Source organism: Sapajus apella, unplaced genomic scaffold (genome assembly GCF_009761245.1).
Source record: "Sapajus apella isolate SASKATOON/1434 unplaced genomic scaffold, GSC_monkey_1.0 scaffold1, whole genome shotgun sequence".
In the NCBI taxonomy this organism is placed as follows: Eukaryota; Metazoa; Chordata; class Mammalia; order Primates; family Cebidae; genus Sapajus; species Sapajus apella.
In genome coordinates this window covers 67,501,338-67,645,516 of record NW_022436941.1, presented here as the reverse complement: position 1 = coordinate 67,645,516, position 144,179 = coordinate 67,501,338, and the positions used below count along the sequence as shown (strand labels likewise).

The following is a 144,179-nucleotide window of genomic DNA, read 5'->3' as shown; positions in this document are numbered from 1 at the left end:
GCACACTGAAAATTCAGCCTCAGGGGAGTGGAACCCAATAGGAGTACTTGGAAAATAGCCAAGCAGTTCACGGATGGAAAATTATAGCATTGCCATGACTCACTGCTAGATAGTTGAAGGAGTTCCTGAATAACATTTTCTTTTTTTTGTAATTCCCAAGAAATTTACAAAAGACACCAATTAGCAGATTCAGTTCCATGGCACTTGAAGCTTAATTTTTTTTTTTAAGGCAGATACATTAGACATGCTTGCAATGCCTCTGCCCCTTCTAAAAACATTGCTCCACCAACAGATGCTTAATTCGCCAGATAATTTGCCATGTGATGAAACCCCTCTTTGGCCATATCTCATTGGTACAAGGTAGGCACCTGACCAAAGGGCAGCCATTCCCATAGGCTGGACAGTAACTATGAGCTATGTCCTAGTGCAAGAAAGATGAGTTGAGCCAATCATGTTCTCTGTCTTTCAAGAACTAAAACTAGGAAACACAGAAGGAATGAGCCCACAGCAACAAGAACAGAAACTGCAAGGATGCTGTGATATTATAAAAAATATATTTGATTTTTGTCTCGTTTTCTGATGTACAGCTCCTAACATCCTTGAAATCTCCAAAGTTGATAAGAGTATCTTTTGTATGCAAATGAGATGACTGGTGGCTGGCAGCCATAGGTTGATTCAGGATGGGGGCTGATCCCATGAAAGACCAAGGGAGGATTATAGGGTTGGGATGTTCAGCCCCATTCTCTAACCTCTGGGGAGGCTGAAGTTTAAGTTGATCATCAATGGCCATTGATTTTGTCAATCATGCCTAAATGAAGCTTTCCTAAAACCTCAAAGTGCTGGGTTTATGGAACTTCCAGATAGCTGCACCTCCAGGGGAAGGTTCCTGGAGTGTGGCTCGCCTGGGGAGGGCTTGGAAGCTCCTTGCCTCTTCCCACATACTTTGCCCTATGCCTCTCTTTCATCTGGCTTTTATCTATATTTTTTGTAACACCTTTTAAGATAAACCAGTAAACCTAAGTGTTTCCCTGAGTTCTGTGAGCCACTCTAGCAAATTAATCAAACCTGAGGAGGGGATTGTGGGATCCCTGATTTATAGCTGGCTGGTCAGAGCACAGGTGAAACAACCTGGGACTTGTGATTGTCATTGGAAGTGGGGGCAGTCTTGTGGGACCTGACCCCTTCTCCAGGTAGACAGTGTCAGAACTGAATTGAATTAGAGGACACCTAGCTGGTGTCTGCTGCAGAACTTATTGCTTGCTTGAGGTTGAGAAGATACACCCACACGTTTGTTCACAGAAGCATTGTATGTTGTAAGAGCATAGTGGGAGAAACAGAGTTTGGTTTTTTCCTACATCCTTAGAGATGCCCTGAGGGAGAGTCTGGGACATAGCAAGCAAAATTCTGAGTAAGTCACAGTTCAGAACCCTCTGACAAGCAGGATAAGCCAGGCAGTAGAGAGGAGATCTGAGCAGAAGCGCAAGGAAGGACAAGAAGCCGTGAGAAAGCAATGGAGACAGCAGTGGGTCCCCGGAGCTGACCAGTTTCTCAGGCGGCCTCAGTCCCCAAAGCTATCTCAGTTCCTGCAGTAAAACCCCCTTGTCTCAAGCTCACTTACAGCAGTATTCCTTAAAAACAAAAGAACCCAACTTACTTAGGAGGAAAAGAGTGACATATTTTACTACAAGAAAATGAAATACAACTATTCTGAACACACGCACTATTACGCAAGTCACAAACCCAGCAGAATCAAAAAGGTTTATTTTCAATAAGATGTAAGGTGTAGGGTTAGACTATCTTAAAGGACAGACTGTTTTCTCAGAGTACTGAAAGAAGGAAGGCCTCTTAGGATTTCTGAGAGCAGCCACCAGAGTGTGAGACTTCAGGAATGTTTCCATCTGCTCCAAGAACTTTGGCCATCCCCAGCAGAAGATGCTAAAGTGACTTGGTAGAGCTCTCCTTGGCAACGAGAGGCAGTGCAACCTATGCCCCGGGATGGGCATGTTGCCTGCCAGCCCTGTGACCCTCATCGAGTCACTTCATCTCCTTGAGACTCAGTTCCTCCCTTGTGATAGGTGACCAGCAAAGTGACTTCTGGGATATGAATCTTCTAAATAAATGTCTTCTTCCAACCAGAGGAAAGGAGGCAGCCTCAAAGAAGAACGGCTGTGGACTAGGAGTCAGGAAAGCTGCATTTCAGCTCTGTCACTTGCTGGCTGGGCAAGCTGAGCAGCTGTCTGATCTGCCTTGGACTCACCCGCAAAACGACGAAGTTGATTTGTGTCTCATCAAAAGGGCATTTTCACTCCAAATTCTATGATTCTAAAACCTACTCTAAACATTCCTCAATCTATGATTCCAATGGCTCTTGACATCTGTATTTAAAATTCCTTACTGTGTTTTTTACCCCACCCTTGGCTGTGTAGAAAGAAGTCTGTACCACAATTTCTAGGATAACTTATTTCTTCCAATTTGTCCAGCTACAGACTAAGTATAAAAATGTAGGGGGAAAATCTGGTGTGAGTTTCACTCCAGCACTAGTTGGAACAGACATGTGGACTCTAATTTGGATTCCAAACAGTACAAGATCAGGGCTGGTTGCTGATGGAGAACTGTGAAGTCTAAATAGAAAGACAGACCAGGCCGCATTCAAAAGAAGAGATGTGTCTGCTTCCCAGAAAACGATAAATCCATAAATGGAAAGTGAAGGTGTGATTCCCAAAGCAATCCTGAGAAGCATTTTAAACGTCCTTCTCAAAAACAATTAAATGCACTGGTGGAAATCAGAAGTTCTGAGGTCCATAGACAAGGTGGTAGAGGCCAACAGAAAAAGCCAAGAACAAACATGGCTAGTTATGAAGGAAGTTCAATGTCCTGCAATTTCAGTAAAAACCTAAAGGCACAAATGATTCCAAGATACTGAAGGTCACTGACTTTCATTGTTTCACCAACATAGCAAACTCTTTAGTTAAATGAAGGTGCAAGACTCAACAGTAACGTTCTTTTCTGGTTTCTGTGGCATGAGACACCAAGAGCAGCAAAGCCTCTTGAGACACTCTGTACAAAGCGCCCCACACAGGAACCAGTGCAGGCACTGCACATTTCTGGGTGTAGCTGAAGATCACCTTGAAGAACTATGACACTCAGAAGGACAAGCACTTCCCCGGCAGCCTTTCGTCCACTCCCCGCCCCAGACCCTCCATGTGTGCCCTGGGGACCAACAACACTGTGCGGAAGCCAAGGCTGTGGCTATCACCACGGGAGCTTTGACGTCCTGAAGAGCATCCTCGGCCCCAGACTGAATACAGCTAGCAAATGCCCTACCCTGTCCATGCACAATGAAAACATGGTGGCCAGAGTTGATGAGGTGAAGTCCACAGTCAAGTTCCAGACGGAGGTGCTGTGTCTGGCCATGACCTTTGGCCATGTGAAGAGGACAGACGATGACCTTGTTTACAACATCCTTCTGGATGTTAGCTTCCTAGTGTCACTGCTCATGGTGAATTGGCAGATTGTCCAGGCTTTATACAACAAGAGTACCACGGGCAAGCCCGGCACCTGGACTAAGGCATGGCCTGGTAAGTCCTAGTGCCACCAAAAAACAAAAACAAAAACTAGTCAGCTCTACAGTAGCCTATTGTATCTGATTACTTTAGGTTAACTATCTCTCTGTGTGGTTGATCTAAAATAATCAGACACAGGCTGGGCGTGGTAGCTCACACCTGTAATCCCAGCACTTTGGGAGGCTGAGGTGGCCAGATCACTTGAGGTCAGGAGTTTGAGACCAGCCTGGTCAACACGGTGAAATGCTGTCTCTACAAAATACAAAAATCAGCCAGGTGTGGTGGCCTGTGCCTGTAATCTCAGCTACTTGGGAGGCTGAGGCAGGAGAATCACTTGAACCTGGGAGGTGGAGTTTGCAGTGAGCCGAGATTGTGCCGCTGAACTCCAGCCTGGGTGACAGAGCAAGATTCTGTCTCAAAAGTAAAATAAAATAAAATAATCAGATATAAAAGGCATGGACTAGTAATTCACAGATTATCTGTAGCAAGAAAGATGTGAAAAGGTGTTCAATTGCAATGGTCATTAAAATAACATTTAAAATGACCTTCGTTTTTTGCCCATAAGAGTGACAACAAATAAATAAATGGCATCCAGTGCTGGGAAGGGTGTAAGGAATTAGCCAATCCCATATACAGTAGGTAATAAAAAATTTTAAATAGCCATTGACCTAACAATATCAATCCTAGAAGTTAAACCTTGAAATATTCTTCTGTGGGTATTTACTTAATAATGTTGATTTGCTCTTAATAGCAAAAACTGGAAGCTACTCAAATTGGTAGTGGGTTGGCTAAACAAATTTTGTCCATCCAAATAATAGAGTACTATATGGCCCTTTTAAAAGGATGAATTATTAAATGCACTGATGTGGGAAGATTTCCACGTGGAAAAATAAGTTTTAGAAGATAATGCATAGTAGGATCTGATTTTCTTAAAAGGTATACACGTGTGCACACACACTCTAAAGGGTCCTTGCCGACCTCCATTCCTTGTAAATCACCACGCCCACCTCACACTTCGGATCCCAGCGCGACAGGGAACCTCCAGCTTCCCTGATGTGTCGTGCATTCTCTTAAGAACACATGCTCTCCATCTGCCTGGAGCCCTGACCTCCAGGCAGGCTCAATGCCTGCCTAATTCCAAGCCTTAATCCTATGTTACAGCAGGAATCTGGAAGAGTATACATCGAACTGTTAACATGTATGTTTCTGAGGCTCAGGTGTCAGGGTATTTTCACTTTCTGTTTCATACTTCCCTGAATTGTTTGAATTCCTAATAATGATAATAAATTGTAATTATATTCTGATTAGGAAAAAAGAACACTGCAACTATACAGACTACAACCGAAAAATAAAGAGATCAGAAGATCAGATTTTTGCCTCTTGTCCAAAACCATTGCTACATTCTGTCCTTCATAAATTTTTCCAGTTCCAGCTAGACAGCACCCATCTGTGAACTCACAGTCTCCAAATAAAGCCTGAAAGATCTAGGATAGAGCAAGTAAGACAGAGAGGAAAAGGAGGAGATGACTTGCCAGTGATTTAAAAAGACAGCGCTTACTTCCAAATTTGAGGTTAGGAGACTTGAGTATTTTCAGTATGATGGAATGAAAGCCCAGGCTTTGGTTCATTGCCCAGCTTCTCAGAGAAGCTAAAGAGAAATAACTTCACTAGAATCCTAGATACATTGTTTTAATTTACTTTATATTATTTAGCACCTCATACCAAAAAGAATTTCAAAGAATGTCCTTTTGTTAATTATAAAATAAATCAAAACTCTACCACTTAATTGATTTTAGGAAAACAGAGTATATTTGAAAAACCTTAGGTATCAGAACATTGCAGTTATAATCTAATGGTAACAAGTAGTGTTCATGTTAGCACATCCCCTCCTAAATACAATAAGTTCTTCTTTACTTTCTTCCCCTCTGTCACCTGCTGACCTCCCCAGTCTCCATCCAACGAGGCTCTGGGCTCCATCTTTCCTAAGTGCCTCTCAAATCCATCCATGGCCGCTGCTCTACCTTGGGTGCACGTCCTCTCTCTCCTAGACCACTGCCACACCTGGTCTCCTTTGCCCTAGTGGTCTATTCTCCACATTGCCGCTACACCAATCTTAAAGTTCAAAATGTGAACATGTTCTTTCTCTGCTTTAACCCTTTTGGTGTCTCCCAGCGCTCACAAGACAAAGTCTGAACTCTGAGTCTAGGATAAGGCTTAAGATGGCTTTCTTATTAGGCACTACCTTGGTTAGATCAGTGATTCTCAACCCTGAGGTTTAAAAACATTTGCTTTTAATGCCAATGCATTTTGAAAACTCATCCCAGATGATTCGACCCCAAGTGGCCAGATGCCTTTAGTGTGAGAAATGCTGATGAGGGACAAGATGCTGTGTGAAGCCAAAAAGAAGGCAAGTAAGAGGTCCAGAAGTAGATGCAGCCTGGAGTTTGGCATTAATCAAAGCTGGCTTTCTAGTCTGGGTTAAGCCTTTGTTCCTAGGATTTGCACCAAATAAGACTCATTTCATCTCATCCCCTGGGCCAGGAGGAGGATGCTGGTGACATGCTCTAGTCAGGGACTCTTTGAAAAAACAATTTAAATATTGAATCTGCTCTGCTGTAAATAATGCATCAACTTATTTAAAAAAGTGAATATTTAATAAGCTGCAGTGCAGCAATTTGAATGTGGAATTAATCTGCTTATAAAATTCACAAGGGAAAAACCAATTCATATAAATTCCTATAAAGTTTCCATCACTTCTCCAAACATTCCTATATACCAGTTGTGCAAACACATACTGTGGTTGTAACAGGGGCAGGGGCAGGAATTAGGTACTATAGTTTGCTTTTATATAGTTTCTCATTTCACTTATTTTTTCTTTGCCTTCACACAGGACTGAAAAATGAGTCCAAACAGAATACTTCTATTGAGTATTTATTTATTTATTTATTGAGATGGGCCAGGCTACAGTGCAGTGACATGATCTCGGCTCACTACAACCTCCACCTCCCTGGTTCAAATGATTTTCTTACCTCAGCCTCCCAAGTAACTGGGATTACAGGTGCACACCACCTCACCAGGCGAATTTTTGTATTTTGGGAAAGACAGGGTTTTACCATGCTGATCAGGCTGGTCTTGAACTCGTGACCTCAGGTGATCCACCTGTCTTTGTCTCCCAAAGTTCTGGGATTATAGGCATGAGCCACCATGCCCGGTCTTCTGTTGAATATTTTAAAAAGTACTTGAGAGAGACCAGTGACTCTTAGGTAACTGGGCATTCTAATTTCTTTTCTTTTCTTTTCTTTTTTTTTGGGATGGAGTCTTGCTCTGTCACTAGGCTGGAGTACAGTGGTGCAATCTCAGCTCACTGCAACCTCCAACCCCTGGGTTCAAGCGATTCTTCCACCTCAGCCTCCTGAGTAGCTAGGACCACAGGCGCGTGCCACCATGCCCGGCTAATTTTTTTTTTTGTATTTTTAGTAGAGACGGGGTTTCATGGTGTTGGCTAAGATGGTCTCGATCTCTTGACCTTGTGATCTGCCTGCCTCGGCCTCCCAAAGTGCTGGGATTACAGGCATGAGCCACCACACCTGGCCTCTAATTTCTAAGTCTTATTACAAGGGTCTTTTCATTTATTTTTATACTAATTATGTATCATTGTTATTATTATCCTTGAACTAGACAGACCTGCATTTAAATACCTGAGAGTTTAAAAATCCCTGAGAATTACTAGTTGGGTTACTAGTTGGGTTTGAAATCCCTGATAGTTACTAGTTGGGTGACTCTGATCAATTGACTTACCCTCACCAAGCCTCTAGTTCTCTTTTTATTGTCTGTGTAAGGTAAGTATGCAAGACTTCTCAAAAACAAGCTAGACACCGAATGCATGTCAGTCCTTCTCTCTTTCCTCCCTCCCCACTCCCCGTCACACACTGTAGCATAGCCATTGTGCTGTATTTGTGCAGTTGATGATCTCCTGTTAGTCTAGAACTGAAATGTATTTTCTTGCAGTTATGTACTCCTTGATAATGTCAATTCAGAAGGAAACATTGGTCCCAGTGTAGTACAAGGGTGTACTGTAGCACAGGAGAGCTGCTGCTTGGCTGTCAAGAGGCCATTCTAGGTGATTTATCCTGTAGGGATTCACAAGGGTTCAAGATATTCTGTCAGCCATCCAGACATAGGACTTTGTTTGTGCTATATACAGATGAAGGGTCTCTCCTTTTGGGGAGTATGTATGTCAACCAAGGATACAGAGACTGATATATACAAACCAGAATGCTGATTCTTTTAATGTATGATGAAAAATATACCATTGCTGGTGAGAGGGTGGGCAGTGGTGGGGGTAGGGTGAGACAATTTATTAGAGGTACAAACCAAGGGAAATTAGCTCCACAGTGTCAATGCTTAGGTGACCCTGACAGACCTCTCTCTCTCTCTCTCTCTCTCTCTCACACACACACACACACACACACACACACACACACGCACGCACATACACGGTTTTATTTTCTATGTTCTAGTCTGTGCTTTTCTGTTCATGCATCTTTCTCCAACTAAAGTCCTATAGCATTGCAGCCTATTGCCTTGAGTTCTCCTTGGTTGATCTCCTGGGTGTCCCAACGCTCAGATCATCCTGTCACACCCATGTGGGTTTACTGCCTGGTTTATGTGGGGATGCTTCTTTCCTGCCTGCCGTTTCTCTCTTTGTGAGTGAAGATCAATTGCTGTAATGGCCTGACCTTTCTTTCTCTCCCACTTTCACTCAATTTGCTTCTCTTTAAGTCCCCAGGAAGATGGAGTGGCTTCTCTCCTTGGTAAATTTGGGAAAAATAAACTGGATGTACAAAGATCAGCTTTCACCTCTAAAGTTCCATTCTCCTTTTCTATGTTTACAAGGGTAACCAGCCTCTCTGATGACTGATTTAAATCTTTATTCTGATAGGACAGTATGTTCTATCAGCTCTCCCAGATTTTATATACCTGGGAATTATTTGTCTTTTTAAGCTCCCCCAGTGCCTCTCGGCTCTGAGTTAAAATCTGTTGCTTTCAAAGCTTAATTGTCAGACGCCATTCATTAAAAAAATACTAATCAGTACAGACACTGTCCTGAGTTTGGGAAATAAAAAGAGAAACAACATGAACCCGGTCTAGCCCTCACAGGGTTTGTGTTTTCATTTCATTATCTGGTCTTAGTTTTGCATTCTTTCCTGGGGAAAGCCTGAACAGTATCTCCTAACCACAGCACATTTTTGATGGTAGAAAGAGCTCTGGACCTTTGAGTCAGGCAGATCTGGATGGAATTCTAGCTCAGCCACTCACTAGCTGTATGTCAGTAGGGAGCCAATGAATCGCTCTGAGCCTTAGTTGTCTTAAAAGTTAAATTGGTATGTAGTTAAAGTACATGATGGTTGTCGTGAGAACAAAATGAAATAGGGCATGGATAAAGTCTTAGCAGAGAACTTGGAACTGGTAGGCACCTCATAAATGTAAGAAGACACTTACTAATGTAATAAATGTACAATACACTAGCCTCTGTGCTACCTTCCCCACCCCTCAACTTAAGCTTCTTGTGAGCTGGAATCATGTCTTATACTTCCTAAAGTCATAGTAGAAACTCAATAAATGTGTCAATTTAACTGATTAGTTAAATGAGATTCACAATAGGATCTTTTCTTAATCCGCCTTCTATTTTTTCAGTGGTGACAAACATGGCTGGTTTTCTCCCCCAAAGCTATGTAACTAAGTAGCTGTTGTAAAATATGTCTTTTAATAGCTTCATGCCTAATTTTCTGTTTCAAATATAAGTCTTCATAAAATAATAGTAATTCTTAGCTGTGACCTTGACTAAATCTTCACTAATGTATAAATAATTTTATTGTTAAAAATTAAGAAAATTTAAACTGGTTATTTTAATACTTTTATTTATGTGTTATAAGAAATCATACTGATTATGTATTTGAATGGAATGAATTATGTATTTGAATGGAACTCTTCATGTCCGTTGACACAAAGAGTTGAAAAAAAGGTTAAGATATTTTCCTTAAGATTTTTTAGTACAGATGTTCCAATGATCCTGGAATTCTCATTGTTTCAAATAAAATGATGAGGTCATTGTGAAAACATCTGAGCTGAGAGAGCAGAGTCATGCTTTTGCATCCTATTCTGTTGAACCGCACTCTGATCTTTACCTTACCACAAAAATCAGCTATCGCACCTTCAAGCTGACGGAAAGCTCACCTAAGCCACACCCTTGTGTCAAAACTGGCTGTTTTCGGCATCCTGGCTTCCTTGCTGTTGACTTAGAAGTTTACTTATTAGATTTTTATTGGAAGAGTTAGCAAATTTTAGACTATTGGCAAATTGTCCGGTAAAATTAGGTTGATGGTGTTAAGAATGTTAAAGCAAATTTTGCAGGTGATAACATACTGATGGTATGGTAGGAATTGGGAACTGGTTTCTAGGCCTCTTGGGGTTTCAGTGAATGCTTGAAGCGCTAATGGTCCACACCCATATGGAATTTTCAGTCAAGTGGGGGAGGTAGACAATAAGCACATAATTATAGATAATATATGTTAAAAGAAAAGTGAATAGGAAAGGAAGCTGTAAGGAAAATAAGGAGAGGTTAGCTTCAGTAGTTGGTCAGGGGAGGACCTGCTGAGGAGTCTGAATTGAAGAAAGAGAAGGAGTTAGTCCAGGAAGACCTGGGGGGATGATGCCTCAGGCAGAGGAGAGCAAGGCAGAGGCTGTGCAGGACAAGCTTGGCACAGTCTCAGAAGCATGGCTCAGCTGGGCTGGCTGGAGGACAGGGAGGACAACACCCAGCACCAAGGTCTATTTTATTCCAAGTGCAGTGGAAAGCCAGTGAGGGGTTCGTAAACCAAGTCGGGTTTGGAACTGATTTGCATTTTTAAATAATAGTTCTGTATTTGATGTGGAGAACATTGTAGTGGGGCCCGCATGGAAGCAGGGAGACCAGTTAGGAGACAAAGCAGTAGTCCAGTGAGAGACGATGGTGGCTTCTATAAGGCTGGTGGTGGTGGCCCTCAGGAAGAAAGGTGGTGTAAATCTAAAGACACATACCGGCCGGGCGCGGTGACTCATGCCTGTAATCCTAGCACTTTCGGAGGCCGAGGTGGGTGGATCACCTGAGTTCAGGAGTTCAAGACCAGCCTAGCCATCATGGTGAAACCCCATCTTTATAAAAAATAAAAATATAAATAAATAAATAATAATAATAAATAAATAAAGATGCATACCTAAAAATGTTTCCTAGTTAGATCACTGCTTTCTTAAAATAATGAGAACTGAGTGTCTTACAGGCGTTGTCCTCAAAAAACACACTGACATTACAAAACAATGTCTCATTTCCATATAAATGCATAGATTTGACAGATATTTTCCATGGAATCCTCACATCTGAGCAGAAGAGAGCACTCATACCAGCCATTAGCATAGGAACTCAGAGATGGTGACTGATCCTCCTGCCAAGCAAACTGCTGTTCTTCGTGATTGGTAGAGGCTGCCATGCGGGCAACATGCTATGCACAACTGTCTTAAAATTGGCTGGGGCATTGGGTGTGTGTGGGAGGTGTCTATTATTAAAGGTATATTGGGAAGCAATTCTCTTATCTCAGCCTCCTGAGTAGCTGAGATTATAGGCACCTGCCACCATGCCTGGGTAATTTTTTGTATTTTTAGTAGAGACAACGTTTCATTGTTGACCAGGCTGGTCTCGAACTCCTGACTTCCTTTTCTTCTTATAAGAAGAGACAGCAGAGAGCTTGCTTTGTCTCTCTACCATATGAGGACATGGCAAGAAGGTGGCCATCTGCAAGCCAGGAAGAGAGCCTGTACTAGAACCCAAATTGGCCAGCATCTTGATCTTGGACTTCCCAGCATCTAGAATTGTGAGAAATACATTTCTGTTGTTTAAGCCCCCCAGTCTATGGTATTTTGTAAAGATAGCACAAGCAGACTGTGAGAAGCCAAGTCCCTTCCTCTGTCTGCTTGTAACTTGCAAATGGGAGGGAGAAGAATGTTTTAGCCTTAAACCAACTTTAGAGTTTCAGTGATTATATAAATCTGAATATTTTTTCTTACCGAATTGAGATCATAACTTGTTATATTTTATTCCTAGAGAGTAACCAGAAATAGCATGGAATTGTTCGAGTCGTCTTCCAGGAACTGGAGAAGAACTAGCCTGAAGAGTTAATTTAGGGTCAGTGGGGGCAGAAGATAAAGTTGCTTGATGATTACATCCTAAGAATTGTTATTGTTCAGCATATTGATTATAAATTAGCCTCCCAAATCAACACGCCATGTTTTATACTAGAGATACTCAGATATCCTAAAGGAGATAGAGTGACTCCAGGCCCCTTAGAAATGACTGTACCTGGCAGAGCATGCCAACTGGAACCAGACTGGCCCATCATGAAAACAAAGGAAAATGGAAAAGCCAGCTGGCTGGCTGCACTTTTGGAGACATTCATTATCAGATTTCTTTCCATTTCCAAATGCACAAAAGATCTCTCAAGACATGGGGGAAATTAATGTTTGTGAGTGCTCGAGTCTATGCAAACCACAGCATTTAAGCTGGAGTTGTTTAATGAATCATAGCCTAACTTCCTCTGTTGCTCATGGCTACTTTGTTGTTGTTTCAAATGTCTGCCAAACAAAGGGTTATATAACTTTTTACCTTGCCATGGTAGAGCATATTTAGTAGGTGATGAGTAAGCTGCCTCAGCTGTGCAGCACAGAGCCCAGTTATAACCTACGTGCAACTGGCATTTGTGTAGATAGTCTGACAAGAAAATTTAATTTCACTACGATTACTTAAAGCCGAACAAGGAGATTCTGTCTGTTAGCCACTTCTGGTTTGGTTTCTTCAGCTATTCTGGCCTCTTTCCCAGGTGGATAATTCTCATTACTAAAATAGTGCAGCTCTAAGGCAGGTCACATGATGTTTGAATGGAGTCAGGGCAGATGGCAAACATTTTTGACCTTCTATCAACATGGAACCAGAGTAGGTTAATATCCTCTTAGTGGCAAGAAGACCAGTCTGGTAAGTAAGAGGACCCAGATTTTGATGAAAAAAGTTAACACTGATAAAGGCAAAATACGAGGCCTCTTTTTACTTCTTATCTTTAAATCTTTTAATTGAATGAACAAAGTGACACCATTCTTTAAAGTTTAAGAGAACATTTCAAATGTATTTGTTTATTCAGGATTAGATTTTGAAGGCATTGACTAACATTGTCAAAATTTGGTACACCACTAAAGCAAATCAACATTCACTCGTAAACGTCTATTTGGAGTATAAGTTGCTCAGTTTTCATGCAAGGGTAAATGGCACCAGGTGATAACGTACTGTGTTTTGACCCTCTCCCTTGATGCTAGTTTGCCCAGAAATGAGTAAATGCCTAGCAAATTAAGGCGGCTCATAGGTTCAAAAGCTGATCAATAAAGCTAAAGATAAGCACTTAGCAAAGTTGAAGTAAGGAAATTGTCTGAGACGAATTTCTATACCATAAAATTCAGCTATTTCAAGTGCTCAATTCAATTTTTTTTTGCAGAATTGTGCAATCATCACCACCACCCAGTTTAACAACTTTTTCATTGCTTCAAAAAATTACTTCTTCATGCCCATTTGCAGTGAATCTCTACTCCACCCTCAGCCCCAGGCAACCACTAATCTAATCTCTGTCTCTATGGATTTCATATAAATGAAATACAATATGTATTCATGTGTACATCTGGCTTGTTTCAGCATAAAGTTTGGCTCTTATGAACAATTATTCAATGAGCATTTGCTTACAAGTCTTTTTGTAGATATTGGATTTTCTTTCTCTCGGATAGGTACTTCAGAGTGGAATTATTGGTTTGTACGGTGAGTTTATGTGTGACTTTTTTAAAAACTACCAAACCACTTTCCAAAGTAGCTGTACCATTTTTCATCCCCATCAGCAATGTTCCAATTGCTTCATATTCTCCCTAACATTCCTTATTGTCTATCTTTTCTATTTTAGCCATCCTAGTGTACAAAGTAGCAACTCATTGTGGTTTTACTTTGCATTTCTCTAGTGAGCAATTACATTCAACCTCTTTTCATATGCTTGTTAAACATTCGTATGTCTTCTTTGGGGAAATATTTATTTAGTCAAATTTTAAATTGTATTCTTTGTATTCTTGTATATTGAGTTATAAGAGTCCTTTATATGTTCTAAATTCAAGTCCTTTGTTAGATACATGATTTGCTAGTATTTTCTTTCAGCCTGTGACTTGTCTTGTTATTGACTTAGTGGAGTGTTTTGAAGAGCAGAAGTTTTTGATGGTGATGAAGTCCAATTTATCAATATTTATATTTTATGGATTGTGCTTTCAATGTGACTGACTTTTTTAAAAATAATGGTTCTATCATAAATGGGTGCATGGGAACATATGTCTCCTCTTCCTGCTTGGCTATATCCCTAAAATGGCCCAAAAGTATTCTACTAAAGAAAAATAGTGATAAGGGTGTTTTAGATAGGCACAGTCTCTAACAGATTGTTGACCTTGCTTTGAATAAAGGGGAGGAAAAAAATCCGAAAACACAGCAAGAAAGTTATTCTGAGAGAAAAGTTGCATTAAACCTAACATTAAATTAATATTAACAATTATTAACATTCTAGACAAGCAGGAAGAGAACAAGTGGTTAAAACTTAACATTGTTATTGCTTGAGCTCAGGAGTTCGAGACCACCCTGAGGAACATAGTTGGATCCTGTCTCAAAGAACAGTTGGATCCTGTTTCAATAAACAAAACACATAACATCATTGATTCCTTCTGGGGACAATACGTGAAAAAACAGTGGCCTTTGCTGTTTAAGGGGTGGGTCAGGTCTTAACTTCAGACGGGCCAAGGGGAGGGACTGGCAGTGCTTTCTTCCTTGTTATTCGCTCATCTCTTTCCTGACAGCACACAATGGGGCTGGTTAGTAGAGTGTAAAAGAGAGGAGAAAAAAGCCTAGCAATAGATAAAGAAAATAGCGATGTGAATAAGTTGGAGTCAGAAAACCCAGGCTTATATCCCAGCAGTAGCCCCAACTAGAGAAATTCCATCAGGACTGTGATCGCACAGTCATTGTTTCTTCCCCTTTAACATGCAAACAATAATTCCTCTTCATAGCAGAATCAGGTGGCGATGAAGTTGGGGGAGCTGCTTGCGAATGTGCCCGCTGCACTGCAGGAACCCAGAGGTCTCTACCACAAAGATCCAAAAAAGTTCTGGGCCAAAGCACCTCTAGGTGGGGCAAGAGTGTGCTAGCATGAGGTCCCAGAAGATTAGAGATTAAAATCACCATTCGCGGCAAAAGTCAACATTTCCTCTGAAAACCTGACGACGCTGAGAGAAAGAATCCCAGGCTCATCGGTCATCTAACATGGGGAGTGGAATACAGGAAAAGCTCTCTGAGAGACAGCAACCCCACAGATTTCTGTTTTATCTTATTAGAGGTGCAGGAGACCTTAAAGAATAACTGAAAGATAAACGATATCAGAGAACAAAGGAGAGCAGAAGAGTTTAGTTGAAATCTAAGCACTATCATTAAAAAGAGAAAAAAGCATGAAGAATTTTTATCAGCCAATTGAAGACATTGGTTTAGATAACCTCTGAGACTACTTCTTGTTTATGATTCCACTGCAAGGAAGAACTCTTCATAGAAGTAAGACTTTACTTGCCAGAAGGAGCATTTCCAGAAGACATTTTAAGGTGGTTGATAACATGGAGTTGCCCAAAAAATTTCCTTAAGAGGGAAAGTATTTTGAATGAAGTAAGAAAGCAAGTTTCCTGCCTTAAGACACATGCCAGTACTTAAAAATTCACATGTGGGGTGGGTGAGATGGTTCACTTCTAATCCCAGCACTTTGGGACGTCAAGGAGGGTGGATCACCCAAGGTCAGGAGTTTGAGACCAGCCTGGCCAACATGGTGAAACCCCGTCTCTACTAAAAATGCAAAAATTAGCTGGGTGTGGTAATGCGAGCCTGTAATCCCAGCTACTTGGGAGGCTGAGGCAGGAGAATTGTTTGAACCTGGAAGGCGGTTCAAAACTGGCTTGGCACAATTCCCCGAAACTCCCCCAGTTTCAGTCTCCCACTAGCTCTGTTCCCCTCTTCTTTTCAACGAGTAACTATTTATTGATGGAAAATTTAATAACCATAATCTTAGAGGAGTTTTAAAAAGCATTAGGTAAGGCTGGGTGTGGTTGCTCACACCTGTAATCTTAGCACTTTGGGAGGCTGAGGAGGGCGGATCACGAGGTCAAGAGATGTAGACCAGCCTAGCCAAAATAGTGAAATCCTGTCTCTACTAAAAATACAAAAAATTAGTTGGGTGTGGTGGTGCATGCTGGTAATTCCAGCTACTTGGGAGGCTGAGATAGGAGAATCGCTTGAACCCAGGAGGCAGAGGTTGCAGTGAGCCAAGATCATGCCTCTGCACTCCAGTCTGGTGACAGAGCAAGACTGCATCTCAAGAAAAAAAAAAGCATTAGGTGGAATTTTTTTTTTTTTCTTCTGAATAACTTAAAGGTGTTTTTAAGGAAAAGAAAGGGCTGGGCACAGTGTCTCATACCTGTAATCTTAGCACTTCGGGAGGCCAAGATAGGTGGATCTGTGAGTTCAGGAGTTCAAGACCAGCTCAGACAACATGGTGAGACCCTGATCTCTACACACACAAAAAAAAGAAAAAACAAAGTCGGGTGTGGTGGCACGTGCCTGTAGTCCCAGGTATGCTGGAAGCTGAGGTGGGAGGATCACCTGAGCCCAGAGAAGTCAAGGCTGCCAATGAGCCCTGATCACGTTACTGCACTTCAGCCTGGGTGACAGAGTGATGCCCTATTTCAAATAAACAAATACAGAAAAGAAAGATTTTTCATTGTAAAAATAATGTTATTGTTATAAAAACTTCAAGTTACAGAAAAATAAATATAAAATGAACTGCAAAAACATGCCATTCTCCTGTCAATTCTTACCTAAAACCATCCAATTCCCATATCTCAGAAATAACCACTGATTAAGCATATTTTCATAAAAAACTGAATAAACAGGACAAATTTTCTCAGATGTTTTTAAGGTATGTAAACCAAAAAGTATCTGAGACAGCTCTCAATCAATTTAGAAGTTTATTTTGCCAAGGTTAAGGACACTCCCAGAAGAAAAACAAACCCAGAATCACAGAAACGGTCGGTGGTCTGCGCCTTTCTCCAAAGATGAATTTGAGGGCTTCGTTATTTAAAGGGGAAAAGCAGGCTGGAGGGGAAAGAGGGGGGGTACGCTAATCCACATGTTGCAAGAGAAAAGGAGCAGGTAGGGGAACAGTCAGCTCTGTATTCCTCTGGTGCTCAGAAAATCGGCACCTTCCATAAGATAGGATGAAGGCAGAGTAGCTACCTGTGGAGATGTTTAACATGTTATCTACAGCCATCTGCTTAGGAAGAGAGGAAAGGCAGTTTCTTTTTTTTCTTTTTTTTTTTGAGACGGAGTTTCCCTCTTGTTACCCAGGCTGGAGTGCAATGGCGCGATCTCGGCTCACAGCAACCTCTGCCTCCTGGGTTCAGGCAATTCTCCTGCCTCAGCCTCCTGAGTAGCTGGGATTACAGGCATGCGCCACCATGCCCAGGTGATTTTTTGTATTTTTAGTAGAGACGGGGTTTCACCATGTTGACCAGGATGGTCTCGATCTCTTGACCTAGTGATCCACCCGCCTCGGCCTCCCAAAGTGCTGGGATTGCAGGCTTGAGCCACTGCGCCGGGACTGAAAGGCAGTTTCTTGCATGACTCAGCTTCTGGCTTCATTTTTTGCCTTTGGCATAGTGAACTGGGGTCCTGACTTTTTTTTTCTTCCTTTCATGTAAAAAATGAAGGTTGGAGAAAAAGAATTAGCTTTTGTTTTGCCCATTTTAAATTGGCAGGAAGGAATCATACCTACATACGACGGATTCAAAGCTAGAAATATGCTTACAGAATGGGTAGCAAAAAGAATGAGACAAGTTTTTTCTGTTTTTTGTTTGTTTGTTTTTTAATTCTGAGAGAAAAATGTACCCATAGAGAGGAATTCAACTTGGGGGGAAACTAAGAAAAGATTCAGTATTACCAGGTTTTAAGAATTGAAACTTCCAGGGAGAAGTAGAGACAGAATGTGGTTGACACACCATGGGAATGTGAAGGGAGGGCTTCAGCCAGAGGGTGACAAGTGTCCCCCATGGCTGGCAGTGGGAATGAAGAGAGGTGGCCTTGATTGCTGGGTGCTGAATGTTAAGCACTCAGGCATGACCCATTTAGTGGACAGACAAAGGAATGGTGGGATAGACTGAAACCCAATGGTGGGATAGACTGAAAATATGAAGCAGACGGTAGAAGGCATGATATAAGAAAAGGGTCATGAATGACTCCAATGATACATTGTCTTTTTTTGATAATTAAAGAAGATGACGCTATTTCAAGGGTCTGGCTAAGAAGATGAGAACCACTGATGTTTACTAAGTGCTATCATCTGTGAAATTGCTTCTGTTTTAGTTTATGGTTATAATTGTTTGCAGAACCTTCTAACAATTGCAACCAGCCTTCTTAGAATTTATTTTTTTTTCTTTCAAAAATAGCCACTGTATTTTTGAAGATCTTTGTGTTGTGATTAAAGTCCTAAGGGCACTGTACATGAGAAGATAAGATCCTACATAAGCTTTTAAAGGACAAATTTGGAGTTTAAGCCCATTTAGGAAAGAGAGAAAAATCCTCCTTAAGGGGAAGTGGGAAGAAAAATGAGGAACAAAACTGTAAAAGAGGTAGACTGGAGATGTTTATGTTCACTAACTGTTATCGGTTTCTGAGTGTGGTGTGAAAAAAAGTTAATAGATGATGATTGACTAGGAAGTGGTAAAATGGAGAGAAAAGAATGCATTCTTCAAAATGGGGTTATGCTATTTTTGTTATTGTTGTTAGGCAGTTATTCATTGAACTAGTTTTTCATATTTTGATTTTTAAAGTATAGGAATTATGAAGATAGAGTAAATGATATTTGGGAAAATCTAATGCTTGCTTTGTCATTTTAGAACTTCTTTTGTAGCAATTTTTCCACCAGAATATATTGCCTTGTTAAGTTGAAATCTGATTAAAATCTGCAGAAAAATCCACAACCAGTATTTTCTCTAGTTATCTATGCGATAACAATTACTGGATAACTAGAAAAAAATACTGGTTGGTGCTCAACTGTTGAGCAGCAAAGACTTAAAGGGAGGAATTCAGAGCAAGCATTTTTTCAAGTGGGCAGAGGTAAGGCAAAGTAGCAGAGAGGATGCCTAATGTGAAGTGCTGGGAAATAATGTGGCAAAACAAGCCGTTTGCGCCTCCAGTCCTCAGGAGTGGTTTGTACTCAGACTATCAGAATGGCAAAGTTGGAACTACCCTGTTCAAAACCACATACTTATTTACTACCTGCTAAAAGATGAAAAGGCCTACTTACATTTCAGTCTGTTGACTATCAACAGCCCCTGTTAGGACTGTGATTCTTTTGATTGTAAGGAACGGTGTGGTCACATGCTAATGCAGGAAAAGGACCAGGCTGAAAACCCAGGGGAATCAGATCGCTAGGATGTGGGGAGGGTGAGAGCCAGAGCGGCCTTGGGCTCTGGCTAAATCGCCTCCTCTGTCCTCTTGCTCTCTCTTCCTTTCACTCCCATTTCCTTCCCACCTTTCCCTTCCCCCTTCTCTCCGTTCTTGGCAACTCTCCTTTACTCTCTCTACTCAGCTGGTCCAAAATGGCTTCCTCTGGTTATCCTACCTTGTCTCCCTCTTTTCCTTGAATTTACATAGCACTTCATTGTCAACTCCGGACTGTTCTCCCTCTTCTTACCCTGACTAGGTCCCGTCTATTCGTTTAGCGTGTCCTCTGGTACTACCTCTCCCAGGTAGCTTCTGTTGATCCCCTAAGGCTGAGATAAGTGTCCCACCTGTGAGATCCCAGGATTACAGTTGCTAACCATGCCATCCTGGGTATTTCCACTCTGTATTGAATGGCCTGACCCCTTGTCCCTTCCCACACTGCACCATGAGGCCGTTGAAGGCAGGGATGAAATCCCCTTGCAAAAATTATAACAGTGAGAAAACTATGACAGTGAAAGAGATCTGATCTAACCAACCTCCATCTTACCTTTAACCTCCAAACTGCCCTTGGTCATTCTTGGCTTGGGCCAAGTTAATTTTGGGAGAAATTTAGTTTATAGCTTAAATGATAACTGCCCTTCCCCAAACTAAAGTGCCTTTGCAAAATTAATGGAAGACTACCAGGTTGGAGAATGAGAGGAGCCTGAATTCTGCTAATATATAGGCATAAAAGATTACCAGCAATTATTCTGGAGGTCGCAAGGTTTGCAACTTCCCCTAACTATTCCTGCAGATAACATCATGATTACGGAACGTAAGATTGGCCTTTTGAGATGTCTTTTCAGGCTTTTGCATTTCTGCAAATGTCCCCATCCAGATCCACAACTTTTAACTTAACTGCTCCTATAGCTCCCATCCAGAAGTGGACTCAGTATGCAGGGACTATTTTTCACACTCCTATAATTGCATCCCCAAACAATCAGCAGTACCAATTCCCCTGCCGACCAAATAATCCTTATAAAACCCTAGCCTCTGAATTTTAGGAGAAACTGATTTGAGTAATAAAACTCCCGTCTCCCAGTCAGCTAGCTCTGTGTGAATTAAACTATTTCTCTATTGTAATTCCCCTGTCTTGACAAATTGGCTTTATCTGGGCAGCAGGCAAGGAGAACCTGTCGGGCAGTTACAGGAAGTGTTTCTTGTTTTCCCAGAACTTTATACAGAGTATGAAAGTATCTATGAATGGTATGCCCTAGGGTTGTGCAGTGGCCCCCTGACCAGAATCTCATTGGACATTTATTGAATGAATGAATGAATGAATGAGTAAATCTATCACTCACATTTCTGAATTACACAGAAATTGTACTGTCACAGTAGCTATTCTTCTGTATTTGTCTTCCTCATTATGGTATGCATCAGATTTGCTTATTCTAGAGTTTAATTTCAGAATTCTATACTGCAGACCAGGCATGATGGCTCATGCCTGTAATCCCAGCACTTTGGGAGGTCGAGGCAGGCAAGTTGCTTGAGTCCAAGAGTTTAAGACCAGCCTGGGCAACATGGCAAGACCCCATCTCCACACAAAAAATACAAAAAACTAGCCTGGTATGGTGACATACACCTGTAGTCCCAGCTACTCAGGAGGCTGAGGTGGGAGAATCGTTTGAGCTTGGTAGGTGGAGGTTACCATGAGCCAAGATCATGTTACCACACCCCAGCCTTGGCAACACAGCAAGACCCCGTCTCAAAAATAAAATTTATTTAAAAAAAAGAATTATATAGTGCAAATTAGTACAGGCCTAGCATTAAGTAAAATTGGGCTGATACCAATAAAGAAGAACCCTGACTTATTTCTTGTCTTGGATTCCTTGATTGAGAATTTCAGTAGCTGATGTATCTCAGCTGGCTAAGAAATAGCCTACTTTCAGGGAAATGGCTCAAGATAAGTGGTTTTGTTAATATCCAGGAGATAAGCTCTGCTTTAGATGTCAAATGACTGAACTACTTCGTATTCCTCCTAAAAACTTTCACCCTCAACTGGAGAAATTCGTTATGTAAAGAAAATGTGTTCATGTTCTCACCAGGCTTATAAACTCTTGCTTTGCATCTTCAGCTAGACTTGAGAAATTGATTCTAATGTTCCTGATTTGATTTCACCATGGTCTCTGAATGCCACAAATTCACCCTGTCCACAATGCGAAAATGATCTATTTCACAGTTACTGCTTTATTCAAGAGTTCATTACTATGCACTTCAATCCAAGCTCATACTGACCTGCAAAAGGTGGGTGAAGAGGTGGTTTTGACCCCTGAAGTATTTTGCAGTCTAGCATAGGCAAACCTATTCAAGGTCTTTGCCAGTAGCACCAGATCTGACTCTGAGTTCAGGTGTCACATTCCCAGTGGGACTTATTATGAAGTCTTGGGATACCAACATCAAGAAAAATCATCCTCCGTCTCCAGTAAGTAGAGGGGGATAAACTCCATTTCTTAGATGAGAAAGTGGAATTTCCCTCCCAGAGCTCATGGGGAAATTTTTGACTTACATGATTTGGTGCCACACCCATGATGGTCGGAGTGTCCTTAAGTATAAGAATCCCATTTCCAGTTGTTGAACTCTCATGCCATGTTGGGGATTAATTTCTCACTTGGCTGGCTTCAGTGCCTTCGTCCATAGTTATGTTCCTCTCAAACATATTTTACTTAAAATAAATAAGTACAAAAAATTCTCCATGGAAGCCTGAGGGGCATTCCTTACACATGTGCTCACGGGGAATTTCCAAGAAGCTAATATGATTCTAGGATGGGAAGGTCAGAGAAAGAATCAAATCAGTCTTGATTAAAAATGGCCACTTAAAACAGTGAGCATCTGTCATAGGTAACCACATGGAATTGTGAATTTATAATAGGAAGCCATGTGATGTCCGCTAAATATTTTTTGCTAATTTCAACCCCAGGTTTTGATTTCTGGAACAATATTTTGGATTAGGCATGAGCTGAAAAGAATTAGCTTGCAAGTAAATCATTTCCTTTTGCAGTATAAATAACCTAACGGGTAGTTTCTTGGCTGGTGGCCATCCCCACTTGTAAAGGTCCAAGCCAAGATTTGTTCTTTCCTGGGTTAAGATTTTCCCAGAGCCACATTTAGGAACAACCGCATCCTTCCCTTATTAAGGCTCGAGCTATAAAAGAAGGAATGGAAAAGGTGGAAGCTTGTCTGTCAGCAGGGTCACTAAATATTCCATTCCAAAAAGCCAGCTGGCACTTGGTCAGCCATTCAGAGTTGAAAGGCCGCAAGACACCTGGATCAGGTGCATCCTTTCGTAAGTTAACTGTACAGGAGCCACAGAATCAGACCCTGTCATATTAGAACTAACCAAACAGCCTCTCAGATTCCCATGCAACTCATTCATCGGACATCAGGTGGCGCCAACGGTGATCATCTAGGCAAAAATATCTCCCATTTTCCTGTCTCTGATGCCTAAAATATCACCATTAAAGATTTTTATCTTGATATTGAAGAGCTGAATTCATAAGCCAGCGGTCTGGGATCTAGCTCTGTTGCTGTGGCAAGTCATTTAACTTCTTTGAGTCTCAGTTTCTCATCTATAAGATCTGATTAATAATGCCATCTTTTAGGTTGTTGTGAGGATTAAATGAGATATTTTTTGGTTTCAAACTGTGGTACATATGAAAATTATTCTGGATGTTTGTTAAAAATGTGTATTCTCAATTTTCCTTCAGAAGATAAAGTATATTGGTTTATTTTGTAAATGTAAAGAGTTGCATGTATGTAAATAATTGCTCATATTATCCTGGGAATTCCTGAATGAGTTAACACTTCAAGTGGTAACCAGCCCATTGTACATCAAGAAAGGGATTGACGTTAAAGAAACTGATGTTTATTGAATATCTAACATGGTCTAGGCCCATTACACACATTATTTAATTATATGAGGTAGGTATTCCCATTTTACAGATGAGGAAATTGAGGCTGACAGAAGTTAAGGTTCTTGCTCAGCATCACATGGCTAACAAATGATGGGGTCTGTCTGTGAATCTGGCTTTACTTGCCTCCAACTTCAAGATCACTTCCATTATACTAGAATTAATTCATTGATTAGATCCTTTCTAAGTGAGCAAAAGTAAAACCCTTTTAGAAGAGGAAAGAGAAAGATGAGTAAGATGTTCTCAGAGTGCAATTCCCAGGCCAGAAGTTTTAGCATACCCTGGGAACTTGTTAGAAATGCAAATTCTTGGTCCCCACTCCAGACCTTCTAGATCAGAAACTCTGGAAGCGGGAACCAGATACATGAGCTCTAACAAGCCCTCCAGGTGACTTGACTCACACTCCCATCTGACAACTGCTGCTGTAGACGTGAGGCAGAGTGTGAGTGTCAGTGAGTTGAGGGGGGCAGGTCTGGGAAGGATGGAGGCTCAGGGTAGTATGAGGCAGGAGGCACCATGAGAACGAGGAGGGTGATTGAAGGCAGAGAATGGCAATCTCCGAGCATACACCTTTGCTTCTGCTCTTGCTCTGTTCTCAGGCTAGTCTCACTGTGAGGCTCCAGGCAGGATGGGGCCCACATCCTCCATGCCAAGGAATGGCATGGTTCCAGGAGAGAGTCTTCTATAGAATGAAGAATCTGCTAAACATTGGAACTAGTCATTCATTAATTTCAGTGACTGAAGATTTAGGGTAAGCACAAGAAAAGTTCAAATATCAGAATCATGTCACAATGAATGGAAACAGGAAAATAGGCACTAAAAAAGGTTCCCCTTTTCTTTATATTTTTGCCTTGCCTCTCTTCCCTCACCACCTACCCAGAAAATATTATCTAGCCATCAGAACTATCTTGCAGTCTTTCAAATTCAAGAATTCTGCCCTCAAAAGTTTATGAAGATTAAAAAAAATGTGAATGTGGACCTCAATAACCTCAATAACAGGCAAAAGGATTAAAAGGGTATTTAAAAATAAATATCCATTGTTTGAGCCCAAGAGTTTGAGACCAGCCTGGACAGCATAGTGAGATCCCATCACTAAAATAAATGAATGAATGAATGAATGAATGAATAAATATCCTTGGGAATGAAATGACAAAAATGTAGTTTTTGAATTGATTAGGTCATGAATGTAAATGTAATTAACCACAAGCATATGCAACGAATAGGCAAGAGACTTTAGCAAATTACTAAATGTGAAGAAATTGATTCTTTCATTTCATTTTTTAACATTTAAAAACTGTAGTTTTTGACAAGCAATTACATTCACATTGTTCAAAATTTTCAGAGGTTCAAAAAGGCACACATAGAAAGTCTTCCTTTTACCCCTAACCCTCGATCACCCTGCTCCCTCCCCAAAGACTACCAAGGCTATCAGTTTATCATAAATCTTTCTAGACATGGTCTACACATTTAAACATTTTTACATGAGTTTCAGCACACTATACAGTCTTCTGCACCTCACTTAAAAAAAACCCTAATATCTTTCAAACCACTAAAAATAAGATATTTCACACAAAAATATGGGCCAGAATTACCAGTGTGCCTTCCAAAAAAGTATTCCCAGAGTGAAATAGTATTCCCATATGACTTGCTCCTCTGTGAAGTAATGCTGACTTTCTAAGCTTCACTCTGTCTGATTCTACCATCTAATAGTGGTTTTTGCTGTTAAAGAGAAGCAGTAGGTGAGCTGATATGTCTGGTAAATACACTTTGGCTTGTGGCCAGATAAGATGGGGTGCTCTGTACCAGTATCAGGTCTTGACATTTGCAGGTCCAGAAACACCCCTGTTTGTCACCAAGAGCTGTTCCAACTCAGTGAGGCTCTCAGAGGAAATTTTTAAATGCCTGACCAGTTTAAACAAGACTCAAGAGTCAATTGGACTCCCCTTGGCTGTAAGTCCCCTCTCTCCTCTAGGTAAGCCTGTAGAGGAAACCAAATTACTATCTAAAAGGTACTTTGTAAAAGTAGAGTCAAAGCTAGAGGCATAGTTGGTGGTGTTAACAGCGTTTGTCGTTATGTCTTTTGGTAAGAAGACTCTTACTTGTATAGTTATTATTTATGCTGATTATGGGCCAAGCACAGTACCCCTGTTATTGCATTCAGTTCTCACACAATGATGTAAGGCAAGTTGTCTTATCTACACGTTACAATTGAAGAAACTGAGGCTAAGAATGGTGAAACAGCTTTCCCAAGTTCACACGAAACTCCTAACTATCCTCTCCACTCCCTCTTTATGATTTTCAGGAAAATCTGTCAAAGAATGCCTTCACACAGGTTAAAATTCCTCGGAGGTGGGGGGAGGGAGATCATAGTTCTCTTGATTACATCCCAGTCCTGATGACGCACATTCAGCTCTCGAGACACCATCCATACATGCAGCCAGCATCACTGTGGCTCCCTGGGTGCTAGAGATGCAGGATGAAGAGGCTCCCACCTAGGGTCCTGGTCTAGCAATGAAGAAAGACAGGTAAGTTGATATTTACAGTGGAGGATGTTTTATAGAGAGAAGGTGTATCAGACATTACCTGAGGGCTAGGAAACGGTTATAATAGCTAACATTTATTAAGAACTTGACCCAAAACAGAAACTGCTCTGAATTTTTGACACTTATTTAATTTTCCCAACAATCCCCTGAGGGAGGGATTATTATTATGACATCTCACTGGTGAGAAAACAGTCTTGGAGAGGTTATGTAACTGGCCCCAATGGCACACAGTTAGTGTGAGCTAACTTCCAATATGTGTTTTTCTTAGTTCAGTTCAGAGGACAACATGTCTGAGATTCATGGCACCTTTTCATGACTCTTAAGAGCTAAAACTGTGTCATCACAATTAATAAAGTTTGATGATATGATAGCTAACATAGTTTCTGTGGAGAAAGAATAAAGTAGGATGGTATCCAAGGAAACCTTAATTTTTTTGACAATGTACTCAGCTCATCCTTGAAGGACAGAATGGAGGCAAGAGAGTTGACTTAATATTGATATAGACATAGGTTATTTTCAAAATTGATAACTCATTCAATTTAGGGTGTCATGCTGTTGTGCCTGAATTAGCTTTCCTTCTCCCACAGTGGCCAGCCATCCTTTCCACTGGGAAAAGCCATGTTGTGTGGTTAGCCATAGACTATATCCCCCAATCACCCAGGCTGCTCTTCATTGTGCAATAGCGGTCAAAAGGGAAACTGGTATGGGTGACTCAACTCGACCCATCACTGCCACTAGAAAAAATAACCCAAAACCAGAACTTACTGGCTCTGATTTACTGGTGTCATTTATCCAAAGAGCAGTATCATCTCATTGATCTTAAAGGAGTTCCCTCTAGAGAGGGGATTTCACCAAAATGCATAAATAAGCAGGATGAGCAAGTGTCTATATTCCACATGGATGGGACCTGTGGGGAAAGGGAACCTGGGAGGCATTTCAGAAATACCTTGAGCTGGAATGGAGTGTGGAGAACTGGAAAGGGAAGGTAGGAATGGTTTATTCTAGGGGAAAGTTTAAGATCTGTTCTCAGAGCATGGACTAAGAGTTGTTAGGAGTTAGAGAGGTGAGTCACGAGAGTGGAGGCTTCTTGGAGAAGTTACCACTCTCTCATTTCTCCTTTTCTGAGAACTGGCCCTCCCTCACATAAATAGACCCCAAATTGCTACATCTGAATCCCACGAAACTATTCTTTCTTAAGCATAACTGATTGGCTCAGGCGAGTGGAACCAATTAGATTTGTCTCTGAGGAATTTGTAGGTTTGAAGTGAGTGGCTTCAGGAGTCCATGTGGTCGAGGGAGGTTAATGGCCTGGAATTGACACTGATGCTGATGACTGAATCTGCCCTGGCCCCAGTCCTCTCTCAGGCTGGCTGTTTGGATTCTCCTTTGAGTTCTTTCTCTCTTTCTTTACTTACTTACTTATTTACTTATGTTTAAGTTACGGAGGGTTGGTTTCTGTAATTTGGGACTAGAAGAGCCTTATCTAAGACAGCGAGAAAGCTGGAAAATGTCACCTCAGTCTTCAATGACATCTTTTCAACACTGATTGAAGAAAACTAATTTATTTTTTCCTTTTTTTTGAGACAGAGTCTCACTCTGTCACCCAGGCGAGAGTGCAGTGGTGCGATCTTGGCTCACTGCAACCTCCGCCTCCCGGGTTAAAGCAATCCTCCTGCTTCAGCCTCCTCCTGAGTAGCTGAGATTACAGGTGTCTGCCACCACACCCAGCTAATTTTTGTATGTTTAGTAGAGATGGGGTTTCACCATGTTGATCAGGCTGGTCTCAAACTCCTGACTTTGTGATCTGTCCACTTTGGTTTTCCAAAGTGCTGGGATTACAGGCGTGAGCCACTGCGCCTGGCCAGAAAACTAATTTCTTCTAAGTAAGATTGACAGGCCAATTCGCTTGAAATTAAGGCTCCACTGAAGTCTGAGACTACTTGAAAGCAGAAACCAAGAAAAGTGGCTTCTTTCTCTCTTTCTCTTTTTCCTTCTTAAATCATTTAAATTATATCTCAGGAAACAAGATTAAGGTCTGTGACTGACTCCAGCTAGGGGTGGCCCACAAGCCTACCTCTGGGTAGGCTAAGATTTCCAGAACATATTACTGCCTGCTAAATCAGGCTTATTGCATCAGAATACCTACAGTGAGGCCCAGGAGACTGCATTGCAACATTGTAAACAAGCTTCTCATTAAGTTTTGCGTTATTATTTAGATAGATTTTATATAGGTGTGGGTGTATATATGCATATATATTTAACAGCAATGTTGGAGTAAATTCCAATTCTTCTAAAACATTTATTAATTATTAGCTTACTGTACTAGTTTCCCAGTGTTGCCTAACAAGCTAACATAAACTAGGTGGCTTGAACGTACAGAAATGTATACTTTCACAGCTCTAGAGGCTGGAAGACTGAAATCCAGGTGTTGGCAGGCACATGCTCCCTCTGAGGGCTCTAAGGAGAATCCTTCCTTGTCTCTTCTAGTTTCTGGTGTTTGCCAGCAGCCCGAGCATTCTTTGTCTTGCAGCCGCATCACTTCAATCTCTGCCTGCATTGTCATGTGTTGTTCTCTACGTGTGTCTGTGTCCCTATGTCTCTCAGTCATTGGATTAAGTGGATTAAGGTCCACTCTAATCCAGTATGACCTCATCTAAGGTTGATTATGTCTGCAAAGACACTATTTCCAAATAAGGTCACATTCACAGGCATGGGAATTGAGGCCTGAACACTTCTTTTTGGGGGAACACAATTTAACCCACAGCATTTCCTGTAGAGCATTTATGCTTATTTCTATTTTTTTTCCAAATGATAATGCTGCAATATTTTACAGAAATCTTTGATGTCACCCCCTCCATTTCTGTATGATAGATTACTGGAAAGGATGATAAGTCAGATAGAGTATCAATTCAAGTCCAACCAGGAAAACAGAAAACTCCTTTAAAATTTTTATAGCAGTGGGGAATTAATGCAAAAAAAAAAAAAAAAAAAAAAGAAAAGAAAAGAAAAAGAAAGATTACACAGGTGCTAGAAGTGGCTGCAGAGCCAACAGGGAAGGCGAGGCAACCCAGAGTTTAGGAGTGAAGCCACTACCATTCCTGTGAGCATCAGAATTCATGGGCATCAGATGGGATCTAGAATCATGACAAGCCTGGTGGCCAGGAGTTGGATCCTCAGCAGTGACTTTCAGAGGTGCCACCTGAGGTAGAGTGTAGGGACCCACCATCTCCTTCCCTTCCATCTGCCAGCTCCATACCAGTGTCTCCATGGCACTGTAATAAATAATATTTTCCCCTAATTTCAGAGGCAATATATACTACTGTGGGAAATTTGGAAATTAGAGAAGCAATCAGAAAAACATTAAAGTCCCCTTACCACTCAGAGACAACAACTATTAACATATCTGTGTGTATATTTCTTTTATGAAGTTATAGTATTCTATACATGCTATTTGGTAGACTCACTTTTAGTCTTAACAATATGTTGAGAAAATAATAAAACATTTTTAATATTAAATTGTTTGATAGCATTCTACAATATGGGTATATTATTATTTTAACCTGTCTCCTGTTATTAAACTTTCTGGTTGTTGAAAATCTTAAAAATAAAGAAGATGATAATTTCAGATGGTGATAAATGCTGTGAAAAAAAAGCCAACATGATATTTTGGGGAAAAGGAGACTACTGTAGACCCAGCAGTCAGGGAAGGTCAAGAAGGGTAACATGTGAAGCTCGAGCCCGGCTGGAGCATGCCTAAGGATCGGCACTTTACCGAATTCCACATGGTAGTCCCTAGAGCTGTGCTGGTCAAATTGGAGTGCTTGTACTCACTGTTTTGTGTCAGGGCTATTCAAAGCCACAGTGTAAGCACCTATTTGGAACACCCCATTTTATTGAAGGTTTTGGAGAAAACAATATTTTATATTAAAACAGACTCTGACGTATTATTGAACGAAAGAAGAAAATTAATGTGAATATTTAAAACAAAACACAGAGACTCAGAGAAATGTCAAGTTTGTAGCAGATCCCACCCGCTAAGACCCCTAACTCCCAAATCTGTGGGTCTCCAGTTCATTCCCTGTGCCCTTCACAGCACTTCCTTGGGAAAGTCTGAGAAATACTGTAGCCCTGCCACATGCCTCATATGCATGAGTGAGTGCTCAATAAATATTGCAGACTTGGAATGGAATCATGTTAATTGATTGCCCTATTACATGCAAAGTAAGAGTTGCCATTCACAAGTGGCTCGTTTTATTTCTGAATGTTGGAGTTTCTCTGGGACTTAATATTTGCTCTCCTGAACTCTTAAGCTTACACCACTGTTAAAATATACACCATGATGCAACTCAAAATCCAGCAAGAAATCCCACAGATTCTGCCTTCAGGTTCCTGACTTAGTGATTCCGCTTACTGGAGCACAAGCTCTGGGAAGACCCTTTCCTCTTAGCTTTCCCTTGGGGAAGATCAGCCCTGTTCGAAACTCATAGTAGGTATTCATTTGTGTGTGTGTGTGTGTGTGTGTGTGTGTGTGTGTGTGTGTGTGTATTTAATGATGAGAGAATCAATGACATGAGAATGAATACTGTCTTTGAAATTAACCACTTCAGCACAATTAGTGTTACACAGATGCAAATCTAAGATAGGAATAATTTTCTCCTGGAATTTGAAATTACTGCCCCTTGGTAATATTCTCAGAAACAGAGACTTGTCCTAAGATCTGAAATATTCCACAGGTGCTAGAGTTTACTCTTCCAGGGCAAGGCAGCCCCCCTAGGTTTGTGTTTAAATAGATTTCACATAAAGCAATCCATTAACACAGCCAGTATTCAGACCAGAAGACAAGTCTCCTTAAGTAAATAAAAGCCTCCAGGAACCTGCAGAAAGGCAAGCCATAGGAGAAATCTGCTTATACCCATTTGCAGACAGCTCAGCGGAGACCACAGCTTGCTGGCTGCCCACCCTCGGCCCACTCTAGGTGAGAGAGATATCAGAGACACAGGCAAATCAAAGGCACAGACTACCTTTAAGTTCCCATCCAGGGAACTTAACTTATTGAGACTCCTGATTTGTATTTTACTTTTCCATGTTAAGAAGGTAATGACAGAAAGGGCTCATGGTCACTATAAGGGATAGGAGGCATTTTGTAACTTTGTTGAGCCTTTTACAATGAATATCAGACATTTGTTTCCCAAAAAAGACAGACATAATCCACCATAATGCTTGCTGTCATGGTCAGATGACATGCAAGTTGTGAAGGATGTCAGATAACAGAAGTGATGAAGGAAGGTGGGAGAAGAGTGTTTTCTGGTATTAGGTCTAAACCAGGCAGTTCAGACGGCACCGAGGAAAACAAGGCTGAGTAAAGGGAACTAGGGCCAAGACATCATGGTTGCAGAAGTGTGGCTGCCCCTAAGCAGGAGTGGAGGGAAAAGGGTCATTTGTACTGCAGACACCTCTGGCTGTTCTTGCCTAGAGTTTTCATGAAATTGAACTGATTTTACTGAAGTGGTCTGGAGCTTGCTGTTCAAGAGTGTGTTTTTTTTTTTTTTTTTTCTTTTCTTCCATTTGAAGGCCAAACTGTTCAATGGGAAACGTCAGTGATCAACACCTATGCTAAGAGACTCCACCCCCCAAACATAGACTGGAGGTGCTGGGCTATTTTCCCAGAGTTTCTGCTGCTCTTTGCTCTTCTTTTCACATTAGTATCCTGTAGTTGACTGAGACTTCCAGAAGAAGGGGCTACAACTCCTATTCCTCACTCTGCCCCATTTGTCTATCACTACGAACCTCAATTCACCACCCCAAGATATTAAAAATATAGAGAAAGTAAGAAGAGTTTCCTCTAAGTCTAAGAAAAGTCTTAGACTGACAAGTCATTCATTCCACAAATATTTGTTGCGTTCTTATCCTGTCTTGGGTTTTGTTCTAGGAGCTGGCAGTGCAGCAGTGAACAGTAACAAAAAAAATTCCCCACACACGTGAGACTTATAATCTAGTTGGGAGAGACTGACAATAGCAAATAAATGCATGGTATGTTAGAAGGCAATAGGTACTGTGGGTAAACTAAGGCAAGACAATGGAGGTGAAACTGGAATGGACTGTTTTATTTTAAATAGGGTGGGCAGGAAAGGCCTCTCTGATAAGTGGCATTTGACCAGAGGCCAAAAGACAGTTAAGAAATGAGCAATGGGATGGATATCTAAGGAAAGGAAATTCTAGGCAGAGGAAATAGCAAGCCCAAAGGCCTGAGTCCAGAATGCATGATGTCCTGTCCAAGGAGCAGCAAGAAGAATATGGTAGCCGGGAAATGAGGAGCATGGGAGACTTTTGCAGAGTTCTACCCAGAGGAGGCTGGTGCTAGCTTGGACTCAGGTAGCAGTGGTAAAGGTAGTTGAGACACTATCATATGTATCATCTATTTTGAAGGCAGAGCTTTCAAGATTTGCTAATAGGTATGAAACAGTAGAGGATCAATAGGTTAGAGAAAGACATCTTTTAGACACCCAAATGGAAATGTAGAGAAGAGAGCTGGTTATCAAGGTCTGGAACGCAGAGGAGATACTAAAGTGGGTATTGATGGAGTCTCCGCAGATGGTATTGGGAGCGCAGAGAGAGAAGGCGCAAGGACTGAGCTCTGGGCACTCCAACAACAAAAGGTCAGGGAGATGAGAAGGGATCCGCAGAGGGGACCGAGAAGGAGTTGTTAATGAAGAATGGGGAAAAGAGAAGGGAGCGGTGTCTCAAAGCCAAGTGAGGAAATGTTTCAAGAAGGAAATTGTGATTAGCTCTGTCCAATGCTGAGGAACAAGTAAGACGAGGCCAGATGGGGCAAAGCGGAGACGAACGGCGACATTAACAGAGTAGCTCTGGCGGAGTGTAGGGGGATGGCTTGAAGGAAAGGGGAGGAAGGAAGCAGAAACAGCAGGAAAAGATTTGCTATAAAAGGGAGCAGAAAATGGGCAGAAGCTGGATGACATGGGGTCAAAGGAGTGTTTTCTCATGATGGGAAGTGTTATTTTCTTCTTCTATGTGGTATTCATTTATTTATGTATCAGACAAGGGAGATAGGTTTGTTGTAGCCACATTAGAAAATATAGATAAGAAAACAGGAAGAAGAAATTTATTGAAGAAACCTTTAATCGTACCATGAAGACATATGAACTCTGTCAGCATCTTGGTGGGCAACCTTCCGGACTTTTTTCCATGCTGCGCAAGCTGTTTAGTAACCTCCCTTTTAAACTGAACAGTATAATCTTAATACCTTTTGTGTCAGCATGCATTTATGTCATCTTTATTAACTAGCTGCCTAATACTTCACTTATTTGAATATAACTGGATTTGCTTAGCCAATCTCTTATTATTAAATATTTAAATTGTTTCCTTCTTTTACCTATTAAAAATACTCCTTTGTACCTATGTTTTTGTGTACCTATCTGATGATTTTCTTAGGATGAATTTAAGAAGTAGAACTATGAATCTATGCACATTTTAAAAAGAAGTTTAAAATACATTTTTTGAAAAAAGATGAGATGTTTAGCATATTTTAAAAAAGATGTTTAACATATACAAAACCATAAGCAGTAGTGTGATATGTTTTCCATGGCTGCTATAGAATGGAAAATTTAAAATCTCCAAGTTTTTAAATTCAGAAATCAAAGCGAAGCCAAGGTCCCAAGGTTTTAAATAGCAGAATCTTTCAGGAAGGGAGAAACATTGACTTGTTGGCACAAGTCTTTAAGAATAAAGCTTTTATACAAATGAAGATAAAAGAATATGTTTAAATCAGATATTTTGAAGACTAAGAAAACATAACTTAATTTGAGGAAAGTTTTGTTTTGAATTGTCAAATATATACTTATTCTGTATCTTGTCATCATAAAATTCAGTCTGGGCTTGTTTGTGAGAGAAGCTTTCCGAGGAGATGCTGCCATTGCCTGTTGTTGTATAACCTTGTCTTGAGATGATGATGCTTGCTTGTTTGTTTTTGTAGGAAATTTTATTGACGTTGCATTTTTGTTAAAGGAAACTAAATTTCAATTTATTCTCCAACCATGTAACTTTTAACCCATTATCTATATCTGCACATAATTAATCTTGTTTTAATAAAAACAAGAACAAGTATAAAACTTGTTCTAATTCTCCCGGAAATAAGATATTTTCCTTTTTATCAGTTATGGTAGATTCTTGGCTTTTTGTCTGATATCACAAAGGCTAACTTTTTTTTTTTTTTTTAATGATCTGGCACTGAGCAAAGTAGCATGGTTTAGTAGAGAATCTTCGTGTCCTTGTTCCATTAATTTGACTGAGATCTGCAAAATGGAGATAATACCTGTCTCTAAGGTGTTCCTTTCCATTTACTTTTAAAAGTATGTGAAAGCCTGGGAGCTTCTGTCGTTAGTCACTTCATAGGCACTCAATAAAGAGCTATTGATTTATAACATCTATCAGTTACATCAGATCATGTCAGTGTCAAGGAGTGACAGATGTCTTTATTTTTCTAAAACAAATTGTGACCCTAAGATCCCAACTGGGGGAGTCAGTACCAGTCTAATATTTGCCATTTTTCATGTTCACCCTTTCCTTTGGGTTGCACTTGGACAGTGGCTCCTTATCAATGTGTCTCCAATTATGTGTGCATACACACATCCGTGTGTGTGTGTGTGTGTGTGTGTGTGTGTGTGTGTGTGTGTGTGTATTTGGAGGAAACAGGAATCTGCCTATTAGATCACACTGGTCACTCTCACAGCTCCTTCTGCTGCATGCTGCTGTGGTGGAGAGCTGGCCCCCTGTTCATTGGTAAGACCACTCTCAAAGGTAAGAGTAAAAGCTAACTGCCTAGCATTTATTTGTGGGAGAAGGGAGTATAATCATTTTTGTTTCTTTAGAAAAGTCTAGACTAAGGAGGAACAAAAACAGGGCCTATTGCATGTGTAAATGCTAAGGTCTAGACTCCCGGATTCCAAAATGTGGAAGGAATCACTGAGACTTGAACTTCCTTCCCTGCTTAGAGATCTGTGTCTGACATGCTTTGCAAATAACTACTTTGTCTCAGACTATGTATGTAGGGTAGGAAAGAGTTGCCTTTTTCAGGAGACAGCTCATTCCATCACTGGACAGAACAGCTTTTAAAGTTCTTCTGATCTTGAATTAAAAACTTCCCAATTGCCATCTTTTATAATTAGTTTTGCTTTTCAGGAGTAATGAGGAGCAAGGGAAGCCCAGTGTTGAAACATTTAAAGCCAGTTGTTACATTCCACTTCCTGGATCCCTGAGTTCCCCAGTTTCTACAGCTGGAACCTCTTACCTCTCACTACAGGCCAGTGAGGGACCAAGATGAAAGGACCTTGAATGCAAACTTCTGTGCTTCCACATTGAGCAGTGTTATGGGTGGTTCTACTTCACCTGAATATCCTAGTTCTGATGAGTAATGAGAAGAGCAACTGACAATAACATGTGTGGAGTCACTGCTCTAAGTACTCGTGTGTGTGTGTGTGTGTGTGTGTGTGTGTGTGTGTGTGTGTGTGTGTTTATGTGCCTGTCTCACTCCTTGCAACTTCCCTATGAGGTAGGTACCATTTTTATCCTGGGCAACTGAGATCACATGGCTAATTACTGGCACAACTGGGATTTAAACCCAGGCATGCTGGCTCTAGAGTCCATGCACTTACTCTCTAAGCCAGTGGTTCTCAAACGTGAGCATTCCTCAGAATCCCAGAGGGCCTGCTCAGACATAGACTACAAGGTGTTTGAGATTCAGACATCTTGGAGCAGGAAGAGTCAGAATTTGCATTTCTGGCTGGTGACAAGGTTCTGCTGCTGCTGCCAGTGAGATGGGCATTGTGAAAACCACTACTGTGTGCTCATTGAGTCCACCTCTTGACTCCCCTTTTTGAGTGGCTTCCTTTGTTGCCTGCCTGGTACCCCGACTCCTCAGGGCCTAGTTCCCTTTTCCCTCTACGTCATTCCTGAGTCCCCACTCTCTGCTCTGAGAAGCCCCATACCGCCTGCTTTCCTTGGTCTCTACCTATTCTCATCTGCAAGACGATCCTGTTCTCCGTCTGCCTTCCTGGCCTTCCAGGTGCTAGAAAACTTCCTCCATCATAGCCACTTCAGGGGTTTATCTGGCCTGTGGATTCTACTGCGTCCTGTCCCTCCGCAAACTGAGCTGTGGCGATGGCAGCTGTCACATGTACCTTAAAACTTCTGAGCTGGATGGTATGGGGGCGGGGAGTTGACTGCAGAGACCCTGAGCAGCCCCACCGCCTCGCCGCCCGGGAGGAGCCTCGAGAGCGCAGCTGGCGCCACTCGCCGTCCCGCACCCATGAGCGGCGAGGCTGAGGCCCAGCAGCCGCTGGGACACCAAGCCCAGCACCAGGGGCAGCCCGCAGGGAGCGGTGGCCAGGGGCTTCACCTCGGCCGCACCTGCCCGAGGGGACAAGAAGGATGCGGTTTCAGCAGCGGGAACTACACTAAGGAAGACGCATTTTGTACAGCAGACTGCCATAAAGCAGCAGCAGCTCAGGAAGCATCTTCGCACCTTGGACATGGAGAACTGTGTTTGGTGTTGAAGGAGCAAAGGGTGTGGAGGCGGCAAATGCCACGGGTCCTGGTGGCGGTCCAGTCCAAGGCAGTACCTGCAGCGACTGCAACCCTCCACCTTCCGAGACACCATCCGCGCGGCAGGGGCCTCACGCACTTAGCAGCAGAATCAGCAGAATCATGGGTACAGGGGAAGAACAAGGGATGGGAGCGCGCACGCCCGAAGGCCAGGCCCAACCATGCGCCGGCTGCAGGCGCAGGGCCGCCCTTACCACCTGCGGGGACCGGCGGGCGCGGGCGCGGGCCACCACTCCAGCCCTCCTGCAGGAGCAGGGATGGGGGTGCCCACAGCCAGGCGCAGGAGAACAGGGTAGACCGGGGAAGCAGGAGGCGCATCCGGGACTCACACCACGATTCCGCAGGGCCCTCCTCTGCAGTGATCAAGGGGGTGAGACCCAAGGTCAGCAGCGGCCTCAACGTCACTTACCGACACCAGACGCCCGGAAAACCCTAAACTACAAGATGGCAAAGAGACAAAAGCAGCGGATCCATCAGCTGAGAATCTGGCTCTCGAGGCTGAGTAAATGCGGGCTTTCTATCTCTACCATCATCCTGGTTACCATCCAACGAGAAGAAAGGAAGGCGAAATTCCAGCCACAAGAAATGAACAAAAGCTGAAGATCTTAAGAGCTTATTTGTCTGTTGACCAGACAATTGGAACTATCTGCAGTGCCTATGCAGCATAGTGGTGGTTTTGTTGTTGTTGTTGTTGTTTGAGACAGGGTCTCACTCTGTCACCCAGGCTGGAGTGCATCGTGGCTCACTGCAACCCCCGCCTCCCGGGTTCAAGCGATTCTCCTGCTTCAGCCTCCCGAGTAGCTGGGATTACAGGCATCCGCCACCACGCCCAGCTAATTTTTTGTATTTTTGGTAGAGACGGGGTTTCACCATATTGGCCAGGCTGGTCTCAAACTCCTGACCTCATGATTCTCCCATCCTCAAAGTGCTGGGATTACAGGCATGAGCCACCGCGCCTGGCCGTTTTGTTTTTGAGACAGGGACTCATGCTGTCACCCAGGCTGGAGTGCAGTGGTACAATTTCACTCACTGCAACCTCCTCCTGGGCTCAATTGATCCTCCTGCCTCAGCCTCCTGAGTAGCTGGGACCGCAGACATGTGTACCATGTCGGGTTAATTTTCGTACTTTTTTGGTAGAGACGGGGTGGGGGAGTCTCACCATGTTGCCCAGGCTGATCTTGAATACCTGAACTCAAGCAATCAGCTCGCCTCCAGCCAGTTTTTAAAAAAGTTATTATTATTATTTTTTGAGACAGAGTCTCTCGCTCTGTTGCCCAGGCTGGAGAGCAATGGCACAATCTCGGCTCACAGCAAACTCCACCTCCCGGGTTCAAGCAATTCTCCTGCCTCAGCCTCCCAAGTAGCTGGGATTACAGGTGCGCACCACCACCCCCGGCTAATTTTTGTATTTTTATGTAGAGACGGGTTTCATCATGTTGGTCAGGCTGGTCTCAAACCCCTGACCTTGTGATCCACCCACCTCAGCCTCCCAAAGTGCTGGTATTACAAGTGTGAGCCACTGCACCCGGCTTAAAAAATTTACCTAAAGATGTCTCTTTGTGGTAATAAACATTTTTTAAGCTCCCCCCCACTTTTAAATATACCTTTAAAGATTTTTAAATTGTTTCATATCTGGTCAAGTTGAGATTTTCAAGAACTTCATTTTTAATTTGTAATAACGGTTTACGACTTGATTTTTTTTTTCAGAAAAGTCAACAAACTGCAAGGACTTGTTAATAAAGGTCTTAAATAATTTTTTAAAAAAGACTTCTGAGAACCTGTGATCTAGGTTAATTGTCCCGGGTCAGGAAGTCTTAATGAACAGTGACTTCAAACCTGTGACTGTTCAGGAGACCCTCCTTTGACCTTGCTCTAGGCCATCAAGGTGCAGAACTGGATACAGTGCTTCACGTGGAATCTGACTACAATTCATTGGACTCATCATTTTTCTTCTTCCAGAATTTGATATTCTATTAATACTGCCTATGATTGCATTAGTCTATCCCTTTGGTATGTATCCACTTTGTGTCCAAGATTTCCGAATATTTTTCAAATAAACTGTTTTCAGACCCTTCTTGCCTCCATCTTATGCTTATGTAAGTACGTTTTTTTCTCCACCTTGACAAAGGACTTTACAGTTATCCATGCTAACTTTCGTCTGGTTTGTTTTTATATTGCATTAGCCAACATAATTTTTTCTTTTTGAAATAAATCTTTTTATTGTTTTTTTAATATGCTCATTACACAAATATTATAAAGTACAGATAAACAAAAAAAAGAACATTAAAATTTTATTATGCCACCCACCCGTAGTTGACCATTGGGAATACTTTGGTGTGTATTTTTCTAGACTCTTAATAAACATCTTTCTAAATTATCCATAAACAAATTTCCATACATAAATGACCTATAGCAGTAATTTTTTAGATTCAGTCTTACCTCTAGTGTATTTACTATTTCTTCTAGCTCGGAGTCAGCCACAAAGTGGCTTCTGTGTTTTTGTGCATGTTGTTGATAAAATATCGTATAATATAAACGAAAACAGAATCCTGCCTCATAGTGCAATATTTTGCCCTCTAGAAGACTACTGATTCACAATTCAGCACTTCTTGGGTAGAAGTTTTTAACCCATTAGAAATTCATGTACTTGTACTCTTAGTCCAGTTTTCTATGTTATTTGAATGGATAGCATGAGAGGCCTTATCTGTTTAAGTTATGAGAATATGTAGCCTGCAGATATGGTGATCTAACTCTTGGAATTCCCAAATTACCAGGCTTCACATTAAATTCACTATTTGTAGCTTCCAAACTTCAATATTGTACTACTGGCCGGGCACAGTGGCTCATGCCTGTAATTCCAGCACTTTGGGAGGCTGAGGCAGGAGGATCACTTGCACCCAGGAGTTCAACACCAGCCTGGGCAACATAGTAGGACATTGTCTCTATTATATATAATTTTAAAAAATTTGCGTTACTTTACCTGCTTTTAGAAATAAAGTCATTTGTCCATCTCTAACTTTCAGGCACTTTTTCTATTCTTTTTGATTTTCCAAAAATTAATGGCAGCAATTCTACAATTATTTTGATTAGTTCTTACATCTTGAGCTAGAATTCATCCAAGTCTAAAGAATCAAAATCTTTCACGAAGCCTGTTCTGTTACTAACTTGGCCCCCGTCTTGGACTTCAGTGCAACCACGTTTGTTCTACACCTTCAGGTTTTGAGGCTCTCTCACTGTCATAGAGAAGGTAGAAGCAAAATAAAAGCTGTAAAGAAGTTTTACTTCCCTGGTTTTTTCCATTAGCTTTAGAATGTGAGCCTCGGTACACAGTTCCGGCCATTGTCACTGTGGTTGTAGCTTTCTAGAAAGCCATTTCGATGCCTCTAGATTTTTTCATAAGCTTTGATTCATTTGTTTTCTTGGCTTCAGTCTTCTGGCTATGATTTTGGCTCTTCTCCACCAATCTCTCTTTTCTCTCCTAGTCAGGTACCATTCTTTGATCTTGTGTGCGTGTCATCTTCCACAATCTGATTCCACTGACATGGACTTAGCTACTCATTTTTGCTTCCTTACCTTCCTGTCTCTTTTCTTTTACTCCACGATCATTTTTTAAAAATAATATCTTCAGATTTCTTATAGACTCTTAGGCAACTTCTCTTTTTATATAAAAGGCTTTATCTACATTAATACTTGAATATTTGAAATCTCAGACAGATGCCTCATTCTGCTTTCCATTTTCTTCTGGGCACAATGGAGAGTGTGTGGATATCATTTAATAAGGTTCTAAGTTAGTAGCAGCAGAAACAGACTATGGCTAAGGGAAACAAAAATGGAATTTGTTGGAAGCGTTATCAAGAAGCTTAAAGACAGATGGTCAGAATCAGGCTATGCAACAGACAGAACCAGGGCGGCTCCAGGAGTTTATTCAGCAGAAATTAATCTGCCTTGGTGCTAATAAAAGAAGACTTCAAACATTCGTGGAAGAATAAAATTAAAAGATAAAAATTAAAAAATATTAACTTATGTCTCAACCTAAGTTCCATCAAGGTCAAGACACTTTTGTAAGCCGTGATACCAGCCATTTAGTCCATCCCTGAAGAACTGAGGGCCCTGGAAATTTAACCATGTCAGTGATGTCTAATTTATATTTTTAACTGAATAAAAATCGTGTCCTCTAAAGAGTTTGTTTAAAGATTAGGAACAAACAGAAGTTAGAAAGAGCCAAATCAAGACTCTAAGGTGGATGCCTAAAGATTTTCCATCAAAAGTTTCAAAAATTACCCATGTTTGATGAAAGGCATGAGCAGGAGCGTTGTGGTGGTGAAGTAGGACTCTCCGATGAAGATTTCCCAGTTTTTTTCCTGCTAAACCTTTGGCTAACTTCCTCAAACACTCTCATAATAAGCAGATGCTGTTGTTCTTTGGCTCTCCAGAAAGTCAACAAGCGAAGTGAGTTGAGCATCCCAAAACACCGTTGCCATGACCTTCGCTCTTGACTGGTCCTCTCTTGGTAGCCATTGGTCTCACTGTCCTCTGTCTGCGGGATTGTACTGTTTTCCTTTTTGGTTGTAGTTCTTCAAAGAAATGCTTCGGGATCTTGATCCCGCTTGTTTAAAATTTCCATCGAAAGCTCTGCTCTTGTTTCAGCTGATCTGGGCACAACAGTTTTGGCACTCATTGAATGGAAAGTTTGCCCAATTTTAATTTTTCAGTCACATATATAAGCTGAGCCAATTGAGATGTTTGCAGTGGCTATTTTTTCAGCTGTTAATTGTCAGCTTTCCTTAATCAGGGCACTTAATTGTTAGCCCTCTTCAATTATGGCAAGAACAAGATGAATTTTTCCTTGCAAATTGGTGTGGATGGTCTGCCACTGCTGGCTGCTTCTTCAACACTGTCTCATCTTTTCTTAAAATTAGTTATCCATTTGTAAACTGCTGATTTCTCTGAGGCATTGTCCCCATAAACTTTTTGTAAAGCATTAATGATTTCACCATTCTTCCACCCAAGGTTCATCATAAATTTGATGTTTTGTTTTTACTTCATTTTTAGCTGATTTCATGTTGCTCTGATATGGGCTGTTTTCAAACTGAAGTCTTATCCCTCTTGACATGCCTCAAACAAGATCCTATTTAGATATGTTATAACAAGTTAGCACAAGTTTATTTTGGTGCACAAAATTGAAATTCACTCAGTTTTTTCATAATATGCATTTTCATGAACATTCTGAAGACCCATCACATACTTCAGATTGAAAATCTTAAGAGAGATGGTGAGTCTGATTGGCCTAGCACAGGTGAGATGCCTATCCCTTGACTAGTGTAGGCTAGGAAACTCTGATTTACATGTCCAATAAGGCTACACGCAATGGGGGAGGAGGTAATGCTCCCAGAGGGAATTGGGGTGCAATTACCTGGAGTGGGGTGAATACATGATAGAATGCCGAAGAATAACAGATGTCCACTGTAGCTACTGTCTCCCAAGGTTCACCTTACTTCCACTTTACTAATAGGTTTTACCTTTTCGCTCAGAGTTAAGAGTTGGCCATATTTCCTTTATTGATCCATCTGCTTCTGAGAAAAGATGTTATTAGCAAAGGACGTTAGAAATTTATAAGATGTTCTACTTTCAGCAGGGTGAGACTTCCCACAGGTATCAAAGTAGTGGAAGTCTCAGGAGTACTGGTAATATCTGTGCCAGTTTGAACAATACCACTGAAATTCTATTACCTTGTGGCCCCAAATCTTTTAGAAAGGAGTATCAACAAAAGCATTTGCTTCATATTAACCTATTAAATTACTTTAGCAATCAATCATATTTGGGGTTTATTGTATAGCCACTAGGGATTCACAAATAATTATTCCTTAAACTTTCCTACTATTTCTTCTTGAAAATGGTTAATTGTGTCCTCAATAACATCAGCACCCATGTGGATGCTGATTATCCAGCACTTAATACTCTGTTTCATCTTTCTTTCATATCTTTATAGTTTTTCTTAGACTTTTTCTTCTTCCTCATCATTTCAGGGTTGCCATTTATTTTTCTTTTTAAATGATTTCCTTCAAACCTTCACAAGTGGCCCTCAATCTTTACCAGGTACTTATCCTGAGACATGGTAAGCCAGCCATGTAGCTATCACTCACATCTCATGACTGCCTTCTCTTAAAGACAGAATCTTCAACTAGAAGGATAAAAATACTATTGTGGTGCCTGGCTCTTAAATTTCCTATCTAGAATAGAGACATATATAAATTTCTCCTGACTTTATCATTCGTTCCCTTGTGAGCACATAGGCAGTTGGTAGCAGGCTTAGGCTGGGCTCTCCTTTTCAGACATCTTCAAACAGATGACAGTTCTGAATTGACTGGATCAGGAAAACTACAGTCATCTCCTTATTCTCACTATGGATAAGCTCCACAAAAAACATCTTTCACGTGCAAGATTAGTGGGCATATAGACATTGGATGAGTAAAAGTAATTCTTAGAATAGTTGATTCAAAGACAAAATCTTAAGAGGTGATAATATGGGTTGGAAGAATGAGATTAAGGAAGTAACATGGTAATAGGAAAAGCAAGATTCCTCGATAAATTTTCCTGTTAGTGCATTTTCTCATAACATCCTGGAGCTCTCCCCTGCTCAGCAAATTAGAATTACAGTTGAACCGGGAGATTATTTTGTAAAGCCTTCTAACCTTCAGGTACCATATTTGAAACTGAGGCAGGGAACAAAAGAAGTCCTAAATGTCATACATGGGTGTCATCAACCCCAGAAAGACTTGGACTTTGGTGACTCTTGAGAAACCACAGCTGCCAAGATGAATGGTGATTTCCATGAAGAGATTATTCAGGAATCTGTCATCGGGATGCCCTTTTAGTTTTAGAGACAGCTAATCTGGAAATGTGAAACTTGCTCATGACCCAGTTTTCCTTTTCTTTCAACTGGCTTTAATGAAGTCAAAAGATCTGACAATGGCTAAGCAAGCAGCCATGGAGTGCATCCCAGGTTCCGGCATTGACAAGGCAGGGTCATTTTCTGGGGTGCTTAGACATAAAGGAAGCTGAAGGTGAAACAACATCTAAGAGAGTGTGTCTAAGAGTCAGAATGAGGGAAGCCAGTCTGGGCACAGTGGCTCACACCGGTAATCCCAGCACTTTGGGAGGCTGAGGCAGGTGGATCACCTGAGGTGGGGAGTTCAAGACCAGCCTGGCCAGCATGGAGACACTGTGTCTCTACTAAAAATACAAAATTACCTGAGTGTGGTGGCTTGTGCCTATAATCCCAGCTATCTGGGAGGCTGAGGCAAGAGAATCGCTTGAACCTCGGAGGCAGAGGTTGTGGTAAGCTGAGATCATGCCGTTGCACCCCAGCCTAGGCAACAAAAAGAGCAAAACTCTGTCTAAAAAAAAAAAAAAAGAGGGAGGCCACCAGATTCAAGGCCCAGGGATTCAAGAACAGCATAAGAAAAGTAGTAGAAAAGGCAGGACTAAAGAAAGACTATTTTTGCCATAAGTGGGGCTGGGAGATGAGAGCTTTCTCTTTTCTGTAAGTGACTCTCTGTGGTATGACACTTGTGTTAAAAGCACTGGGTAGACTCAATAGGAACAACTGTTCCCCAAAAAGGAAGCATCTTTCATTCTCTTACCCTGAAGCAAAGTAAAAATCAAGAGCTCTAGAATCTTATCACCAGGAGCTGTTGCCCTTAATGACTACAGGCTGGAAAGTCAAAGATATGGCTTGTCATGCCGTATACCTAGGTCAACAGCCACTCCTGAACGTCTATTTAGACAGTCTCAGGGATGACAATTTTGTTGGGAGAAGGGACAAGTGGGCTTAATTAAGGCAGATTCAGTTAGATTTTGTAGGTATTTTGGGATAGCTTTAAGGTTGAAGGAGATGGGGTCTGATGGCTGTGGAGAGTCAAGATCCCTCACCCCGCCTCCTCACAATCAGATAAGTTGACTCCACTGATGATGAAGTTGTGCTGCAAAAGATGCAGAGATTTGTGAAAAAGGTGTTTGTGAGGAGGACAGGACACACACTCCGACCCCAATAATACAATACACAAAAATTATTCAAAGGAGTATAATTCCGATTTCCAGGCTATATTTCCATTTTTACCCATGCAAGTAGAAAAAATAATGAAAAGAATGGTGAGGTAAAGAGACATAATAGAAATGAGATGATTTCACCTTATTAGAGAAAAGAGAAAGGAGTTCATCACTGCCTAAGTCTAGAAAGGATAGTGGGGAAATAATGATGAGCACATATTCTCCATGCCCAGGGTAGACATAATAAAACAGAGAAGACTGAAGCCATGGCCAGAGGGGAGATTGATCTGGGTAATAGAATTTCCTCCTCTGCAGGCTGTTAGAACTGAAGACATGCTCTTTTTCTAATATGGCTTAGTTGCAGCTTCGTTGGTGTCCTCACTACCTATCCATCCCTCAGACATGACAAGCACAGTCAGCTTAACTAAGGACACTTCCCACCAGTTCTGCCTGGGTGGGGGAAACAGGCCCAGCTGACATCTTGACCACAACCTCATGAGAGACCATATGCTGGATCAACCCAGATAAGCCACTCCCCAATTCCTGACCTGTGGGATTTTTAATGTGTATCGTTGTTGTAAGCAACTAAGTTTTGGGGTGATTCCTTAAGTAACTAAGTTTTGGGGTGATTCCTTATGCCTCTCCACCTGTGTAACAGAAGAGAAAGAAATAGGTTTGGGCAAAGGCAGAAGTTGAGCTTGGATACAGTTTCAGGGAGGTCTTCAGTTGGCCGTATGAGAGCTTCTGAAGCTCAGATGATACTCGCAGTTATTATTATTTTTTAAAACTATAGTCTTTTTTTCACCCTATTAGAAACTGTCCCATACCAGTACATAAAGAGCTTCCTTGTTCTTTTCCACAACTATATACTATTCCACTGTATGAAGGTAGGTATGAAAATTTATTTAGACAATCCCCTATGGTTGGACATTTAGATTATTTCAGTATTTCAAAGCATGCCTCAAAGTGCCTATGTGTACAATCACCTTTTTGTACACATACATATAAAAGCACAGAACAAATCCCTAGAACTGGAATTGCTGATATGCAGGCTTCTTACTCAGTATCCACAGGAGTTGCCTGATCCTTTATGCATCATCTACCTGCCCCTAGTTCTCACTCAAGTACTGGAACCTCTACTGTAAGCTGCCTGGAGACCCCACCGTGGTCATCAGACAAGGAGCACTTTATGTAAACTCAGAGAAAATAGATGAAAAGTTTATGGATGTTATTGAAAACATTAGAATGGGACTATTTCAGCAAGTCCATTACTGCATCCTGCATAGACTCTCGGGTCAATAAAAAGTTCTCAAACACCTAATGCAATAAGACATAGTGTGAGAGGCAAAAAGAAATGAAAGACTTGGTCTTCACTCTTCATAAGTTGAAAATCAATTCTCCCCACCAGCTGGGACTCAGAAGAGCTAAATCCAATCAGGTGGTTTTTCTCCCTCACTGATACAGCTCCAGCTGCCAGGCGAGAAAGTGCCCCGAGGTCACTGGGGATGGGAATACACTCTCGGGTGGACTCTCTCTTTGTATTTTTCTCTCACACATACACACACAATTTTTTTGTGATGAAGTAAATTTATACCATTATGAACAGAGGGCATTGGCTGAATGATGTGGGTTTCCCATTATCTTCATGTACTTCTTTAATCCAGGGTGGTTTTGTCTGTTTTGATAAAATGCACATATGTTTTCATGTACATCTAGTGTTTCAGTGACTTCCAGTCTATTTTGACCATGGCTAACAATATGAAACACACTGGCAGTACAATCCATCCAGCCATCCACCCATCTACATATATCTTTTTAAAAAGCATCACCAAAAGCACTTAGCCTTATTATGTATAATATTTTCTTACAGTTTCTATTCTAGTCTATTCCATTTTGTAAAAATGTTCATCTCAACTGACTTGATTTCATGATCTACTAATGGGTCATGACCTGCAGTTTTAAAAAACACCACTCTCTATGCCACACTACAAGCCTGGAGTAAAATTCAAGTGTTTGCCTTGTGTAATAAAAACTTTAAAAGTCTTTGAGCCTGGCTTGTTAGATTTGCTCTTCCTTTAAAACTTAGAAGTTATCTCTGCTAAATGTGCTGGAAGCAACATAAATCTGAGACTTTCTCAGAAGTTGGCATTAATGTGCTGTCATTTGGGGCTGGTGTTGGGAATATCAGTAAGTGCACCTGGTTCTGTCATTCTTCTTGACTGTCTGTCACAGCTGGAGAGGTACTTTCCCTCTAGATGCCCTTTGATGCAGCTCACAGGAAGAGATGCAAATGTTAGTCTGCTCAGGCCAAGAATCTGTCTCCCTGCAGCTGATTGGGTTACGTGCTGGGGAGAAGCATGTGTGTCTATCACTAGGAAGAGTGATCTGCTGTATGGGGAATCCCGGGGAATAGAGTAAAATGAGAAGGCAGATGGGAAAGAATTCTCCCTAAGTTTATGCCATCACGCCCGGAGCAATATTAATGATCTCACATTTGTGTTTGGTCAGCCTAGGGACATAGAGGAGGTTTGTGGGTTAGCTGTGTGTCAGGACTCACTCTAGCCACATGCCGGCGTAGTCGCTGGAGTAGATGTAGTAAGAGCTAATGTGTATTGGGTGCTTATTTTTCTTGAGGTATTTACAAGCATTATCCCATTTAAAGCTCACAATTCTATGAGGTTGGTACTATATGACTCCCAATTTTTCAGTTGAGGAAACTGAAACTTAGATGGAAGCAATAATTTCCCCAGGGATACACAGCTAGTGTAAGATAGAGCCAGGACCAGAGCCCAGATATTCCCCAGTCCACAGCCTGTGCTCGTCACCACCACCCTGAATTATTGTAGGGGAAGGAACTGACTCAAAAAGAGTAAGCCAAGGGTACGTAATCCCAGTTCCACAGCTAACCAGTGGCAGAGCCAGGATTCACAAAAAGTCTGTCTTGACATCGAAGCCAGATTCTTTCGCTAGAGCCCCTCAGCTCTGCTGCTTCCTGGGCCATGGTGACCAGGAGGAATTTAAGGGGAAATGTGATTCTTTCAGGAATGCAAGTTTGAACATGGTAGGATGGAAGGATCTGGTGCTGCTATTGAGAAACATGTATTCTAGTGTTGACACTCCACAAGCTTGCCGGGGGGTGAAGGGTCAGGGGATGAAGTCTCAAATAAATCATTCTGTGTCTTCAGACAAATAACCGTGCAAGCCAATGGACTTTTATGAGCTCCCTAAGGATTAAAGCTAAAGGTGTGAGGGATTTGGACATTTTAAAGTTGAATACAAATGTAAGACTTGACTTTTAAAATTCCTTCTTAAACCATGTACCTTATACCAAGAGAAATGTGATACTTTATGCTTAGATGGATAGAAATAAACTGCTTGTGGTCAGGAACCACATTTCATGGTTCTTAGAATACTTAGCACTCAAGTGCTTCTCCACTGTTACCTTGGAGCACCAGAAAAGGAATTTCTACTTCCAGGGAAGACATTTGAAATCTGGGGTAGGGGAGAGATGTCTAGATAGACAACCTCAACCTATTGTATGCATTTAAGTAATAATTGTCATAGTTGTTAATATACCTAGCTAATTTATATAAGTAGAATTCTGGATCGTTGCCTTGAAAGGAGTTTAATCATCCTGGTTATAATTTGGGAGCTTTCTATATAGCTTCTGTATTGTTGCTTATTAGGGTAGTCAGATTGATGGACTTTTTGTAGAATGGCCTACTGATAAAGGCCTCACAAAACTGTTAAGTTCATTCAGGACAGTGACTGTGTCTGTCATGTTTATTCTGGAGTCTCCAGAGCCTCTCCAGCACAGTGCCTGTCATGTAGCAGGTGCTCAATAAACGTTCATAGAATGAGTAAATAAAGCTGTGGGTCCTCTTGTTTTGATTTCCAAGGGAAAAGTCTTGCTTTACAAATACTACAGACAAATTTTTAACTTTAAGACAAAGTATCAAGGCTTCACATATGATGACAGCAGTGTTATCTTCAGTGACTAAGTGTAGGCTTTCATCACTAAATGCCTCATGTGAGTACTTAGCCACATTGATTCTTTCTCTCTAAACAAATGAAAGCCCCAGAGAGGATTTCTGGGGTTTTTGCTTGCTGGATTTTTGAAGTGTTTACAGTTTAAAATGTACAAACTTCGGCAAGGGGATTGACCCACAACTTGAATCCTGGTTGGATACACGCTCTGCTGCTTCCCTGGGCACGCACATCACCACCTCCACCCACTCAAAGGGAAGATGCAGTGCTTGTCTACTATTCACGGACAAGTCCTAGCAAAGATTAACCCACACTATTTGTGATGAAAGTTGTTTTTTTAATTGTACTTTGGGCTCTGGGGTACATGTGCACATCCTGCATCCTGCAGGATTGTTGCGTAGGTACATACATGCCATGGTGGTTTGCTGTCTCCAACCCCCGCCCCCCCATCACCTACATCAGGCATTTCTCCCGATGTTATCCCTCCCCATCTTCCCCGCTCCCGCCTGCTGTCCCTCCCCTCCCCTCCCTATCACACCTCAACTGGCCCAGTGAGTGTTGTTCTCTTCCCTGTGCCCAAGTGTTCTCATTGTTCATCACCTACCTATGAGTGAAAACGTGGTGTTTGGTTTTCTGTTCTTGTGTCAGTTTACTGAAAATGACGGTTTCTAGATTCATCCATGTCTCTACAAAGGACATGAACTCATTGTTTTTTATGGCTGCATAGTATTCTGTGATGTATACGTGCCGCATTTTCTTTGTCCAGTCTATCATCGATGGGCATTTGGGTTGCTTCAGGTCTTTGTATCGTAAACAGTGCTGCAATGAACATTCATGTGCATGTGTCCTTACAATAAAATGATTTATAATCCTTTGGATATATACCCTGTAATGGGATTGCTGGATCAAATGGAATTTATATTTCTAGATCCTTGAGGAATCGCCAAACTGTCTTCCATAATGGTTGAACTAATTTACATTCCCACCAACAGTGTAAAAGTGTTCCTATTTCTCCACATCCTCTCCAGCATCTGTTGTCTCCAGATTTTTTAATGATCGCCATTCTAACTGGCGTGAGATGGTATCTCAATGTAGTTTTGATTTGCATTTCTCTAATGACCAATGATGATGAACATTTTTTCACATGTTTGTTGGCCACATATATGTCTTCTTTTGAAAAGTGTTTGCTCATATCCTTTGCCCACTTTTGAATGGGTGTTTTTTTTTTTTTTTTTCTTGTAAATCTGTTTTAGTTCTTTGTAGATTCTGGATATTAGGGCTTTGTCATATGGGTAGATTGTAAAAATTTTTTCCCATTCTGTTGGTTGCCAGCTCACTCTAATGATTGTTTCTTTTGCTGTGCAGAAGCTCTTAAGTTTAATTAGGTCATATTTGTCTACTTTGGCTTTTGTTGCCATTGCTTTTGGTGTTTTAGTCATGAAGTCCTTGCCTGTGCCTATGTCCTGAATGGTGTTGCCTAGGTTTTCCTCCACGATTTTTATGGTGTTAGTTCTTATGTTTAAATCTCTAATCCCTCTGGAGTTAATTTTTGTATGAGTTGTAAGGAAGGGGTCCAGTTTCTGCTTCCCGCAGATGGATAGCTAGTTTTTCCAAAACCATTTATTAAACAGAGAATCCTTTCCCCATTGCTTGTTTTTGTCAGGTTTGTCAAAGATCAGATAGTTGTAGATGTCTTGCATTGCCTCTGAGGCCTCTGTTCTGTTCCATTGGTCTATATCTCTGTTTTGGTACCAGTACCATGCTGTTTTGATTACTGTAGCTTTGTAGCGTAGTTTGAAGTCAGGTAGCATGATGCCTCCAGCTTTGTTCTTTTTGCTTAGGATTGTCTTGGCTATGCAGGCTCTCTTTTGGTTCCATATGAAGTTTAAGGTGGTTTTTTTCCAGTTCTGTGAAGAAAGTCAGTGGTAGCTTGATGGGGATAGCATTGAATCTATAAGTTACTTTGGGCAATATGGCCATTTTTACAATATTAATTCTTCCTAATCATGAGAATGGAATGTTTTTCCAAGTGTTTGCGTTCTTTCTTATTTCTTTGATCAGTGGTTTGTAGTTCTCCTTGAAGAGGTCCTTTACATCCTTTGTTAGTTGTATTCCTAGATATTTTATTCTCTTTGTAGCAATTATAAATAGGAGTTTGCTCATGATTTGGCTCTCTGTTTGTCTGTTGTTGGTGTATAGCAATGCTTGTGATTTCTGCACATTGATTTTGTATCCTGAGACTTTGCCGAAGTTGCTTATCAGCTTAAGGAGATTTTGGGCTGAGACGATGGGGTCTTCTAAATATATGATCATGTTGTCTGCAAATAGGGACTATTTGACTTCTTTTCCTAATTGAATGCCCTTTATTTCTTTTTCTTGCCTAATTGATCTGGCTGCAACTTCCAATATTATATTGAACAGGAGTAGTGAGAGAGGGCATCCTTGTCTAGTGTCAGTTTTTAAAGGGAATGCTTCTAGTTTTTGCCCATTCAGTATGATATTGGCTGTGGGTTTGTTGTAAATAGCTTTTATTATTTTGAGATATGTTCCATGGATACCTAGTTTATTGAGAGTTTTTAGCATAAAAAGCTGTTGAATTTTGTTGAAGGCCTTCTTTGCATCAATTGAGATAATCATGTGGTTTTTGTCTTTGGTTCTGTTTATATGGTGGATTATGTTTATAGACTTGCGTATGTTGAACCAGCCTTGTATCCCTGGGATGAAGCCTACTTGATCATGGTGGATAAGCTTTTTGGTGTGCTTTTGGGTTTGGTTTGCCAGTAGTTTATTGAAGACTTTTGCATCAATGTTCATTATGGATATTGGCCTGTAGTTTTCTTTCTCAGTTGTGTCTCTGCCAGGTTTTGGTATCAGGATGATGTTGGTCTCATAGAAAGAGTTAGAGAGGATTCCCTCTTTTTGTATTGTTTGGAATAGTTTCAGAAGGAGTGGTACCAGCTCCTCTTTGTACATCTGGTAGAATTCAGTTGTGAACCCATCTGGACCTGGACTTTTTTTGGTTGGTAGGCTATTAATTGCTGCCCCGACTTCAGACCTTGTTAATTGGTCTATTCAGGGTTTCAACTTCTTCCTGGCTTAGTCTTGGGAGTGTGCAAGTGTCCAGGAATCTATCCATTTCTTCCAGATTTACTGGTTTATGTGCATAGAGCTGTTTGTAGTAATATCTGATGGTAGTTTGTATGTCCGAGGAATCGGTGGTGATCTCTCCTTTATCATTTTTTATTGGCGATGCAAGTTTTATAGAGGTCAACCAAGGACACAGTTAGCTGTTAGCTCACCTTACAATGCAGGATGAAGGGAAAACAGAATCCAGAGTGGGAAAAGAAAATGGAATGGTAAAACAGAAGAAAATGCCTTAACTGGAATGAAGACTTGATATAGTTTGGATGTTCATCCACTTGAATTCTTACGTTGAAATTGATTGCCAGTGTTGGCGGTAGGGCCGAATGGGAGGTGTTTGGGTCATTGCAGAGGTAGGGATCCCTCACGAATAGTGCCCACCCACTGTGGGCAGACGGGTGTGAATTCTCCCTCTGTTAGTTCCTGAAAGATCTGGTTATTGAACAGACTCTACTCCTCCTTTGTCTCTTGCTATGGGATCTCTGCACATGCTGACTCCCCTTCCCCTTCCACCACGAGTGGAAGCAGCCTGTGACATTCACTAGAAGCAGATGCTGGCACCATGCTTCCTGAACAGCCTGCAGAACCATGAGCCAAATAAACCTCTTTTCTTTATAAATTACCTAGCCTCAGATATTCCTTTATAGCAACACAAAATGGACTAAGACAAAGCTTCTATTCAAAATCCAAGTGGGGTCCTTATTGTTTGAAGAATAAGAGGTACAGAACAACAGCACAGCTATAGAAATGAACCCCATATAAATCACTGGGCATTCTATTTACAAGGAACAGGTACAATTTATCTTTTATTTTCTATTTTTATATTCATGAGACAAGAATGGCGATTATGAAAGTAAATATGGAACCCAGCATTAACAGCTGAGTAGATAAAGGAATTCAAGTGCTTTAATTAAAAAATTACAACCACAGTGAGACACACTTCACACCCACTGGGATGGCTATTATTAAAACATGGAAAATAACAAGTGTTGATGTGGATGTGGGGATAATGGAACTCTCAATGCACTGCTGGTAGGAATTGAAAATGGTGTAATTTCTGTGGAAAACAATTTGGCAGTACCACAAAAGTTAAACATAGAATATTAACACATGATGGCTGGGCACAGTGTCTAATGCCTGTAATCCCAGCACTTTGGGAGGCTGAGGTGGGTGGATCACCTGAGGTTGGGAGTTTGAGACCAGCCTGACCAACATGGAGAAACACCTTCTCTATTAAAAATACAAAAATTAACTGGGCGTGGTGGTACATGCCTGTAATCCCAGCTACTCGGCAGGCTGAGGCAGGAGAACCACTTGAACCCAGGAGGCAGAGGTTGTGGAGAGCTGAGATGGCGCCATTGAAACTCTGTTTCAAAAAAAACAAAAAAAAGAATATTATCACATGTAGGTATATGCTATGGTTTGAATGTGTCCCTCAAAGTTCATGGGTTGGAGACAATCCTGCTGCAACATTGTTCAGAGATGGAATCTTTAAGAGGTGATCATGTCCTGAAGACTCTGCCCTCGTAGATGGGTTAATGCCATTATCTTGGGAGTGGGTTCCTGATGAAAGGATGAGTTTGATTCCTTTCTCTCTCTCATCCATGTGAAGCCTTCTGCCATGGTCTGATACAGCAACAAAGCCCTCACCAGAGGCTAGTCCCTCAATCTTGGACTTTCCAGTCTCCAGATCCATGAGTCAAACAAACCTCTATTGTTTAGAAATTACTCAGTCTGTGGTATTCTTTTATAGCAGCAGAAAATGAATCAAGACAATATATACTCAAAATCAAAACAGAAGCAACTGAAAACTGACACCGAAACAAGTAATTGGACCCCAGTGTTCATAGGGGCATTATTCACAACAGCCAAAAGGTGGAAAGAGCCCAAGCGTTCACTGACGGATAAATAGATAAACAAAATGTAGTATAAATATATATAATGAAATATTATTCAGCCTTAAAAATGAAGGAAATTCTAACATGTCCTACAATACAGAATATGCATGTGACATGTGCTACAACACAGAATATGCATGAACTTTGAAAACATTATGCTAATAAAATAAGCCTAACATAAAGGATGGATATTATATAATTGCACTTATACGGGTACCTGAGTAGTCAAATTCAGAGTCAGAAAGTAGAACAGCGTATACCAGGGGCTGGGGAAAAGAGAGAGTGGGAATTATTGTTTAATGGGTGTAGAGTTTCAGTTTGGGATAATGAAAATTTTCTAGTAATAGACAGTGGGGACGATTGTACAACACTGTGAATATACTTACTGCCACTGAATTATATGCTTAAAGTGGTAAATTTTATGTTATGTATGTATTTCTACAATGATAAAGATGATAATATAAAACCTATGAATACGTTAATTATATTCACAATGTTGTACAGCCATCACCGCCATCCTCTGCTACCTCCCTCAGTATAGGCCTTCCACAGCGCAGTGCATGGCCAGGGGAAATGGAACCTGCCGGTGTTCACTGGCTGCTCAGTTGGCCTAGCATAGCTTTCCTGCACCAGGAAACTGGGGAAGATGGGAATGCCAGTTGGCTGCCGAACCTACCGGGACAGCTCCGCCACGTCACGGAGTTATGGGGAATGAAGGGCTGCACTCCTCACCAGCTGCTCCACTCAGCTCCTCCCCACTGAGCAGTGGCTGGGGGTGGCGGAAACTGTTTCCTGGACACCCACCCAGGACAGATCTTCTGTCTGTACAGGTTGGGGAGGTGGGAGTTGCCAGCTGCCAAGCCCACTGGACAAGCCACCTGGAGCTGGGGAGGAGGAAGGGTGCAGACCCTAGCTTGACTGCCATGGCCTCTCACTGCTCCTACTGAGTTTCTGTAGATTTGTTGAATAAATATTCCTTAAATTGTTGTAAACCCTTTGGCCAATCACTAGAGATTTTTGAATGATTGCCTTTTACCTGTTTAATAGATGTCTCCCTGGGGGAGAAGTTTCACTGGCATCGTTCCATTATCATTCTGGAAGCTCCTTTCTTTCTCATAGAGTTTTAATTAACCATAGTGGAACATGCATCTTTTAAGACAGCAGCATTTTGTAGAGGTGCTCTTGAAGGCTTCCTCTGATAAGTTCATCTATCAATCTTGCTCCGATGGAATTCTAAGGAGAAGAAGAGATAGTGGCTATATCCAATTGCAAGTATGTTTAAAACCTTGCTGAAGATGGTATAGTAGCAGCCAAGCCCTTTGCTCAGAGAGCTAACAGTCTGAATAAGGCAAAGCATTTGAGTAGATAAACTTGAGATCAAAAGTAAAGTATCCCTGCAGGAAGGTAAGAACATTAATAGCATGGAGACATATGGAGCTTTCGGAAATACAAGCCATTTGAAATCCACAGAATCACCTGTGTCTTCCGAGAGGAGCTTAGAGGGACCGCCAAGGGAATTAGACCCTGTCAACAGTGTTTGCTTCAAAGAGATACATCAGTATGTCTGACGAATGTTTATTGAATGTCCCTGGGGAGGCTGATGTTGTAATTATCCGTTTCTGAGGCTCTGCATAACTTTCCTTTGATTTTTGTTTTTTCTTCCTATAAGGACTTTGCCATTACTGGGAATTTTATGTTTCTTTCATTTTAAATTGGTTTTTAAGGAGTGAGAAGAGGCAATCGACTCAATGCTGTATGCATACAATCTTGTAAAACCACTGCTGAAGATTTTAAATATTATTCTGACTTGAATAACTTGCCATTCCAAGTGAAGCTGTTTTCTTCGCTAGACTTGCCACAGTTTGGAAGGGAAGCTGTCCTTCAACAATGATAAATGACACAGCAATTGTTTCTGCAAGTCCAGAATGATGAATAGATCTTGCCTCATCCATCCTCTCATTTGACACAAGGCTGAGACCAGTTTCATTACTGCTAATTTCTAGAAGAAGAAACAAAACTATTTGCCAGCATGCTTAATGTGATGAATTGCTAAACTGAGAGCACTGTCCCTGTAATCCTTTTTGACGTCTCTTAATGTATCTAACCATTTTCCTTCCAAAGACCATTTGTTTATTAAGATCCACTCTGTGAAAAGAGTCACACCATGTATTTCAAAGTCAGTTTAAAATGATTTTTCAGGTACGATGCCAGAAATTTTAATAGCCCTCTGCTTCCCCTTCATATTGCCGGTGTAATCTCTGGCATGTCCTGCCAAGGATTCTCACTCTCTCACTTTCCTTGCCCAAGTGCATTCTGAGTAGCAAGGACTTCTGCTTGAACTCATTGTTTGGATTAGGCTCAGAGAGACAGCCTTTGTGTTTTTTCTCATCGGCTAATAAAGATAAGGGGTGGAGTCACGGGAAACACATCTTAGAGATGAAGGGCAAATGGAGGTCTTTGATTCAAAGAATGTGACTCCATCACTTTCTCTTACATAAAAATTCTATTCATCCCACACTTCCTACTGCAAATCACATTGGTACACCATGACAATGCAGTAGATACACAAGGACTTTTCCCACATCACACTACAAACACAGCCACCCTCTCTGGGGAGTGTAAGAGAAACTTTTGGGTTTCCACTTCCCCTCCATTTGTTTGAAGGATCAAGAGAACACTGTTCCATTTTCAACAAAAATGAAAAAGGAAAATCATGAAAAGAGCCAACCTCCTCTTTTTTGTTTTCTCCCTTAATATATTGTTGCATCCAGGGAAGAGGAAACAGTGAGCGCCACTGATACTGGGTCCCCAGGGACCCCATAAGGGTCACTCCCCAGCTATCAAATGAGCATGTCTTCCTCCACTTGCAGAGTGAGTTTGTAACGGGAATGGAAGTTACTCTTGGCTCAGCTCTGATGTGCAAAAAAAAAAAGAAAAAGAGGAAAAGAAAAAGAAAAAGAAATGGCACAGTGCTTTAGGGAATCAGGCTGTGTTCACACCTGGGTTTTCACAGGACAGAGATTTTTAGCTTTAAGGCTTTGGAGATTTGGAGGAAGGAGTTTTGAAAAATCATTAGCCATGTTCCTGCCAGCCTCAGCAGGCCAGCTAAGAACAGTGTGTTCCTTAAGGGCAGGAACAAATTCCTTCCACATGTTTTTGTTTTTTTTTTGTTTCTTCTTAAGGTGCTCTTAGTGGTGCCATAGGCCAATTGACTTTGGGACTTAAAATGTGACAATATCTCATTTATTCTACACCGTTGCTAAATAAGATGATAAGTAGATAAAATTTTCCAGATAACTATCATCCTTTGAGAATTGAATTTTTAAAAAATGGAAATGTATTTGGACTCCATTTGGTGAATAAAAACAATAGAGATGGTTAACTCTTTGATTGTGCAATTTCTTTTTCATGGATGCATTATTTTATTGGCTGGATCAAAGATATCCTCAGAGTCTATAGAGATGAAAAGGTCTCTTTGCAGCCTTGCATCACGGTCTTGAAATTCTAGTCTTTCCATTCATTTTCTGATCTTCTAACTCAGTGTTCATTTGGCATTGTTATTCTGTCATTTCTTCCCAGAATCTGTGTCTGAAAGGCCTTCTTTAGTCTTGACTATTTACTCCTTCACTGATTGTAATGTACAGCAAAACTGAGAGAAACCACGACTTAGTTTTACGTATATTACTTAGTAAATATGCCCTCCTGCCAACCAAGTGAAGAGCATGGTTTTTATGACAGCTATAAAAATCTAATTGATCCCTTCAGTCATTATGTGAGGATATGGACTTTATATCAAGTGGCATTTTTATTTTGAATTTACAAAAATATGCATCTTATTACAATTTACCTTCACATCAGATTTCGAACCATTCATTTCTGAATTATTTTTTACCTCCTTAATTCAGGCCAGTATTATCTCTCAGAGATTACAGAAACTGCCTCTTGATGGTCTTCCAGCATCATCCTGGCTTTCTTCCAACCCTATACACTACAGTCAGAATGAGCTTTCAAAAAGTGAACCTCATTATTTTGCCTCCTTGCTCTATGGCTTTCCATGTTAGCCTCACCTTGCATCACTCACCCTCTCCTGCTTGGCTCTACCACACTGTCTTAAGGAGTGAAAAGGGGTAACTGACTTGATCCTGTATGTACACGCTCTTGCAAAAACACTGATGAGGATTTCAGACATTGTCCTGACTGGGATAACCTGCCACTCCAAGTGAAACTGTTTTCTTAGCTAGACTTGCCACAGGTTGGAAGGGAAGCTGTCCTTCAGCAATGATAAATGATATAGCAATTGTCTGTGCAAGTCCAAGATGATGAATAGACTTTACCTTATCTATCCCCTCATTTGACACAAGGTTGAGACCAGTTTCCTAGAAAAAGAAACAAAATTATTTGCCAGAATGTTTATGATGAATTGTTAAACTGGCCTTATTTTTTTTATATCTATATCACAGTCTTTGCAACTGCTGTCTGCTCTGTCTGGAATGCTCTTTCCTCTTTCCCTGGTCAGTTTCTTCTATCCTTAAGTTATCAAATTAAATTTCACTTCTTCAGAAAGGGAATTCTTTACCATTTTCATTAAAGTAGGCATTCACTATTATTCTCTGTCTAGGGTAGAGTATGTTAATAGAAATGAGAGTGAACATGAAGTATGAAAATCTTTATATCACATGTTCATACACATCATCAGATAGCATCTACCATCGAATAAACATTAAATCACCTGGCAGACAAAAATGACCTTACCAGTTGACTTCAGCCACCCCAGCCCTGGAGCAAAGAACACATGAACAAAGTAGCCGCGATGGCAGGCAGAGATTACACATGGGCCCAACAGCAAGAACTGCATTTACAGAGGCTGATCCAGCCACTATCACCACTGAATAGCCAACATGCCAACTGTGAGGACTGGGGATGGGCTTCCAATATGACACCATTGCTCAAGAAAACCAGTCAGTCACTTGGTAAGATGTTGGCTCTAATGAGCTCCTTTCATCCTGAGGGGCCAGTAGTTCCTTATAACAGCATAGACATGCACTCTGGGTATACGTTTGCCTTCCTGCTCATGGGAACTTAGCCAGCACTACTATGCAAGGGATGGGGTTATGGAATGCTTGCTATGTTGGCACAGAATTCTATATAACATCGCATCAAGCCATGGCCTTCAGCTTACAGTAACTGAGGTTTAGAAATGAGCCCTGGTCACAGGTTCTACTGATCGTGTCAAATATGCACCACCCAGAAGTGGCTAGCTTCCTAAAGTGCTTCTTGGAGGAAATACTCTGGAAGGATGGATTACCACCCCCTGGTATATGCATTGAATCAAATACTTTTATATGGTGCTATGTCCTAATAGACAGACTGCATAGGTCCAGGGACCAGGAGTGGGAGTGGCTCCACTTGCCATCAGTCCCAATAACACTCTGGGGTGATGGGGCGGGGGAGAGGAGTTGTACTTCTTATCATATAACTCTGGGATCTGCAGGGTTAGAAACTTCCATCCTCAAAGATGGTACACTTTCACCTTGGAACATAGCAAGAGTATCATTAAGCTACAAACTACAGCTGCCACCTGGACACTTTTGTTCCTTGCCTCCAGGGCCCAGCAGACAAGGAGAGGAGTTACCACCTTGGCAGAGGTAATTGACCTGATCATCAGGAGGAAGCAGGGCTGTTACAGAGTGGGTCAGGAAGTAAAGTGTGGAACCCAGGACCTACTTAGGCTCATTTTGATACTTCCTGGCCCACTTGTGATGTTAAATGAACAGGCATAGCAGCCTCATTCTGCAAAGGGTATATGCCAAATAGCATCTGAGCTGCTATAACAAAACACTATAGACTGGGTGGTTAAAACAACAAACATCTAGCTCTCACAGTTCTGGAGGCCGGGAAGTACAGATCAAGGTGCAGGCAGATTCAGTGTCTGGCAAGGGCTCCTTTCCTGGTTTGCAGACAGCTGCCTTGCTACATCTTCACATGGGAGAGAGAGAGAAGGCCTAGTCTCCTCCTCTTCTTCTAAGGGCACTGATCACATCATGAGGGCCCCACACATAACTCGATCCAAACCTAATTACCTCCCAAAGACCCTACCTCCAAACACTATCACATTGGGGATTATGGTTTCAAGATATGAATTTTGGAGGGACACAAACATTCAGTCCATAGCAGCATGGTGACAAGGGCTCAGATCTCTTGCAGATAAGGACCTGGATGAAATCACTAGGAAAGCCACCGAGACTACCAGTGTGTAGAGGAATGGACACGTGGGTATTTGATGGTGAGGGGAATCTAGACTGAGTAATGCAGGAAGAGAAAAACTATCAGTTTTGGTCCCACGATTCGCTGCAGCTATGAAGCGAGTTTTCATTCTCCTCCTGAATGAAAACTTCTAAGTTTTCATTCAGGAGGAGAAGCCCACCGGAATCTGCAGGAGATGCTTCATGAATATGCATGCATAAGCAGACTGGGGTGAGGCAGAGATGAGTCACCCAGTCTCTCTTCAAGGAAGCACTTGCACCTGAGCTATGGAGCTATGAGAGTACAGTTGGCAAACAGCCTTCAGCTGCCAGCTCCTTCAAGGCCTGCCACAGCTGCAGAGAGTCACGCCCTTCCAGGGAAGCCCACATCTGGTGCTGAGCCAGGCAGGGGTGTAGAGAAATGGACATTTCTGTTCACACTGGCACAACTCTGATGGGCAACATCTGACCCAGAGCTGCCCACCACACTGGCTGAGGCTTTGTTAGGGCTGCACTGCAAGTTGCTTTCTCCTTCTGCTCAATCTTTCTTTCCTCTTCCTTCTTTTTACTGTTTTTCATCCTTAATAAGTAGTTTCCATTCAAATGTGTCTCAGCACTGCTTCCAGAGAACCCAGCATGCTATAGGCTATTATATGCTTTGCCTGCTACAGGCAAAGGAGAAACTTGCTAACTAGGTAATTTGGGGTGAGTTATTTCACTCTCCTGAACTTCCATTTCCTCATTGGCAAAATGGGGATAATGTGTGTGAGTATGTAAACCACCTGGCACAGCGCTTGGCATATCACAGTGTTCAATATATGTTGCCGTTTTGCTGTTTTAAAGGGAAGCTCCCCAAGAATGGACAGTCCCCCATGCTGACACAACTTTGTGAAGTTTCTGTTGAGGACGAAAAGCTGATTACTCAGTTTTCTGGCCACACTGTTGACAATCACAGTGCCTAATTATTTTTGTTTGTTTGTTTTTTGTTTTTTGTTTTGAGATGGAGTCTTACTTGGTTGCCAGGCTGGAGTGCAGTGGTGCGATCTCGGCTCACTGCAACCTCCGCATCCCAGGTTCAAGCAATTCTACTGCCTCAGCCTCCTGTGTAGCCGGGTCTACAGGCACACGGCACCAGGTCCAGCTAATTTTTTGTGTTTTTAGTAGAGACGGGATTTCATCATGCTGTCCAGGATGGTCTCAATCTCTGACCTCATGATCTGCCCACCTAGGCCTCCCAAAGTGCTGGGAATACAGGCGTGAGCCGCCGCACCTGGCCTCACAGTGCCTAATTCTTAACACAGCATCACTGTGAATCCAGCACATTCCAACATTGTCTTGCATGTTTTAAGTCATTTCAACAACCCAGTGAAATTCTTAACACAGCATCACTGTGAATCCAGCACATTCCACATTGTCTTGCATGTTTTAAGCCATTTCAACAACCCAGTGAAAAAGGTAGACTTCCTGGTCCCATCCTACAGATAAGGAAATGAGGCACAAAGTAGTTCATGAACGGGTTGCAGCTCCCAAAGATTGGAAGCGGGAGAGCTGGGCTCTGAACACAGGCCACCCGGGAGCAGATTGGAGCTTTTGCTTATAGCATCTACTGTTTCTTTGTTGAACTTTATTTTACAAAGAATGTGAGTCAGAATGAGACAATCCTGCCTTCACCTCTCACTTGCCTGTAACACCCTTCCAGAATAATTTTTTTTCTGAATAGGAAAGAGCAACAGGATGAGGAAGATGTCACCTTCCTGCAGACGGACTGGGATTCATTCATCTCTTTCTGAAGCCCTGAGGGAGGGAGAGTCCAACACACTTGTATCCCTGGGGCTGAGGAGCCAAGCACTGGGAACCACCCTGGCAGAGTGAGACCAACCATAATGGCAGGAGTGAGATGTTGACAATGGCAGCTTCCCTGCAAAATTTCAGGTATCTGCAAATAATTAACTCAGCTTTTTCAACATGTCTTTATTTGCTTAAATTAACAAAATATAGGTTACATGCTCTTTTCAGGTAAACTGCTTTTTCAGTGAAACAGGAAGCAATACTCACAACATGGGCTGCTATATGCTTAAGAGTTTTAGTTTTTAAATAGCAAGCCAGAGTTCTGTACAAAATCAACATTTGGTGTAATGTTGTCCAAATATGTGAACGATTTCAAATGTTAGCTCTGTTATAATTTTGTTCCAGCAAAGCAGACAAAGATCATAATTCAAAACACAATGTTAATATTTTATTAAATGCCTTCAGGGCTTAATAAATACAGTATGCACATTGAGCTTTCTCATGCAACTACTCATATACAAATATACCAGTTACTTTTGTGGGTTTATGAAAGGTCAGCCTTAGTCTCATGGCCAGTGGGGAGTCAAATTTTTAAAAATGAAAGAGGAATTGAAAGGCAACATGAGGAGTAATCATAGGAATGAATAAAAAGAATAAAAGAGAAATATGCCACTTGGCTGGTCCACTGATTGGTTCAAAGTGACAGTGGTCAAAAAGCTGGAAAGCATTTGGTAGTGACCTATTTTCAGAGTCTCACAATGTGATATTCTGGTTTTGGAGTGCTGGTAATCTTGGAAGGCTTGTCTTCTCCTTCAGGGCTTGCCTTCTGGTTCATCAGCTCATTAGGCAAGGTTGGCAAACCCTTACCTTAACTCTGTGCTCATGCATAGGGTGTCCATGTAATTTCTCACCCAAAATGGAATATTTTTGAGAATTAAAGTGACACTTGAATAATTATCCTGGGACAACAGGTCTAAACCAGGATCGCCCCAGGCAATCCAGGATGTTGGTCACTCAACAGCATACAAAACCAAGGTTTTAGCCTTGGTGCTCAGAAGGTTAATGCTGTATTAACCATCTGGTTAGATCTAATCAAGTGTCTTATGCCCAGAGTCAACAACTAAAAACAGGCCCTGGAATACACTCCATAACAAATTTACATCTCCTAGACCTTTTATTTCTCTCCAAATAAAATTTTACTTAGAATGTTAATGTATAAATCAGGTGGAACTTGAGCTGCTTGGAGTGAGGGGGGTGTGGGAGTAGAGAGTTTCTCCTCCCCTAACCACTCTTCGGAGGCCTACAGATCACCTCTGTCTCCTCTAAACACAATCTGAAAACCATCATTCTAGACCATACTCTCTCCATCTCAACATTAACGGATCCCTCAAACATTCCAACGTGGTTTGTTTTGGGTGGAAAGGACTAGAGCCTGTTATTCTAGAATTTCCTGGTTCCCATTCCAGCCAGAGATACATAGAACCAAATGGCAGTCTGCAGCACCTGTGGTCAAACACAGCACATGTGTAGGTCCTCAACACATGGCCACAGGGTGGATAAATGTGTAACTGGACCCTAAGAGTTGGAGGCCTCCCAGGCCACTTTGCCAACCTCCTGGGCAATTTTATCAGAGGCACTGAGGAGCTATATTAATAGCGAGTGGAAGGGACTTGCCCTTCTGAGAATGGGTTTTTGACCCAGAGTTGTGCTTGTAACCACAGAAGCCCACAGTCTTCTCCTCACCATCTCCTTTGCAGGTGCCCTTACTGCAGGACATAGTAGCCTTAGCACTTCATGGTGGTGGGGAGGCTGACAGGAGAAGCTTTAGGCAAGGTGGCAGGGGAAATGGGTCAGAAATGGACAAAACACATGGGTGAGTGATGACAACCAGGTGGGCCTGACAGGGCAGCACCTTGGCCTACAGAAAAGGCCAGCCCCCAGCAGTTGGAGATGGACATGGGATAGAATGAAGCACAATAATAACCAGTACCTAGCTCTACAAATAAGAGTCGAAACTACCAACCAAGAGGTTTTCCCATAAACAGACACAGTACCAGAGGGTTATTGCTTATGGGCAGTCACACGTACACGACACCCGGTCAGTATTGCTTTTCTCAGTGCCAGTGCCTAAGTAAGGCCAACCTGCTGGGCCCAACCCACCCAATAGAGTCATTTCCACTCACTGGCATCATGGTTCAAGCATCTGGGAAGAAATAATGAGTCACCATAGGCCAGTCGTGCATTTTTCAACGTTGTAAGTGACCATAAACATTGGAGGCATCATCTTCTAGTATAATGTAAAAAGTGTGTATCTATGTATAGAGTGTGTGTCCCCTTACAAGGTTCTTACAGACAGGGAGGAAGGCCTAAGTCAGCAGTATAATTGTGAAGTCCCCTATTCTCAACCTTAATGAGTGTGAGGCTAAGAACAGAAATACTTATGAAGTCCCTGGGAGGTGTCCTGGAAGTCACAGAAATGGTGAGTTCTATTTTAATCCCCTCAATCTTCTCAATCTTGGCTGCACATAAGAATCACCTAGAGCAATTTGGAAAATTCCAGTTCTGGGGCTCCACTCCAGACCAATTAAATCAGAATCACAAGAGGTGAGGCCTTGGTTTGGTGTGTGTGTGTGTGAGTGTGTGTGTGTGTGTGTGTGTGTGTGTGTGTGTGTGTGTGTGTTTTTAAAGGCTCTCCCGGATGATTCTAATGTTCAGCCAGCATTGAGAACACAGTCCATAGTCTTCTTTACTAATGATCAGCTGACAACTATTCTAGTACCCCAAATAAGTCAGAGCTTAGATTTCTAGGAGAATTCTCTGGGGTCACCCCTCCACCCCTAGCTCTGAGGAGAAAGCCCCCTGCTCACTGGCTAGCTGGTGACACCTCTTTCTGCATTTGTCCTTTTTCTTTTCTTTCTTTCTTTTTTTTTTTTTTTTGTTGAGGCAGAGTCTCACTTTGTCACTTAGGTTATAGTGAAGTGGTGAGATCTCAGCTCACTGCAACCTCTGTCTCCTGGGTTCAAACAATTCTCCTGCCTCAGCCTCCTGAGTAGCTGGGACTACAGGTACCTGCCACCATGCCCAGCTGTTTTTTGTATTCTTAGTAGAGATGAAGTTTCACCATGTTGGCCAGGCTGGTCTCAAACGCCTGACATTAAGTGATCCGCCTGCCTCGAACTACCAAAGTGCTGGGATTACAGGCATGAATCACCATGCCTGACCCCTGCATTTGTCTTACGGGGCATGAGGCCTCAGAGCAAGACAGCAATGGTCTCCAGAAGGGAGCTCTGCTTAAGAAGTGGGGGCTTATCTGAGGAGACAGGACTCTGAACATCATCAGATCATCTTGAAAAAAATGCTCCAAATGCCCAGTCTGACGAAGACAGCCGACACAGAACAAGAGAATCTGAGTATTCTAAGCAGGAATTTAAGTATCGCCCATTTCCCTTAGTCAAAAATTATTCTTCTCCTGAAATTTTACCTTATATCTGCAGCAACTGCTTGAGAGCATTCTCTTCAATAGCTCATCCTCCAGTGCCATTTCTGACATTTTTGGTTATAGAATAAAGGCTATATTTATATATACAACTACTAATATTTTCATCTATCTGCAAAATATTATAACCTTCACGAATTCACCTAAACAGTTATTCATAAGGTAACACTTCAAGCACCATATTTTTGCAATTAGAAATTTACCATGTATTGCATATTAATCAAATGAAAACAGAATTTCTAAAAGCACCTCGGCATCAACTTATAATTAGATATCTAAAAGAACATGCACAGTTTGTTATACTGGCGATGCATAAAATACCACCGAAGAAGACCCTGTACATGCGTGACAGGCATCACGGCCCCGGGAATGACCTGAGAAGCCTTTACATTCCCTACATCCCTGCTCATTTAGTCTAAGCCATTTGCAGAGATTGGTCCTATTCACCAGTCCCCAGAAAATGACAGTTCATGCAGAAGGCTATAGTTGAACTGCCTCGTTCTCATTTTCCAAACGTAATTTTAAAACTGTCCACTTAGACACCTAAAAGCATTGCTTGTTTTTCCATTTTCCTCTCCAGTAATTCTTTCAAACTCTCATCTCTGTGCTTGAAGTATAAGTAATCGGAAAAAGAGGGGCCCCGCCGGGTGCTCGGAAAAGCCCTGAGGCTGAGACACTCCTCTCTGCCGGCACAATCTCTCTCCTGGCCGCCCTCTGCCCCGAGGTCGCCCTTGCTCCTCTCCTCCCATTCTTCCTTGGACGCTTCCTCCTTCTCCTTGCAGACTTCCTCCAGCACCTCGGGGGCGGGCTGGGGCTTGGTGGACAGATCCTCGGGTGTGCAGAGCTGCTGGCTCTGTGGGGCCAGGCCGGGGCTGTAGGGCTCCACCTCGTAGCAGTTGTCCTCCTCTTCCTCCTCGTGGCAGGGGCTGCCCCGGGCACTCTCCCCGTCTGATTGGAACACGGGCCCCTGGACCCGGCGCTTCTGAGAGAGGTCAAAGGGCTCCTCTTGCTCCAGACTCCTCAGGACGCCGGCTGTCTGTGCCAGGGCGATTCTCCCCCTTCCCAGACCTATGAGAGCAGAGCGAAAATTCATGCACCTGAGGAAATACTGCACAAATGGGGCCTCGAGGAGGGGGAGCAGCCTGGGGCCGTTTAATATATTCTGATCGCATATTTTAAAAATAGATCATTCCCAGTAAGGATGTGGTGATGGGAGGCTTGTCACAGACAGCATTAAATTGGGTTAATCCCTTTAAGGTGAATTTGGCAATATGCACCAAAAGCTCTAAAAATAAGCTTTGATTTAGCAAGTATGCTACTGCGAATTTAAACTGAAAAAATAGGCAGGCAGGCGGACAAAACGTGTGTGGATGCCTATCACCATATTTTTCATCACAGTCAAACTGTGAAAAATGTTTGTGTTTAACAATAGGGGCTTGGTTAAATAAATAATGATATATCCACATAGTGAGCCATGTATAGGTGATGTGGAGATCTACTAATGATCGTAAAAAGGTATTGGTTATGTATTTTAAGTAAAAACAAAATATATACGTATGTATGTGTGGGTGTATTTATTTATTTATAGTACAGACCTAATTATATCTAGCTAGCTATCTCTATTTAAAAATGTCTGGAAAGAGGTATGTCAAAATCTTAAAATCAATGAACATTTTCTTTTAACTTTTAATGTATTACTGTTGTTTTTTTTAACCATGAGCATATGTTTTATCATAAGAAAAAAGTAAATCGATAATAAAGGTATTTTCACCTTGAACAAAACAAAGAGATCCCATTTGGGGCAGCAGACACCACCCCATGACTCTGGGCCCTATGCCAACAGCCTACTCATAGACAGGGAAGAGATGGCATGCAGAGGTCCTCTAAGGAGTTCACACAGCCCCTGTGTCTGACAACGAGTGTCCCTGCTGTTGAGCACAGTGATTCGAGAAGGCCTCATATTTTTTTTCAGACGGACTCTCTCTCTGTCATCCAGGCTGGAGTACAGTGGTGCAAACTGGGCTCACTGCAACCTCCACCTCCAGGGTACAAGCGATTCTCCTGCCTCAGCTTCCCGAGTAGCTGGAATTACAGGCGTGTGCCACCACGCCTGGCTAGCTTTGTATTTTTTTGTAGAGACAGGGTTTCTCCATGCTGGTCAGGCTGATCTCCAACTCCTGAGCTCAGGTGATCCACCCGCCTTGGCCTCTCAAAGTGCTGGCATTACCACAACACCGAGAAGTAATTCACTGCAGTGATTCTCGGTGAGCCACTGCACCTGCTGAGAAGACCACACTTTTGGCTTTACTTTGCAGGGCTGTAGGGATGGGCTTTTCAGCATGGCAGTTTCATTTGATCCTATCTTTAAGGCCTTGGCCTTTGATGAGCCAATAGTCAGGCCTTCAGGGACGGGCTGGACACTGAGGAGGAGCAACAGGAAGGGAGGGAACCCAGGATGCAACCAGACCAGGCTTCTGCGGTTGGGGGAGGTGAACAAAAAAGAAGGGTAGAGGCGATGATGTCCAACTTTGCTCACTTTATGATGCTGTCAGGCGATGAAGCTTTCTGTATCTTTAATCTTGTCAGGGGACAGGAAAGATCTTTTTAATGATTTTTGAGCCACTTCAAAAGCTAGAGTGAAAAATAAAAGCTAATACCCTTTGTAGATGAAAACACCAAGATTGTTGAAAGTCTGTTAAAATTTTTCAAAGCAACTCTCTGATAGTTATTTTTCCAGAACAACAGAGCTGTTAGGTGCCTTTTAGGATTTGAGCCATCAGTGTGGGGTAAGTCATGGCAACCAGGTCGTGCTTTCAGATGGAGTGTGGTCTCCTCATTGACTTGTATGTTACTCGTCCTGATGACCGAGCAAACCTCACCTCTTCTGGAAAAATCCAGGCCTAGTTTGGGGAGGTGGCTCAGGCAACTAGAAATTCAGTGAATAGTGCAGGAGAAAAACATTTGCAGGAAAAGTAAAGTTGTTTCTGTTTTGACTAGGATGTTTTTCAGGGATTTTGCACAAGCTCCAGGCCTTGTTTTGTTACCACAGCTCCCTGTCATCCAGGAGTCACTAGAAACTCAATGGGTACCGTGAAAAACCTGAAAGCTACAATCATTTTGTTTCACGCTGTGTGCTCATATGTGTATCTATTTATGAATACACATGCCCACTCGACCATCTCTTTTGTAAGTGGGTGAGTGAAACAGCACACGAACAAATTACCCCATGTTTCTGCCTAGGGTAATGAGCACTGGCTTGATTCAGAAATCATTAACTGGGAATCCCAGTTCTGTCTTCAGACTTGCTGTTTGACCTTGAGGAATTTAACGCCTCTAGGCTTTGGTCTCCTCTTACATAAAATGAGAATAACATTGTAGGGACAAGCAATAATGTCCCTAAGGTGTCTCACCCTGTGCTTTGATCATACTAGTGACCGAAAAGCTGTTAATATGATTTTGTAAATTACATGTAAACCTGTCTTCTCCCCACGCACAGACATCCTAGAGGGCAGACCGTCTCCCTCCCCTAGTATCGGCCGCTGCGTGTAGTGCACCGCTTTGGACACAGGTGCATTTATTTCCTGTTTATTGAAGGACTGGTCGATTAGGTGATTAAGGAGCAACCCTGCTGAATTCAGTAGATCTAGAACAAAAACTCTTCATTGCCAAGGGCCCTGGGACTGAGCAGGTAAACGTGGTAAGAACTTTTCATTAGTTTAATGAGGACTCAGTAGGGTGTAAACCCCTGCTCTGCATATGGGCCAATCAGGCCTACCTACCAAGCACAAAATTGTCCTTGGGTGTGTCTGGTCATGAACAAGTTAGAAAGACCTAGCCTGCTACCAACACACTTCTGCCAACAGTAGGGCTTGTACATCTATTTTCTAAAAAGGAAAGAAAAATTGTGTGCCTATTAACAGCAATGCCATGAAGTGGGTACAATCAAGGCTGCAGAGTCAGAAAGGCCGAGGTTCAAATCTTGACTCTGCTGCTTTTCAGCAGAGCAACTGTGGGCAAATTGATCTCTTGAAGCCTTCGTTCCCCCACTGTAAAATAGAAATAACAGAAGTTCTTCCAATCTGGAGTTGCCATGGACATTAGCAGCAAGGCATCTCATGTAGTGTCTGGAACAAAGGAACCAATATTGGTACCGACTGGCATCATGCTGATGGTCCAATGTCCTCTAATTCACCTGTACTTACTACCTTCAGAAATTAGCATCAGATTTTTTCTAGTAACATCATAAAGCTACTCCTGTTACTCTGCTCTGGTCTTGACAAGAATAGCCCTCAAGGTAATGCCCCATAAAACAAATTCAGCTCCCATTCGTTTTTCACTGGACTGACTCACGGGACTTCACAGGAGAGTGATTACCTTGGGAATGAAGGCCCCGCTCCATGACTCCATGCTTGACTTTCATGTGGCGCGTCAGGTTCCCCTTCAGGGTGAATTTGCTTGGGCAATAGAGGCACTTGAAGGGTTTGCTGTCCGAGTGCAGGTGCATGTGGCCCATCAGGTTGTGCATCCGGTTGAATTCCTTCCCACATAGCTGTTGAAGATGGGGATGAGAACACGGGTTACTCTGCCTGAGTGAAGTCCCATCCAGGCCCCCGGAGCACAGATACTGCTTTTTTGTTTGGACCTTGGCATTTTAATCTGCTTGCAAGGAAAATGTCCCCAAGGAAATCAGGAAGGAGCCTCAGAGTTGGAGCAAGTAGGGGTAAATTCATAAGATTTGTTCCTGGAGTTCAGAGATCTTTAAATTCAAAGTAAAAATATCAAAGCTTGTAAAGCTTATTTTGAATAAAAGCTTTGGAAAAGGAAAAGAGCTGATCTGAAAGGCAGTGGCTACAAGCTGATCTGAAAAGCAGTGGCTACTTTTAATAAGAATATGATTATGATGCAATATGGAAGGCATTGTTCTAAGTCTACCATGGATTATCTTCCTTAATTCTCACACCAATCATATGAGATGGATGCTGTTGCCATCCTCATTTTACAGATGGGCAATCTGAGGACTTAATGTCACTTGGCCAAGGCACACAACTAGTGGGTGCTGAAGCCGGGTTAATGAACTCAGGCTATCGGAGGCCAGAGGCCACATGGCCAACCACCAGACCATGCTGTGTGTCTCCCGGCACAACTCTTCTGTATCAGGCAGAAGAGAATAAAATAATACACTGTATTATTACGTAAATTGTATCAGACAATGCTTTTTCAATTGTTTCGTTTTCTAATTACTGGTATGAATTTCAAAGTTAAAAGAAATGAAAAATCCTCCAAGGAAGAAGTGTGTCTTTTCTCTGGGTAGAAATTTGAAGTAGTAAGAGTGCTATCTCAGGTGTACAAAAAATAAACATGTTTTACTCTTTCTTTCTCATCATTCTTTCTATTTCCATCAAAGTGCAAATACGTGAAGGACCACTGGTCCACCAACTTCTTTTGAAAGAAGAGCAGAACTTTCTTTTCACAGGTCATTTTGTATACGTAGAAAGTGCAGGCCAGAAGCAGACTGCTCTGGGGGTGCTTTTATTGTCCCCAAACCTTACTAGAACAGGGAAATTCCAGCCCTTCTTTAGCTTTGGTAGGAGGAATGCAAAGAGTGATTTTGTGTTTGTGATTGGACCAGAGTGTTAAGGGGGAGCATTCTCTTTCCCTCCCCAACCTCAGAGGCCAGTGGAGCTGGGGCAGTGATATGTGGTCAGATACAGAGATACTCAGGATGAGGCATCCTCTGAGGCTTACACCAGTTTTCCTTTCCCACTGAGATATAGTTTTAGGGCCAAATTTTTATTAATGAAGGCAGCATTTTCTTTAGTTGGCTGTGAGAGATGAGTGTTGAGCTCGTCTTGAAAGAGTAGGTAGACCTCTCAAATGATGATCTGGGGAGATTAGCCTAGAAGAATGCTGGGTAATAAGAGGAAGCCAGCTTGGGATTATGCATTTGCCACAGGTGATCCATGTATGGATCATGAATGGCTGGCTCTGTATTCTTGAGTAATTCATGTTTGAGAATTCCCCACCTTTGCTCTCTCTTACTAGCATGAATGAATTTGGCTTACTGTGTGGGGTTCCAAGCTCAGCATCCAGACAGAGCACCTGCACACCATATTCATTTGAAAATAGTGACCTCAGAGGAGAAAAGGATGACAGAATTTGTCTAATTCCAACTTTCTCAAGAGAAGCAATTTGTAGGATAGATGACCGTTTTATTATCAATTGAGATAACTTATTAAGATGTATCAATCTGTGGCTCAGTTGTGCACATGTGTAAAAGTTCTATTAGAGTTATGTTTATCAGCTTAAGTTGCCCACTTCTCCACCATCATGGCTGAAAGCTTTTTTTCTTTGGAGACATAGTCTTTCTCTGTTGCCCAGGCTGGAGTTCAGTGGCACCATCTTGGCTCACTGCAGCCTCCACCTCCTGGGTTCAAGTGATTCTCGTGCCTCAGCCTCCCAAGTATCTGGGATTACAGGAGCCTGGGTAATTTTTGTATTTTTAGTAGAGATGGGATTTCACCATGTTGGCCAGGCTGGTCAGAAACTCCTGACCTCAAGTGATCCACCTGCCTCAGCCTCCCAAAGTGCTGGGATTACAGGCACGAGCCACCATGCCAGACCAAAAAAAAGCTTTGAACCTAGAGATTCTAGATTAGAGATTTTCAGTCATGTGTCATTTTTAGAAAAAGCATACCTCATTTGGTTTGTGGGATGGATCCTGGTTATTCGGAGTGAAGCTGCTGTTAACAATTGCTGAGTATAACCAGTATTTGCTTCAGATATGTTCTCACTCAGGAGACTGCAACATGCACTAAAGCTTTGCCTGCTTTTTTATTTATTTCCTGCCTAGTATTGGCGTGACACATCACAGCTCCTCATTAAGCATCTGCTGAGTGCGGAAAGGGGTAGAGAACATTGCCACAGAAGAACTGATCAAAGGAAAAGCCATGAGTGGTTGAGCACAAGGAATGTAGGGGGAGAGAAAGTGAAGGCCAGAAGATCAATTAGGCCACTGCACTAGTCCAGGCATGAACCAGGTCTCATGGTCCTATAGGCCAGAAAGAGGTCATTGAAAAGAAGTGACAAGCAACTTCTACACTTGGCTCCCATGATGAGAGAAATTCTTCTTTCAGTTATTATCTGTGGTTGCTGAAGCCTTAGAAGCTGAACTGGTCTGAGAGGGTTTTGTAAAGGGGGTGGAATTTTAGCCTAACTGTGAAAAATGTGTAGAGTGCACTTTGTTGTAAACAAAGATAAAGTGTCTTCATTAGTTATTTGCAGACACTTCAGTCAACCTTACACCAGAAGTAAGGTAACCATACGGTTGTGATAATGATCAACTTCTTGCTGCTGCCACACCTTCTGGGACCTTGGGGTAGTGTAGACCTTGCAATTCACCTGCCCCAAGGTCCCATCTATTCCCCTTCCCCAGCTCCATGCACAGAGATGTGTGCCTATTATAATGGTGTCTGGGCTCTAAACAGCATCCCAGGTAGTCTCCAGTGAGCTGACTTCCTTTTCTTTGTAGCCAACTCAATATCGAGCTACAGGGCTACACACATAGTACACTTCATGAGTGCCTGTGGGGGAAATAAACAAGTCAGGGAAATATCATGACTTCATGCAAAATTCTAGAAAGCATCCATCACCAGCTCTCATCCTTTTCCCACTAAACCTGTTAGTTTTCAAACTAAACTCCTCAGTGGCAGAAGGATAGAGCCAATTAACCCAGGACCTGAGATACCTGGGCTCCATTCATGTCTGGGTAGTAGGTAGTTAGCTTCTTCCTCTCAGACTTGGACCTGCCACCAAGCCTTTTGGTCCTTATCCAGAACACGTGGCCTCCTCATCTTTCTCAGAAGATTGCCCTCATGTGAAAACAACCAAGTGTATGGAGATATGTTATGTCTGTCTCAAGAGAGAAATCTCTTAGACACTTAGTGAAGAGAAGCCAGGGAAAGAGGATGGGCCAATGAAGCATGGCGCTTTCGGGTGGAGGAGTCTGAGATGTGAGCCCCGAGCAGAACTGGCACAGTAGGGGAGGAGAGTTAGACCAGGGGAAGAAGGATGGATGGGAGGGACCACCAAATCTCTAGGTTCTTCCCCAGGGAAAAGCAGCCGTTTAAGTCGAGGCTTTCATAAATCATGCGATGTGAAGCTAAGAGCGTGCCCAAGCAGGACTTGCTGAATCATCGACAGCCAAGGTCTGTGGAGAATAAAATAGGAGTGGATGTTGGTTCAGGAAGCCGCTGGAGTGGTGAGGACTCTGATCCCATTGTGCAGTGGGCATCTCCACCAGTGTGCCCCGCTTGACCTCTCGGAGGCTCTAAGGAGCACCATCAGTGTGTCTCAACATGAAATCTCAGCTTCTCCATCCACCCGCTTTTTAAGATGGAGGTGGACCTCAAAATTTAATGAAAAATGGAAACAAGTACTTAAAGTGCCCTTTAAAAATGGGTTGCATGAGTTATTAGGCTTTGAGATGTCAGAGTAGGGAGAGGAGGTGAAGACACAGAACGACAGAGAGCTTGTTCCACTTTCTGTTCTGTATAACATTGATAATAATCATTGTTTCCTATGAACGTTGTTGTAAGGATCAAGTGAGATAACTCACAAGAAGGGCTTGGCAAATAGTAAGAGCTCAATAAATATTAGCTCTTTTTTACTCTCATTCTTGTGTATATAGTAGACTCTTTTAGATTAAAGAAATGGAAAGCTCTTTGAAAATGAGGGGGATATTAAAGGAAGAGCCAAATGAGGCATCCACTGAGTAAATACCCACCAGGCTACTTGAAGTGTAGTAGAAATGCAAATAGTTGTACCCGCCCCAGGTCTGAGAAATAAGGATGGAAAGAAAGGCTTCATCCAAGGTTCAGGGATTGGAGACGGCCCAGTGATTTGGCCCCCCCATCCCTAGTCTGCCCTTTGAACAGCTGGCAGATGCCTGTGTGCTCCGGGCCTCCTCATCCCAGCCCCCTGGCACTCTCCTCCTGGTCCAGGGCCTGGAGGCACCTCGGACACTTGCCATGAATTCCAGTGGCCATGCTGACAGCCATGGAGAAGCTGGCTCTGGTCAGAGACCCAGGGTGATGGCAGTGGGCAGCCACTGGGCTGGAGCCAGATCAGCATACTACCTTGCCCCAACCAGCCCACTGTGAGCTTCAGAACTGAGTGAGATGCGCCAGGAAGCCTGTGTTTTCCTATTCAAAGAGGAGAGGTCAGAGCTGCAGCCTGCAGCTGAGGAGAATGGCCTCCGTGAAACTGCCCTTCCCGCACATTCTTCTCCCTCTCTCTCTTTTAATAAGAAGGGTGTTCCTTTTCTCAAAGGGAGAAAGAGGGAGGGAGGGAGAGAGAGACTGTAAACTGTCCAAAAGGACCGTGAGAAAACAGGAAGCTTTGAAAAGTACAAGAGAAAGCAAGATGAAATCTATTTGCAGGCGGGCCCCTGGGGACATGTGAGGCATTGTTAAGCAGGCAGTTCATACAGCTATATCCTTCCTTCTGCTGAGGAGGGCTTTGCTGCCAAAAGCCTGCTATCTGGTCACTGCCTTAACCCCCTCCATGCCAGCCTGAAAAGCCTGACCCCAAGCACCGGGCCCCTCAGAGCCCCCCATCTGGTTTCTTACTTCTTGAAGCATCAAATAAAGCGAAGGGAAAAATGGAGTCAGTTTGACAACAGTGGTAGAGACCCTCTGCAGGGAGATTTTATCCCTTTTCTGACAACTCTGCCCTCTGGCCTTCAGCCTTCTGCTGCAGACAAGGTTTCAGATGACCTGGTGATTCATAACTTAGGCAGCTCCCGGCTTCACCCATCTCAAAAGAGAATTTGTCCCGGAAATTCTGGATGGCTGCTTTTCCTGGACAGGTTTCCCAAAGACGGCAGCTGGTTCTTTGCTGTTATGGAGTGTGGCCACTACAAGGATAGGATCCAAATCAACCTCTGTGTGCTTACCCAGAATCTGGGAAGCATATTTCTGAAAAGTGGCTTAAGTCTACAGGCGCAGATCTCTGGAAAAACTCCAGCTGGCTCCAAGAAACACAAGTCCAGAAGTCTAGCCAATAGCAAAAGAGCCCAGAAGGGCAGTAACTTTTTTATAAGAAAAAAAGAAACATGAAATGGAAACCTCTCCTCTCCTCTAATTTTCCATCCTATTGTTAATGCCTAATCCCACAGTGAGTGAACATTTCTGCTTACTAGGGATAGCTGTTTCCACCTAGCACAGGGCCGGGCAAGATCAGTTCATATTGAGACAGGAGGAAGGATTTATGTTAAGAAGGAATTTTAATGGTAAGAATCCCAAGAAATTAGAATCTGTTACTAAAAGCCTCTTCTTCCTTGCTGTGATTTTTTGGGTAAAGGGGAGAGAGCGAAAGCTGCCTCTTCTGCCCAGCCATGTCAATCACAAGGCATGAAGTGGATGGCTCTTCCCTGTTACAGCAACAAAGCACAAGTCCAGTTGCCTTGAACTTGCCTGGGCTTGTAGTCCAACACCACTGAGCAGCCAGCCAGCCTTTCTCTCTGATGGCTGGGAACTGCATGGCAATGGGCAAATGGCCCTCCATCCCCCTCTCAACTCCCAAATCCTAACAACCTTCACCCAGGGCCAAATTTCCAAGAATCTAGCATAGCACAGCTGGGAAGTAAGAACCCAGACAGCACCTTGAGATGGCTCACCCCTCAGTGTGACCTGGATCCAGTTTACAAACACAGAGAGCCTTGTGACATCAGGTCCTGCAGACCCAGGAGAGCTCTGCAAGTCTGTTGGAAGGAAGAAGGGCCATGGTACAAAGAGGGCACCCAGGAGGGTGACACTGATGCGAGATGGGGACAGGGAGAGGAAGGCCCTGGCTTATGCTTTTAGCACTGTCTCGGAGACAGAGGGCTCTGAGTTGAGGTGGCTGACACTCATTCTTGTTTCACAAATGGCTAAGTATGGAGAAGGCCCACTTTCTCCATTGTTTGACAAGAAGGTCCTTTCACATCCAACTAGTTTTGTCTGATTATAAACAACACTCTGTAGGGAGCCTCCTGACCTCTAGTGTGGTCTCCTGAGAGGACTTACCACCAGGAAGAAACAGCCTTTGCAAATGGTCAGTCCAATTCCTGTGCCAGGCCCATCTCTCCCATTGTAAAATTTAAGCCGTGCATTGTTTCAAAGCTGGCATCCTACTTTATAAACCACTCTCCTATGGGTTCTGATGGTGTGGACCAGACATGGAGCCTATTCTAACCTCAAGAAATCGGTAAAACAGAGTTTCTGAACTGTAAACCTGATCATCAGACACCCTTTGGACCATGTACATGCACCATCATTGGAGTAGAGGAAGGAGCCATCGTTCATAAAAGGGAGCTCCTAAACATCAAGCTGGGCCCAGATTACATAACACCTTGTAGTCTCTTGTGCACTACTAGCGAGAACCCTCTAGATCCTCAGATACTACCTGGGCCCAGAAGTCCTCCAAGCCCCTGAGGGTAGAGAAGCAGAACTACCGTTGTGCCCTCAAACTACACATAGCCTACATTGGCTTTGCCCCCGACATAATCCTATATTTCAGGAACATTTTCTGCCTGGTTTTACCACTACTACTGGACCAGAATTGATGAGGCGGAGGTAGGAGATGGCTGAATGGGACAGATGTGAATTTTCAGGGTATTGTAAACTATGTAACTGGCTCCCTTTATATTTTAGCAACTTTACTCCACCACCATCAGTAGATGAGCTAAAAAATTCAGTGCATGCTTGAAGCCCAAGAGTAAACTCATCACAAGGAAGGAAGAATGGCAAAGAGACCTACTTGTACCTCCATTGTAGGAGACAGTAAAACCCTTTGCAAGAAGAAACAGCTCTGTTGCATATGATGTGCTCTAGGGGCTCAATGAAGTGGGAAGAAAATCAAAGAGAAGAGGAGGCCCGTGGAGCCCATGGGCTCATGCAGCTAGGCCTCACTTCATGGGCATATGACACAGGGTGCCACCATCAGGAAGGTCCGGAGTCTGGCTTAATGCTCTGCTTTCACCATCTTGAAACTCCCAACAATGTTTGAACAAGGAGTCTTGCATTTCCATTTTGCCTTGGGTCCTGAAAATTATGTAGCCTCTGCTGCATGCAGCTTACTCCCACTTTAGACAGACATAAGTTGACTTTCGAACCACTGGAAACATGAAGAAAAGGAGGGGAAACAGAAGTGGGTGGCAGGAAAAGGGCTGGAGGGAGAAGCCTCCCTCTCTCACCTCCGGACAATGCCCACACGGGTCTAGGGAAGCTCTGGTGTCTGACCCCTCACCCCTTCCAAGAGTTGCCAACACAGGAAAGAAGTCAGCTTCACAGGGGATTCCTTCAAGTGGGGCCACACTGCAGAGGGATTAAAGCAGGAACAGCCCCTGGAAGCAGGGAACCCCACTTCAGGAATATGGATCAGCAGAAGGTATCATTTAAACTCCATTAGGCACGCAGTAGCAGAGAGAGAAAACTTCATTTCAAACAGAAGGGCTCTAATGATACCTGAATGTGGTGATTTCCCTCTTCTTCCCCCTCAGCCCTCTTCGTGGCCGTATGACACCTGGCCAATACATCACTTGAATTAAGCCCAGTCATGCGCAGTGTTTTGTCATTGTAGAAGTAGAGAAAGAAAACACTGGTGTGGGGTAGGGACAGCCTCAGGGGGCCGAAGCATTTCTGAGTAACGCCTGTCAGAGCTTCAGGCTTTACAAACTCCAGTTCACACATTTTCTCAGCTGATGAAATGCGAATCCAACCAAATTGGCCTAACACGGACATTTTAACAAAGACGCACTAGCCCTGGGCTACATGGCACTTAGCAATAAGTGAAAGACACTTGAAGTGACTGCTCACAGTGATTCCACAGCCTGAGCAGGCATTTCTGAGGGCCTCGGAGGGGCTAGCTTTGGAATCCTTCTCATCCTCTGTGGGAAGCCTGCCTCAAAGTACACGTATGGCTCAGCCCTACAGTCAAGAGGCAAGGAGGGGAGAAGAGGAGAAGGCGGGGAGGCTGTGCTAGAAGCTTCTCTGACTCTTTCCTATGTCCTGCTCATTGCCTTGTATGGGGAAGAAGGTTAAACCTGCTTTCTCCTTTCTAGAACAAAGGCTCTCCATATCACCTTCATCCTTTAACAGCCTCTTTCTCCAAAAGGGCCTTCCACCTTCAGACCTTTCCATAGCGCCTGGCTCCACCCCTGGGCACTGATGCCATAGTGAGACAAACAGGGCAGGCTCCTTAGGGACCTCCAGCCTGGCATGACATAAGTGGGGTGTGCGGAGGGACAGAGTGGTAGATAGGACCTGGGGTTGCCCATGGACCTATTCTGAGCCCCCGGAGCCCCACTGATGAAACAGAGTGGAAGCCTCCCTGGGGACCCTTTCCCATCAGGCATTTGCACAACTCTCTGGTTCCTTCCTGGTCCCACTGCCCACCTTGCATTTGAAAGGCTTCACATCAGAGTGAACGATCATGTGTGCCTTTAGGGTCTGCTTCTGGACGAAGCTCTTGTAGCAGAGGTGACACTGGTAGGCGCGGATGTTGGTGTGGATCAGCACGTGTCGCTTCATATTGGCCAGCAGGGTGAACTCCCGCCCACAAATTCCACACTTGTGCTCCTTCACACCCTGCGGGAAGGCAAGATTCAGAAAAGTGGTGATTGACAGGTAACATGCTTTCATCAGGATCACAGCCTTCATTTTCCTGTCTGCCACATAAACCCACAAAGAGCTTGGTGATAGATGCTGAGTTTCAAATAATGTAGCTTCAGTCTTGATAAATTACTATTTTCTTGAAAAGTGTTGATTATGTAATTTTTTTTTCCTACTGAAAACCATAAACTAGCCAGACTATTAAAGGAAAAGAAAGCTTTTGCTTTTGTTGCTCCAGCTGCTGCTGGGGTTAAGTCTCCAGTGATAGTTCTTGAGGATTAGTAGGCTTTTGGTAAGAGCACTGTGGGCTGATATGCAACATGAATCTATAATCTGGCTTTCATGATAATGAAAAAATAAAATCTTCTAAACTGATATTATCATTTCCCTTATGGAAACCAGTGTTCTCTTGGGTTCTCATTAATAGACTCGAAAATCCCAGAACAACTATATCCACACTTCAGTAAATTACAACTTGATAATCACCCTCTCAAGTTGGTCCCCTGGGTTCCCACAGGCCACACTGACCTCCACATGACATGGATATGGAGCCTCCCCTAAGCCAGCTTCTCCTTATAAGGAAATTTGGCAGGGTTAGCTTTCTGAATTAGGAAACAGGACAGGATGCTTTCTTGTCTCCTTGCTGTGCATGAAGGTGTGTTTGAACTAAGGCCTTCGATTGAGAGCATTTCCAGGGACCCATAGCTAATCCTGACTATCCATCACTTCTTTGCAAAGGCCTTTGCAAGAGGTCTTGACCCAGAATGACTTTTGGAAAGAAAGGTTTAGAGAATGAGGGCACGAAACTGGAGGTTGTCATAGGATTAGAACAAGTTACTTAGTTAACAACTGTACCTAATGAAATCCATATTCCCTGATACTCATAGTGGCTGAAGGAGGGAAGGAGGGATTTCAAGCTCATCTCTGACTCTCTGCCTATATTTCCATTTCTTTACTTTGAGGCATGGTAAGAAAGTACCACTCTGCAGCTCTGAAGGGCCCATGGTATTAAAGGGTGGATTCAGGTCTCTGCCCAACTATTTACTGGTTGTAAAACCTTAGATGAGTCCTGTGGCCTTTTTTAGTAAAGTCTTCTCATCTCAAGATGAAGTGGTGGGGCATGAGAACCCTAAGTGCTTTCTAACTCAAGCACTGTCTATTCCAGATGATGGTACATGAGTATGCATTTATGCTAATAAGGAGACCTAGAAATCAACCTCCTTTAGAAATTAAAGTTTGATTCTGCCTAAGGAGATGAATTTTTTAAATGTAGTGCATTTTCCAACACTTGAGTTTAAAATTATAAAATTAATGAAAAACATTTTCTTAATGGGTTTTAGATTTTATTTTAGCATATTTTAGATTTCCTCTGGGCTTGACTGTGATCCATTTGTCCTTAAACCAAGGAGAAGTTTCTACTAATCACTGCAGATTTCTTTAAAGAGAATTCTGGGTCCAAAGTAAGATTCACCTGTGGGCTGGCCTAGCGTGCAAATGAACAGGAGCCTGGACATAACTTTGAGGCAGCAAAGGAAGCTGTTGTCTCTCTGATAGGATCATTGAAATCACAGAGACGGAGGCCATCAGGTGTTCAGGGGTGTGAATAGGGAAGCAGGTGGATAAGAGGAAGTGTTCACTGCAGAGTGGCCAAGACACAAGTGCTGGTGTCAGAGATTCCTGAGTGACCTCCCATGCCTCAGTGTCTTCATCTGCAGATCGGGGGTAGCCCTTACAGTTGTTGACAAGTAAATGAGGATTAAATGAAGAGTGAAACACCTGTCACATAGCAAGTGTTCAACGAATACTACCTCCCACTGTTTGCTGATACCGCTAATTAAATTGCATGTTGTTTTCTAACTCAAATGAAACTTATTACAGGCACCAGGCTGTTTCTCCCATTTTGACTTCATTTTCTTTCTTTCTTTCTGTTTTTTTTTTTTTTTTGAGACAGAGGCTTGCTCTGTTGCCCAGGCTGGAGTGCAGTGGCATGGCCTTGGCTCACTGCAACCTCAGCCTTCCAGATTCAAGTGATTCTCCTGCCTCAGCTTCCCAAGTAGCTGGGATTACAGGCGCCTGCCACCACGCCTGGCTAATTTTTGTATTTTTAGTAAAGACGGGGTTTTCACCATGTTGGCCACCCTGGTTTCGAACTCCTGACCTCATGATCCGCCTGCCTTGGCCTCCCGAAGTGCTGGGATTACAGGTGTGAGCCACCAAGCCTGGCCTTGACTTCATTTTCTACCGTCTTACAGGATCTTTATCTACTCTAAAATGCACTTTTTATTCCTTTTCCACAAATACAGGAGCCCCTGAAGTTAGTGAATGGTCCCCTCTGCGGCTGAGTCTCAGTCTGGGTCCTTTGTTGACGGTTCCTGCACTTGGCAGGCACTCCCCTCTGGATGGCATCTGCAGGTGCCTCCTGTAGGCCAGGAGCTGTTTGTGCAGAGCCCACAAGGCAGCCACACATTTCATCTCTGCTGCAGAGCCAGAAAATGCTGTGCTTTGTCCCAACCTAACAAGTGAAACCTATTACAGCACAGCAGAAACATTATCTTGGCTGGGCAAAGTCCTCTGCTGACCTTTCAGAATTAAAGAATGCTTTAGAAACTCTGGCTTGCTAGAAGTCTTTCCTGCCAAGAAAATCACTTGAGTTTAAGGGTGTGAGAGCAGGAGTCAGTGGGGGCAAAACTTCCTCTCAGAGGCTCAAAGCAGGTTCCAATGGCTTAGCTGGGGTAAGATTTCAGGGACACCACTAAGGGCCTTGTTTTAATTCAGCTTGAGTGACTCCAGGGCTATGGTTGCAACTGGGCTAAGCTTAGACTCTTGGGCCTGTATTTCCCCTTGAGGACCTGAGCACAGGGAAGATCAAACAAAACCAAACAGAGAAGGGCACTTTCTCATGCCTCCTGCAATATAAAGCACAGGGCACTTCACCCAACTAGGTAAGGGATCAACATAGGGAGGCATAGTCCCTGCCGGCCTCGCCAAGCTCCGCTTCCCTTGGAGAGCTTGCGTGTGAAGCAGGTCTCACCGTTGAGGTAGAAAACAACCCAAAAGACTGTTTCCCACTGCTTCAACAGTAGAAGACCAAGAGAATTCTCTAGAAGGTGCTCCCTGGCACATCCCAGGCACAGAGCTTATCTAGGGTCTGATGGCACACTCATGCTAGTGCCCTGGATGAAGTTTCTAGAAATAGAATCTGCAAGATTCTTGTAGGGTAGAAAGCATCCTTCCTCATCCTTTTCTGCAAATGTCTGCATTATTTATTTCTAGGCCTACCTTAGAGTCTAGGAGGCTGGCGCGGGGAAAGGGCTTGGTTGAAAATCGTTCTCTCCTATTTAAACGTGAGGAAGGACCTCAGGGCTTGGCCAAGGGACCGCTTGTCTGGGGTTGCCCAGCTCCTCAGGGTCAGGTGTGGAGCAGGACAGGCCCTGCCGGCTCCCCAGGGGTCTGCTCAGGGCCCCTGCTCCTCTTCCCCAGGCCCCCGCCGCCCCGCCCGGGGCCCGCGGTACCTTATGGGTGAGCGAGTGCTGCTTGAGGTGGTGCGGCTGCACGAACTCCATGCCGCACTCGGAGCAGATGTAGGGCCGGATGTCCTTGTGCTTCATCATGTGGTTCTGCAGCTGGCTTGGGTACTGGAAGGTCTTGTCGCACTCGGAGCAGTTGTACTGGATGGGGCCCCGGTGCGTGGTGAGGTGTCTCTTCAGCTGGGCCAGGGTGGGGAAGTCGAGGCCGCACTCCACACAGATGTTCTCGCGCCCGCTGGCGTGCTTGGCCTCGTGGGCCTTGAGCTCGCTGGGGTAGGCGAAGCCGCGGCCGCACACGCGGCAGTTGTGCGGCTTCACCTCGCTGTGCTGCATCATGTGGCGCTTCAGGTGGCTGGTCTGGGTGAAGGCCTTGTGGCACACCTGGCACTTGTGGGGCCGCGTGCCCTGGTGGGTCAGCATGTGGGTGTGCAGGTGGCTGAGCTGCTTGAAGAGCTTCCCACAGTGCGTGCACGCGTGCGGCTTGATCCCGCTGTGGCCCAGGATGTGGGTGACCAGGTTGTACTTGGAGGTGTAGGACTTCTCGCAGGTGGGGCACTGCCAGCGCTTCTGCGCGCCGCCCACGTCCACGTAGTAGCTGTCGTCGATCTGCACGTTCACATCCACCCTCTCCACTTTCTGCTTGGTCTCCTCACTCTCCTGGGGCTCGGCTTTCCGGGGCAGCAGAGGTTCCGGGGGCTGCTTGGGCAGGAAGGCGTGCCGGCTGAAGGGGAAGGGCGATGACGAGGGCACGAAGAAGGGGAACATGAGGCCCGGGTGGAGTTTGGGGTAGTAGGGGTAGGGAGCGGGCAGGAATGGAGCGGGTGTCGGCTGGGGCCACATGGCACTGGGCTTAATGGGCTCCTGCTTGACGGGCTTGGCCCCCAGGTGTTCCAGGCTGCGGTAGAACTGGAAGCCCGCGTTGCACAGGTCGATCATCTGAGAGTCATACTTGGGGCGCGGGGGCTGCGGGAATAGCAAAGGGAGGTTGGGAAGGCCGCGGTTTTTGTTCTCCTCGGAGTGGAGGGCGAGGGTGGCTTCTTCTGCAGGGTGGTTATAGGGCATCTTTGTGGGCATGCTCTTCCGTTTCCTAGACCCCCCTCCTTCGAAGACCCCGGGGAACCCATCTAGGTCTCCTGGAGGAGGTTCATACCGAAACTGGGAAAAGGGTCCTCGGAGAGCTTCTGGGAAGGGGTGTCTTTGGGGAGCCTTTCCCCGAGAAGCCACTGGCTGCAGGCAGTGGGGAAAGGAGGGGGTCTTCTTCACAGCCAAGTTGAAATGCACATCCTCATCTTTGATCATCTTCATTTCCTTCTGCATCCTTGGCAATTTTCCTTTAAAGAGAAAGAAACTTTTGTGTTTTGGTTTTGTTTTAAATCCTCTTTTCCCTTAAGGGTTTTGGCTATTTATCAGTACTAATTTATGAAGAGTAATACTTGCTTAATATGGACCCTCGTTTATCCTAGGGCTGTTCAAAATATCACCTTTCTATCTCCAGTTATCAATATGGATAGCACTGGCCTGTTGGGGTGACCCTAGGGCTGAATCAAATTAGGCTTCAGTGTAAATCCCGGCACAAAACCACAAGGGGTGATGGTAGGAGGGGGAGTGGACTAGTTTGGGAAGAAACCTGAGAACTCATCTGGTCATTGTCCCCATTTAAGATGAGGGTACCAAGGTCCAGATAAATGAAATGACATTCTCAAGTGACACAGGTACTCTCTGAAGGAGTGAAGACTGGACCCGTTCTGCTGCAGCTGTTAAATCTGAGATGTAATTGCATCTACTAATGGTGATTGGAAAGTGATTTTTAGGGTCTTTTTTTTTTTTTTTTTTTTTTTTTCTGTAAGGCAACCAATTTTCACTGCTACTCCCTTGCTTGGGCCTTTGCTGCTGGAAAATGAGGATGTTCAAGGCCTCATAGAAAAAGGGATGTTAAGGCTTAACTCAGACTTAATCGTTTCTGAGTATTCACTCTGAGTAAGGTGTGCTACTAAGGCATAGGGAGTGAATGACATCAACATGATTTTAAAAAGCATTTTGAGTATCTCAATGTTATAAAGTTATCTTGGCAATATACACATTCCAGTCTTCAACCTGAAGCAATCTGGGATGAAATATTCCTTTATTATGTGAAATAAAGCTGCACATGGGTCTCTCCTTTCAGGTACGTGTCAAAGTAAAGGGCAGCCTTGGTGACTCCTGTGGTGCCTGACATTTCCCCTGCTGATACAGCCAGTTATTGTGTCCTGGTGACATGGGACATAGGCATATCTGAAAGAGCCAGTGGTAGGACCAGAGTCTGAACCAAGCATTGTGTTTTTTTTTTTTGAGACGGAGTTTCGCTCTTGTTGCCCAGGCTGGAGTGCAATGGCGCAATCTCGGCTCACCGCAACCTCCGCCTCCTGGGTTCAGGCAATTCTCCTGCCTCAGCCTCCTGAGTAGCTGGGATTACAGGCATGCGCCACCATGCCCAGCTGATTTTTTGTATTTTTAGTAGAGACGGGGTTTCACCATGTTGACCAGGATGGTCTCGATCTCTTGACCTCGTGATCCACCCGCCTCGGCCTCCCCAAGCATTGTGTTTTTCACATTTCTCCTTACCAGTTTTCTTTTTTTATTTTTTTGAAGATGGAGTCTTGCTCTGTCGCCCAGGCTGGAGTGCAGTGGCACAATCTCAGCTCACTGCAACCTCCGCCTCCTGGGTTTAAGTGATTCTTGTGCCTCAGCCTCCCGAGTAGCTGGAATTACAGGCATGTACCACCATGCCCAGCTAATTCTTGTATTTTTAGTAGGGATGGGGTTTCACCATGTTGGCCAGGCTGGTCTTAAACTTCTGACCTCAAGTGAACTGCCCGCCTCAGCCTCCCAAAGTGCTGAGATTACAGGCGTGAGCCACTGTGTCTGTCCTTGTCAGTTTTCTATCTTCCTCATATGGATACTGACAGAATGAACTAAGTGCCAACTCCACATTTCCAGTGAAAGTCAGTTCTACCCAAGGCCTCTGAGTTTGAAATGGGATCAATCCCTTTTGCTCATCAGAGGCTCCCATGAAGCCAGTTGGTTTGGCCAGGCGTAAGGTCTGATGTAGGGCCACTGGAGACAGGGCTGACATGGGATCTTAGACTAACTCAGGGCTCTGGCCCCTGGGACCATCTACAAACAAGGTCATATGGGGTGAGGGTCCCAGGGGTGAGAGGACCAACAGCTTTCAGTGATTTTCTATGATCCTTGGTGAGTCAGATACAGCTTTTACAATTATCTAGATATTCCTAAATTCTTAAATTGCACGTGTGTCTTTTTGAGAGGCTTGAGAGCTGCAGTACAATTAAAACAAAAATGAGCCTTTTAAAATTTTGTTACCAAGTCTATACACAGACAATCCAATGAGGAAAAAATATGTGTCCTTATTATATGACTATCTGGGCATTATTTAAAGCTGTATGTGAAACTGGACAGAGGATGAAAAAATAATGCTTAATATTTGCTTTGTGTTCATGTGAGTGGAAAGATAGCCCTGGCTTGTCTTTCTTACCGCGGGTTTTGGGCTTGGTAATTATGAGCAAGAACTTGTGTGTCCAGCAAATGGGAGGCCCAGCCTGTGTCAGCTTTGCTTCCTCCTAAAATTCTTTTTTTTCCCCCCAATTTGTCTGTTTATTCCCACAAGGCAGTCAGGGGTGGGGGTGCTGAGCCGAGCCCAGCGGGCCACAGGACTTTCCTCCAGCGGGGTCTACTCCTAAAATTCTTACTGCAATGCTAGATCTTCTTCCACTGCTGCCTCAAGGTCCAGGCAATGGTAGGAAGTCACGAAGGCAGTGGGAGAATGAAATGTCTACCTTTATGAGACCCAGAGGGGTGTGGGTGGGTGAAACGAGAGTTGTGCTGCTGCTATCAGAAAGGACCAGCAGGAGGATGGGGAAGCAGAGGTTCTTTGAGGTTTTTCTTGTTTACTAAATTATATCTTAGCTTGCAATCCAGCAGGTCCTGATCTCTAGATTCACATAGAGTTATAGAGGGTGTGGCCCTGGCCCAAGAATTTGTTGCATCTATAAAAATAATTGACTTTCAAAAAGACTAAATGTGTCCTGCTTAATTGGAGGGGACAATGGCAGATCCTTTCCTTATGATTTCATTTGGAACACAGTTGGTTTTATAACCCCTTGGGAGAGAAATTTCTTTTTGTAGAAAGGCTACTCAGATTGGAAAAGACTCTTCCAGACTACAAGTGCCTATGGCAAACCACTGCGAGCCCATCGGGAAGCAAACTTCTTTCTCTTTTTAAAATTCTCCTCTGATTAAAAGAGGCAATAATTCCTAGTACATACTAGAGAGCTTGGGTTGAGAATTAGTGAAAAAGAAACATGTCAGAACCTGGGCCAAAACTTACTGAGTTTCCTGTGTATTTTATTATTAAGAAGGTACTTGAACATGCATGGCTAATGACGTATTGTATCTTTATACAACGTGGTGTAGCTTATACTGGAAAGCTACCGATTTGGAAAGGAATGTTATCACTAATTTTGAAACGGAAGGTATTTCAGTCTATGCACGTTATTATTGCTTTTGTTTAATATTTTTGTTTTTAGTTATGACATAATCAAGTAATTGTTTCCTTTTAATACATTAGGAGTTGTAATATACTTCCAATATTATGTTAATCTCAAAAGCATATTTATTTTTAACATTTGAATTTTTATCACCATTGTCCTAGTAAAGCAAAAAAAAAAATGTTGAAACAGAGATGATGTGGTTATCTTTTTAAACATAAATGACACAATTATGTTCCCAAATAGAGACTTTAGGTATGTACATTTTAATTTTTTATATATTTTAATCTCATAATATTTATTTCCTTCAGTTTCTGTGTGTATATATGATGATTCTCCCACACTAAAAATAGTAGTCTGTGCACACAAGAATAAAATTAGAAACCCAGAAGGTTTTGATAAAGTAGGATCAATCCACGGAAATTTTTACATTTAAAACGGCAGTCCCTTTCTGAATACAGATGCCTTTCTGCATAAAGATCTTAAGGAGCACCACCAGTCCCTTCAGAGGTCGAGGAGAGCTAGATCTGATTTCTCCTCGTCCTGCTTGAGAGAGAAATCAGCTGTGGCTGCTTCTAGCTATAAGTATCTCTGCCTTTGAGCCCCAGCACCAGGTGATACGGAGAAGCCCCAGGCGGTAAAACAACAGCAACAAAATCCAGAAAACAAATCCATCCTGGGGAAGGGGAGCGTTGAAGGGAAAAGCAGGGGAAGGATATCTCCCTAAGGAGGCCATTTATCTTGAAATCAGTCAAGTTAAAATTCTGGATGTCCTCAGCAAAAAATATTAATAGATTCCTGGAAAACCTCGATGTGTACCACCCACATGCTTCCCCCTATTTTTAAAAATAGATCCACAGGCACCCATAGAACTGACAGGATTCTTATGTAGGAGGCAGGAGAGGCTTGGGGGTGGCAATCTGGTTAAGAGACCCAAAACATGGGGAGGAGGAGCAAGCCCTCCCCTGAGTCATTGATCCATGGCTGCCCCCAGAGGCCCTGGAGAAAACCAGCAGGCTGTAAGACAGTTCCCCACCAGGAAGAGTTGAAACAACACGCAAGAAGAAAGAAGAACTGAAAATGTAAAAGCCGCTGGGTATGGGATAATGGAAAGAGCATTGGTTTGGAGCCTGAAAGTCTAGGTTTGAATGTTGGCTTTGTGCTAGCAGCTGTGGGAGACTAAGTTACTTTTGAGGTTTGATTTTCTCATCCATGAAATGGGAGTTAGGATATCCCCACAGGGTTGTTGGAAATTTAGAGCGTGTGTGAGAAAGTATGTTAAACACTAGACAGTATGCTGCCCTTAAGGAGTGAGAAAGAGTGGACAGGGGTGGGGGGCTGGATTGTGATCAGTGGTTTGATGCTGTCTGACATCATGTCTGTTTTCTAAGCTGAAGCTCTTAATCACCACCGATGGCATCTGGGCCTCTGCTTTGCAAGTTAACCAAGACTTTACCCATTTATCCTGAGTTGGTCTTGTCACAGCAGTGAAGATAAACCACACTGAAAAAGGCCGCGGGTAAGGGTAGGATGAGTTTACTCATTCCATGTGGCAATAAACCATGTAGTTAAAGAATATCTCCCCATCCCTTCTTTATGGCTTTCTGTGCTATTATGGAGATATCTACAAGCATATATTAACAACAGACTGCTTTGATGAATGGGGAGTTGAAGCAAAGACTGGTCTCATGAGCTATTTCAGCCAGTGTGTGAGAAACTGAAACACTGTCTCTAATCTAATATCAGAGGTCACCTTCCTAGGGACAGGAGGACCTGTTTGTCAAACCCAAAGTCTCAGACACTAAAATAGTGCTGGATCAACACTAGCAAGCCAGCTCTTACAATTCCTGCTTGACTGTGAAGACAGGGACTGGGTCTGTTTCATTCACTGCTGCATCTTCAGTTCTTGGAATGGTGCCTGGCTCAAAATAGATGCCCCATCAACTACTTTGGGATGAAAGAAGAAATGGGTGGTTCTTTAAAGTCTCCCCATGAAGCTTTAAAATGTTTAATTTTGTCTTGCATTGTTTAGACTGCAGATGACTTTTGGTATGTCCCTAATGAAATCATCCGCACACTTATACGTTCTTAGGTAGTTATTATGAAAAGAACTTGAAACTCACGCTTTGTGTGAGCTGTTGCTTACCCTCCTCATCCAAGGGCACTATTCTCTGAACTAACCCTCAGATTCAGGATAAGCCCTAAATCCTGGCTACACTAATGCTGGAGAGCCATTATGAAAGTTCCATCAGGTTCTGCAACCCAGTCAGAAAACAGATTCCTGAAAAGTCCAAAGGGCAGTCAGAGGTAGAAAGAAAGACCCCGGGATTGAGAAAGGGAAATGTAAACCAGGAGTGGATGGTCACCCTGCACTCTTCCACCTAAAAATAATGTTTGGGAAATTAGTAGCAGCCTGCTCTTTGTACTAGTAAGGAGGAGAAGACTTTAGAATAATCATTCATTTTCGTTGTTATGGTCAGGCATTATTCAAAGGTCCCTGGCTTTCTACAATTCGTCATCCAAATGCAATAGGCTATAAATCAAGAAACAAATAGTTTGAAAAGGAAAATATTGGACTGATCTGTATTAAAAGAATCTGGGACTCAGGCAGCTTTCTTAACTAGTATTATCTATAAGAGTTGGTTATGAAGAAACAGGGAATGAATGAATTTTAAAACCAAAACCAAGACCTCCTCTTTGACCCGTAAGGACCAATGAGAGAAATGCAAGGACTAACCAAGATGAAACCACATTTAGTTTGAGGGGAAATATGCTTCTAATAATGCTCTTTAATTGGGAATTCACCTAATGCACCAAAATATAAATATTCCCCAGATAAAATTACTGGTATTTTGTTGTTCTCATTCAAATCGAAGGTCATTCCAGTAAATGTTCTTAGAAGAGTCACAGTGAGCCAGCATGCCATGGGCAAATCTATTTATCTCTCCTCCACTACACTGACTTCCTTTGGTTTTGAAATTCACAAAAGAATATTCACTCTTCCATGAAAGAGAGAAAATGAACTCTTTATTCCTTGAAGCTTTCCCATTTTCATTGGAATATGTTACATTTTACTCTTGGAGACCCTAACTTCCCTTGTAATATGAGCATGGCAGTTTACTTATGTAATATAGCTCAGAACTCTGCTCTCAACACAGATGGAGGCAGGGAAAAGATGAGAGTCAAGGAAAAGGGTGAGAATAAACAGCAGTGTGAAGAGAAGCAAAGGGTGGGGGTGGGGGAGGACCACAGGAAGGCAGAAGAGGAGAGACATGGACTGGCAGTTATCCTCTCTGTTCATACAAAGGACCTCCTAGGGAGGCTCCTCTGAAGAGGGATTTTTAAGTCTTAAAATGAAATGTTCTAATGTTTCAACACAATTGTCTTAATATATATGAACTTGTACTGCTGTGTTCTTCATTCGTAGATATTTGGCAAGTAATGATTCAGTCTGGCATTCCTGTGATTGGCAGGAAGAGAAGGGGTTCGAAACATAGCTAGCAAATGGAGCAATATGTGGTCAAAGAAGTGAATGTTTTCCCTTGTCACTCTCTGGGTCCGTGGTAGAATCAAAAAGACATAACCAGATGCTGGGCCAGGCCCCAGGACCCTTCCAGATGCCCTTCTGGCCCCCATTTAATTTATAGACCCTAGTTCCTCCAATTTGGTTATAAAAATAATCTGTCAGTCCATGGTGTGACTCTGTCAGAGTCCTCTACGTGGCCAGAAAATATTAATTGGTGGTGAGACTCGTTCACATATGAAATAGCCAATTGAACTCACAAAATTAATTTTTTGAAAGTTCCTAAATGCCACCAAGACATAACATAAAGTCAAGTTTAGTTGTGTATTTTTTAAATTGTTCATAATGAACATGCATATTTACTATTTGTATATCTTATAAATGTTTAAGAAGCTCTTAGTAAAAAAATTATCAACAACAGATTCAGATACTGACTTGCATAGGTTGAAATAGATGTGGGTTTCATTTAGGAAAGAGAAAGTGTTTTTTTAAAAGTGCTGAATACCTAGGCCAGTTTCTGAAAAGCAGGAGTGAACTTGGAACAGTTGCTAGCGTGTTGGGGTTATCTCTGTCCTCGTGACCCATTTAAAGGAAGGAAATGAATTGGAGATATGACTTAGCAATTCTCTTCTCCAACCCTCAGAGTTAGTGTATCTCTTATAGATGGTGCTCTAACTAGAATGTTAGAATTTTTCTCCAACTTTCTTTAGAGGGAATGTCTTTGAATATATGTTGTTTATGTTCATAGATCAAACAAATTTGATAAACTCACTCCTAGCTACACAAAAAAATGCATAGACATGTTAGAAAACTTCATTTGGTCCAACTCTGGAAATGACAGTATAGTCAGTCTGCTGGGCTCCAGAATTGGTAGATAATACCAGAAAATATGACTATCTGCAGGCAAAGGTGCTGAGAATCAATGCATCATTGATGAGGTTAGCCATCTGTGGAAGGAAACTATTTTAAAAGCATAACTCAAGGAAATATTAGCTGGGGAGAAGTTGATGGAAATATTTTGTACTTTGTTTGTGGTGATAATTACACAACTCTGTATTTGTCAAAATTTGAAAAAATAAAGGAATGAATTTTACTAAATTTAAGTTAAAAATAAGTTTAAAAATATAAAAGGAATATACAAGAAAATGCTATTCTGCACACCATTATTAAAAGTGTATATGAAGCTATTTAGAAAACATCCAGCAATAGTCAAGGTGACCAGATGCCACCCAGTGATCAGTTCATCTTTATGGAATGTGTCCAATAATATGCATATGGTATACAGAGGAGAAAAGTGTTATGAGAATTTAATAATCTTAATTCTTGCTTTTTCCAAAGGGGAGACTTTAAATATGGCAGATACAAGCATTTTTGTGTATGTATAGTCTATTCGGCAAGAATATTGCGGGGGCAAGGATGATGCACTAAATTATCCTTCAAGGTAATCTTTTGCTCTGATTGCACGTTCAGTAAATAATCTTCTATAATTGCTCTAACATTCTTTGAAATGCAATCTCATCTGGAGCCTGGCACTGTCTCTCACAGCTATAAACCCAGCAACCAAGGAGGCTGAGGCCAGAGGATTGCTTGAGGCCAGGAGTTTGAGATCACTGTCTCTGCAAACAACAACAACAACAACAACAACCAACTTAGCCAGATATGGGGGTATGGGCCTGTATTCCCAGCTACTCAGGAGGCTGAGGTGGGAGGATTGCTTGAGTCCAGGGTTTCAATGCTGCAGTGAGTCATTTTCATGCCACTGCACTCTAACCTGGGCAACAGAGCAAGACCCTGACTTAAAAAATTAAATAAATAAATTAATTAAATAATAATAATAATAAAGTAGTCTGCTATCAATGGACAAGATTATTCTGGCCATTAGAAAATATACTCCTACCTCTTATAATTCAAAAGATTGATTGACATTGATACTTAGGTCCATAGGTCACTCTTGGGCATCATTTCCCCTAGGCTTGATGAACTGAGTTCTCCAGCATCATGGAAGTTGCTTATTATAATAATCTCCACACTCACAGGCCAAATCCTAAGTTGCCATGGTCCCACCAGATGCTGCTCACCTGAGCAACAAGCTGCCTTCTTTCTTTGACATTTCATTGGCTGTATCAGCCATATTGTTGCAAGACTCTGCAGGCAGGAGGAGGAAAGATGCCTCCCTAGTGGAGTCTTTATGGAAACTTCAAGGTGAAACCTTCCTTTCCATAAGAGCCAGAACCAAACCCCTCACTTCTCTGAAGCCTATCACAATTGTTGGATGTTCCACTCATTGGCAGGGTCCTGTACTGCCAGTCACCTTTCTGTGTGTGTGGATGTCCTATATTTCTAGCATAATCTGGTTGGAAAATCAGAAACTTGCCTGGTGCCTCATATATGGTTTAAATCCAATCATTACTTGAAAATTTACTTGAAAAATAGCCACGTTCTAGCTTTCTCTTGCTCCCTGACCCTAAGCAAAATTTTGTCACTTCCTGAGGGCAGGGCTAACTGGTTCACTTGTTCTGTCCCAGTTTATCCTGAGCCAACCTCACATAAATTAACTGCTAAGAACATCTCCCCTGAGGAAGGTGCTTTAGCCATGGCATAGCAGGGAATAGGGTAGCGCTCCTTGGAAGGGATGGCCCCTGCTTCATCCTAGCTCAGGCTCCTTGGCCAATGAATGCCATGTTCCTTTGATATGAAAGATAAAATGTTCTGTTTCACTGAAATAACATAAATTAATGTGGGAGGGCTCTGAAAATGCCCAAGGTAACAGTGGGCAAATGCCAATGAGCCTCTGAGTGAGTATGCCACCACAGAGTAAAACATGTCCACATTCCCACAAACACAGTGTTTGTTTTGCCCTCCCCAGGAGGGCAGGCCATCATGATTTCTCTCACTGACTCGATAGCTGCAGATTCCCCATGACTCTCCTTGCAAAAATACTCATTCACTTTGTGGAAATGCCCATCCTCATGGGCAGATGCATCTAGGACTCCACTGTTTCTTTTTATTTATGTAGATGGATTTCTTGCTATATTTCTGCCTTCTGAGGAATGATCACTCTGCATCTGAATCCCTTTTCTCCTCGCTTTACATTTTTATAATTCCAAGTCTTCTCATTCATCTGCTTCATACTGATTTTTTTCTATTGATTATGCTCACTAAAATCATTCTTATAAAATATACATACTTATAAAATATATGCACTTATCTCCTTGTGTACATGTACAGATAGCCTACCTCTAGAAGGAAATAGAAGAATCTGGTACTATCTGCTATCTCTGGGGAAGAGGATTGTAGAGGGCCATTCCCATCATAGCTTCTAGGTAGGTGTCTCTGCAGCTGTTCAGTGACCTGGCTGAAAAGGAATCTTTTAATGGTATACTTTTGGAACTGATACTTTTACATACCGTAGATGACTTAGCTATTCAAACACTTGCATTAAAAATGCAAACATTCATATTGGCTTCCAAACAGCAAACACTTGTCTGACTTGAGATTCCCTTCCTTTTGAGCTCTGAAAAATTCCCTTGAGGCATTTCAATGGACTCCTTGATTTTTCTGCCTAAGGTCTTTAAAAAAAATTTTTTTAAGAGATAGGGTCTCACTTTGTTGCCCAGGCTGGTCTTGAACTCTTAGACTCAAGTGATCCTCCAGCCTCAGCCTCTGCCTTTTGATGCTTTGTCAGACTTCACCCTGGCTTATACTTTGGGTATACAGCTTTATGACCTAGGCTTATATCATCAAAAAAAAAAAAAGTATAAACCACAGTAAAGACTCAGACTGTGAGGAACTGCCCCACAGGTATTCACTCAGCAAACTGCTTCAAGTGTCTCTTCTGTGTCTGCACTATGCTGGCTGCCAGGAGGACAGTGTCTCATAAACCAAACACTAGGTTCAAGGAACTCATCGTGCAGTGGAAGAAACCGACAACCAGATGTGGCGCCAAACATTTTAAGAGCTGCTAGAAGAGTGTTTAATTGGTTGATTGATTTACTGAACATGAGAGAACATAAAGCAGAACTACATTTCCTTGACTAACATCAGAAACTATTTTCTTTCAAAATGTTCTGTTTTCCTTTTTTAAGTCATTAAAATGTCAGTTAAAACAACAAGTAAAGGATGAAGGACTATCTCTGGATGTGAAGGATGAGAGAAAAACCTTCCCGTTTCCCATCCAGTGCTTAAGCCTTCCCTACCAGTGTGTTCTCTGGAACAGAGGATGAATTGGAGACTTGGAAAATTAGGCTGACCTTCAATTAACTGCATTAAGAACGCCAGTATGTATAAGTCCAAAAATGAGCTACATTTAGCCTTGAAATAAAGATGAATCTGTTGTAAAGATTCACAGTAATTACAGAATTACACACTGCAAATAATGACTAATCCAGTTTCTCCATTCCAGCCCTCCGAGTTTCTCCCTGGCTTCTTCCCCAGTGCTGTAGCAAGACATGACAGGGCACTCTGGCATGTCAGCGGTGAGCCCTTTAGATTTTGGCAATGTAAGGTCCTTCCCCAGGGCCCTGATGTAGCTCAGTTGTTAAAAGTCCAATCCTATCTTTACCACTGTAAAACCACACAATATCAAAGTGCAAAGCATGCCCCAGCCCTCAGACAGAATCAGTCCTCCTTCCTCTCAGCTCCCACAGACTGTGTCCACACCCCCGAGAGAGCTTCCTCATGGGGTATTGCAATAATCTAACCTCCTACAACACTGGGATCTCCTTGAAATCTTTCTGCATCATCACTGTCTCATACAATAACTGGTACTTAAATGATGAATTTTCAAATTGCTATAATTTTCTAGCCTTAAGAGGATTTTGTTTTATTCTATTTATTTGTACAATAAATAGTAGATAAAACTGCCTGGAATGTGGATATGAGGCTGGAGGAGGAGCAGCCATATTGGAACCATGAAGCAACAATGCTTCTTACCAAATGTGGTCAAGAGGTAAAGGGAGATTGTCAGTGTGGAGCTCCTGTACCCACTGGTGCTGGTCTTCTTATCTGAAAAAATGAATCCTTTAAAATCCCAAGTTCTGTGGCTTGCAGCTAAACACAATCCTTACCTGATATATAGAGCAAATCAAATGTCAACTCCTCTACCTGACTTTTATAGTTCTCCATAATCGAGTCCAACTCTGTTACCCTTCTCTCTAAAATTCTGTCAACTGCAGCCAGATCAGACTTCCACTATTCTCTGCAAGGGACATAATAATCCCTTCCTCTTTGCCTTTGTTTAGACTGATTGGCCATCCAGGAATGTTCTTTTAATTGATCCATTCTGTTCTTTCAGGCTGAAGTTAACTTCGGCCTCTTCCCAGAAGCCTTTGATTCCTACTCAGTTATCTGTTTCTTGTTTCAAATCCTATGGCATTAACCCACTGATCCCTGGGTTAAATGCATGTTTTCCCCCCTATATCGCACTCTGATTATTTTGTGGTTAGGTTTAGTGCTTAAGCTCCCTGCAGCCTGGGATTCATACTCTCTCTGTCACTGCACTTTGCACTGTACTGACCACCATGAAGATATTCAGTAGATATCCCTTGCTTGGTTGTGATCCTCTTATGCATTGCTGTATCTACTTTTGAAAAGAGGTTTGTCTGTGGCTTGAAGAGCATGTGAATGTAGGTTGTGTCTCCATCTGGTAAATTAATATTGCTATTGGTTGCCAGTTCGGAATCAGAATAAATTAATTTGCCGCGTGGAGAAATGTACAGCAGCAAATATTATCATTGTGGCTTATTTATTTCTGTGATCATTATGTTGAATTTGCACATTGTTTAAAGAACATTTGTTGGTACTGGAGATCAATTTTTAACCCCTTAAATCTATGTCTTTGGCCTCAGGAAGATGAGATCAGGAGTTTCTGATACTATCTCAGAAGCACCACAAAGGCCAACTAAAAGGCTCGAAGCTCTCAGGCTCCTGCACTGAGCTGGGGCAGCTAAGCCATCCTGAAAGTCTCCTTGGAGGGCTGTGCTTCTCCACTCCACACAAAGGAGAAAGGATGGGGGCTGGGGGTATGTGCCACTGTTGATTAAACCTGTGAGGGTTTAAGTATTCTTCAGCTAAATTGAAATAATCACAGGACTTATATCTTGGACAGCTTTGTATCTCTCTTTAGGGATTTAAACTGTGAAAATCAAAAAGGACATCAGAGTAAGGGAGGGAGAGTCCAAATTCAGAAAGAAAGGTTATTGTAATTTCTCAATTTTCTACGTTACATTTTTTTCAATGAGATTTCATCACATTTCATAACTTTTCTTTCTCTTCGTCTCAAACATACACCCATGCATGTGTGCACGCATGCACACACACACACATACACACTCACACACACATACCTCAAATAAGTAATCCAAGTTGCTAATTCTTTGTGTGTGCATTACCTTAACAAAATAGGGGGTTCCTTTCAAAGATAGAGTTCTCTTAGTAACCTTACTGGGATTTCTTTCTCTGTATGGAATCCTCCACATCTTCAACCAGAGAATCCACTTATTACTTGGATTTCGAAGTCTACCTTAGTGAATAACAGTTCCTAGTCTAGGAATTGCAATGACTCTTTATTTGGTGTTTTAATCTCAATTTTTAAAAATTTAATGAGAAAGAAAGGAGGGATAGCATAAAATAATTGTTTCTCTTGAATTTTTCTGTCCAGGGACAGATTTTGGGGCAAACACCCACAGAAGCCATTTATAAAAGCCTTTGAGGTGCTTTGGGAGCTTCTTTGAGGAGGCTCAATGTTGCTGACTGAGAATTCCATCCTGGAGTCTTGAGAAGAAAGGCCAGAAGTTACCATCTTTTCTCTGACATACAGGAATTTATGAGAAGCAATCCTGAAGCCTGCAGGCCTTAAGACCTTCCTGCAGGGCTCAGGGGCTCAAGAGTGACCATCAGGCTGCATTCACAGACTGATCTCTTGTGTATTTACTGCCCACCACAAGCAAGGTCCATAGTGGGTGGAAGAGAAGGGGGTCTTCTGCAAAGATGTATAAGATGAAATGCCTTCCCTTAGAGGCTTGCCAACTTATTAGAGGAAACCCACTAAAGATCACAGGACCACAGAATGTCTTAGCTGGTAGGAACCTAAAAGGGCTACAGAGGTAAGCTGCACTCAGTTCTCTTAACCTTTCAGAGGCTTGGTTTACACATTTATGAAACTCAGCCAATAATGCCTACCTTAGCGATTCATTCAATGAGATCATTGTCTTGCAGAGGGCCTGTACAGAACAAGCAAGTTTCCATGTACTTTTAGTACTATCAATATACAAGTCAAAAAATTGTATTCAATAGATGATACTGATAGTAGGTTATCACTTTGGAGTGAAATAGTCAAAGAAGTTCTGCTATGGATTTCATAGTAGGTAAAGGACAAAGAGAGCTGGAGCATTCTGGAACCAAATCACTGAGGGTAAAACATGCCCTCTAAGGTGGCTTCTAGAAACGGTGGTTGATTTGGACTGGTCTGCCCAATCAGAGGCTCTCATTGTCCATTGGCCTGTAAAATCTGGGCTTGGGGAACACAGTGACACTTGCTGTCCTGAACAAGGAACAGAATTTGTCTGAGTGCAGGCCTGTTGTAGCACTGAGCTTACCATGTGCAAAGAAGCAAAGTATGATCCCATAACAATAATGCCCTGACCACTCTAAAGTTACAGATCTCCCTATCTCTGGCTCTCTTGTTCACAGCTTCAAGTTTTATTATCCTAGTAGCACCATAAAAAATATGTTGGTCATTCATTTGCTTACCATCTGACTTGCTGCACTAGACCGTAAGCTTCATGAGACCAGGTACCTGGCCTATGTTCACTGTTGTATGCCTCTAGAAGAATGGCTGGCACATGATAGGTCAGCACATGAGAATCACTTGGAAAGTTTTAAATAAGCAATGCCCCCTTCCCCTAAGAAATGCAAGCCTAGGCTTCTCCCCGGATCAAAATCACCTCAGGATCTCTTGAGCGGGGGTGAGGCATCAATGTTTTTTGAGAGCTCTGTATTGTAAGTGATTCTCATGGCCACCCTAGACTAAAAAGTACTGTAGGGAGTGCTCAGTGAACCTCTGTTCAATGTAAATGACAAGTCTTTACAATAAGGGAAGTGTGAACGGGCATGGTGAGTGGGTGAGCATGGAAGAGGAGACATTCTGATGGAAGAAGCCCTATGATTTGCAGTCATCCCTCTGTTTCCACCACCCACCTAGGATACTAACAATGGGGTTTTGGAGGTGTGGAGAAAATTTTTTTCTGTCGAAATTGAGTTGATGAGGCACAGTCCATGGCAATGGCCATTTGGGGTCCAGGTAATCCAAATCCTGAACAGGTTATGTTCTCCCCTGTCGACAGGGGAGAGTGCTCACAGGTGTATCATTTGTATGCATATGAGTCCTAAGCTGAAGACTTCTCTCCATCCCAAACCAAGACCCTTCCCAGCTACTTGGTGAGAAGCTGGGTGGGAGATATGGCTACCCACATAGGGATGGCTCTGCTAACCCACAAAGCTTAACAATGAGGAAGAGGGCAGGATGTTTTCTCTCTGCATGACTATGATACTTCTGAAAGGTTGGGCTGTGGGATTTTTTTTTTTCACTTCTGTCTTGGAAATCACCCTATATACTGGTTGGACTGCAGGATAAGATTTCTTTACATTGAGAAAGCATTTCTCACCATATAGAGGAGATAAAGTGGAACTGCTGGTTTTTCAACTGCCTTAATGGCTTCCAATGCCATTTGTCAAAAGGTTGGTTTTCTTTACAACATTAAAAAAAAAATTCTAACAACAAAAAGCTAAATGAAAAATCTTCCCTTGTACTTTGATTGATGGTTCACACCTTTTGGAATATCTAGCTCATATTTTTAGAAAGAAGCAGCTGGTACTCTTGACATTTAATTTCAACAAAAATGCCTCATTCAATTCCTTCTCTCCCAGAGAGGGTACACAGACTATTGGAAAATATCCAGTGGCACTGATCCAAACGTCTACATTAAGTGTGGAGGAATGGTGGGGTATGTTTTAATGTCCAGGAAGTTGAGCTAATGGCATTGAAATGGCAGATCCTAAGATAACATGATTATGGCAAGGAAGGATGACTGTTCTAGCTGCTATTGGTATCTGCAGGAGGGACCTTTAAAACTGAACAAATAGGTTTCTGTTCCTGGGTCAGTGTTTTACCCAGAGAGCTTTGCTGCAGATCAACAATTCTAGTAATAATAATGATGGATTCTCTGGCTTAATCACCACAATTATCCCTATTTTATAGATAAGGAATTTGAGGCACAATATTTGCGAATGACTTATCTAAGGTCACATGCCGTGGAAGTAGCAGCTCTTAGCCATCTGTTGGCAACATTTTACTATAAGAGATCAGATAGTAAATATTTTCAGCTCTCTGAGGCACACAGTCTCTGTTGCAACTACTCAATCCAGCCAGTGGTAATGGAAGCAGCCAGAGCCACCACATAAACGAATGGAAGTGGCTATGTTTTAATAAAACTTTATTTACAAAAAAAAAAAAAAAAGTGGTGGGCTGGATTTGACCTGAGGTCTATAGTTGGCCAATTTCTTCTCTTGGTCATAACATAAGAACTATTGCAAGCAGTTGTTGAGCCTACTTGTATAATGGACTTCTGGGTAAATAATTGAGGTTGTTTGTTTGTTTGTTTGTTTTTTAATGCATCATACTTCTGAATTCCAGCCACACTCTAAATCTTTTTGTGGGAAAAGACATTTGAATGAGTAGGATTGTAAGACCACGTAAGAAACCTTCAGGGGAAAGCCTCAAGGGCATCATGGCTCCAGGAATTTGTGAGCTGAGCAGTGAAAGAACAGTTAGGTTTATGCAGCGTCTGCTCTATGCCAGGCCTTGTGAGGGGATCCTTTATACTCTCCCATTTCTTCAGTGTCTTCATATACCATCCCTTCTATGCAAGTTTTAAGGTGGCGCACAAAAACACACACCACCACAAAGATAAAAGAATGGAAGGAAATGGAGCATTGTATCATTTAATCCTCGCATCAATCCTGCAAGACAGGTGCCATTATTCTGTTTTATAGATGAGAAATCAAAGTGCAGAGGGGAACTGGCTTGCCTGAGGTCAGGGAGTGAGTAAATGGCTAAGCTGGCATTTCACTCCAAATGTGCCCAATTTTTTGCCTGTATAGCTTTCATTAGTCCACATGGCTTCTTTAGAGTGAATGCACATCTCACCTTGCTTAACTCAAATCACTGAGTTTGGAAAGTCAGTTAAATTTGATATTCTATTTATTTTTGACCTATGAAAAGAAAAGGAAACCCTGGTATATCCTCTCATTTTACATGATTGCTATAATAATCAAGCAAGTAGAGTAGGTGAAAGATTTTTGCAAAGGGGAAAAATATTCTGCAAATGTAAAGTGGTGGCATGTGCCAGGGAACTGGCCATAGAAAGGGCTTGCCCACCCCCAGGGGACTTTGTCTACTGAATCATTCAGATGGCTCAAGCTGGGGGAGAAATAGGCCTCTGAAAATCCCCTGAAATCAGTCCAAAGCCCAGGAACTTGGAAAAGGTTACAGAACAGTCATTCAATTTCTAGTCACATAAATGACTCTTATAAACACTTGTTTCATCACCGTCCCCGCCCCCGCTCCCTGCTTTCCTCCAAGAGATTTTCCTCCTACTAATGTCCATTTCAAATGGGCTCTTCCTCCTGAGGATGAGTGTAAATCCAACCCTTTATCCCAGACGTAGCCCTTGTCCATTTGTTTCAACAATACCATTATAATAGGAAACATTGTACCAGCTTCATTCCAAGTCCAAAGCTCCAACTCATTGGTAGAGATGGCTGTACTGAGTCTGCCTTACCCCTATGATCTTTTAAACCTCTGGCTAAAAGTCATAAACTAGAAAGATTGAATAACCTGATTATACAAGAAAACAAATCCTTGCTGGGCATAGCGGTTTACACCTGTAATCCCAGAATTTTGAGAGGCTGAGGCAGGAGGATGGCTTGAGCCTAAGAGTTTGAGACCAGCCTAAGCAACATAGGGAGACCCTGTCTCTATTTATTAAAAAAATCAAAAATTTAAAAATTTAAAAAAGAAAAATAAAAAATTCCTGTATGTCAAAAATCACATAAAATTTGAAAGGAAATGACAAACTAAAACTACTTTTGACATATGACAAATAATATTATTCAATGTCTAAAAGCTTCTACAAATCAATCACAAAAGTGACAACTTAAAATGGAAAATTGGGCAACAGCCACCAAAATGCAATGCAGAAGAACAATACTAATGTCATATTTTAAAAAATTTTTTGGGGGGCTAGTTTCATGTAGCACCAGATACCTAATTATCACAGAATCATGAGTAATAGAGTTGTTTAGACAAAATGTGCAGGATCGTATCTGGCATACTTAAGTTGCATGTGTGTGTGTGTGTGTGTGTGTGCACAAGGATGTGCAGTCTCTCTATATAAACACACACCTGCCTGAGACAGTTTAGATGACTGGAAGCTACAAGACTGGAGACAGGGATTGGACTGAATTTCAGGTTCAAAACTTGTGTAAAAAACATATACAAACATAAACAAGACTTCATCCTGAGAACTTGAATAAAGGATAAAAAAAATAGATACATTTAAGGAGGAGATGCAAGCAGGCTCACAAAGTCTTGTTTTGCAGCAGTGGCTGGAATGCGGTATACACAGTCCAAGGCTCATCATCTAAGGCAAAATCGTACATGAGAAAAATCCATTCATGAAACTAAATCATCCTAATGCAAATGACATTTCATGAGTAGAGACTAAAACCAAAGTGTGAAGGACATTTTCCAAATCAATGTGAAAGTGTGCAGAAATAGCTGGATCTAAATTGAATAAGAATTGTGTGACAAATTGATGAGGTACTGAGGGAAAGCTAATTAAGACACTGAGGGGCCAATTCTGAGAGACTGGATGCCATAGGCTGAATCTAGAAGAAGATTCTGCATAAAGAATAATTTCTTGAAAGGTTTGGCAAAAGAAAGTGTTCTTTTAAGTGCCTTCCCATAACTTATTTTCTGTTCCGTGGAGCTGTTTGACTTTCGGTGTTTGGGAATGAGTTGGTTCTGGTGGATTTCAATCTATATCTCTCCCTTCCTGTACTCCCTCCCTCCCTCCCCACAACCCTGCTGTCTTGGCAGAATAACAGGCTGATTCTGTTTCATCATTAGCCTTCTGTAGCTTCCTTATAAAAAGGGTACATTAGATAACATTTAATGGGCATTTGGGAAATGAAGCTGTCAAGTTTTCATTTTCATTTATGCTGATTGAAGAACTGGTGAGGCAAACCTAAGACAGAACTAATTTGAATGCATAAATAAATAATGGAGTGAATAAATAACAAAACACCTTTCTACTGAAGTTCTCACCTGGAGACAGGTAATTAATTTGGGTCTTTTTAATAATAACAGAATATGGGAATATTTGATCTAGAGTTTGCAGAATCGTCTATAGTTTCTAAAACCTTTGGGTTCTCAGAATAGATAGCTATTCTGTAGAAATTAATGGGAAATTCAACGTGAGTGATGACTGCTTCTTAAAGAGGATTAAGCAAGCCACGCTTTAAGAGTGCCCCTGTATATCTTATTGTCGAAGAAGTGAGCCCTGGGTCAATTCACAGCTTGTGAACTTCATGTGGAGAAACAGTATGGGGGGTATTGAAGGAAGGAATAAACACCATATGTGGACACCCTAAAACTGACAGGTGACTCAGCTCTCTGGGTGTTAGAGGGCTGTTAGCAAATAATAGCAATAATACAAAGCCCACGCAGCCTCATGGTTAGCAAAGAACAGAATAAAGTTCTGAAAGCAGTTGATATTAGCTGGCTACTGATCAGACATATTAAAAGACAAAATGTATAGGTACCAGAATCAGATTAAGGTAAACAGTTCTATATAATTTATTTTTAATGACCTTTAAATAGCATAAATTTATTACCATTGTAAATAGAATGCTGAAACATCTAAAAGAGAAAATTAAAATAATCAATAATACTACCACCAAGAGTTACTGTGTTAATAGTTTGGTCTGTTTCTTTCAAGTCTTTTACTATGCATGAATGTATTTTCTTTTACAGCACTACTTACTATATATTTCTATGCACTAAACAAATAGCAGTGCAGTAGACAACTTTGTTCACAAATCCTTGTTATGTCTCTATCATTTCCTTAGATTCTCTAGAAATAGAATTACAGAGTGAAATATATTAATTTTCAGGTCTTAATACATATTGCTAAATTGTTTTCCTGGAAGGTCAACTTAATTTATGCTTACATTACTCATTTCTATAAATGTATCTTTTAATCTCCTATGACTCCTTTTATTTTCCACCTGACATTAAGTAAGCGCCTACATTTGACTCAACATTGTACTAGGAGTAAGAACAGTTCTACGTTTATTGAGATAATTATTTCATGATGTTGTGCTAACTTACAGTGAGATAACTCTCACTTCTTTAAAATATTTTCATACCCATTAGTACGTTTAGTTCCCCAAAAACCCCTGAGATGAAGAAAATTAGTTATAGAATGTTTAGGGCATGGGAAAGGGTTTCTGATATCATCTAGTTCAGATTTTATTCATGTTTCCATCTGATAGAGGCATGGGCAAGATATGAGAGTTTTAAAATTCTAGAACCCAAGTGTCAGGAATCTCAGTTCATGTATTCCTTCCTGCTGGATGACTTTGACTTTATCCTGGTCCCTGTTAAGCTTTGTATCATTCTCAATTTCCTCCTTCCTGCACTGTTTCATCAGTCCATTGGGAAGTACATCATTAGATTTCTTGCTCTTCCAGGGGTATGAAAATAACTAGAAATCTGGACTCGGACTCATAAGTAGAGACAGAACAGTCTTCAAATGAGTGTTTTATCTATGATGTGGGTGATGACCTAGAAAAGATCCCCCAAGATTGTGTAATGAGCCAATGAAGTTGAGAGAGTCAGATCTGTGCTTAAGAAAAACCAAAGTAGTCAAGGGGAAGTTTAGTAAGAAGAAGTGCAGGGTTCCAGGCTCAGTGTTATTTCAGCACCAGACTATAAAGACTATCAAATGCTAATGTTTGCTGGGACTCCTCTGGATAATTCTCACCTGCTTCTCTGTTTTAGGTAGCATAAGTGAGTTCTTTCAACAGACAATGGGCATCTTCAAGGGAAACCACCTATGCTCCCTAAAGATTGGATAATCTATGTTGTAGATTAGCATCATGTTAATGTACTATGAGATTACAACACATTGCTTAGAGCTTAAAATGGCAGTGTGCTGGTGTTTGAGCCAGCACAGGCTCCAGAGAGCTGCTGCCGTGTTTTCCTTTGGGGGTCAAATTCATTTAGAAGCATCACAGTAGCATTTCTAGTATATGTGTGTGTGTGTGTGTGTGTGTGTGTATGTGTGTGTGTGTAATTTTAAATTCTGAGAAACTATCTCTTAAAATGCCTGACATTTAAGAAAATCTGGCACTGTATTGCCACCACTGAAGCCAAGTATAATATGTGTAGAAAGTAGCACAGTTTAGGATGCTGAGTATGCCAAATTTCCCTTAAAATTAACATTTGCACCGTATGTTGGTACCCTAAACTCAATACTTTTTTGGCTGATGAAAATGCAAAAGGAAAACATTCTCAGACTGAGCCCTCTTCTCTTTCTTTGTAGACACTGTTTTAAAGAAATTAGCAGTAGTCTTCCTTTGTAAGTAAAAACAAGTGCCTGCTGTAATTCTTGGTGAGCAGTCAGGCATCCAGTGGTGTCAAAGCTAGAAGATCCATGCTGGTCAGGCAAAGGCACCTGAAGGTGTCAATCCTGCAAGGTTGTCCTGTGCCCTCCATTTACCATTCAGCCCCTCACAATGTCTTGGGTAGTAACTCAGAGGTGTGAGGTCCAGCTTCTTCATCCTCTATCATGATGTTCAAGAGAGTAAAGTGAACAGGTAGAGGCCAGAAAGCTCCCACTGAACTTAGAGCATTATACCAGATATTTAGATAATGCCCAGGCAACCCAGGGTAACAAGAGCCATGGCAGTGCGTGATGGCTCAATGCCTGTAATCCCAGCACTTTGGGAGGCTGAGGTGGGTGGATCACAAGATCAGGAGTTCAAGACCAGCCTGGCCAAGATGATGAAACCCTATCTCTACTAAGGATACAGTCGTGGGTCCCAGAAGCTGGCTTCCTGGCCTTTTAGGTGACATTCATTCTCTCTGAGATCCTTCCTTAGTTAGCCCCTATCTGTCTCTGTGGCATGTAGTTTCCACAATATGAGGAAGAAGTAACATTCTTTGTGCCTGTGAGCCAAGTATCTTCACCTTTCTTGGTTTTCAGTGTGCTTTGTATAAACCAGTGATATATCATCATGGTCCCCAGACACCTGTGTGGCTCCGGCAGAGTTTGGGGCTCACCTTGAATCACAGAAGACACAGCCTTTCACTTATAAATATTGATCCTAAACTGTACCAAGGGGAAGGATAAGAAGACAAAGTTGTGTTGCTACTAAAACTGCCAGAGATATTTAAACTATGATGGGAGTGACGGGCTGGGGGCTTTGTCCCACTGGAGTATTAAGTAAGAGTTGTGTGCTCCTGGCCCTCAAGCAGGACTTTTCTATGAGGCATACACAGCATTTAATGGGAAAATTTGAAATCTAAAAAAGTCTGAAGATCTACTTTAAAATACTTTTATTTTTCAGCACCGACACTCAGCACATGTCAGAGTGGTCATTTTACATGGATTTGTGAGATTATTCACTTAATGTCTGACTCTTTCCACAGACTCTTTTCTCCATGAGGTAGGGATCCTGTTAGTTCATAGTCCTTAATGTGCCTGCCCCATAACAGACCCTCAGTTAAAGAAAGGAGCAAAGGAAGAACAACGGGAATCCTGCTTGCTCTAGCTGTGTCCCTTCCTTCTTTATTAAATCTTCCCAGTTCACTCATGTGTTCCTCGACAGGCCAGCTGAGTACCCTGTTATATTAATTAGCAAATCCTATGGGCTCTATTTTCAATGTCTGTCCAGAATCCAAACACTTCTCACCACTTCCACTGCCCCTACCCTGGTCGGGCCACCAGAGGTTCCTGCTGGGATCATGGTAACGGCCTCCAGACTCTTCTCTTCTCCCCTGGTCTCCCATTAGCCTATTCAACGCAATACTCAGGCAGGTTCTATTAAAATGCAAATCAGATCTTGTCATTCCCCTGCTCAAAACTCTCTAGTGATTTCCCATCTATTTCAGAGTAAAAGCCATAGTCCACACAGTGGCCTGCAAGACTCTACCTGAAGTTTCTCCCTGTTCCTCCTGTGACCTCATGCCCTACCCGCCCCCCCTTACTTGCTTCTTCCACTCCCACTCTCCAGCCACTGGTTGTTCCTGGCACACGCCAGGCATTCTCCCACCCCAGGGTCTTTCACTTGCTGTTCTTTCTGCCTGTACAGTTCTTCCCCCAGATACCCACATGCCTCTTTTGCCTCCTTCAAGTTTTTGCTCAATACCACCTCTGAAGTGAGGCCACCCTAACACTGGCTGCCAAACACTCCCTATTCTCTCCCCTTCCTGACTTTATTTTTCTTCATGTCTTCTAATGTGCCATATAGCGGACTTTATTCATTGTTCATTTTCCTCCACTAGAATCCAAGCTCTATGTGCACAGGAATGTTTGTCTTTTGTTTCCTTATATATTCCTACTGCCTAAAACAATGTTTGGTGAGAGGTTGTTGCCTGGTAAATACCTGTTGACTGTGAGACTAAAGCTCAACTTATGCACCAGAAAAATAGGCAGACTTGAGACCAGTCATTGGGCTTGAACGTGCAGAATTGGCCTGTGCTGTCAGTGGGACCAACTCAGCTCTATCTCGGTCAGGAGACTGGGAAGCTCCCTGCACTCAGATTGGCTGCCCAGTCTCCCGGCTCAGTTCTGATGACTGTGAGGCCCAAGGAAACAGTTTGGATTCAGGGAGCGTCTCACTGGCTCCTCCCAATATCCGCTGCAGGTCCCCTGCCCCACACCACCACACACAAATATACCACAACACTCTCTCCCTTCCCAAGGACACACTGGGCTATTTCTAAAACTGAGATCCTGATCCAAAACAGTAGCCAACACATAGTGCATCCCATGTGTACAGGAAAAGACGAGAGACCTCTGAGCAATTTCCTGGCCTTATATTTTTCCATTCCAGTAAATGAGGCCTTCTTTAGCTCAGGAATCTCTCTCTGAACCAAGCCAATGCCTTAATGGTGCATGCCATTTGTGACTGGCTTATTTCTTTGTTCTTTTGTTTTCCCTTTTAAGTGATCAACAATTGGGCTCCTTCTGTCATGAAACTTCGACAACCAGATCTACTGATTGACTACTAGTTAAGGTGCATATAATGCGATGGAGAGTTTCCTTCATAAACTGATATTTTATTCAGCAATACATAATATTCAAATAGTGCTCTCCGCCTTCGAAGAGTTTTGGAAAATTTACACCTCATTAGGCTGAGCAGCGCTTGAGCTCATGCTTTGTGGATTGGACCCCAGCAAGGTTAAACAATTTGCCTCGAGCTAAAACCCGCTTTGCTCTGGACAAAGTACTTTGTCTTTTTTGATGAATCAGAAAAATATAATGAATAAAAAATGTAGTCTCTTAACTACTGTGTTAATCAGTAACTTGGTTCCAAGTTATTTCCATGTGCTTTTTTGGGCCATATTTGGGGCTCTTCCTAGTCTTCTAATATCATTTCACAGTCTTTCCTCTCTTCCCCTCTCTCTCTCCTCCTCCTTTCCTTCATCCTCTTTGGCTTCTGGGACACTCTAGCTGCCAAGGGGCAACTACCATACCCCCACCTGACAGCAATCCTTGTCCCTTTCCCTCAGGGACCCACTTTCAGATGATAAGCACATTGCTGTTAAAGGATGGGGAAGGCTTAAGCTCAAGTTCCTAAGTGTGGTGGAAACCACAGAATAAGTTAGTGTATCTTTTGGCCTGTGTAGTAGTCAGTAACTGAAAACATTTTAAATGCAGACAAATATGGATATGTTACAGAACAGAATGCAAAAAGCCAGGACAGGTTAAAGTCTGAAATTCTACCTGTGGCCCACTGCCTAGGATGTCTTCTTCAGATTTTTCTCTCCTATTAGAAATAGAAAAGTCTGAGAAGATCTGACATAACAGGGTGTCGGGTGCGGTGGCTTACGCCTGGAATCTCAGCAGTTTGGGAGGCTGAGATGGGCAGATCACTTGAGGTCAAGAGTTTGAGACCAGCCTGGCCAACATGGTGAAACCTTGTCTCTACTAAAAATACAAAAAAGTTAGCCAGGTGTGGTGGTTCATGCCTGTAGTCCCAGCTACTGGAGAGGCAGAAGGGGAGAATCACTTGAACCCTGGAAGCAGAGTTTGCAGAGAGCCGATATTGCGCCACTGCACTCCAGCCTGGGTGACGACAGAGTGAGACCTCATCTCAAACAAAACAAAATGAAAACCTGATGTAACAGGGTGTTTCCTCTGGGTTCCAGGAGGAAGAAATCAGCTGGAACTGATTTCCCAAGGGCTGGTAGAATCAGTCTCTCAGTCTTATTATTTTATTGCTCCTTTGAACAAAGATTATTATAATTTTTTTTCCTGGAGACTGTTTTGGCTGAAAGAAATAGAGGGAATTTGGGGACATTCTTTTCCCTGGACTATGAACATCCACCAGGCAGTAGTCTTAACAAAGTAAGAGCGGAGCACCTCTTCTCTTATTATTTAACAAATAAAAGCAATAAGAAAGGAAATCTATGACATTTGAGACTAGGATTAAGAAGAAAAATCTTGCATGTATTTAAAGATACCACTTATTTTACATATGATTTCACATCTAATGTGTTGAATCCCTTGAAGGAGAATTGAAGTGGGTTAAGTAAAATAATGGCTGAGCCACAGTGATTTTGGTTTGACTTTAACCTGTCTGCATCTGTTACATGTGCATACCCTCTTAAGCCCCAAGAACACTTTAGCCCAGCAACTGCATTTGGAGAAGAGAGGTTGGGTACCATGTATGGAACATGCTTCTGAAATGCACCCACTATAGGAGAGCAAAGAGCTAAGAAGCTGACATCACAAAACCTGGCTTTGAAAGCCAGCTGTATCACTTCCTACCTTCCCTAAGCCTCAGTTCCTCAGCTATAAAACAGAGATAATAATACTTTATTCATGAAACATTTCTAGCTCTTCTTCTGGGCACATGGTTGGATTGCATTTCCCTAACCCTTTATAGGCAGGCATGGCACATGACTTTCTTTGGATAATAAAATGCGAGCACATGAGCACAAGTGACATGTGTCATTTCCTTGTGGAATCTTTAAGAAATAGCCTACAATTCTGGCCAGATGTGGTGGCTCCTGCCTGTAATTCCAGCACTTTGGGAGGCCAAGGCAGGTGGATTACTTGAGCCAGCCTGGGCAACACAGCAAGACTCCATCTCAAAAAAGAAATTAAGACCAAAAAAAAAAAAAAAAAAAGAAATAGTCCATAATTTCATGTTATTTTCTGTCTCTCTGTCATAGCAGCCTGAAACATTTTAGATCACAATTATTCTGTCAGTCTAGGGCATAAAGGTAAGATGACCTGGATCTATGTACTGGGTATGTAATACAAGTAAGGCATATATTCTTGTTTTTTTTTTTTTTTCCTTTTTTTTTTAAAGTCGGGAGATATAGGGGTTGTTACTGGAGCATAACCTCATCCATCCAGACTTATATATTTCTTCATGGAATTGGAGGCAGATTAAAGAATGTACTTAATAGGTAATGTGCATGGCACATGGCAAGTACAAGTAAATGTTGTTCTTTCCCCCCTTATTAAATTTCTCTGCTCCATGATTTTCCCAGCCCACACTTACCAGCCCTGAGCTTTGCTACCCTTCAGAAAGTTGTTTTCAATTTGAGAAGGATGAGAATGAACTTTATTTTAAGACCTTTAAAAGTATTCCCTAATACCCTTTAAGAAAATGGGAGAACCCCTGAATGGAGCAGAGTTGGGAATTCCCATGATGGGAAGAGAACCTTCTCTGTGAAATTTACAAAAGAGAAAGGAGCTAAGGGTCTTCTCAAGGGAATGAGCCAGAAAGTAAAACCCACAACCTCTGAAAATTTCCAACCACAGATAATGCTCCACAGTGCAGCATCACGTTGCTATCACTTAACTGGGATCAGGATACAGGCATCTCATGGGGACACGTTTCTGACCCTCTTCTAGCAGGTTATCTGTCTGGAGGGAGCTGCAGTCCTTGATTTGCTTAGTACCGGCTTTCCTGACACTCCAGCAGGAATGATGAAGAGGGCACAGCTTGAGCTTGAGCTTCTTCCTTGCTGGCTCCTTAAGACACCCCTCCCTTCCTCCACCAGTTCCAGGCTTCAAGGGTAGCTTCAAGGGTCAGAGAAGGGAAGTCAGCAGGGCCACTGTTGCTGCTTTGGCCAAATCACTTAATCATTTAAAAACCTAATCAATTAGACCATCAACAGAATACCTTTTTAGAGTGTTTACATCTACTGTGGAGACAAATGCTGCTACCTAAAATTACCCTAGAAAGCCATGTCTTTGAATTTTACTCAAAAGGTAAATCATAATTCATCAATTTAGAAGGTCAATTTTGAAAATTTTCAGAATAAGGGAAGGAAAGAGGAATGGAAAACAGATGAGATGGAGCTGAATAAGTCCTCCACTTTCAAAGTCAGTTCCAGAAATGAGAGGCAAGCAGGACAGCTCCCCGGGAAGAGGAGACATGAGGAAAGATGGCAAGGTACCAAGGAGAGCATTCATTCATGAGATTTGTACTTAGCTTTTGTGGAAGGACGGGCACTGTGCTGGACATGGAGGGACAATGGCAAGAAGATAGTGGTGGCCCTGGCCTTCTCAACAGGGGCAACAGCATTGCTATTTGGGGTCCATTTTTTGTCATGCCAGACTGTTGTGTGAATTGCAGAATTTTAACATCCCTGCCCACCCCCAGCCACTAAATGCCAAAAATGCCCCTTAGTCATTGTGATAACCAGAAAGCACCCTCCCTATTTCCAAATACCTCTGTAAGCACTGGACTGCCCCCAGTTGACAACTACTGAACTTGAGCATGATAGTCGCTGTAAGTAACATAGTACGCAGCTCTCAGAGGAGCAAAAAGAACCCCAGCAACGATAGGAGGAGCCAAAGAGAAGGCTGCCCCAAGACCCTCTTCTCCCTGATGGCATGTGCTGTCTACATCTTTCCCTGACCTGTGGGCCCTGAGTCCAAAGAAGACGGGGCCAGCTCTGAGCTGCTATGGAACTCTCAAAAGTCACTGGATTTAATGAAATGGTTTAGGGAGTGAATAGAATTATTTGAAGAAATAAGGAGAAAGTGTTTGGGGTAGGGATTGGTTAGAAAGAACTCCCAGACATTCACTGATAGTAAACAAGTTGGCATTGCATATGTTGACAGACGTAGAGCTGGCCCACAGCCCCACGGAAAGGGCGTACCTGGCCAAAGGCACGTCACTGCAGGATTCATGTTATCTGACCACCTTGGGAACCTGGCACAGACTTTTGCTACTCTAAGCCCTCTTCCTCATTTTTAGGTTGCATGTGATTATTTGGGAGAAAAGGAAGGATGATGACAAAAAGGGAAACTAACATGTATTGAGCACCTAGCATGGCCAACCAAAGAGCTAAGTATGTCCAAGTACGTTATTCATATATCACAGAGACACTGAGTGATGTGTGAGAAGGAGCAGAAACTTGGGAGGCAGGCAGCCCCGGGTCTGAATTCTAGAACTGTGGCAAGTTGCTCAACCTCTAAACCACAATTTCCTCCTATGGAAAATGGGGATAAAAAATACTAATAACCCAGCTTGCCTGGTTATTATAAGATTTCATAAAATAAGAAATTTAAAGCATGTGGTACCAGAAAAAGGACACTTAATAAATGGCAATTATACTAGTATTTGGTTTCCCTAAAAACACTGGTAAGAAGATAGTCTAAAAGTTCTACAGAGAAAGGAAGAAGGCCTGAGACAGGATTAGGGGTGAGGATCTAAAAAAATAATAAAGAAAATCAATCATTTTATTTCAAGTTTCTTATTTAGTTACTCCAGACCCCTTCACCTGGGCATTTTGAGGGAGAATTCCAGAAGTTGCTGTGACCCTGTATATTGGGCCCAGAGAGCCCAGCTCTACTCTGTACTGGCCAAAACCACTCGGATGGTGGTGGTGGAGGAGTGGGTCAAACCTTATGGACAGAGACAAATTAGAGAGTGTGCAAAAGCACTGTGACCTACTGGTGAAGAGACATAAAACTATAACTTACTGAGATGGCTGGCATTCCCTAGTATGTTAATAAGGAAGTGTGTTTGACACCTGGGTTCTTGATGGCTTATGTTTAAATGCTTCAAAGAGCTGACACTTAAAAGAACTTGATTTGCTTCATTTGATACCAGTAGGTAGACACAGGGCCAGTGAATGTAGGTAATAGGGAAGCATATTAATGTCCCTTATTATAACCATGCCTGGAAAGTTCTGGAAGGCAGAAAATGGGTCTTCCTTCCATGTCCGCGCATCAGCACAGAGCCTCCCCAGTGTGGAGTTCCAAGGAGCACTAGCTACTATCATCGCTGTGACATGTCATCTGATTACTGTCTAGTATTAGAAAAGACAGTGGAACCTGAGAAACGGATTATTTCTTCATTGGCCCATTTGGCCAATGCCTTTGTTAAAACCAAACCAAAACAAAAACCATGTCAGCTAGTGCCAAAACTCAGGACAGCTCATCTTTTAAAGTCAAGCAATACGTTCTTTTTTCCTACTTTCAAAACCTCACTATACAAACACCAAAACTAAACAAAACCAAAGCAAAAACAACTGTTCCTATAAGGTTGCAAGGCTGTTTATGTAGTAAACTAAATAGCTATCCCTGGGATAATCTGAAAGTAAATTTTTTTTCCCATTTATTTATTTTATTGCATTTTAGGTTTTGGGGTACATGTGAAGAACATGCAAAATTGTTGCATAGGAACACACGTGGCAGTGTGATTTGCTGCCTTCCTCCCCATCACCTACATCTGGCATTTCTCCCCTTGCTATCTCTCCCCAGCTTCCCACCCCCCACCTGAAAGTAAATTTTTAAGCTAGCTAAACATTGAGCCTGCTACGAAAGGTCATTCTAACTTCCTTTGACCTTCTTATAACTGTGGTCCTCAGCATTTTGGTTTGTGGCAAGAAAGCATTGCTTCTCTTCTCCCATTTAGAGGGTCTAACGGCCTTGTTTCCTCTTATGGTTTTTAATGAGGAATAAAGCCTGTACTTCACATCAGTTCCAAACCCAAATTTTTCCCACCTGATTTTTTAAATGCATGTTGTGATACATCTAGCAGATAAAGCTGATAAACTTGTAAAGTCTGCTTGGCCAGAAAACACAGAAACATCATCAGCTCTCTAGCTTGAGCTCACCAAAATGAATATTCCCCAAATGTAGCCTCTGCACAAAAGCAGTTCTCCTAATTGCCTGCCTGTGACCAAAGAAATGTAGACTAAAAATTACATATATACAACTGTCCTTATTTCTATTCATTTTTTCATTTATTCACTAATTCATTCCAAAAATGTCTATTGAGCCCCAACTATGTGTCAACAACAGTCTTAAGTATTCAGCAACAATATCTGCTGAGTATTTCCTATGTGACAAGGATGTGCTAAAGATATCACATGCATTAACTCATGTGACCATCACAGCACTCTATAAGGTAGGTGCTACGATTCTCCTTATCAATGAGAAAACTAAGACACAAATAAGTTGAGCAAATTGTCCAAGGTCACTTAGATAATAAAGGTAAGAATTAGAAGTTTTGGGGGAGATAGTTGTTAGATGAAGGAAGAAATTAAACAATAGTGATCAGTACTTCCAGGCGTTTTCTAGGCTTTGATCACACATGCAAACCTACTATAGGTAGCAATTGAAAAATGAAAATTTTCTTTGCAACTAGAAAACTAGATTCTTCAAAACACCCTCTGTAATTTATTAGTGAGCCCTAGCTTTGGTTTACTTCAATGGATTCCAGACTTCTCAGTTCAAGAACTTCTTGTAAGTTTAAAAAAAAATCCCATTTTGCACATTACTAATAAGTTAGAAAAATACAAAATAAAAGCTGTTTTGAATTCAATAACATTTTAAAATTTATATTAATCAATGAATGAGTTAATTACTATAAATGACCATAACATAACATATATTATAACATAAATAGAGGTACATATACTTCTAAACCATTATTTAGTTAGTCCAAAAACATTAAGCACTTGACATCTCTGTACAGACTTTTTGCAATAACTCTACATTCGCCTGAAGATCCACGGAGCTATATGACTTCAGCTGAATCCTTCACTCTCTCTGAGTGGTAGTTTACTCATCTCTAAAGTAGGGATAATAAGAGCTGTTACTTCTTCAAAGGATCTGAGAGAATTAATGTGAGACCAGGAAGAATTGGAAAGCCTCTTGTCCTAGAGAGTACAAACAAGGTTTAAAACACAGTTCCTGACAAATACAGTTCTGATGTAGTTAAGGAGAGCAGACAGACGTGAAAGAATTAGTAATCAGAGCAACCATTAAACTGAACTGTGCCTTCTAGAATCCAGTTCTAGAATGTGATCTGATCATGTATAAGGCAAGCAGAGTGTGAAAGGGGTCTGCTATCACCTTACACGCATAGGGGAAATTCAACTCCTTTAAAAGTTGTCAGGGATTTGCATGTGCGTGCGTGCGTGTGTGTATGTATGTGTGGAGGGCTACTATCTATGAGACACTTGAAGTTACAGGGATCCACAGATAATTGTCTGGACTTAGATAAAACCCTTGCTTCTGCACTGAGACTAAAGTTGAAAAATAGACATGCACATATCATGGTAATTAGAGGTGTTTGGTTTGGTTTCATTTGATTTGAAGCAGCAACTCATTTTTGTCGAATGACTACCATGGCAAAGAGGTTATGCCGTTGTCCCCGTATTAATATTTAATAATATCTTAATCCAAATGTCAATTAAGGCACATTTATCATGTAAACTGAAACCCACTGTAACTTAACTGGCTCAACACCCTGCATAATGTCATAATCTTGCCGTTTCACAGCTTGCATTCATCACATTTTCAGGATGAAATTGACTCTAGGGGATGGACTCTGGGAAGAAGTTTCTTGAAGAAGTTTTCCTCAGTGATACTAGCTTGCAGGGAGCAGAATTTATTCCAGCCTCTCCTTTTGGGTTGTTGCATGAAAAAATAAGCCATTTCATCACCACCAGGACTCTCAGTTTACAGTGGTAATGAATATACAACCTGTTAACTTACATGCCTCTCTTTCCCCCACTTCTATTAAAGCTCCTAGTCCCATGAGTAGGGGAGTTCAGATTAACAATTAAAAGGGCTAACCATTTATTGAATATTATTAATTACATGAATTATCACTCTTAATTCCTACCCAAAGAGGGGATGCTATTTTATACCTGTCATACAGATGAAGAAACTGCACAGGTGAACTCCCCATGGTCATGCTGCTAGCAAACAAGGTGGTTGGGATTTCTTCTCAAGCAGCTGCCCCTAGGACGTGGCTGTAACTGTTCCCATGTACTGTCTTGCGTGTTTGCCCCTAGCAAACATTCTAGGCTGCCATTTCACAGTGGTTGACATATTTTTCATATTTGTGAAGAGAACAGGGCCCCAATAAACTAAGAGGCAACTGGGTGAGAAGGAACAAAGCCTTTGGTTGTGGTTTTATATGTGGCATTTGGTGACATGCTGGCAGGGAAAGAATGAGAGGAATGTTGACAGGCGTGAGATGCTCATCCTTAGGGAAATTCCCAGAGCATGGAACTTACAATCAGAAGTATCTTTAGAGATCAACTTTATTTTACAGATGAGAAAACAAAGGCTCAGACATTTGCCCACTATAAAAGAGCTGGTGTGGCTGACCTGGGTCTCAACCACCCCACCCCACCCTCTCCCTGGTACAAAAAGGAAATACAGTTAAATATTTCCTTATATCCCTGTCTCCCAGCCATCCTACTCCCTGTCCAAAGGCAAATTCTATTAGCAAGTTTATTGTATCTTTCTGGAGATATTCTATACATATAAAAAATGTACTTTTTAAAAATTACAAAAGTGGTAGCACTCTATAGAATTAAAGCCCCTTGGCCTTTTTACATAACTATCTAGGTTGGAGATTGCTCCCTTATCAAAACTTATAAAGCTGCCTCATTTTTTTTTCAAGTTAAACAGTTTTATTGAGGTATAATTTACATGATATACAATTTATGTGTTTTAAAATATGCAATGTGTTGAGTTTTAGAAAATTTATACAGTTGTGCAACCATCAACAAAATCCAATTTTGGAATAATTTCATCACTCCAATAAGTTCCATTATGCCCATTAGCAGCCGATCTCATTCCCACCCCTGGCCCTAGGAAACCACTAATCTACTTTCTGTCTCTATAGTTTTGTGCTTTTAGAAATTTTTTATAAACAAAAGCATTCAACATTTATTGTGTGTCTGGTTCCTTGGCTTCTTTCTCTTAGCATGATGATTTTGAGATTCATCCATTGTTGCGTATATCAGTAGTTCCTTTTTATTGTTGAGTAGTATTCCATTGCATAGACAAACCAGCTTTTGCTTATCCGCTCACCAATTTATCAGCCTTTGGATTGTTTCCAGTTGAGGGTATTAAGAATAATGCTGTAGTGAACATTGTGTGCAAGTCTTCATGGGAACATATGATTTCAGTTTTTGAGGGTAGTTACCCAGGAGTAAAATGGCTGGGTTGAATGGTAAGCATATATTTAACTATTTAAGAAACTACCAAACTGTTTTCCAAAGAGGCAGTATCCTTTTACATTCCTACCAGCAACATATAGGAATTTCAGTTTCTCTGCATCCTTACCCACACTTAATATTTTCTATCTTTTTGGTTTTAGACATTTTACTGGGTGTATAGTGGTATCTCAACAGGGTTTTAGTTTGCATTTTCATAATCTAGCAATATTGTGTATCTTTGATGTGCTCATCTCCCACTTCTATGTCTTTTTTAAGTTTTCAAAATTTGTGTCCATTTTTAAATTGGGTTGTTTATCTCATTACTGAATTTTAAGAGTTTTAAAATACGCATAAAATAAGTCCTTTATCAGGTATTCTTAAAACAAGTCCTTTATAAGATATATTTTCTGATATTTTCCCCTAGTTTATTGCTTGTCTTTTTATTTTTATAACGGTATCTTTTTCTTGAAGAGCAAAAGTCTTTACTTTTTATAAAGTTCAATTTATAATGTTTTCATTTATTTAATGTTTTGTGTCATAACTAGGAAATCTTTGCCTAAGCCAAAGTTACAAAGATTTTCTCTTGTGTTTCCCTATAGAAATGTTATAGTTCTAACTCTTACCTTCAGGCCTATGATCTACTCCAAGTTAATATATGTGTATGGTGTGAGATAAGGGCCAAACTTCATTTTTTTTCTTTTGTTATAGAAATGGAATCGTTTCGGTACCATTTGTTAAAAAGGCTATTTTTCCCTCATTGGCATCTTTGTCAAATCAATTGAACATATACCTAGAGTCCATTTCTGGACTCTATTATGTTCCTTCATTTGTTGGGTCTGCATAATATTCCATTGTACAGATGCCCTGTACTAATTTAACCAGTCTGTTACTGATGGATGAGTGTGCTATTTCTAATTATTTTCTGTCCAAATAATGCTGTGGCAGATACAGTGCATTGTGGGTATGTCTTTTTGCATCTTATTTGTGTAGGATAAAATCAAGAGGAGTCAATGTTACATTTTGATAGACATTCAAAAAATTGCTCTTTATAGATGTTCTGCTAATTCACAGTTACACCAGAAATATCTGACAGCTCTCTCCAGAACCCCAGAGACAAGTGTGTTAACAAATGTTTCATTTTTGCCGATCAAGTAAATAAAAATTGGTATCTCATAGTTTTAATTTGCATCTTCTTATTGTGAATTAAAGTATCTTGTATTTTGTGCATGTTTAAAAGTTAACTATATTTCATTTTATGTGAAGTATGTGTTTCATGTCATTTGCTCATTTTTCTGTTTATACTAAGCTCTTTGTGGTACATGTTGCAAATGCTTCCTCCAGTTTTTGTTTGTCTTTTGACTTTGTTTATTGAGTTTTGGCCCTGAAAAAGCTTTTTATTGTAATGCAATAAAATGCATGATAAATGTTAAGTCTTCTGCGTAAAACCAGAAAGGCCCTTCCTACTCTGAGATTCAAAAAAACACATCTCTACAGTTTTTATGTTTTCTTTGTTTTATTGAAGATTTTTTTAAAGCAAAATTTTAGGTTCACAGTATATTTTTATTTTTAACATTTTAAGTCTTTGATCTATCTGGAATTTATTTTAATGTAAGAAATCAAGTAAGAATATGTTTATTTTTTTCCCAAATAGCTACCCAGTTGTCCCAATCTCATTAATTACGTAATTCAACTTTCTCATCTGATATGCATGTTATTTTTATCATATACTAAATTCCCATATGCATTTTAGTTCACTGATCTGCCATCCATTCGTGTGTCAGCACGCATACTCAATCCTCCATTCTCTGACTCCAAGTAGCATTCTTTCCTGCGTTACTCACATTCTCACAATATCTCACAGTAAGTGGATGAAGTGCTTTATGAATTGCTTGCAGTAACACTTAAATCTTCTCTCATTTTCTCCCTGTCCCCACTAGCTAACAATATTCAAATTCTTTTTAACATCACTAAGAAAAATATAATTAGGACAGTAAATCTGTTTGGAAGTTTAAGAGATTGAACATCAGATACTACATTCTTGAGTCAAACAATTTGGGGCTAACCTACTGGCTCATAATCTTTTATAAGAGCCAATGAATTTGGGTAGGCAGTGTGTGTATGTATACACAAGCGTTAAGGTACATGTCCCAGGTACATAGCGATAGCACTTCAGCAAACCACTACCCCTCCTAAAATATCCATATTGATTGAAGAGCAAATACATTCGGCATTGTGTGTCCTAATCCTTCTGAAATGGGATTTTCTCACCATTAAATGTCTTTCCCAACTGCATGTATTAAAAATGTGATGCTGAAATTCTGCTCCAAGGAAACTCAAGGGGGAAAAGAGCCAATGTCAGTCATCCTAAATAGTGGGATGTGTCTGAGCATATGGAGGCTGTAAATACACATGGAATGGGATTGCCTTCTGCAAAATGATGCAGTTTTGAGCAGCACTTTGTTGCCCTCAAAACTGGGCTCTGTCTTCCTTCGCAAACAATCCCATTGAGATCTGGGGTTCAAGCTGCCATCAGAAGAATTCTCTGCCTCTGGATACTTCTCCCTGGCCAGAGACAGGTGATTGTGCCATGAAATCACTGGGTGCCAGAAGGCCTGCAGACCATGTTGGAGGAGCCTCTCACTTGCCTGCTGCATCACTGAGTATTTCCTGAGTGTCAAGAAAGACGATGCTGGGAATAGTCCCTCCTTGCCCAGATCTCTTAAAAGCCAGGTAGGAGGCGAGATTGTGGATATGCCTGTCAGCAACCTTTCAGAACTTTTCACATGTTTCTCACCCTAAGAATTCAAATTCTAGCACTTCAGGAACCCCGCCTTTATAGATTAAGCATAGAGCTCTTTGGCACCCTAAAAATGTTCAATATATACATTTTTTTAGGATAATGCTAGAAGGCCCTTCTTTGTGCTTAAAAGAAAAAAAACTGAAAAAATTCTCTGGGGTAGGGATGAGGGGAGGAAATTCCACTGTGCTATGGGAAAGAAAAATGCCTAAACTAGAAAAACAGCAAGAAACGAGTGGTGGGCACGATGGAGGTGGGTGCTCCATCAAACAGTGCTGAAAACGTGAAATTCCTCATTTCCCTGCACTTTCCATGGAAGATGGCCAGGGGGCCTCAGTCACGGGAGAGATGCCATGGGCTCCATCCAGGCAGAGGCCCCATTTTGTCCAGGCTTCAGCGAACCAGAGGCGATTCCGGTCCTCTCCCTCGCTCTCTTCCGGTCCTGCTTCCTTCCCCCACCCCTCCAACAATAGTCCCCTCTTGATTTCTGTTCCAAGAGAGAACGGTGAGTCCCCAGTGCAAAGGAAACTCTAAGGATTCTTTCCACAGAGCTTTCTGACTGGGAAGAGGGAGGCGTGTGGACTGGCGTCTCCTCCTTGGCTGTGATGCTGGAGAACGGGGTCCTCCCTTTCTCCCTGAGGAAGACACAGGGCAAACCGCAGGATTTCTCGTCCCTATTCTCAAGCATTCAAAGAAGAAGCCGGCAGAGTGCCTTTTCTTCCTGGAAGAACTCTGCGGTGCCCTCATGTGCATACTACTGTTTTAAATGTTTTTTTCAAGCTACTGAAAAAAGCAAAACTATTTTTTAGGATGATCTCCTTGAAATACTCATCACTACCCTCCCTGGGGTCTTCCTTACCCTGAGCCAGTAGCTTGAATAATAGGCAGAGCCTTGGTCCCCTCTTCAGATTTGTTAGATCTGAGGAGGGGCTTACAAATCTGCCCCAGGTGACTGATGATTGGTGCTCAGAAAGCACCTGAAAAATAATATCCCCGACCTTTCCTCTCTGGGAGTGCTAAGATCCCATGACACCGGGTTAACTTCATGGGGGAGATCACAGAAATCATGCCTACTGTTGCTCAGAGCTGAATAGACTGGAGACTTGTCCAGTAATACCAATATTTAATAGAAAGGTATGTTTTCTTGGACAAGGTCAAAATTAACAAATGGCTTTATAACTCCTTGGAAGAGGGATCTACATTCCAGGATCAACGTGTGTGCAACAGTTCAAAACTGTAAGGCAGCGCTGCTCAAACTTGAATGTGCAACTGCTCACTTAGAGATCTTGTTAAAATGCTGGTCTGATTCAGTAGATCTGTGGTGGAGCTGGGATTGATTCTGCAATTCTAACAAGTTTCTAGGTGGTGCCATGCTGCTGGTCCTTGCACCCCATTTGAAGGCTACTGCCTTAAAAGAATACTTTTTAAAAAAAAAATTATTAGCTACAGCTGACATTTCTTTCTTACTAAGAAACCTGAAAATAAGCAACATTAATTTACTGCCTTTGGCAAATCATGTACTTTCTCTAGTTTATCTGTTAAATAAGCCTTTCTTTGGCTCTGAGATGAGGAGAATAAGGCTCCTAGTTGAGAATGGGGTAAGTGCAATGAAGCACCTAAAGTTCTAAGGAGGCCCCAAACCCAGTAATGACTCCTCCATAAATGGTGCTGGTGGTGGCAGTGCTGTTGTTGGTAAGTCACTCTCCCAGTTAGTATCAGTGGCCATCACAGAATGAGGTCAGAGTGGGGGCATAATCTATCAAAGGAATATAGGAGAATTGTACAGAATTGTCTTTGTGTGCCCCGGTACTTGACACTAAAGAGAAGTTTTATCTATATGAGTAGAGGGAGCCTTTTCACCTTGAACCCCAATGTTGTTAAATGTAAAAAGCATCATCCAAAATCCCAACTTTCCAACTTTTGTTATTAGGCATTTAGATTTACCACTTTAAATTTGCCAAATAAGTATAAAACTGTCTCAATCCAGTGCTTTTGGCTTTCTTCAATTGCCTTTAATTAAATAAAGGAAAGGATATTGTGCTCCACAAGGGTATCACATTTCTCTCCCTGACTTTACCCCATGGTGTTTTGTAAACTCAGCCCAAGTGGCATTCCTTTAACATGGATTCACAGCCTTTGCCTGTAACAAACCAGAGAGCTGAACATTTCCTACAAGGCTGGATCCTGGCTCACAGTTCTTTTGGTCAAGGAAAAACAAATGACCGTTCTCTCTGTCGCCAAAAACAGTTTGCAAACCCATCATCTGCCCAGAAAATAAATGGAAAAGAAAATGCAACAACAGTCTTTTCTGTGTATCTATCTGATAAATGTTAATTTCCCATGAACAAATGGGTGGGGGTGCTTACCAAGATGACATTTTACTACACATGTAGCAGCCCCATGCACTCGACAGCAGAACAAAGCCCATATAATTCCAGTCAATTCAGGTGAGGGATAGATACATCAAGCTGGCAGGTTGGTATTGTCTAGGCTCCAAAAAAGTTTGACTTTTTTTTTTTTTTTTTTTTTTTTTTTTTAGTAATTAACGGCTTCATTTGGCATTGTATAAAGATAGCATCTTTCACTCTACAGCCCACTGATTCATTAACTCATCTATTTAACAAATATTTATTGTGCCTCTATGACAGGCTCTGTGCTATGATAGGCCCTGGGCAGACAGCAGTGGACAAAACCAAGTCTTGTCCTCGTGGTACTTACTTTCTTGTGAACGTATGTATTACACATAACACTGGATGAAGACATGTTCTGATTCTTTTATGTAAATACCATTACTTTATATAAATGTATTTGGTTTTTGAATAGTCAGAAAGAACAGCCATCAGCATTATTTGTGGTCTCTACGTTCCTGTCAGAGGCAGATCTGTATCCGTTGCTGCTCTATTTCGTTATCCACATAAACATATAAGAAAAAAAATATGAGTGATTTAGGTAGAAACTAAATCAGGAAAATGAGAACAACTTTTTCTATAAGGCTTATATTTTCCTTATAATTAAAGCAGGCAATATGACCTGTGAGTGCTGATTTCTCAAACACCATTATCAATCTTTTTGCCTTTTTACATCACCATTAAATTAGGGACATGGATCTAACTTCTAAAATAGGTTCATCACAGCACATGTTGTAAAAAATAAGAAACAAAGCCTTATGAAATGGAATCTACTAATATTTTTTAAGGGGATAGAAAAAGTTTAGTATCTGTTTTTCTTGATTAATAAATGCATGCTCACCCTAAGATGCAAATAATATAGAAATGCATAAATCAAAAAGTGCTATTTGGCTGGGCGCAGTGGCTCACGCCTGTAATCCCAGCATTTTGGGAGGCTGAGGTGGCTGGATCACTTGAGGTCAGGAGTTTGAGACCAGGCTGACCAACATGGTAAATCCCCATCTCTACTAAAAATTCAATTCCAAAAATTAGCCAGGCGTGGTGGTGGGCACCTGTAATCCCAGCTACTCAGGAGGCTGAGACAGGAGAATCGCTTGAACCTGGGAGGTGGAGGTTGCAGTGAGCCGAGATTGTGCTACTGCACTCCAGCCTCGGTGACAGAGTCAGACTCTGTCTCAAAAAAAAGTGCTATTTATATTAATTTATAATGTTTACAGATCTAAGTAATTGATCTTGTGATTTACATATGGTTCTAGAACATTGATCATTATCATCAGATTGCTCAACCGGCTAGGATTTTCCTTATTCTATAATACTAATAGCTTCTAAAATAACAATGGATATACTCAGAAATATCTTCTAGGGAGAACATCCAGTGCTGAATAGGAGTTCCATTTAAAAGCATGACTCTAACAGTGAGCATTTACAGTTAATGTTAATGCCACCCTGAAGAAGATGGAGCAAGACACCGACAATCTGTTTTAGAGAATCACTGCATGTCAGCAAGAGTCTCACAGGTCATCCTGTGCAATGGCAGGGCAGGAGGAGAGTGTAAACAAGCCCCCAAGTGAACTCTAATACACACACACACACACACACACACACACACACACACGCCACCTCGAAAATTACTTTATTTAGCCCATTTTGTCATTTCACAGATGAGGAAACTGAGATCGAAGTAAAGAAAACTGTCAAGTCATGCATATAGGAAATGCAGAGATTGGCTCAGAACAACAGTGTTCCGCCCCCCAGTCTGGTCTTTTTCTACTCCACCAAGCCACATGAGAAGGCACCTTTGGCATGTAAGTGCAGAACAACTCAGCTTTGATTTGTCCCTAAGTTAAGCGTCCAAGCAAGTCTCTGTTGTATTACAAGCTCTCAGTCTAACAAAAGGACCTGAATGGTTTCAGATATTGGTGTATTGGTGGTAGATTTTTTATTGTTTTTGCTGTTATATGTTTTGCTTTTGGAAAGTGGAGAGAAATTTAACCAAGACCTAAGTAAAAAAATCATTATTACTTAACAAACGAATAGTCATACAGGTTTTGAAGTTTACAGTGAAAGAAAAATAGTAGTTGGATCAATCAGGCACCACATACACAGACACACACACACATATACACACACACACACATTCATCCATGGTGATACAGTGTTCTGTTTCTCTGTGTGACGGTGAGAGGCTCACTGTTTGAATGTTTGAGGTGAGAGAACCCCAAGAGTGCTCAAGGCAGGAGGAGAATGTGTCACTTTAAGTCCTTTTCTCTTTAGCTGAGTCATGATACAACTACCATGGTCTCCAAAAAAAGTGTCTCCAGACCTCTACGACCAGGGAAAAGGTCACCAATGACACAGAGCTCGAGCGCTTGGGGAAGTGGGTGAAAGGGAGAATAAGATATCACAATATAACTGAAGTCTCTTCGCACGTTCATCCAAGTTGAAAACGTTTATCCCAAGACAAACTTTCCCCGGCACTGAGCTGTGTTGAATACAGCTGCATTCAATGAAGCAAAATCTGCCATTTCTGCCATTAGCAAAGATAAGTGTCAATACGCTAAAATCTACCCTCTTTTATTTTATAAGAATTTAGAGTTCAGAATATCTTCATTCAATGTGTGCCCAACGCTAAAGCTATGAGGAATAATATCTGCTCTGATAGATCCTTGGTATAGTACTAAGCAAGAATAATGTCACAAATTACAGGAGACTCATTCTATTCGCTATATTAACAAAATACAGTACTCTTAAGTGTTAATATATGGCTCTTAAAAATACATATAACTGACATTGATTGACTCCTACTACTTACTAAACATTATGTTAAGTGTTTTATGTCAATAGTTGTATTTAATCCTGACAATTCCATTATGTCGATGCCATTTGACATTTGAGGACACTGAGACTTACAGCAGTTAGGTACCTGACCTGAGGCCCATGATCAGTAAGCGAGGAGGCTGAAATTCAAACCCAAGTTAGTCTGACAACAGCTTGTGCCCTACTCACTCTAATTTGACTCACATCTCAGCACACAGATCTACCGGACACACATCCTAACATGATTTAAAATGTATTTAAGAAATTATCATTAAGTATGTGTATAGTTTTGGCAGAAATTAATGAGTAAAATATTGTATGTCTCAAATTCTGGATCACTTCAAACTGGAATTCCCCCAATGATATTGCACCATGACCCCCAAAGAATCACACACTGGAAGTTTCCACAAATGCCAACTCACTCTTTGGAGCTGAGTGAGTAAAGATAGATCGAGTGGTAGCGACTTAGACTAAACCAGTCCATGGTTTTTGTTCTTCAGGTAGCTAAAGTCCTTATTCCGCAGGATCCAAGAAATAATTTCATGGCAATGACTTAACAACTTAAATGGAAATATTGAATACAATTTTTTCTTTTAAAGAAAACTGCATATCCTCAGCTTCTTAATCTCAAGCCATAGTGAAGACTCATGCTAGCAGTGGGGCTGTTTTCTGAGCCACTGGCCTATCCACCTTGTGCCTTCCTTGTCTTTAATTTAATTGCCTTTCTTGTCTTTAACAAATGACTCTGCTGTCATTTGTTTCTTATTGTGTTGCATCTGATGCTTTTACTCAATAAACAAAATTAGAATGTGTTCTGTGATGTTGTTTTAATTGGACACAAAATTAAACACATTATCAAGAGAAATGAAACTGAAAGGAGCAAGTGAAGATCGCAGACCTGCGTTTTCTTCTGGGGCCACAACTGCTGATAAATGATGCAATAATCCCCTGAACAATCTATCCCAGCTACCTTTTGATCTGAAGATCTATAAAAATTGAGTAGTTAGGGGAGGAGGTAGGGTAGCTGGAAACCATTTTCAATTGCTACTAGAATAATTTTGCATCCGCAAGCTGGCAAACTCTAATCACGTCTCTTTACATTGCTCCTGTTATGGTGCTCCTAAGGAAAGTCTATTGAAAAAAGGAGAAGAACAAAGAGGTCTGACTAATGGAACAAAAGCTACATCACAGTCTAGTTCTATCATGTTTTCTCATCCTTAGTAAGATGATGGTTCAATTTTGAATAAAGATTAATTACTTGAATGTGGTTAAAGCATAGTCTGGCCAAATTAATTTTAAAAATGAGAGTCTAGCTATTTTTATCTTACTCTTCACATCCCAGGTGATTTCAGTCAGTACATTTCATAGGAGTGAATATTTTTTAAAAGTGTGCATGGCCATTGGCTTTCACCCATTCGGCATCTCTCTGAATTGAAGTATTAATATTGGGAAACATACTGAGTCTCTCGGAGTGACCTTGCTGACCTATTTTTGACAACATGAGTTCGGCTCCCCCATGGCTTGTGATGATGGGCTCCTGGTAACATTATCCTTTATGAAAAATTTAACTGAAGCCAGTCAGACTTTTAAAAACTAGTTGTCTATATAAGCCTGACTAGCTTGCTGTGCTCTATTTGGTGCTTGGAAAACCAGGCACTGTGTGAATGTTTTTCAATTGTGCTATAACTTAGTTTTCCTCTCCTACTGACATAAACGATCAATCTTAATCCTCCAATTCTAGCTGCATATTGTTTTCCAAAACTAAAGCTATGTGCCCCAAAACCTTTGCCTTCTTTCATGTGGCAGATGACATTGCACAGGGAACCTGAACACATAAGCTCCTCACATGCAGAACTATTTCCAAGTGACATTCCCTTCTTTCTTTCCCTCCTACTTCAATGATGCAGAATAACCATCATATAACAATTAACAATCCTCCTTTAGTGGGATGCGGAATGGAAAGAAAAGAACAGGAGAAGGGCACCTCAATCTAGGCAACATGTTAACAAAAACCCCAGAGAAAAACCACAGTCCTTAACAGACAGCCTGATAAGGTTCCCAGGACATAGTACTGAGGAAGAGCAAATTCTACTATTCCAGTGTGGGACATAGCTCATACTCCAGTGGCTCCTGGTTCACCCAGCCACATGATCTATGCCAAAATTCAGATTTAACACAGTGTCCTCTTTAGTCCCAATGTAATTCTACTTCTAGTTTTACCAGCCTTAGCTCTGCAAAGCATCAGTATTCTCTTACAAAAAAAAAGTATTAGCTTAAATTCTGGGCCATCTATCACTCACAGCCTTTGGTTAAGGCTATACTCAGTAAGGTATTTTCTGTTGAAGATACCCACAGCAGTATCCACCCCAGGAACCTTGAAATGGAAGCAGAAATGATTGCATGGGTAACTTACCAGGTCCTGAGGTCTGAATGGCTGCAGCAGCCCCACTCCTTTACCTGATCCCTGCTCTCTCTGTCTCTCTCCCTCTCTCTCTCCCTCTTTCACTTGTGTACAGATTGCAGGGAACTTAAAGAACTCGCAGGGACAGTGTTTCGAATGACTTAAGAAAGAGAACAGGAACAATACTTCGTTCTCTTTTTCTCAGATGAGTACCTTCGGGAAGAAGGAAGGAAGGGAGGGGAGAGGGAGGAAGTCAACAACCCTTTGCTTTCCTGAAAAAAAATAAGGAAACAGAAGATAGACATCTCATTTTCTCTTAAACAAAATGTTGGAAGGGGCAAAAAAAGAAAAAAAATCTTTGAAAAAAGGAATTCCTCAAATATGCTCTCTGCCCTGGGAGCTTTAAAGAGATGAAAACGCCTTAGTGGCCTGTCCTGTCCAAACAAATGGTGTTCCAGAAAGGCAGGCTCTCCTGTGCTTGCAGCCTCTGGTATCTGGTTTGCAGAACTGACACAGCCGAAAGGGAACAAATCATGTCATGTCGACTCAGAGCAAGGGAGAGCTTGGCTGTTGTGCTAACCAAGGTAAACCTGCAGCCTGTAAGACAGTGTCGGGGCTGGTCAGCCAGGACTCTTGGCTTTTCCTAGGCCCTTTGAAACACCAGCGTTGCTGCAATTCCTCGGCTGACTCTGGATCCTTAGAGTTTTTCCAGAATCGAATAGCAGACTTATGCTTTGGTCACCAAGCTTTATGCAGTGGACCCAGCTTCCATCACTGATGGACGAAACAGGGAAAAGAAGCAACTAACCACAACTGCGCAGGACATGGTCATCTCAGATCTGCTGTTTGTATTATCCTATCCTCCACATTCCTAAGGCCTCTTGGATTTAATCACCTTTGGAAAACTGGAAGGAGATTTCTAATTTCATAATACTGCCAAGCAGCATAGGGCTTAGATAAACCAGCCACAATTTTTGAAAAAATACGGGGGAGGCAGGAGCAGAAAAAATGGAGGAAGTACCCTGTATCAAGGTAGAAGACCTGGGACTTCAGCAGGCAGGCTTGAGCTCTGCTTAGGCTTAGTCGCACTTAGGTGTAAGCTCAGTTGTAACTTCTCAGATTTGTGTTATGTCTTCTGCACCCCTCATTCATCTGGTCAGGATCATTTTCACTGTGAAAAGGAACTAGCAGTTATGTAGACCTTTGCGGCAGCAAAAGAAAAACTAGCTTTACACTACTTCCTCATTTTACCCAATTGTGAAAAAAATGAAGTGAACAGATACACCTGATTGCAAAGAGTCACGAAAGTGAGTTCAGGGAAAGAACGATTGTGAATCAGTGATCCTGCACGATTTTGATTAGGTCCTTATTGGCCTATAGGATTATGTTTTTATTCTGACAGTCTTTTTTCCTATCTATCTATCTGTCTATCTAATCTATCTACATATCTATCTGTCTCTTTCTATCTAGTTATCTGAATATGTGTGCATGTATCAGAGAGAGACATGAAGATTTTGATAAGATTTTGTTACTCGGCTGGTGTGCACAAGCCAGGGCAGAGTGCCATTCTTTACATCCTCCACAGTACTAACACTGGCACACCCACGGCACTGGAGTTCTGGCCTGAGTGACCCAGGCTTACCAACAGTGGGGAACATGGATGACCAGAGACATACGGTTTGCCCAGAGCCACATGCCAACACACTTCTGTCTCCTGATCCCGGCTCTTGGGCTCTTTGCCCTCTGCTGGCCTTCCTCTGCATCCTGGCTTTGTAGAAATGGGAAGGGAAATGAAAATGAAAATCTGAGAAAGCCAGGGAAGGGGCATGAGGGAAAGGAGTGGGAAGGCCTAGGAACGGAGTCTTTTAAAGGGGAGCCGCAGTGGGCCAAAGCTTTGAATAAGGGAGGTGAAACAAGCAGGCGGCTGAAATTCACAATAAAAAAGCAGATATCCATGGGAGTGAGGTGAGGTGAGGAGGAGCAATAGGGAGGGGGCGAGGTGTCAGGGGCATCAGCAGCCGAGGAAAGGAGCGATCCAAGCAGCAAGATGCTCAGGCTACCAACTCCTCGCAGGCACGAAACTGCCTCTGCTCACTTGGAGAATCTATCGCAGCAACACACAGCCCTTCCCACATTTTTATTCTTCTTCGCAGCCCCAGGGCAAGGCCAGGGCTGAGCCCCAGGAGTCCAGGCAGAATCCAAAGGATTTCCCTTTTAAGTCTGCAGAATGTGGGGACTGTCACGTTGAAGCCGTGTTGTTTTCTCCAGGCCAGCTGACCCGCCCAGACGGCCTGGATTGGGACATGTGCCATTTCAGGCTGCATTTGACTGAATGGGACAGCATTCAGTCGGGTTCTGACATCTTCCCTGCAGCCAGCCAGAGGACTTTTAAGGCTGTTTTGTGCCAAGCTGCTTCATGCTCACACGGCCTTGCAACCCTGCCTGAGATTCACAGAAAAGCCTTTTCCCTCTTCCGCTATGCTGCCAATCACCTGAACAGTCACCCTCTAAAACTTGTGAAATCACCCACTGGGTGTCAGGGGCAGAAATTCCTAACCCTCCCATTAGGCTTGGCAGGAAAGATTTCTAATCAGGCCGCTGGAGCTCTAGTTCTGTCCTGGCCTATCTGCATCCTGACTGAAAGTGAATGATCCAACTGAGACATAAGAGCGGGAAAGGCACGTGGCTCTGGCCCTCACCCCTCCAGAAAGCCCCGTGTGGCACAGCGTATTATAAAGAGCACTTGAGTAGAGAGGGGGGCTGCCCACCCCTGGGAATAGATAGGAGGACAAGGAGAGAAACCAAGGCGAGGGCGTTGCTGTGACTCCGGCCCTCAGAACCAGCACCACAGAAATAGGAGCTCTGCTCAAAATGGCATCCTGCCTCTGAAGTGCCCTAATTTGTATGGTGCCAGCTTCCAATGACACAGAACTCTAGGATCATCTGTTGACTCCTGGGCCAACTTGATTTCAGGTCATGGAGGTAGCAGGGTAGGAGAGAATGGAGAAAGGATTGGAATAGAAGATATTCTTCAGAAAAATGCACAAAAAAGTAAGTGTACAGGTCAGGGAACTTCACAAAAGGAACACGTCTGAGTAGCCAGCACCCAGATTAAGAAACAGGACATAGGCCTCCAAACCTCTGTCACTACCTCCATTCACATGCCTTGACTTCCAGCACCTGACAGGGATACGCATTACCTGGTTTTGAATTTACATGAAAATGGCATTGGCTTGCACTTCGTTTGTAGTATATTCATGGAATTTGTCCCTGTTGTTGATGTAGCCGCGGCTCATTCACTCTCACTGCTGGATAGGGTTTCAGCCTGTGAATATACCACCATTTATACGTCTCTTCTTCAGACAGACGTTGGATTGTTTCTAGTTTGGAGCCATTACAAATGGGCTGCCAGGAATATTCCTATCCTTGCCGGACGTCTTTTTAGAAGCCTGATGCAGGACTCGTCTCTCTCCAGGAAGACTGGCCACTCCAGTGATTCACAGTCTTTCTGTTTGGCATCCTCTGGCACTCACTTCCTCTCACAGGGGATGCATAGCATAGATTTAAAAAAAGGAATCAAATGACTTTGATTTGAGGACATGGCCATGCCTTTGGAGACACTGGCAGAGTTCCTGAGGCACTTGGGCACTGGTTAGGAGCCACTGTTCTCACTTCCTGCAGCAACCTGGAGATGCTAGTTCCTGCTGCTGAGTCACGCTCCAGCAGCTCCCCATCTCCCTTGCAGATTCTATGGAAAATGTGTCTCTCCTCTCTGCTCTGGGCTTCTCACGAACATGCTGAGTTTTGCTACGTGAAAGCGCAGGAGGGATGGCGCAGTCCCCAGCCTGAAACTGTTTTGAAACTTCCTTTGTTTCTTTGATTTACTGTCTTCAACTTGCCAAACCCCAAAAGCCTCCAAGTCCCAACTCTCAAAAACGTGAGAATGTTCATTTCTTTTTTTCCTTTTAAGTTTTTTTTTTTTTTTAGCATCAAAAGATGATATGAAGGATTCATTTAGACAAGTTATTGAAGAAAGTCTATTTTATGCATCCAGCTTTTTCATACAAGTGGGGATAAGAACACATCTATTTTGTACAGTATTTGGAGTAAACAAGAATAGGCTAACATCGTTCACATACTTACCATGTGCCGGACACTTTTAAACACTTCATCCATCAAACTAACTTAGTCATCACAACAGTCCTCTGAAGTAGGTGCTGTTATCGTCCACCACCCCCCTGTCCTTTTTATAGATGAAGAAACTGAGTAATGGAGACATCATACTATTTCCTTGGTACCACACAAATAGTAAGATTTCAAACCCAGGGAATTCTGGCTCGGAGCCCTAATTTTTAGCCACAAAGCTAACATACCCTGCTCTCCAAACTAACACTGCATGTCACATAGTAAAAACCAATGACTGCTCCCTAAAATCGGAGAACCACATGTATTACAATATAAAAGGCACAAAGGTTCATAGGGCAACCCTTTAATAAACATGTCTTATGGACCAGGAAGCACCATGCTAGGTGTGGTTAATGTGCTTCTGGATTTTACTGCCTCGTAGAGGAGAAATATGTTAAAGAAATCAAACAAACCATATCTGAATAGCTAAACAGTTACCATGGTGGTCAGTGCTCTGAAGATAAAGTCTGGGAGTTACAGGACCATCGGGGCAGGAAGGTCAGGAGGCTCTTCCTAAAAATGGCATGTCAGCTGAGACCTCAAGAATGCATGAATCAGGAAAGATGGTAAGGGGCAGCTCATGCAAGGGGCCAGCCGACAGGCCCGAGTTCAGATTGTGACCTTGATCCTGAGAAGGGTGGGAAATTGTTAAAGATTTTACGTGGGGGATGGAATGGTCAGGTTTGCATTTCAGAAAGACTATTTCGGTCGCTGTGCAAAGAATGAAGGCGAGCAAGAGTGGAAGCAGATGAGCAGCGGTAAAGTTGATCCTGCCAGTGAGTCCAATCAAGAGACATAGGTGGACGTGTGGTAATCGCCCAAGGGGTTCACCTTGCCTGCTGCCTAGACAGAGCCCATTTAACAAGACAAGGGAATTGCAGTGGAGAAAGAGTAATTCATGCAGAGCCGGCTGTGCAGGAGACTGGAGATTTATTATTACTCAAATCAGTCTCCCCCAGCATTCAGGGATTGGAGTTTTTAAAGATAATTTGGCAGGTAGGGGCTTGGGAAGTGGGGAGTGCTCATTGGTCAGGTTGGAGATGGAATAATTGTGGGTGGAAGTGAGGTTTTCTTGCTGTCTTCTGTTCTTGGGTGGGATGGCAGAACTGGTTGAGCCAGACTACCAGTCTGGGTGGTGTCAGCTGATCCATCCAGTGCAGGGTCTGCAAAATATCTCAAGCACTGATCATAGGTTTTACAGTAGTGATGTTGCCCCTAGGAGCAATTTGGGGAGGTTCAGACTCTTGGAGCCAGAGGCTGCATGATCCCTAAACTGTAATTTCTATTTTTTTTTTTTTTTTTTTTTGAGACGGAGTTTCACTCTTGTTACCCAGGCTGGAGTGCAATGGCGCGATCTCGGCTCACCGCAACCTCTGCCTCCCGGGTTCAGGCAATTCTCCTGCCTCAGCCTCCTGAGTAGCTGGGATTACAGGCACGTGCCACCATGCCCAGCTAATTTTTTGTATTTTTTTAGTAGAGACGGGGTTTCACCATGTTGACCAGGATGGTCTCGATCTCTTGACCTCGTGATCCACCCGCCTCGGCCTCCCAAAGTGCTGGGATTACAGGCTTGAGCCACCGCGCCCGGCCCCTAAACTGTAATTTCTAATCTTGTAGCTAATTTGTTAGTACTGAAAGGCAGACTGGTCCCCAGGCAAGAAGGGGGTCTTTTCGGGAAAGGGCTATTATCAATATTGTTTAAGAGAGTAAAACCACGAACTGAATTCCTTCCCAAAGTTAGTTCGGCCTATGCTCAGGAATGAACAAGGACAGCTTAAAAGTTAGAAACAAGACAGAGTTGATTAAGTCTGATCTCTTTCATTGTCTTAATTTCCTCAGTTGTAAGTTTTGCAAAGGCAGTTTCAATATTAGTGCCAGGAGAGGTCATAGGATGACCAAGTTTGACCAGAGTCTGTTGAAGAATAAATATAGGCAACGCCTGGCTTAAGAATAACTGAATTATGAACGCTCCCTACTTTCAAACAGCAACATCTACAATTTCCCTACCATCCCCAGTTTCCAGAGCCTCCAAAGCTAAGTGCCTACCCACCACTTTATTCCACCCAAGCCTCCTGTCTGCTTGCCTTGCTGTCATTGTCCCATGTCTAATTTTTTCAACACTCACCTAGCACAGAGCTCCCTTTGAGTAACATACAATGCTGTTACCAAAAAGCTACTGGCATCCCCCAAGCTAGCCCAGTAGTGGTAGTTGGAGAGATGGAGTAGAACCCAGTATTTGACCTACTAGAATTGGGGAAAATGTACCCCAGGCATTCCATGTAGAACCCAGGCTGAAATTTCTAAGAAAACTGTTATACTTGGTAGATTGGTGGTGTTGTAACAGAGTTCCAGCACATTATGGTTTTAACAACTGGTCTGAGGATATAGGAAAAAACACTCAAGTTTTTCCTGCTATACATTTACATCACAGAACACTTCTGACACCAGACGTATGGGAGTTTTCCCCACATACCTAGGAATCAGCCAATTCTGCAGCAGACACCAGTAGGGTGTCCTAATTCAATTCAATGTCAACACCATCTACCTGGAGATAGCATCAGATCCCACAGGTTGAGGATTCAGTCCCATGATACTATCCTCCCCTTCAGGTGCCAATCGAAAGCCCCAGGTTGTTTCACCTTTACTTCTGACTAATCAGCTATACCTCAGGGTGCCCATGACCCCCTCCTCAGGTTCAATTAGTTTGCTAGAGTGGCTCACAGAACTCAGGTAAAGACTTATTTACCTTTACTGGTTTATTTTTAAGGATATTACAAAGGATACCAATGAGCAGAAGATGAAGAGTTGGATAGAACAAAATATGGAGGAAGGAGGGCAGAACTTCCATGTCCTCTCTGGGTATGCCATCCAGAAGCTCTCAAACCCAGTCCTTTTGGGTTTTTATGAAAGCTTCATTACACTGGGATGATTGGCTAAATCACTGGCCATTGATGATCAGTTTAACCTTCAGCCCCTCTCCCCTTCCTGCAGGTTGGGGGGTGAAGCTGAGAGTCCCAACTCGGGTCTTTCCTGTGACCAGCCTCCATCCTGAAGCTAACTTGGGCTCCCAGCCACCAGTCAACTCATTAGCATATCAAAAGACACATCATTTTGAAGATTCCAAGAATTTTAGGAGTTGTATGCCAGGAAGGGGACTAATGCCAAATATATACACTGTATCACAACTGGCTTGTGGACTTAACCATCAAGGAACATGCAGTCTGAGCTCCAAATATCTGGTAGGAGTAAACAAGTATTTTTAAGTTGGGGAATATTCATAGTCATATTAAAAGTAAAGCAAGCCCTCCTTGTTTTCTCTTTCTTGGATTGCTTGCTTTGAGGGGAAATTAGCAGCCATGTCATGAGGATACCCAAGTAACCTATGGAGAGGGCCACATGGAGAGAAACTGAGGGCTCCCACTAACAGCCTTTGAGTGCACTGTCAACTGTGGGTTATTATTAGGCTCATCATTCTCCAGTCTTCATTTCTGTAACTTAGTAAAGCTCACCTTTTCACAGTCTCCTCCAGAGAGGTTGTAAAGACCTTTTCTTCTGCTTGCAGGCTCTCTTCAAGCATTCTAAATGCTTATTGATGTGTCTGTGGCACACCAGGGTCAGGAAATAACTTTATTTTTATACATCAAACTAAATATGATTAGAGTTCCCCTCCTTGGCAAAGTTGGCTAACAATTCTATGTCATTATTTTTCATGGATCCCACACCCTTCCTTAGGTTGTCCCAGACCTAGGACTCAGGCAATCTTAGGAAGACAGCACTGAGCCTTGATCCATGCTGGGTCATTCATGGTCCTCTCAAAGGGGGCTGGTTCTCCTGGTGACTCTACACACTCAGTGTCAAGTTCCATCACAGGAACATCTGCCAAATCTATGTGACCTATTGCCTGCCTCATGCCCAGATCTCCTGCCCCTGTCATCTACACAGCCCAATGCAGGTGTGATGCAAGGTTGCTGCCACTCTAAGAAAACCCACAACCTGTCTCATTTCCCAGTCTTCTGGGATACAACTCACACCAGGGGTCAGGCTTCTTCCTTCTTCAATTCCATTGCCATGTCTTCAGCCTCATTAGATCTAGATCAGTATTTAGCTCCAAACTCAGTGATTTAAATGAGCCAAGCAGGTAACACATGTGTTAAGTAAGTGTGCCATGTGTAATTCAGAGGGCTTAGTGGTGATCATGGCAAACTGAAGAGCCTGTGTTCAATATAAAGTGCTTTGTGAGCACATAGGCCTAGTGTGAACAGATCTTATTTTTAAAAAATAAGACAAAAACTGAATATTTATGTGGAATCTATACTTTAAATATAGAATTGGGCCAGGCATGGTGGCTCATGCTTGTAATCCCCACGCTTTGGGTGGCCAAGATTAGAACTGCTTGAGGCTAGGAGTTTGAAACCAGCCTGGTCAACATAGTAAGACCTGCCTCTACAGAAGGAAAATAAGAAAATTAGCTAGGCAGAGTGGCGTACGCCTGTGGTCCCAGCTACTTGAAAGGCTGAGATGGGAGGATTGCTTGAGGCTGGGAGGTCAATGCTGCAATGAGCAGTAAGCAGTGATCACCCCACTACACTATAGCCTTGACAACAGCAAGACCTTCCCAAAATAAAATAATCTAAGAAAAAATTAATTATATATGTGAAGGGAACCTAGCATTAGGGTTTTAAAATACATCTCCAAATTCGTCAATATTCCTTTCTTTGAGAGATGACATCTAGTTCCTCATCTTTTTAGTGTGGGTTGGACTTAGTGATTTGTTCCATAAAATCAGGATAAGGAAGAAGTGACAGTAAGGGACTTAGAAGACACAGTCATTGAAGGCATTGGAGTCCCCTCCTTGTCTACTCTTTCTTGGATTGCTTGCTTTGGGGAGAAATTAGCAGCCATGTCATGACCCAAATAACATGTGGAAAAGACCACATGGAGAGAAACTGAGGGCTCCCACTAACAGCATTGTGAGTGCACTGTCTTGGCAATGGAGCATCTGGCTCAGTCACGCTTTCAGACAATGGCAGCCCCTGCCACACTGACTGCAACCTCATCAAAGATCCTTAACCAAACCACTCAGATATGCTTTCTGAATTCCTGCCCCACAGAAATATGAGATAATAAGCATTTTTTCAAAAAACCAGTTAGTTTTGTTATTATTTGCTATGTAGCAGTTATCTTTTGCTAGTTTACAATTTTGGCTCTAAATTTTCAGACCAAAAGTCCCAGGTAGGAATATTTGTAGGTGGGTGGATCTCAAAATTTGACTACGAAATTAACTAAGTCTGTTAACTGCTGTACCCACCTTCACCATACTACCAACCAAGTAGGTCTGTAGTAAAATAGTCACATATTTTTTCACCTCCTTACATCACATATGGGATAACAAAACAGTGAGTGTATTAGTGGCCCTTGGTAGACTACAAGCCACAGGAGTTTAACTCACCATCTATGCCACTGACATGTTTATTTCTTTCCAACATTTGTTAGTGAGTGGGGGTGATGTTTTCTAGTCAAGTTCTCTCTTTAGCTGTCTTTTCTTTATAGATTTTACATTACCATGGGTTAGAAGATCAGCAGCTAATTTGCTTTAGGTGGTGGCAAAATCTATACTTAGTGTTGCAAGTGCTTAATGAATACCAGTTAATAATCTGAAGGCTAGATGTTGGAAAAATTCTTTAAAGGAGGAAAAAATCAACAGGACGCTTTCACCAAAAAAATAATCCTCCTTGGGAACAAATTCAAACAACAGAATGTAAGTTTCATGGGAATCAGACTTTGCTGGATCACCATTGTATTCCAGTGTCTGGAAGCCACTTGGCATGTGAAAGTTGCTCAATAGGCAACTTTGAATGAATGAATGAAAACGTGAGTGAATGAGACCAAAAAGAAGAGGTTCCACTTGGAGGAGGAGGATGGTTCCATCCACGGGGCATTCTTCTAGCTCCACCCCTTCACTCATCTCATTCTTAAAATGTTGTCATCAATGAGGCACATCTGAGGTAGGCTAAGACTTCTTGAGAAATACGGTTTGAAATCCAAAGAGTGGGAAGAACACCTTCAGACCAGACATGAACAGATCTGGCTTCTACCCCTGGCCCTTCCACTTACTGACCACAAGGACCAGGAAGTAGGCCTCTGCAACTCTTCTTCAGTCCTAATTTCTTCCTCTGCAAAATGAGATCGAAGCTTCCAGCCTTAACACCAGAGGTTTCATGAGTCCGTCACAGGCTTCCCCTTCTTTTAACACCCTCTCCAAAGGAGGCAAGTCACTGCTTGTGAGGTGCTTTGAAGCTGAAAAACCGGAGGCCTCAGAGCAATGTGACCAGAGGCGCACAGCTTGGCAGATGACCTGATATGACTGATGTTCAAAGCAGCTGTCAGTGAATAGAAGGCAGCATGCACAAAGGAGCCAGCCAAAAATAATGAGAGAGGTGAAAAGAAAAAAAAAGAAAAGAAAAGAAAGAAACACAGCAGGGCAAGGCTCCAGGGTCACTTGTGTTTCCTCTGGTCTAACCTCCTCCCTCTCCTCCACCCAGTCCTCAAACAACCCCCTCCTGCCTCCTCCAGCAGGAAAGTTAAAAGCTTTCTTTTGGAAACAGAGTAGTTTGCTTAGACTGATGCTGTTTACCTTTGATAGGACAGCCATTGGCGGTGAGTTCAAACACAGGAAAGGGCCTGTGTTCCAGGAAGAGCTGCAGACGGGCTGAAAGACCGGCCATGATGCTGCTGGGTTGCACTATTCCTAACTGGTGCTCAGCCTGAGATCACACCAGGCCCTTGCCTCAGCCCCTGGCAACCAGCTTCCAGCTATTTCTTGGATTACTGCCTTCCTTTGGGAGTATTGCCCCTAAAACATAAGATGGTGTGAGATGGAGGAATGGGGAAGTAAGGGAGGGAGAATAAAAAGAGAAAAAGAGACTTACATACGAACAAAAACACAATAGCCCTATTTCCAGTCTAGTATGAAAAACATAATTATAACAAGCAGCAAACTTTGGGTTTACATTTGGAGGTTTCATTATTTGTTTTCAATTATTAACATCATCCTCTATGAACTAATGAGTACACATCTGTCAAAATGAGGCCACACACTGCCCAGAGCAGCTACCTCTGGACAGCTCTGATCTGTTGGTGAAAAGGAAGGGAAAGAATCTTCCTCCTTACGTTTTTCAAAGTGACCCACCCTGAAAAGGGTTATGCTAAATTGTGGGAGAAAGAAGGGAAAGTATATGAGGAAACAAATGCTGTTAAAGGATCAAAATCTTCTGGGCCTTCCCCATTCCCCCCAAATTTCTTTCTACTAATTCCGTTTCAAAAACTCCCTTGGCTCCAAGGCACTAGATTCTCTGGTTGGGTCATTCTCAAGTTTACCATGAGGATCTCACTTCTCTTTCCCTGATTTTAGAATTATTTATGTCAAAATCTTTCTGTCTTCCAGAGAGCTCATAGCATCCTGTCTCCTCCAGAAGCTCTTCCCCAGCTGAAATGTAAATGAAGGGCTATTAGTCTGCTCCTCAACCACCCACCTCCATGGTCCCTGACAGTGTGAATGAGCTCCTCACAGCCAGGATTTTTTTCTCCAGTGAAAAGTAGCAATTTCTCCTACACTGAAAATTTCCTGAATAAAAAAATTCATAAAACTCTGCATGTAGTATTTTATTTGGTATAGAATGAGTTTATAATAAGTTCCTTTGTGTTATTTCGAGATTATTCCTCTTAACTCTGGTTTTTAGCAGTTTAATGTATCTGTGTGTGGGGGGCGGGTTGTGGGTGTGGGTGTGTGTTTAATCCTCTTCTGCTTGGGAACTGCTTTCCTTCCAAATCTATAACTTTATGCCTTTCTCTAAATTTGAATAATTTTCACCTTTACTTCTTTTCAAATATTTTTTTCTGAACTATTTTTTCTCTTCTCCTTCTCTGACTTCAGTTACACATATATTAGACCTTTTCATATTATCCACAGTTCCCAGAGGATCTGCCCATTGTTTTTCAATGTCTCTTCTCTCTGTTCTGCATATCAAATAACTTCTATTGAATGATTTTAAAGATTACTGATATTTTCTGTTATTTCTATTTTACTGTTAAGACCAACCAGTATATTTTTTATTTTAGATATTGTAATTTTTAATTCTAGAATTTTTATTTGGTTCTTTTAAGAAAAAAATAGTTTTTAGTTATTTATTGAGCTTTCTTATCTTTTCATTTATTAGGAGTATGTTTTTCTTTATGTCCTTGAGTATAGTTACAATAACCACTTTAAAATCTAGTCTGCCAATTCCATCACCTGTATTATCTCCAAATTGTTTTTTTTCTCTTGAGAATAAATAAGTTATATTTTTTTCTTCAAATGTTGAGCAATTTTGGAGTGTATTCTGGCTGTTATAAATGATACACTGAAGAGACTCTGTATTTTGTTATGCTATTCTGAGGAATATTGTGCAGATTTTTTATGCAGGCAGTTATCTTGGCTGAATTCAAATTGCATATTCTGGTATGTCTTGAAGTAGGCAGCAGCTCAAATCCAAGTTCTTGTTTTGTTTTGTTTTGTTTTCCTCAGCTGAGAGGCTTGAGCTCTGTCCCACAAATGTGAGACATAGGGTTCAACCAGAAATTTCTAGGCAGCATTTGGGTGTGCTCTGTCTCTCTCTTTCTCTCTCTGTGATTATCTCCTTCATGGAATTTCCCTCTCATTTTCAAGAAGCTGTGGTTGCCTTGAACTCTGACATTTGGTTCTGCAAGCCAGGAAGACTGTGGGTTTCTATCACAGTTTCAGTGATCCCCATGTCGCACCAGCTATAGCCTGCTCTCAGGATTAAAAAAAAAAAAAAAAAAGAAACATAAAACTTAACTCATGGTATTCTCTTTTTCAAGTATAAACTCTTCTGTAATATCTGCCTGCTTTTATTTGCCCTCAGATAGTTTTCTATTTTTCTAAAGTTTTAAATTATAATCTGCAGAAAAGTTGGTTAGGTAGAGGTTTATTACTATAAAAGGGAGTATAACTCTTATTCTTTTGCTTCTTGAACAAATAACTATTCAAATTTTTTTAAGACATAGTCGATTTTACTCTAGCAAATAGTTTTTGTCTCAGTTTTATATTTATTTGCACATGGTTCTATGGGTCAGCAATTGAGGCTCAGATTGATGGGCAGCTCTTCTGCTGGTCTTGTTTATTCTTACATATATTGTTGCGTTCTTCTAGTGGCTTGACTGGGATTATATGGTCGAAGACATTGTCACTCACTAGCAATTGATGAAGGAGTTGGCTGGGCCTCTCTTTCTATGTGGTCTCTCATTCTCAAGGAGGCTATCCCAGACTACTTCATGTAAATGTCCCAGGGTTACAGGAGGGTAAAATTGGATGCTACATAGGCTCTTGAAGCCTGCAATTAAAACATACAGTGTCATTTCCACCACAAAGCAGGTCATAAGGCTATCCAGATTTAAGAAAATGGAGTGCATGTATGTGTGCATATATATATGGAAGGAATTTGTGGTCATTTCCTACAATTCAGCACACTATTATAAAAAATTATTGTGCAATAATAATGGCAACAATCTTATTAAAATGTAACCCCCTTTGTGATCACCATACTCACTGTGAGACACCCATATGAAGAAGAGGAATGCTTTTCTTCATGCTGTTTTATATCTAGGAAAAATGAGGAATTGAGAGGTTAAGTAGATTTATCAAGATTGGAGAGGCAGTGATAGAGACAGGATATATAATGTTTGGTATATAAGTATGCAAGATGGAGAAAAGCAAAAAACAAGATGAGATTAAGAAATGCAGGAATGGGATGGGGGAGTTTGCAACTTTAAATAGGATATATAGGAAAGGCTTTATTGAGAAGATAAGGATAGAGAAAAGATTTGAAAGAGGCCAGGGAAGGGGAAGACACTTTCATTCAGTGGGAAGAGTAAGCACCCTTGGTGGGGTATGACATTATGTATGTATGCCATATATAGATCACTGAATCTTCCATTATATTTTTATGAATTGGTGAAGCACACATTTATCATACTGAATATCCAACACCTGAAGTAGTCACAACTTAAAATTGTCTTATAAACAATTTCATATCATACCAGATTGGGTCCTTTAAAGGAACTTGATAAATGCTACATAACAATTTTGGTTCTGTAGGATATGTTGCATTCTTGGTATATGTAAAGTGCTTTATAGTGACTAACAATTTGATGAACAAAGTAGAAATAGAAAACTGTGAAAAGTATTATTTCTTCTGTTAAATTATATGTAAAGTGCTTTATAGTGACTAACAATTTTATAAACAAAGTAGAAATAGAAAACTGTGAAAAGTATTATTTCTTCTGTTAAATACATAAACTGAAACTTCTACTCACAATAATTGATGATTAGAAAATTTGGACCAATCCTTCTACTAAGGAAACCTAAAGTACTAAATGAAATATAAAAAAATCTTCTTAAAAGAATCAAAGTATTAAGATATTGAAGAATTACAAAACCAAAATCTAGAAGAGGAGAACCTAGAGAGTAAGACCAACATTCAAATCTGATTTTGCCCTAAGAACATTTGTTAATCCTAAAGAAATTTACTTTTGGCAAATTCCTGGGGCCAGGAGGCAAAAGGCAAGACCTGTAATCCACCAGAATTGAGAATTTTAATAAACCATGGCCACTTTAAGTTGGGATCCAAAGGATCCAGGTAAGGTAAATCATGAGTAAGCTAATCCCTGCAAAGAATTTTGATTTGACTTTATGTCACCTGGCTGGTCCAGGAAATTGCAAGCCTCGATCTTGGTTTGAGATAGACCCAGACTGGTAGCACCTCAACTGTCTGGCAAAGACAAAGGAAAATCCTCTTTGGAAGAAGAGGATGTTATTCTAGGCCTCAAATTATTGTGAAAATTCGTACAAATAATCTTTAAAACACAACGTCCAACACATTGTCAAAAATAGCCAGTCATACATGGAAACAGAGCTTATAGAGCAACGCCAGCAGAAACAACAGACAACACAAATAGACCCATAATCACTGGAAATAATGTCTGTTGGAATTACTAGTCACAAACTATAAAATAACTCTGCTGTGTCTGAAGGAGAAAACAGACAGAAGGCAATGTTTTAAGATATGATAGCCAAGAATATTAAGGACTAATAAAAGACATATATCTATAGATTCAAGAAGCCTAATAGAGCTTACACAATATAAATTAAAAAACAGCACTGCCAGACACACTATAGTGAAACCATGGAAAACCAGAGAAACTGAGCTGTAAGCACACCACATATTAAAAGCAGTCATAGAGAAAATGAAATATTACCTCTAAAGAAATAAAGTTAAATTGACGGCTGACTTTTAAAAGTTAATAATTGAAGTCAGAAGACAATAAAATAATATTGTCAACATGTTGAGATAAAACAATTGCACACTTAGATTCCTATTCCCAGGAAGTATTCCATTTATTAATATATTATTATATTATATATTTATTTATATTATATTTGGTAAAGATAAATACTTTTTTTAAAAAAAGAGAGTGAGTTTGGAAAATTTTAAAAGATGTATTTAAGAAACAAGTAGGGCTGGGTGTGGTGGTTCACACCTATAATCCCAGCACTTTGGAAGGCTGAGGTCATGAGGTCAGGAGATTGAGACCATCCTGGCTAACACAGTGAAACCCTGTCTCTACTAAAAATACAAAAAATTAGCCAGACATGGTGGTGCATGCATGTAGTCCCAGCTATCCGGGAGGCTGAGGCGGGAGAATCACTTGAGCCCCAAAGGCAGAGGTTACAGTAAGCTGAGATTGCACCATTGCACTCCAGCCTGGGCAACAGGGTAAGACTCCATTTCAAAAAAAAAAAAAAAAAGAAACAAGTAAAATGATCCAGATGGAAAACCTGAGACTCAGGAAGAAATGAGGAATAAAAAAACAATAAAAACAGATTACAGAATTTAAAATTATGTAGAATTTTTAATTGTGTCAAGTGCCAATTAATTGGGATGTAAGTAAATGGGATTGAAGTGTTCTAAGCTTTCTGAGTTGTATAGGCCAATGATAGAGAATAATATTTATATTATATTTGGATATGTTAACAATGAAAGGTTAAAACTGAAATAATAAATAGAAAATGGTAATAACTTTTAGGACAGCCATTAAAAGAATAGATAATTATTGTAAACCTTCCAAAATAGTAAAGGGGAAGATCAATGATTAAAAAATCTTAGTTGATCCAAAAGAAGTCAAGAGATGAGAAAAAGAATCATAGAAGCAGAACATATCGATCATGAAATAGGATGCTAGATTAAAACCCAAATTTATCAGTAATTCCATTAAATGTAAATGAGCTAACCTTATTATTCCTAATAAATATTTCTTAATAAATATGCATTAAAGGACTGTGGGGAATACTGGAGAATGCCCTGAGCTGAGGATAGGAGGCCTGAATTCTAGTCCTGCTTTTTAGTCATCAGCTAACCATGGACATCTGACCAGTTCTCTGGACTTGAGTTCACACAGGAAATGAGAACATTGGGTTGGATAATGGGTGAGCTTCATTTAGTCCTTTTAGACTTAGAGATTATTCTTATGACCTCTTTTATGTTCCAGGTCTTAAGATAGCCTCTTGTTGAAGGAAGGGA

The 144,179-nt window shown here is 41.9% G+C and overlaps 1 protein-coding gene, 2 long non-coding RNA genes and 1 pseudogene across 4 annotated transcripts; 2 read left to right on the top strand and 2 right to left on the bottom strand.

Moving 5' to 3' along the window:
- Positions 1–3,589, top strand: part of LOC116557468 — a 7,497-nt pseudogene extending 3,908 nt beyond the window's left edge.
- Positions 3,590–64,088: 60,499 nt separating this feature from the next.
- Positions 64,089–127,848, bottom strand: ZNF366 (zinc finger protein 366). Of its 2 annotated transcripts, XM_032278779.1 has the most exons (6): positions 127,368–127,779; positions 115,206–115,381; positions 82,067–83,412; positions 78,339–78,530; positions 69,280–69,454; positions 65,182–65,973 (listed from the first exon to the last, which is right to left on the bottom strand). In XM_032278779.1, exons 2-6 carry the CDS (start codon positions 115,240–115,242, stop codon positions 65,441–65,443), a joined length of 2,283 nt encoding a protein of 760 aa, XP_032134670.1. In that variant the 5' UTR covers positions 115,243–115,381; positions 127,368–127,779; the 3' UTR covers positions 65,182–65,440. The 2 variants fall into 2 exon arrangements, with proteins under 2 accessions (XP_032134674.1, XP_032134670.1); XM_032278783.1 differs by lacking the exon at positions 115,206–115,381 and having other exon boundaries at positions 64,089–65,973; positions 127,372–127,848.
- LOC116552010 lies at positions 109,806–115,199 on the bottom strand. Its single transcript, XR_004269158.1, has 2 exons — positions 113,248–115,199; positions 109,806–113,062 (listed from the first exon to the last, which is right to left on the bottom strand). It is a non-coding gene; the product is annotated as an uncharacterized LOC116552010 (long non-coding RNA).
- Positions 119,392–139,186, top strand: LOC116552015. The gene is made up of 2 exons (XR_004269161.1): positions 119,392–119,666; positions 138,989–139,186. It is a non-coding gene; the product is annotated as an uncharacterized LOC116552015 (long non-coding RNA).
- Positions 139,187–144,179: the final 4,993 nt, after the last annotated feature.

Bases quoted from the DNA above. Each gene is read 5' to 3' on its own strand.
- ZNF366 (XM_032278779.1), bottom strand. From the start codon at position 115,242: ATGACATTATGCAGGGTGTTGAGCCAGTTAAGTTACA. The intron at 83,413-115,205 runs GTGGGTTTCAGT...TTCTCTTTAAAG, and splicing joins GTTGAGCCAGTTAAGTTACA to GAAAATTGCCAAGGATGCAG. The intron at 78,531-82,066 runs GTACCGCGGGCC...GCCTTCCCGCAG, and splicing joins AGCACTCGCTCACCCATAAG to GGTGTGAAGGAGCACAAGTG.